Source organism: Cygnus olor, chromosome 15, assembly GCF_009769625.2.
Source record: "Cygnus olor isolate bCygOlo1 chromosome 15, bCygOlo1.pri.v2, whole genome shotgun sequence".
Classification (NCBI taxonomy): Eukaryota; Metazoa; Chordata; class Aves; order Anseriformes; family Anatidae; genus Cygnus; species Cygnus olor.
In genome coordinates this window covers 8,216,318-8,360,496 of record NC_049183.1, presented here as the reverse complement: position 1 = coordinate 8,360,496, position 144,179 = coordinate 8,216,318, and the positions used below count along the sequence as shown (strand labels likewise).

Genomic DNA, 144,179 nt, shown 5'->3' with positions numbered 1-144,179 from the left:
ATCTGTTAGGCACAAGGGATAAAATCTCCCCATGCTGGGACAATAAACCTAAGTGTTCTCAATGCTCAAAGTGACATACTGAGGATATTCTAAGAGCCTTTATGGATACATTCTAAAACACCAATTAAAAAAATCAATAGAGCCAATAATTTATATAAAACAAAAAATTAAAAACGGAAAACAAGTTAACACACATGCTAGTTGAACAACTTCCAGAGACAGAGATCAGCCTAGATATTTTACAAGTCCCACATAGCTGCTAGAAACCAACCACCAAACTCAGAAAAACTGAGCATGAAACAAAGGCTCTGCCACTGCCTAGTCCTGTGCCAGTCACTACAGTGAGACTTAGCTCCAGCTTCTCGAACAGATGCTCAAGCAGCTCAAACAGATTACAGAGTCCTGATTTCTGTGGTCTGTTCCTCCCTCAGCAACCCATACTCTAACATCTTCGGGCAGTTTCTTCACCTCTAGATGGTGAACTCTTGTGCACATCACCCAAGTCACCCAAGAACTAAAGCATCTGTGGCTCTTTAAAATCATGGCATTTATTCCCAGTTAAGAAGCGATGGAAGCTTGTGGTTCTTCCTTTCTACCAAGACAATGAATACCAACACAGTTTAGAGAAAGATTTCAGAACCTCGTCATTTCTGCCAAATCAGCTCCGCCCAGTCAACAGTAGCACAGAACGCCATCTTGCCTGCAAGAAGCACCCATGTCTGTCTGTCCACGCAGAGGAACAGCTGCTTTCCACTTGGGAGCTGCTCCATGCCCACATGCTGTGAGCCAAGAGCCTCAACCCCAAGGCTGCCCTGAATGTCCATCATCCTAAGAGAACCTAGCTGTCCCTCCATGCCTCTAAGTGAGGGCAAACTTATAGCTGGATCCCCATCTACCTATAAGGGAGTTCTACAAAGTCAAATTAATTTAATGCTCAAGTCTTCACACAAAGCCAGTCTGGAAGACCAAACTCCTTTAAGCAGTATTACACACCTACCCACATCACACCTACAAGAGAGGTTAGTCCCATTTTAAAAAGGACAAAATTTGTTCACGACTTGCTGACACACAGCATGTTCAAGTGACTTGCTTAAGCAAGTGCAAGTTAGAGGGGGGAATAAAAGTTCCCTACTCTATAAACACCATTCAAAATGTGAAAAACCAAAGTGAATAGTCAATAGAATAACACGTCAAAGATGCCATTTTAATACACCTAGGACTACATCCCTCCTTCCTTCATTCACTACTGTCCAATGCCAATTTAATTCTGCTCATGAATCATTTTGACTTCACTGTTGTTAGAAGTAATCGCAGATGTCATGCCAGCATTCAAACATTTGTAAACCTCAGGAAAACTTGGCTCCAGTTCACCTGAAAGAATCCCAGCTGCCTATCACACAAGTTCTGCAGAGGCTACAGTGTTTGCTCCCCAGGGATAGCTCCGCCACACAGCACAGCCTTACCTGGGTATCCTCTAACCAGCTTCAGATAGGCCAGATAGCTGTGTCCACACAGCACTCCACATTGGTTAGGTAGCACACAGGGCCACAAAAACATGGTTACGTTGGTTGCAGGAACAGAGCTAGGAGAGCTGGGCCAGCCAGCTCCAGCACCTGCAGCAGTGCTGCACAGCACAGACCTACCTCCCCAGTCCAAGCTGCGGCTCTGTAACGTAGGGATCAGCACTGGAGGGTTTGTTCGTTCTCAGTTCTTAAATACTCACTGATTCTCCCGTTTGCTGCTTTTGGTGAATGCTCCTTGACACCATCCACAGACACGGCAGTACATAATGCCTTTAGAAGCACATATAAAGTTTCAATGAATGACTAATGAAGTTCACCCTCCGTCTATCCCTCTGCAGACCCATTAGCATTCATTATCATACCATGAGGTTTTTACATTATGAATGAGATATTTAAAGGAATTTGAGGGAAAAGGCAAGGGCAGCTTTTCAGAGATGGTGACCATGGAGGGTCTCACTCAGGTCAGAAAGACTTGTTGGTATTCTGCTCCCCAGAAGCCAGCAATGAGATTATCAAAGTTGTCTCAGGCGTTTGTACAGAACAATTTCCATTGAAACCAGTATCCTCTGACAGCTAATCCCAGAAGCTAACTCCAGTAACTGTCTAGAGTTCTAACGATTTACAATTGTTAGAAAAGATATCCTAAAGACTGTTCCACTGCACACAGCCCATCTTGGGCAAGAACCTGCTGCCCTGCTAGTCTGAGCAAGTAAGAAATATCCCAGGGTCCTCACCACTTGCTCCTGGCAGTATCTGGCTAATATTTGGGAAGCTAATATTTGGGAAGCTTTTCTTCAGTACCAACTTATTTACTAACAATGAATGCACAGTCTCATTTCCCTGAACACAGCAGGATCCAACTGGAGGAGGCCGTTTCTTTGTTCCATTTCTCAGCTTGACTTCCCTGCCATCACTACTCACAGCTTTTGTGTTCTTATACATCCTCAGGGTCTCTCCCAATCTTCTGGCTGTCTCCTGATAACACCAACTCCATCTGCAATTGCCCATAGCAAAGACACTTGCCAGCAACTACAAATATTCTCCAGCAGGTTTGTATACGACCAACCATTTCATCCTGCTGATAAAGGGCAGGAGAACAAACTGTCCCTGCTGAGCACATGCAAGTGCACATGGTTGCATCTACACTGCAGCATGAGTGACTTCACAGTTCTTATCCCCTGTTGCTTTGCCTGACTTCAGGACAGGATGAAGGACCTGAGGAGTACCATGGCCCTGAATCTGGAAGAAAACACAGGGCATAAACAGTGAAGAGCCCCAACAGAAAGTCATACACGATGGAGGGCTCAGAGCAGCAGACTGCACCATTCAGAAAGCAGGCAGCATTTGTGTGACCAACTACTCCAACTGCTGGCTTGGCAAGAGAATTGGAATCCATAGCAAACTAACCCAATTATTACACTCCCCTCTCTCAACCTTTGCCCACCCACTCCCTTTTTTTTTTTAAAAAAAAAACACTCCTACAGCTGTAAATACATGCTAACACCTTCTTTACAAATCAAAAATACTCAGGGAAGTTCAGCTGCAGATACATGAACAGCATTAAGCTTCCAAATGGGACTGCACTGGAAGGGATGCCTACAATGCTGCAGTCAGCACCGGAGACAAAGGCACCTGTCTTAGGATGCTTCACATTCCAGCCCCAAACACTCCATTGCCTCGTGCGTATTCCCTCACAGTTTTCTTCCTCCCCACCAAACCTCTGAGCCAAACACCTGCAACCTCTCTGGAATCACTACCAGACCTACATACTGTGGGGATGAAAGGCAGATGGGAGAAGCTAAGTTGCTTTAAGAGGAAACAGAATGAGACCATTCAGTCTCTCCTAGATCACCTTTGCCTGCAACACCCCCAAAGCCTCAGCCAGGCTGTAGAGCTGCTGCAGCAACTTCCATCAGACCTAGCAGCCTCAGGGACTGCATGCAGAGAAACAGGTGGGGTGAAGGGGAAGGAGAAGAACAGGAGTCAGCATAAGGTATGGGTTTGGTCACTGTACGGGCATGGCATGCATCATGCAACAGTAAGGGCATTAAACCCTACCCGCGCCACTATGAATACTTTGCAACAGGGAGTGCTTCATTATTAGTATGAAATTACACGGGGCACAACTCTTAATCAACATTAAGGACAAGTGCCACATAATAATTTGATTCTCAATTATGCACACTGAAGTCACTTAACACCAATGTGTGTTGGTCATGAAAAGCCAGGCAAAACAGAGGAATAATTTGGTGTTCATTCGCTAAGTAAATCCAAATCCAGATGAGTCAGACAAGTTTCAGAGAGCTTTCCAGGAGAGCTACTTCACCATCAACCTCCTCATGGTTGAATCACTCTGCCAGTCCCCTTGCAACAGCTGTCCCACTAGTATTAAACAGGATTTGGAATCTCTCTGCAGAAGGGGAGTAGTGTGTGTTCATACCCTGTGATATTTCATTTGTCATAAAAATCAATAGAAATTTTCAGAAAGGGCATTTTTGTGCTCTGAATGTGCTAATGTGACATTCACTGGGCCAAATTCATCCCTGCAGCAACAACTGCCTTCCTAGAGCTCACGCTGTGCCTGATTCAACAAAAGCCCGGTCTGAATAATCTCTTCCTGCTGCCTGCAACAGGGGAAATTCCACCCTTGCTGTTGCACAGAAGACAGTACAGAAATTATGCCAGCTCCAGTTCAGACTTGTCATCTCCATTTCAGTCTGTCATTCTCAGCCTCTTCCACAACGACACAGACAAGTTTGCCTCCTGTGATTCACTCCCCACCACGCTCTCCTTGTAGGCTAGCAGTGCATCTCTTATTTCCTAGTGGGAGTTTGTTTCACACACTTGGAGTGAGCTGCAAGGATGTTATGGCTACAGCCCCCTTCAATTTGCACACTAGATCTCCCATCCTGGCCAAAACCTCGGCCACCCACACTTCTCATCACAGCACATCAGGGGTTTGCAGGCATCCCCACCCACTGATGGCTCCTAGGAACACGACAAAGACCTTTCATTTGGTGGATATGGGCAATTAAGAGAATGTGTTTATTGCAAACTCGATTGCCCCAGATCCTCAGGAGCAGAAAGCTGGCTTCCTGCAGAGCTGACGGCGGTACTCCACCCTACGGCATGTCAGCAGGGCATATCTTCTGCTACAAGAGGAGTTTTGACCACTACCTCCTTCCCCTGGGAAGGGAGAGATGGATTGGATGAAGGCAGGTTAGAGAGCTTTGGTCTTCTGTCAGCTGGCTTTAGACAGAAAAAAGAGCTTAAAGAAGTCACACAGACTATCAGGAGGAACAGTAACCACACGATGTCCAAGACGGAATCAAACAGCTTCCAAAGGCCCAACAGACACAGCTCAGCAGTCACGACCTAGCAAACACCAGCACTGCTGTGCCAAGGATTGTTCAATGCAAACAGATGTTAAAAAGTCACAGGCTGCGCTTGAGCCAAAAAGCTAAAAACCCCTTTGAGCAGCCCCCTTCCCACCACTCTGCCCCTTCCCTGGGGGTCTGTCTGGTCCTGCTGCAGCTCCCCCCGACACCCTTCACTGCGGGTTGCTCACCAGAAGGCAGGGCTGTTCGGGCACCCAGCTGTGCCCAGGCTCCCCCTGCTCCAGATGTTCCTCTGCCTGGCCAACAGCTGCAGCCCTAGGGGCCCAACAACCTAAAGAGGACACCCAGCAAGTCCACAGCCATCACTGGGCAGTCATGTCTACCACCACTGCAGGGTTTACAAACATGCTGGCAGCACCTCTGGAAGTCCCTTTCACCTCCACTGCCATCTAGTGCAGTTTGAGAAAATAAAAGATTCACAAATGTAAGCATCTGCACACAGCATTAACTGCAAGCTGCCCAGTAACTTGATGTCTTCCATCTCCAAAGGGACCTAGCTTTTTCTTAGCACTCTCCTTGTACACACTGGAATCCTCAAGCACTGCTTTAGAGGATAATAAATTAAAGTACAGATGGACCTAAGCCAGAGCTAATGTCAAAGAGCACCAATCTGCCAAGGAACACTGCAAAAGCCTCCACTGGGTCTCCACAGGCCAGGTTCTTTGATTTGCCCTTTCCTCACGCAGCCAGACCAGTGCTGGACCAGCAACGGCTCCAGGTCCTGCACAGCAAAACACGCAGCCAGTCCAGGGAAGGGAGCAAGGGAGAGAAAGCACTCATATTATTACCGGCATAGAAAGTCACTGCTTCAGACAGGTGCACTGAATAAGCCCTGTATCTTAGCATCATTGCTTTTGAGTTAATGGATTTTTAACTTCCCACAAAAAGAAAAAAACACTGCACAAATCAGGCACCAACCAAGAAACAGGAACAGCTTGTTCCATCCTTCCAAAAGGCAGACACTAACACCATCCTAGTGCTTCTGCGTTGACTATGGATTACTGAGAGCATACGAGGGGTCTGATTCCATTGCACTACATTATTGTTAAAGAAAAGCGAAGGGCTTTGTCTTATTGTTGAGAGGCTTTTAGAGATTGGATTTATAATTCATCTAAACAAAGCATCTGCTCGATCAGACTTAAATTCTGGACAGGTTAATACCAGCCTGTCATACTGCCGATGAGCAGTGTCCTTATCCTGCCCATGTAGCTCAAGTACTGTATAGAAAAAATAGAAAGGAAAAACCCTAAGAGATGGAAGAAAATTAAAGTGGAGTAGAATTAAAACGCATTCACAATCAGGAAAGCAAATAAAAGAGTGTCACAGTACTCAACAGCAAAGCTGAAAAAGCAAATTGATTTTTTGGTTCACTGACAGAACGAAAAAAGAATTTTTTTCACTCAAAGCAGCTTAGTGTTACTTGACCCTTATTTAAATAAAGATAGAGCATTTTTAAATTAGGACTACCTGCAAATTAAGAGCAAATATTATGCTTCTAACATCCACTTTTTCCTCCTAATCCCCAACAAAAAATAAGTTTGCAAGCAGTTTCAGTAGACAAATCCCTTTTTTTTTTTTTTTTTGCAAATAAGAGTGGAGCAAACATCTTTCATTCAGTCTCTGCAGACCTAATCTCTCTGCACATTCATAGACATCTGCTTATCTGTTACAGTTTTTCCTCATGTTGGCATCTCAGCTAACACAACCTGAAAGCTCCTCACTTGTCCAGCCCTGATAGTAACTCCTTCCTGATACTGAGAAGTAGAGATCGCTATTGGACAATCAGTGTTACAAAGCTGAGAGATCAAGGAGGTCAGCAGTACTTACTCTCTTGCACATATAAATATACAACCTGTAGGAGAAAAACAGGAAGATTGTATCATTGTTCTCCATCCCGGCCTGCCCCCCCAAACACCCCTAAAATATATTTGCTTAGGAAACCAGGTGAAGCTTATGCAGATTGCGACAGAAGACAGATGAACAATTTGCAGCTCCAGTCTCCATGGTAAGCACAAGCATCTGACAGATTTTACAGTGTCTACATATACATACTAAGGACAAAGTACATCCATGCTTTCCTGGGCTCCAAAAGATACCTAAGACTTAGAAAACCATTTCTTAGTAAATATAATTATTTGCCATAATTTAATGCAAAAAGTTTTTGTCAGCTGGAAAAAGCCAATTTACTAATAAAATCCAGATGTCAAATGTAAGCTGTCAGTCTAAGTCTAAAACATGACGTTTTTAAATGACTAACATCAAGCAAACATTATTGAATTTGAACATGAGCTTAGAGTTTCTTTGATAACTTTCTAAGTGTACTGCAGAACAGCTATTTCAGAGAAACCATTCTGCATCCTTCCAAAACTGCTACAAATAAAACATTCCAAAAAAAAATCTCTACTCCAGTGATTCTCTTTTCTATCACAATTTGCCTGCAGTGTTATTAAAAAAAATCTATTGCACAACAAAATGTAAGCGGAGCTCATGTGTTCAATCAGCACTCCCACCTCACAGGAACAAATTCTATTTTCAATAATGTTAATTACTTTTCTTAACAGTCCTCCTCTTCTCCATTCACAGCTCCCATTTTAAGTCATCTCACAAACTTCTGCTAGGGTAACCCATGACTGTTTGAGAAAGATTAATGCAATAAAACCATTTCAAATCGATTGGTTTATTATTTACTGAAAGATCAGATTGCTTCTTAAATAGCATGCATTTATTGAGTGCCAGCAGCAATTTAATTATTTGGTATGTTTCCAGTTAAACCTGTTAACAGCCCATGTCCAGGTAGCGGTTTTGGACTCTCATTTCTCAGTGAGACGTGCAGACCTGCTGGTGGGGGTGATGTTGCATCGCATCTGACATCACACCTAGTACAGCAAAAACATCTTCCATGCCGTAACTGATTACTAGCAATGACGAAAAAAAAGCAGCCCCACTTCAACAAACTAAAGCATTGCTGCTGATTTCAGTGCAGCCTTGGTTTCATGTATGGTCTAGGATTTAGGTAATCTTGATTCTGAGTTTCCAGATGCCGTTTTCAGAGCTGCACCCATGCTCTCATGGATGTAGGCTCAGTATTGAATCTGTCCTCCCCAAATGGCAGGGACTTTAGACTAATGTGACAGAAACCAAGGACTTGAGGGGAGTAGACAGATTTCAATTCAGGTCCATCTTTAAGTGTTATAGCATCACGTGCTGACAACCAGAAAAGAAATACGAAATAGAGGAGAAAATAATGAACATAAATATCATGACACAGCCACCTCATGTGTTTTTTTTTAATTCTTCCCCTACCACAATACCCAAATCGCTTTTTTGTTGTTGTTGTTCTCTCCAGCTTCCCACAAACCAAATGCAATCAGGAATTTCAGGGCACAGAACAACCAAATCTTCTACCTGCAATGGTGGGTAATTGACAAAAACAGAGTCAGACTGACCATGTCTGTACTTCCAAGTAATTCAGGGCTGTGGGAGACAATCAGTAACTGAAGCAGTTAGTGCTAAGGCCCTTGCATCAGCACTGTGTAAAAGTATACGGGTTTTTACTATGGACTAGCCTTAGTCCAGTCCCCTATACTGCATGTTCTATCACACACATTTTGAAGATGTCTGGCAGGCGCCTTTGAAAATCACCTCCATCAGCAGTCGGAGTGTACCTACTGGGGAGCTCCTCCATTTATTCTGGAGCAACCTAAACTCAATCACGTGCACCAAAGTCATCCTCCTAAAATCAACATGTACTAAGCATGAGTGACTGAAGGATTCAATTGAGGATAATAGTGCAGCGTTGAAGTGAAACACTACCAAGAATCAACCCTTCATCTTCTATAGGTTTGTCTTTACACGTAAATCTCCCCCTTTTCATCAGCATAGTACCCAAGGGTGTAAGAGAAGTTGGACAGGGGTCGGATTTCTAGGACAAGCACTGTCTAAGTAGACAGACAGCCCCCAGGCAGCTGAGGAAGCCAAAAGTCACATTATACCATTGCTGCCACTTGATTATTTTGTCTGGAACTAGTCGTGTTTGTTTTAAACAGATCCAATTTTATTTTTTTTTAATCTCTACCAGTGGGAACCAGAAAAAGAAATTGGTCCTCTCTTCCACATAAACCTACCTGTTCGGACTTAAGCTGTAATAAATCAGGAAGATTTCACCACTCCGGCCATACACTCTGAATAGTTCCTAACTACTGTCCTGCGAGTGTCATAACAGATAGATGGGAATGTCAAATAATTGATCTTTTCTCTTTAAAGTCCCCAGTAAGGTTTGGACACAGTACCCTAAGCACCATTTTTAAGGCGAGAAATATTGTGATCTACAGGCACTAAAGGCAAAAAGGGATATTAGTATCTCCTATTTTACCGGTGTAAAACAAATTACTAGATTTATCATAATTTGTAGATCCGAGGACTGAGCTACCCTTGGCTATTATTTAATTGGAAGAGCATCATTTCTGTATCAAATGTGTGTACACAGCCAACTCTGACATCACCACCATACTTACCAACATTTTTCAGGAAAAGTAGCTTACTATCTATAAAAAGAGCTAGCTGCGTATTTTGTTGTGTGAACCATCCAATGTTTAGTTTTTTTTCCCCTGCTACAAGCAGCTAGATAACTAAGGAGAATTAAAAACCATCAGTGAAGCTTTCTTCACATAACCCAATGTCCAGTGACAAAACGCATTTTGCTTTGTTTAATTTTATACCATCCCATCAACAGCAGCCAACATCTGGTCACCAGCAACCAGAGCCAAGGTATGAAGGGGTCTGTTGTACTGCTGATCATTATTTGCATCTCACAGAATCATCTAGGTTGGAAGAGACCTCCAAGATCAGTGAGTCCAACCTGCATCTCTTGCTTTTCTCTTTGGTAGACTTACGCAAGTGTCCTACTACACCAGCCAATAATTTCCAGCAACATTAATAGCAAAAATACCACCAGCAAAAGGCTGCAGCATTTAATGAGAAAAATGTTAGGCATTGATGTACATTTTTGACTAATTCAGTAGATTTAGCAAGTGTAGTATTCTTATTTCCATATGCATTTTATCATCATATGTTCAAGTATGATTATACAGACTGCTTAATATTTCTGAATTAAGTAAAATGAGCCTCTTGTGAATAGAGTTGTTTATTATTCTAAGTATTTGATGTTGTTAGACTAATTCTATTTAATTTACTACCCACTGCCTAACACCTTTAATATATTTCAGTGATACCCCTTCAGGGTTTTATTTTACCCTGAAGTCAACTTTGGTGAAGCAGTATATAAACTCCCTTTCGATTCACCTTTGATTTTTACCTTTACTAATTCTTCACAGCTCTTCAGATACAGTGCATCCCTAATAATACTCTGTAGCATGGAGACACTTAGACACTTTTTTTTTTTAAATCAGCTATTCAATTTGAGTTAAAACCAAGTTGTCAGGAAGAGCTCGCAGCAGCACGCTGGGATTCCCATGAAGCCTGCTGCCCAGCCTCCTTCCACCGCAGTAGCCCTGGCCGCAGGCCAGACCTTGGCACCTGCACATTCAGCAGAGCCAGGCTGGTTGATAACAGATATGGGGTGGCTACCTAATGCTGCAGAAGCCCTCTCATAGTTTGGATATTAAGTTGCACTGTTAATGGTTTCTTCCCCATCCTTGTCATTGTCACTTACCTACCACTTCATTTTACAGCCCACAAAATACGTGATCTAGGCAGATGTAAAGTGGTCCATCTTACCTCCTCGATCAAGCAACCACATTCACCACAGACAAATCTTAATATTTGCAGCCTTAGCTTTCCAATAAGCATCAGACTTGAGATAAAGCCTCGTGATTTAATGTTCCCTTTCTGTTTGAACCATCAGGCTACAAATGACGCTGTCTCAAGCTCCCTGCAGTACAGCTGTCTTTGTGTGGCCTGAGGACAATCAGCTTCTCATTGTTCAGTGACACATCGGCCCTCAGCAGGTCTCATGGCAGAACACACTTACCATGCTGCTCACTTCCAAACATGGCAGTTCAAGCGATGCTCCACATGCTCCATCCAGACCTTGAGTCAGCTAACTACTTCAGGTAGCAACAGGAGCTCAGGCTGCACCAACCCTGGAAAACCGTGGGAAGGTTGCAGTTAGCAAGAGAGATACCGCTCAGAAAAGGGATAGAAATGAACCCTTGAGGAGTCACACCACCACAGAGACACAAAACACTTTGCTCCAGCCTCACTGCCTTTATCACATAGCCGGTGTATTTAAATGTTCAATGCAATGCTTGGTTTTCACTATAAGCAGTAACAGCCACAACCTGCACTTGGTACATCAGCCAACTAGTCCATTCAAGGCTTTGCTAGAAGCCCCCACAGACCAGAATTCAATTCCTTTAGTTTTTGTCACATACTTCACAATATTTAAGGCAATAAATATTTGTCAACAAAAAGGTGCCTAGGGAAATCACACAATATTAGCGGAGCAAAGTTTTTAATGTAGAGCAAGAAAAACATCAAGTTTAATTACTAGTTTTTATAGTAACTGTATGATACAGTAATTGGGATAGATTTGAAGTGCCTTCAGCAAACTCCATTTAAACAAAAAAAAATCAAGATAGTTAATAGTGATATTCATTATACTCAGCCATTAGCAAATATTCTCAACTAACACAGTAACCGGAAAAACAATTCCTAGAAGAAACACTTCCATTTCTCTTATAATTACTGGAAATGAAAACGTATTTGGTAATATGAAAATTAATTATTTGTCTGTACTGACAAACTTGCAACTATGAATGCTTTCTAATTAATGAAACCTTGCTTCAAGAACCAAAACTTATTTTCTTTTTCTCCACTCCTATTCACTCATTAGATTAACAAGATGCTATTCCAGATTTAAAGCATTATTCTAATACTGTGCAACTCAACATACATGGCCATGACTACATAATCACTTGTAAGGCTGTATACCTTCAAAGGCATCTTTTATAACTTACAACTGTGCCAAAGTTGGAATAAGAGTATCTGATTTTGAACCCTGTCATTTACTTTCATTGCACATCCAACCCAACAGCACGCTACCAAAGTCACTTACAGAAGACCTCTGAGGACTAAAATACTCTTCTATCATGCAAACTGCAATACAAAGCCACTAGAAAATCACTGACTTAACATGACACAAAACAATGCACGCACAAATTGTGAGCAGGTGTAAAAAGTTGGTGCTCCACCAGCTTTAGTTCACATCAGTCCAGATTCCAGCTTCACACCAGCAAGCCTCTTTGTCTGCTGACTTAATTCTGCTTGTGCATTGACAAAAAAAAACAAGTATGACATAAAGTTGCCAGTAGACTACAGAGTGCTTTCTATGCTGCTTTAGCCCTTACTGCTATCTACATTCAGAAAACAAACCAAGCATATTGCAAAGTTAATTCCCCCAAGCCCTTTTGATTTGGAATTGTTTTTTAAACCAGCGTGTCTTGTCTGTGTATTAGACTCCAAGATAAACTAGCTACAGCATCTTGTGATAACATCACGTACAGCAAACACTGTCATCATAAGCCTGATGATTTCTTTATCTCTAATATGATTTGTATATTTTGTCCTTGCAAGCGTAAATTACCTTCTTTGCTCCTTTTTTTCATCCCTTTTGCAACTCTTATCACTGCAAGGTCATCACACTATTATCAGCCACCATTCAGAGAACGCCAGTTGGCCGATAAAGCGCTCGGTGAAGCCTTCCATCCACCCGTCTAAGGATTGTGGGGTGGCTAGGAGAGGAATTGGGTCATCTGAAAACATAATTCAATGTCAAACTGGCTCACATGCCACAGTAACTCAAACCTGTAGCTCAGATGCGTACTGTGCCATAACTACAGCCTTAAATGTAATCATTGTTTTCATCAGGTAGCTAAGAACTCATTCATTCCATCAGGAAAAATTTTAATCAAGCATGTCAATGGAACATCAATTCTGGCTAAAAACAACCTGATGCAGAGGTACTTCAGCTGGTATTTTTAAAGCCTCCAAGGAGCCAGATGCACACCTTCAAATGGGACTTTGTTTTATTTAGAAAATGCTGGCCTCTCTCCCCAGCTCCAAATGCATGCCGGCAGGCACACAAGGACCCCTGGTGATGGTCTCCATGCTGTCATCCCTTAACAGCTGCTCCTTTTGAACAAAGTACTTGAAGGCTTAGCTTGAGGTTGGAAGCCTAGAGCTCAGCCTCCATTGTTTCTTTTACAACACGGATAAACTAAACCCCAAGAATAAACTCACAAGTGTTAAATGTGCTAGAAAAGCATGTACCCAAATAATTATAATACATCACTAATGCGGATTAAACACATTAATAAAATTACATGCAGAGAGTTCAGTCAATTGCTGGTATCTTTCCAGCTAATTAATACTTGGCACTGCATAAATACTCAAGACTGTATTTTATTCCATTATATTCGTATAAGACAGCTTCCAGAATCTTTTTAGGTAGCTACTAATGAGAACTCATACTTGCCTGAGCAGAGCACAGGACTAAGTTGAAATGCAAGGTTTAGCTGCAGAATTTAATTTACCTACAAATCCTAAAGAAAATGACTTTCACTTCAGGATTTCAATTCAGACCCATACCTCATGTGGATGGGCAAGCTTCTCCAGATACAGCAGCTTTGTCATATGCCTCAATCCTGATCTGTTTGCAGGACAATATCCTGCACTTGGGAGTAGCCCCAGAAACCCATCAGTTCTGTATGTTGTACATAACTTGTTTGTAGCTGTGATGCTAGCTACTATACATAAATCTTTCTTGTGCACCTCTTCCTCACAGCAGAAGGAGAGACTTCAGCCATTTTTCTTCAAGATCAAAACATGAATGTGTGTTATCTGCAGACCAAACACCACAATGAGTTGGTCTGGCATCTTCCTCTCTCAGAGACTGCCACAGTAGCCCTTGTTTTGGCACACATTCCTTCCAGAAGCAACAACTGTGGCCTATTTAGCTTTGGTCTGGCTGCGTGGAATGATTCATTTGGACAGTCAATAATGCCAGTCTCCAAAATACCAGCCAAACACTGTAGCAGAGAAGCTAAAAGCCATTTTACTTGTACTAAAACACCGTCTTCACAGTGGAGAAGTTCAGGTATTCATCTACATAGCAATTATGCACCCTGCAGTAGATACATTTAGGGTGGTTGCAGAATTATCTGACCTGTCAGATGGGAATAATTGTCTGCTGGCCCTAAATCTTCACAGCTCCAGAGCTCTGCATCATGCAGGGACATTACCAGCATCTATACCCAGGAATCAACCAGTTCCCATCTATTACATTATATTCATGCATTACACAAAAGAGGGGTAACTTCAACTCCTCTCTCCTACAGAGGCAGGTATTTCCTGTAACAATAAGATTTCTGAAAGAAACATGATGTTTGAGCTGATGATTTCATCTTTTCCACTGAAAATTAAACCATAATAGTTAGGTCAGGTTGTCCTCAGTGGCCAATCAAGATGCTCTGGCTTTACTGCCACAAATGCCTAAGCAATCTTCTGTGCTGCAGGAAAATAATCATTCCTCTGCGAAGTAGTAAAACTTTTCCACATCCTCCCTAGAACACCATTATTTTTCTGCTCCTGCCAAGCCTGGAGGATGACAGTACTAGACAGGTTATCATCACCCTGTCAGAAATTCTTCAAGCTGCTGCTACTACTTCAACCCAGTTTTCAATAACCACAGCTCACCCTACTCCCTGCCAAAGTCTTCCGCTGCTGGAACACAGTCATTGCCGACTGGCAGGATTGCTTCAAGGAGGGGAAAGGCTTTGCTAGATGTCTGCTGTGCATTTTCCCCCTTCACTTAAAAAGCAGATGCCATTTACTGACAGTTTCCTGTCAACAGGGGATGATGGGCAGGTTGCTTGTATTTCTCGAGAGAACAAGACCTGCAAATACCCATTTAAAACTTTTAAGAACCCATAAACCAAAACGCTTAATGGTACCTCTTCAAATAGAAGGACAACTTATGGCTAACTGCTCCATTAGCATGCAATAGTAAAATAGATTTACATAAATAGAAAGTGCTTTGATTTTTAGCATTCTTTTTCTTCAAATCATTCCATGGCAGAGGAGTTGTGACCTTATTTAAGCACCCCTTGAACTAACAGCTTAAGAAATCTTTCAAACTCAAGTTTTCTTTAGTTAGCTGAATCAAGGAACTTTCTCTGCAGCAGGGAGATCAAACGTTTGTTACAGGGTTTTGCTCAGTAATGAGTAGGTCTGGTGAGTAAGCACAGAAACCTTGGCTGGGTCTAGACTGCGCTGATACAGCCCACCCTGCAGAACAGACACATTTCTATATACACCTATGTCATTTTTACGTATCACCAGGCCTTTAGTATTTACCATTGAGAGTGCTTTCCTACTGCCTTCTCAGGCAACAGGAAGATGCCTGAATATGCACCACTCTTGTTTCCCAACACCCACCCTGGCAGGTTGCATGAGTTCTCAGCTGAGATCTTGCTTCGATTTCACCTCAAATCAAAGCCATGGGTGCACAGAGCATGTTCTGCACAGCACCCCCGCAGAGCCCTTGCAGGAACTTTCTGACTACAGGTATTCACCTTGTGTCAACCTTTTTAAAGGGAAAAAAAAACACTTTCAGCAAGCAGGACAGCCTGTCATAAAATTCAAGAAATGAAGCCCTGATCTAGCAAACTGTATCCTTTCAAGTGTTTCTTATTCACATAAATAGCCCCACTGAACTCAGTAAGAGCAATGGGATATATTAGGTAAGTGTCTGCGGCCTGTCAGGATCTGCTGAATGCTATGGAGCAAATGTCAGAGTATATGGTCTTCCCTGAACAACTCGAGTATTTCCAGCACTGAAAACAGCTTTAGGAACAGTATAAGTAGATAACACAGAATATCCCTATTTGCAAAGTTTGAAGGATCACCAAATGCTTTAACTGATCTGCAAACAAAGAGCTGGAGACATTCTCCTCAAGGACACAAGTATCACCTCAGCGTCCCTCCGCCATCTTGTTGGGAGCATTAGTCCCCACACCTGAGAATGCAGAAATCTTCGGGAAATTTGCTTTCATGAGGAAAATCTGGCATACTTTGAAGCCTGTCATTCTCCCAGCCATACCTATTAGACCATGAAAGACATTACCTCTCCCTACAAAGTTTTTCTGCTATTATCCAGACAGGAACTTAGGCAGAAAAAAATCAGGTTATCATTCTTGTATTATGATCTTCCTCACACATGCCTTGCTTTGCTCTCAGACAGAATAAGCAGCCTCAATATTGACTCACAAGGACTGGACATACCTTAGCTTGGCCTTCCCATCTCACACAACGCACCAGCACCAAAGCTGAGGTTATACCAGCGGCCATCTTGTCAAACACAGCCACGCTGAGGGAAGAACAGGAAACACCCATTTGTGGCACCTTAAAGGCTGCTGTTAATGGTTCTAGGTGTTGTTACGTGTCTGAGGAGGAGCATCTGGACCCACACGTGTCCCTAGATCACTGAAGGAAAGTGGCTTCACTGCCGCAGACACAGTGCCCTCTGGAGCCCCCTGTGTGCATCTGCCCTCACCCGGCCCACAGCAGCTGAAATCAATCCCAGCCACCTCCACAGCTCTGCAAACTACAGGGGATAAACCCACTGCACCCCAAAACTTACCCACTGCAGCAGGGCTCCACGAAGGTCAGGAGAAAACCCCCACGAGGCACATAGGTGACCTGACAATGCCACACACCCTGCCCACAGTCCCACACTGCCCACTGCCTCGAGGGAGGAGTATTTACACCCACAGTGAAGAGGCAGGAAGTAGAGACTGGGGAGTGGAAAGGTGATGTTTAATCGTGTTCACGTGTTTTCTCAATACTCAAATCAGTAACTAGAAGTTTGTGCAGACTGGTATTAAGTTAAACTTCCCCACTGGAGGCTTCTCTGCCCGTGACACAGCGAGAGCTGGCAGGCAGCCATGTCACCATGCTACCACCTCCCTCCCAGCACTGGCTCTTCTCCTGTTTCTACACAGAAAGGTTTAGGTTGGAAGGGACCTCTGAAGGCCACCTTCTCCAACTCCCCCGCTCAGGCAGGGCCATCTACAGCTGCTTGCCCAGGACTATGTCCAGGCAGCTTTTGGATCTCCAGGGAGATAGACTCCACAGCTTCTCTGAGAAACTTGTGCCAGTTCAGTCACCCTGGCAATAAAAATACATTTCCTCACATACCTCCTGTGTTTCAGTTTGTGCCCATTGTCTCTTGTCCTGTCACCAGCCCCACTGAAAAGATCCTGGCACTCTCCCCTCAGGTGCACCCAGCTGCCTGGCATTCAGCCTTGCACAAAGCACCCTGCAAGCGCCCAAGGCTGAAGCCAGACAGCTGTCTGGCCAGTGCAACTGGGATAGCATCCAGAAGATGAATGCTAATGTATCATGTTTGCTTCAGATTAAAGCATTAATTATTGCCCTTCTATAGCCATAAGAATCCCACAAAGATTTACTTTCTTCCCATATTCCCATTAAACAAATTTGGTGTTAGTCTCCAGTTATTCATTTTGCAGAAGCAAATCCACCAGTGAGCTAACGCAGCAATTTTACACATTAACTCCAAATCTCTTACTTTTTTTTTCCCTTCTCTAACTGCTAAGAAAAATGAAAAGTCAATGGTATACAGGTACTGTTACCCAGGCACTGAAGAGGGGAGCATGGATGAGACATGGAAAACATACCCATATCAGGAGCAACATGATTTGAGATCAGATCCCGCACCTAAAAATGCCTCATCAGTAGCCTGAAAATAAAAGTGACCTAGAGCCACTTACAGGAATTTTATTTCTTTGCTCAAAAGCAGGAGCCTCTGAAGGAGCCAACTCACAGCAAACACGAAATTTAAAAGATGTCTGGTTTGGAAACAGTGAGTGGCTTGCCTGTAGCACTGTTTCTAATCATCTGAAAAGAAAAAAAAATCCTAATTCATATATATATATATATATATAAACATAAGAAAATGTTTGCTAGTCTTTCAGTGCTTCTCCAATGCATTGGAATATGTTGGGTTATGGTTAATAAAACTGCCCCAGTACCTGGTATGATTAATGCTGATTACTCCAAAGAACAGGATGAGCACAAAGAAATAAACATTAGCCTTATTTTAAAACAAGGATTATATTCAAGAAGATTAAATCAGCAGACAGAAGTCTGGCAAGTAACTACACAGTCCCATTTAAGCACTTAAATTCTTTTCTTGTTTCCTTTAAGTCCTAAGCACACAAACACATGAAATTGAGGCATGTGCTGAACAACTTTCTTAAACTAGACCCTAAAGAACTTCAGTGAAAACACGTGGAAGTGAAAGCTACCAGCTAAAAAGCTTTCTCTATTAGGGAGATAATTAAGTAGTTGGCAGTTAGTCTTACCTGGATCCTGGGAAAACCCCCCCTAGAAATACCAAAGTCTGATGCCATTCATTGCTACAAGTGTAGCAAGTGCCCTGCCTACATGGGGCAGAAGAGCAGCAAAAGCTGTGTGGGAAGCTGGCTCATGCAGAGACCACAACAGGCTTTCTCCAGGGCAGCTGTATACCAATATTACGGCCCTCCAGCAACTTCTTGCTATTTGAATCTCACTTTGAATCTCTTAATTTGTTCTACAGCCCAGGCTGAGATATGGACTACTAGAGGTACAGTAGCACCAGCTTAGATACACCCACATGGACTACCACTGGTGAAACACTAACATACCTTGTCCACATAGGGCACAGGTTCGGGCAGTTCACACAACAGCACAGCATGCAACGCAGCACATCAAGTGCCTGTTCCTTCTGGGAGTACCTTCGAGTCTCACCAAACAGAATAGAGGATGTTTTGTCCAATAATTTAACTCTGATTTAAAATTTTATCTTTATCCACCTCTGATACATTTCTTCTACTACTCAGGCTACCACGAGTAGAAAAGCACAGCTGAGTTAAAGGGAACAGTGCTACCAAGGCTCACTGATGTACTTCTTACAGACAGTCTCAAGATGAGTGATTCAATAGGCTGTAAAATAAATTGGGATAGTATCAGAAAGTAATTTAATAAGCATTACCTATTGCATTATGGATTTAAAATTTTTCCCTCTAAATGCAATCACAGCATTAGAGCTGGGTATTTTGACAACTTCCGAAAACTCTGCCAAAGCCATTGGAAATACAGGCTTCATATCTGTGAGGCAAGGAATAATATCTTAGAAAAAAACTGACCCACACAGCAGGTGAAAGTTCTACTCTATCCTCAAATGGTTCATACATTATTTCCAGCAGAATGTGAAGATCGTGATGGGGGAAGTCAGGAGGAAGGCAGACAGAATATCCAAATTTACATGTTTCTCATCATTTTTTCTCAGCCCTGCAAAGCCCAGTAGTTTGTTACAGGCTCTTCGTTGCTTTCTAACTCATCTTCATTCAGACAGAGCAAACTCCTGGAGCAAAACAAAAAAAGCACACAAGGCTATCATTCTGCTTTTGCAAGAGGTGTTAAACCTTGTCCCTTTAGGGGGAAACTAATTCTCTCTGTTCTCTACATACAGTGCCCAATACCAGCGAACAACATGACAGAAACTGGGAGCGAACACAGTTATTGCTCCAGTAGTGCCAGCTACACCTGCTCCCACACTCATGAGCACAGAGGCACAGCTCTCTCCTCAAAAATAACAAAGCACTTGGCAGGAGAACTTACCTCAAGGTGCAGCAGAGGGGCTCACCATCTCGTCTTCTGCAAACTCAGCTTGTGTTTCAGTCTTCCAAGTTAAAGTCTTTCATCAGAAGGCCCAGCTAGAAAGCCCCTCATCACACTGCTGCTGCCCCTGTAAACTTAATCAGCAGGGCTCTATAAGCCAGATTATTAAAAAGTGAGGCAGAGGAGAGCACAGGTGACAGCTCTCTGAAATATTTATCAACAGTCATGTTATTGCCATCAGGTTAGGCCCACAGCGTATTGCAGAGACATCTGAGTTCCCTAAAACCAGTTGCCTTCCATGCTAGTAGCTGTTTAACCATGGTGTTATGAAAGTCAGCCCTGACTACCATCTCTTATTTTTTTACTATCTTTTTCCTGTGCTGTGTTCAACATTGTGGCAGCTAGTCATTCTCTGTCTCTCCTAGCTTCATGTTTAAAAACACCTTCTTAAGCTGCTGGGATCCCTTCTCCAACTCTAGCAGGGAGGAGTGACCTGAATCTGAATGATTTCCTACCCTCCAAATGAGTGCTTCAAGTAGTAAAGGTGGAACTGCCTGTAAAGGAGCAGAAAATGTTTCAGGGAAAAACAGAAAGGTGTGATTTATATCCTAACCTGGAAAAGGGAAAAAAAATTCATGCCTCCATGCTATTTTAGAGATCTGGAAAACACCTACTTTACCTGACAGATTTCCCCTGGGGAGACTGAAGGATGGAGCAGTGAATTTCTGCAAGGAGAGATTGTTTCTCCTAGTGGAAGACATACATGAAGAACCGCACTGGCTGCCAGCAGTGCCAGGTGTATCCCATATCCACCTGAATTTCACAGATTAGACAGCTGGCCTGCATAAACATCACCTTTCAAGAGAACAACTTTCTTGTTCTGCAGAAAATCTGCAGAATGTTCTGGATTCTCTGGCTAGAGCCATTTGAGTCGACATTTCATTTTCAGGAGAAACACTGGGCAATTTGAGAGTTCTTTCTGGTACCAAATGAGATGGAAAGAGACAAAAAACATAAAAATCCAGTTAAATGAAATTTCCAGAATTTTTATAGGCAGAACCAACACTTTTTTTTTTTTTACTAAACTAAAAGTTCTTGTTCCATTTTTTTATTTTTACCATTACTCTAAGAAACTTACTTTAGATGATATAGTATGATAAAATAAAAATGTTATTTAGAACTGACTCTCTCAGTATGCTGCTTTATTTCCAGTCTTTTAAAATATGTTTTTACTGCAATAAGCACGTTCTCATGAATATAATTCATCACAAATTTCTTAGATTCTTATCGCCAGTGTTAACCTGAGTATTTAGCTCCTGCAAAAAAAAAAAAAAAAAAAAAGATTACGTGTCATAAAGTCAGAAAGTATTTTCATCTGGAATATAAATGGAAGTAACCTTTCCAAACAGAATATATTAACATATGCTGGAAAATCCATTGGTTATTCCAAGACCTCTTTCTTTCAGTCTTTAATCACTAAAGCCATCACTTTAGAGTCAATTTTACAAATGACAAAAAAAAATTAGCTGTCACGTGAATGCATTTTTTTTCTCGATCCAGACAAGATCGCACAAATGTGTTATGTTTGGTAAGTTATTTTTTAAGCACAAACATCATCCCATTCCCTAAAATGATAAACAAATCTGATTCTTCAGAGTACCATTAAGCTCATTGCAAATGAAATAATCCTTGTCTGAGAGGTACAAATATGCAGATGGCTTCTCCCTATTTTATATTATTCTTTCAAACAGATGGAAATTAGAAGAAACCGGAAACTGAGAACTATCCCCAGGCAAGACTTGCAAGACCTTGAAGAACGTGAAGAAACACATCTGTTGCTCTCCTCCTCTTGTGATATGGAGAACAAAGCTGATACACTACACCTTAAAAAGGGGCTCCTGTAAGGAGAAAGGAAAATATTTAACATTTACTTTAAGGAAGTAAGTTGTCAAATACTCAGGAGACCTGTATCATCCTGTTGTTTTAAAGAGCAGATCTCTCTGCTCCATCTAAAATCAATAAAGTCAACTTCCTGCCTTTAGGACAAGTTGCAAAACTAAGGATTTCAGTGCATGACATGCTTTCTTTCAGTTCCTTTTCCCCAGATACCAGAAGCACCATGCCATCTTCTTGAAAGTACATCTAAAAGCTTTCTCCCTCAGAGTCCAAGTGACAAGGGGTGTGGATCCGCTAGCAGAGAGCAGCTACCTAGGGAACGGGCACTGCACTGTTCAGTGACTGTGGTGTAGGTCTTGACCACTTTGCATCTCAGTGGCCATCATATAGACTATGTACAGCTGAATTTCCAAACATCTTTTATCTGTCCAGTCCATTTAGACTGTAAACGCTTTGGACTTCAGGTAGGAACATTTTATTATAGAAGTAATGACTAGAATGATAGGCCTGAGAGCTTCAGCTTGGCTTTCAGAAAGCCTTCACACTTCAGCTAATAAGTAAAAACTATATCAGTCAATGTCCAGATCACTTAGCACTAAAAAATTCCAGATTTCCAGTATGCCCTGAAAGACAGAGATTGAAAACTTCCCTGCTCTTGACAAAATCTTTTTTTCTGAAACATGGTAATACCAGAGGAGTTTGGAATCTGGGACTGTTACGTACTTTATAGCTGTGGAGCAAGTGAATATAATGGACTCTTGGGGTGTGAAGAATGGTGAAATGACTAACTGATTGTCAGTTGTACATTCTGATATTAAATCTAATTATTAAAGAAAATACTACAGCAAATATGATTAAAATGACAAAGGGAATTAGAATTTACTCAGTGAGTTTTGTTAAGCAAAGAATGATTTTAGATGCAGCTCTTGGCTATAATCACCAGAACTAGAGCTGGAGTTTTGATACTCTCTGAGAGAGAGAGGCTGAAACAGATGAAGAAAAAAACACGAAACAAGGGAGCATCAGAAAGGTTCTGCAGAATTGTAGCAAATTCATAAAAGAGCTGGAAGCTGTAGTTCACAGGTCTCTAATCCACACCTCTGATGTCTCTAACAAAATGAACCTGGAGAGACAGGAAGATGAAAGACAACAATAGAATTCAGTTTTTCTTCAAAAATGTAGTTTGCAAATTGTTTAACACTTGTGCGTAAAACTCATCTGCCTGTGTGAACCACAGCTGGGAAAGGTGGAGTTGCTGGTAGAAGGAAGGCTGCATACTAATGGTGCTGTTCCTACAATAAATGCCCAGGTTGATTTGAATAGCATACAGCTTCACATACAGCTCTCCTTGTGTCCAGATTAATAATCAAAACTAGGTTAGCCAAGGAATTTGGGCTCCATTTATGCCAGGAACTAAGAATTCCCATTCTTGACCCCACCAGCTTTGTGCAGGTCAGAGAAAGCAGTTCCCTTTGAATCACCCTTGACCTTACCCAGTGTTCAACATCACAACGTTCACTCTGAGGCTGCATCCTTCATCAACATCTCTGTGGCGAGGATCTGCAATGGTCTGAACAAAACTGGTCACGACCAGTAAATACAGGTCATTGTTCAGCCGTATCTAGTGTTGGATCTGAAGCACATGGAAGAGAACCCAGCAGTCTAAGGGCGCATCTATGTCTACAGTCTGAATACTGAATGTTTTGTTTTTAAGAGTTATGAGTCACACAAAATGTAATCAATGCAACTCATTTGCCCCAGTTTATCTTGCATAATAGAACAAACATTAACTACTATTGGGTAGTTTTATGAAATTACATTCTTTTAATTGATTTGACACTGTATTAGCTTTCTACTTCCTCCCAGCAATAGCACATAGTACGGAGGAAGTTTGATTTGGAACAGAAATCTATGTGTTTATACAGATCAAGACAGAGGTATTATTTCCTATACAAAAAATAATGAATGCAATAATCACAGACAGCACTCACTAACAGAAAGAGCACGGGCTCATTGACCTAGCAATAAGCTCAGGCAGGGCTTTATGGATGGAGTTTTTCACTAATTAGTTTGATGGAGAACAGAAATGTTGCACAGCACAATGAGGAATAAAACTTAAACAACCAAATATGTTTGTGCCCTCTTTTATCTTCTCTGCTCCTTCCTCTCCCTATTTACATAGTTGATAATTAAATGACTGAAGAGTATAAAAAAAAAAAAAGAGGTAGCCTTCTAATTGTGTAGGCCATCTTTTTATTGAAAAGCTGAGGTTTTTCAGTATCATTTTTTTTCCCCTCCTGTACAAGATCTGTCTACATAGTTCAAGTGCAACAGAAACACACCTGAAGACTGAAGCTGTATTTACATACAAGTCCCCAGCTGAGTCTGGACCTATGCAACAAGCATTTTGCAGGGGTATGGCTGCCGTCTTCTGGAGAGATCACACTTGTAGCCTGGGAATGGGAGTTTTGACCACCCAATGCCCTTGTGGCAAAGCATGCAGGAAAAACAGCAGCTCATTTATGAAGTAGCCATCTGTTCCCTATATTTAAGACACAGCAGGGTGAGTTGGTACCAGCTTCCAATGACCAGAGATTCTCATTTTAGAATGTTAGAATCCTATTGTAACCATTTATTTAGGTACCTGAAAATGCAAACAGATGTTTATTGGATATTTTCAAAAGCATGTAATTATGTAATTTATATCAAAACCCTCTGAAATAGTGTCCTTGCTTGTCTAAATCCTTTTAGAAATTCCATTTTTTAGGCGATGAAATATCCTTAAACATTGGCCTTCAGTGTTCCAGGAAGCCTAGTTGGAGAGAAAGATAACAGCTCTCATTTTAAGGAAGATTAGGAAAAATGACAGTGTGTGACAGCAGAGCATCCAGCTAAGGTGATGATCACCACTGGGCTAAACATGTCCTAGAAGTCCCTTACTCTCTTATAACAAGAAGAAAAAAGAAAAAGTGAGCAAATAAAGATCAGCTAGGAGTCCAGACTGACTAACAGTAATGAGAAGTGCCCGTCAAGATTAAGCAGTTAAATGTATTGATTATTCATGTTTAATGAAGTACAGGATAAATCCGTTGTGATTTTATTTTGGGTTTTGTGATGTACACGCGAATCAGATTCAATACTGGTGATATTAATCATCCTGTCCTCCCCCAAGAGCTGTATCTGTTGACATTCCACTGTTACTTAATGTATTGTCTCTCTGTTTTTTGCTATTTCTCCTTTCTGCAGTGTTGTACTTCTGCAGTACATGATGTACAGAGGAAGATATTTGTTTTGTCTTTTCCACAGTACCTGGACTGCTCTGTACACATGGGTCCTAGTGCAGAATCAGAACCTCTATGAGACGAAGCCCTACCTCACAGAGCTGGAAGTTACTAACAGACAAATGACAGTTAACTTCCTAAAACACCAGATCTCTTTCTGGTCGTCTTCTACCCTGGTGCTCACCAGAAACAAAAAGCATTGAAAACAAATTGTCACTTCACAAATTCTATCTGTACAATAAGAAGTGGAATTCATGGTCTTCCTTCCCAACCTTTGGTCAGTGCTCACTGCTCAGAACAACCAAGGCATCAGTTATGCCATTCCTGCACCTGGGCCACAGAGAGACGAGAAAAAAATCACTGAATAAATGTAAAAATAAAAACCTAAGCTCCAGAGAATGCTCAAAGGATGGTGCTGTGCTCTCACTGCTGTTGTGTGGAGAGAATTTGTTTTGCCAAGAGATGAGTTTGGTATTTATAAGATGACGGTACCCCACGCCTCTTGAAGTGAGCACTGTAAGATGTGGCCCTGGCCCCTTCAACTCACAGCTGCCTCCATCAGCTGGAATTGCAAAGTCTGGAAAGAGTAACATTGGTCACTCAGAATTGTGCAAAAATGTGTATCAATAGTGAGAAATGAAAATGAGATGATATCTTTTAAAGGTAAATTTGGGCCATTTATCTATTTATTCAGGAAATTCAGTGTGTTCAAGATTCCAGCAGACATGGTCAAGACTTATCCCTGCTGTCCCCTGGACATGGTGAGTGACAAGTCCCCCCGTGGGGATTCAGACTGACCAGAAGGTTGGAAATCTGGGCACACCGAAAGCCAAGCACTAGGAGGAGATTGGGCTCCTTCAGGAAAGAATAAAAAGAAATAATATCAAATGCAAAATTATACAAATCTGTAAAATTTCCAGCTTGTGGGTGGCACAGGAAATTAAAATGATGCATTGGTGTCTGCAGGCATGCAAAAGTTTTGGAAAGATGGTAGGAATAATCAACTAGACAGCTGATGAGTGACATTGCAGAAAGAATTACATGATCACAAATAGGACTTATACAGATATAAAAATGAAAAACAACATGTACTTTTTTTTTGTGTGTGAAGTTCTGACTATCGTATGTTACTAATTCCACATCTGGTCAAGATGGCTAGAGATATCACTGCTGGACCATTTTACTGAGCTTTGTATGAGTATGCATAGCCCCATGAATCCTTACTGATACTGCAAAGCTCCTTACAGAGCTTGTTCTGAAGCTGACACTTACTAGTTAAGGTTGGGTTTTCCTTTCCTTACGCCAGAAAAAACAACAGTCACCCCTGTACTCGTACTCTGCAATCACACTGAGCCTCCCAAAGGATAACAGTGCATACAGCTGGAGTGCAGAATAGAAGGGAAACACCATTCCTGATTTTAAATGCATAATCAAATTTGCATCCAATTTCCATGCTTATTAAAGCAAAATAATTTGTTTCTCTCCACACATGAAGAGTTTCACTCCTCTAGTAACAAAGAGGGCTGTTTCAGTCAGGCTGGGAATCACAGGTGCTGGTTAAAATCCATCGGGCATGTCCTGATGGCAGAAAATAAGCCATGCAGTACCCAAGTCTGTAGCTGTGCATTTGATGAACTTTTTGAGCATGTCTGCCTAAGAGAGATCATCCACATCTGTCACCCACCATGTGCAGCAAGGAAAGGGGAGACAAAGGCATGGGAAGCATCCCTCTCAGAAGGAGCAAACCCTATGGTACAAAACAGAGAACATGAACGTGCTTCCTACTTTAACACAGCAAACAGTAGAGACCATAAAACCAAAATAGTCTGTTTTCCTGTGGTTTACTTAAGTGTCTATTATTTTCTTTCATGGCTAATAGTAGGAAGTGAAAAGTTGATGCTCGTTTACCAAAATGCAATGCAGCATTAAATAAATAAATAAAAGTAGCCAGAGTCACTGTGATAAGAGATCTGTGAAGAAATTGGAGTCTTCATGATGGGAATTTAATTATTCTAGTATCGACAAGAATGAGAATTAAAGGAGGAATCAACAGGCTGACTTCCACAAGCAGTAAAAAACAGGTTTATCTTTCACTGTTTATTGAGCTCTTAGATATGACAAATTCAATAATGGTCCGGTGGGTGTTTAGTGCTTTATGATAATATATCACTGGGCTTAAAGTAATCATGGTCTTAGGCTATGAAGGTAACAAATAAGACTTCAGACAGCATCATGTTGTTAAGCTCAAATATTCCCAGAAAGATGGTAGGAAGGGAGGGGGGAGAACAAGGGAAAAGAAGTGATATTTAAAGCAAACAGAGTAAATAATACAATCACGTTGATCCCAGTAATAGCAAACAGTTAAAAGTGATAATGGAAGTTACTGAAGTAAAGCAACAACATATCAAATACAGACAGAAAGCAATTACAAAAGGTATAATAGAAAATTGAAAGGACAAGCTAGCTGATGTAAAAAGCTCACAAAAGCTCTGTAAAACATTCAAGGGGAAAAAGTTGCACCTGCTAATAATAATCCACAAAGGCTCAGGGAATGCTAATTAGCAAAGAGCTGCTCTTCGTGTGTACAAAGACGTACGGACCTGTTCCAGGTTTAAACAACCGAATGACAGAGATTAAACTCATCGTTGTTCTTTTAAAAGTTAAAAAAATCACAGAGTTCTGGCATTGGCCAGTAATGCACCAGAAATAGATTTACTGGATTTTCAGAGATTTTCTAAGGCCACCAATCTATCTGTAAGGAAAACATGACTTAGTGCACATTACATGGACCCACCACTCAGCGTGATTTGAGCCAACACCGCTGTGCACAACTCGGGAAATCTGATCGCCTTCAGGCTTTGTCTACCCTTCTCATTTCATTGCACCTACCTTTGCAACAAACTCAGTTTAAATTACTTGCAGACTGGAAAAAAAATAGAAATAAAGATACCATACAAATTAGGGAATACTGTATAGGAGACAAAATCATCGCAGGGTTCAATTATATGTTCAGTCTCAGCTTTCACAGATTAGTCACTTACATGTCTAGTAGGATTTTGAAAGGCAGTTTACCTTCAAAATCCTCAATGTCTGTTTTCTTAGCACAGGGCTGAGGAGGGTGCTCACTGCTTATTATGAGAGCTGTTTCTATCCGAAGAACAGAAATGAACAAGGACAGCAGCAGGAATCAAGTTGTGGTCACAGATACAGGTTCTGGATGGGTAATGCTGAAGGCCCCCAGTGTTCCCTTTCTGTTTTCATAGTGTAGACATATTTGTCGATAGAAATCAAAATCGACACCATGGTACCGAACTGCCAAAGCAGAGGGTGTTCTGTCTGATCCTGCTGTCAGCTTTGGCTAAACTCATTTTTATTTTCTTTCTTTAGTGGGATAGAGAAGCTTGCAAGGATCACACCTATCCACTATGTAAAAAGCAGCCTGCAAGGAGGTGGGGAGCCCCATCCTGCATATCAGTGCATAAAGCAGCGACACTCATTTCAGAGATTCCCTCCTGAAATCCTATCCTCTGCAGGCAGAGGAACACCAAGCTGGCTGACCCATCAGGTACTTCACCCCGTTCTGCCCCGAAGAGATCTGCAGAGCTAATCTCACTGTACATTATCTTTTTTTCCCCAACATGATTGTAATTTAAAAAAATGAACACTTAACCCCAGGGATCTGTTGACAAATATGTATATTACTAAATAGTACTACTTAGCAAATATAGAAACTTAGACTTAAAAAAATAAAGGCAACAAGGACTATTGTAAAGAAACCTGTGCTTCTCTACCCTTGCTGAAAAGGCTCATTCCCCCATTTTTAGTATTCATTCTCTTGCACATGTTTTTTTTTTTAAATTGCTGCATTTTTACTTAACAACATTGTTGCTTATGCAGCAAAAATACTTTTTGGAATCTGACTTCATCTGACAGCCATAATAAAGAGAATGCTTTAGAAATTAAGCTGAATCATCTATACGGAAATTGTAAAACTCAGTATTAATGATCCATTTCATTCTTAAACAATAGAATTCTGTGCATCACTGATGAGACAGCCAAATATATGTAATATTCATTGTTGCTTTAAAAAGAAAAGTAAGTAACATGCAATGCTACCTTCATCCAGAAGGCCTTATTCTCCTTTCCAAGATTCAGATGTTTGCCTGTATTCAGCTCTCTATGCAAATGAATTGACTGTTCTTTCACTATTATGCCTGCAAAAAAGAATACAAAACAATGAGCCTCGAGTGTTTCCTAGTAAGAGTCAACATCTAAATGTTAGTCCCACTTGGCATGTATTAATAGAAATAAATTAAAGCTGCAACAATGAAAACAGAAGCTGCTTTAACTGACATTTTCAGTAGGAAATACTGCAAAGGCCAGTTCAGCTCTTACTGAAGCCTTGCTTTTAAGAGCACAAAATCAACTGCAAACCTTAGCCGTGCAGAGCCAGCAATACCTACAAACTCAATTCAGAAGAGTGCAGAAGGTAGTTCTAAACTGAACCCCGCTGTTTCTGCACTGAAAAGCCCAGAAATACGGTCACACAGAATAAATATTGTGTAGAGCTGCATGCTGTTACACCAGCCCTGGGGCTGTGGGATGAAGGGCTGTGAGAACTGTAGAGGTCCCCAGGTACCACCCGGGTTCTGAACTGAGCAGTTGGAGGCAGAAGTTTGCCCATGCAGACCACCACGCTCATACAAATACCTCCTCCCAGGGTGTGCTGGGCTGGCATACACATATCTCAATCTATTTTTGTTTTATCCATGTGGCTCTGGGGATTTGAAAGACCACATTGCTGATTTTTCTCCTTGGCTCTGTATATCTGATTATTGGTTTCTAAATATAATCGGAGATATTGATTTCTTGACATTTAGTACACAAGTTCTGCTTTAGAAAATTATCCCATGCATCAGTTTTCACCGTGTTCTCAAATAGCACCATGACTTCTCTGCCAAGTGAGAAAGAGGAAGCTACAGTTTTTGTTAGGAATAAACACTTCAAAAGCAGAATAAACCTCAAACATGGGGCTGGAAGCAAGCAGGCCACCCACGTGTTGCAGAAGTGAAAGAACAGAAGAATTTGAGCAAGGCACCAGGCAAATCCTAGAGGCAAAGCTGTCCACACAGGATAGGCATGGGCTCATGGTGACGATTCCCGTTTTGGGCTGCTCCCCGCCTCAGCCCCACCACTGCACGCCCATCACTGCCCTGCCACCTGTGTGCTCTAGTCCCAGAGGCTGTTCTCTGCACCAACACAGTGCAGCCCCAGCTGTCCTTACCCTTTCAGGCTCACACATCTGATCAGCATATACAATTCTTCTGGACAAATCAGTATCAGGATAAAATTACTATGAAACCTCACTTGCAAAAGTCTGGCACAAACCCATTTTCTGTACTCACGCACTCAGACATTTTGTCTCTCCCAACTCACTACCGCTGTCAGAGGCTGCAAGAACTATTTACAAAAGCTGATCCTGAGATCTTCAGTTAGCAAGGGAAAATGGATGTCACAAACCAAATTGATTCTGTCAACAAATTAGCAAGCATTAATGCCTTTTTATTAACAGCATTCCCAGTGTTTAATGTCAATCATCAGCAAGTCCCACAGTTCAGAGGTCAGAATATCCCGTTGTCCCTCAAGTCATATGAAATGTTAATTTCTTCCTCATACATTTCCCCCAAGTAGCAATTCCTTTATCAACATTCACCAGACTAAAATAAGTGTATTAAAAGGGTACAATTTATTACAAGTCCTCCAGCACTGTTTTCCCCCATATATTTCATCACAGCAAATTATAAATTTCTAGGTCATTGAGAGCGTGATAGTTTATTAGAGCTTCATCTCAAACTCTATACATACATGCTTTTTTGACATCCTTCATTTTTATTATGATCTTGGTAAAATTTCCCTCAGATTGTGTTGTACAGACATGAGTTCAAGAATGATTACCGATTGAAGTTTTAATTACTTAGGCCCAAACTAGTACAAAATACCAACAAAAATACCAAAAAAGCATTTTGCATCCTGTTGTCTAAGGTAGGGTTTGTAAGCTTAAATATTTAAATGTAAAGGGACTTTATGTCAAGTACAATAAAAGAGAAACATTGCCACTTACTGGCAGTACCAATGTCTTTGCAATAGATGTAGGCATTTATATGCATCTTTCGAAAGCTCTATTAACCTTTATATTATTTGTCAATAAAAAGCCCCATTAACATTTAAACTGTGTATGTCTAACTGTCTGTTTCAAACAAGAATCAAAAGATAACCTGTTAAGAAACAGGCTATTATTTATTACAGTCTACATTATCGGGACTGCACATGTTGGAGATTTCCAAAAGCTAACATTTCTTTAAGTAGTTTAAAAAAACTCCATCAGCAGTTGGCAAAAAGGCTCATGGCCTGAGCAGGAGATTAGACAGATACACAGATAAATGGGTTTCACAGACAGCACAGTACAACTTTGGAAAGAATAGTACAACCAGCTTGAGCTACTTCAGGAATGCTGGAGGTCTAAAGAGATCGCACTGTACATGAACTTGAAATTTAAACACTGCTTTTGCAGTAGGATCAGCAGAACTTACCTGACATTAACAACTAATCTTACCTGACATTAACAATTTGTCTTTATTGGGCAAATACATGATTTTAATCAAAGAAAACATATTCATTGGGTAAGAACTGAAATCACAGCTATGCAAGTAACGGACTCTTCAATCAAGCTGATGAACTGGAAGTGCCAAGGACGTAACTCACCAGTTCGTGCATGTTCCCCAGAACTTTGTTGTTTCAAGTACCACTGATTTAGTAAAATCTCTGTGTGCTGCTTCTCTAGAATACAGTGGGTATTTTGAAAGGTAAGCGACAATGTTCCCAAAATATAGAGACTGAAAGAGAATTCGAGCAGTTTGGGTTTTTTGTAAAAAGTGTAAAACTACTGCTTTTACAAATCATTAATGGAAACAGCATGACTTATTCCACTGAAGAGAAAAAGAATTCACTTATTGTCTTCAAGTATGGGAGATGTACTCACAGTAACAACAGAGACATTCATTACTTTATAATAAAGAAACCTATAGACTCCATGGAAAATTTACAACCAAAATGGAGTTAGTGTGACAAATGGTGCTCAGGTAGGAACAACAAAAATATAAAGTTCAAAAATTTATCAAAAATGCATTTCAGTGGCTTCGCTTCCCCAGGATCCAGTTTGACGGAGCATCACTTCATGCAATCATTCCTTTCACCTCACGTCCGTCTTGTCTTCTGTTTTTTCGTTTGTCTTTTTGCATCCTCTTGGCTACCTGTGTCAGAACCTGTCTGTCCAAGCGCACGTACTCCTTGCAGCCGTGTCGTCAGTTGCAGCAATAAGGGAATAAGCTAGGTCAAAAAAAGAAATAAAAGGGAATCAGCTTGTGATTTCAGTGACATGTAAGGTCTGAATGGTAATGTTCTTCAGACACATACATCCCCAAACAAATAGAACCTATTGTATAAATTGCACATCTATGTGGCATTTTGTTGTGTTTTTTTTTTCAAGAAACACCCAATGAGAAATTCAGAAACAGCAGAGGAACTCGAACTTCACACTGAGGTTTTCTAAAGGAAGGTAATTCTTTAAAAACTTGGCTACACTGGGTCTTTTCTTGAAGTGCATCACAAAATGTGACCGCTAACTCCATCTCTGAATATCCATCACAACCAACCTTCCCTTAACACAGTACACGAAGAATTCATGGATATTCCTCGAAAATAGTATTTGAATAAGGACAGAAAAATGTGACCTACCTTATCATGATTGTACCCAGCCAACAACAGAAGCAGCGTTAGTGGCAATGCAATGTAAGATCCTTGGGCAATATCTTGCTCAGGGAGCTTTCTCTGAAAACGGTGGAGACCATGGATTTTTTTTTAATTTTTTTTTTAACAGTAATCTGTGGCACATTCAGCCCTTCCCATCTGAATTCCTTCCAAGTACCTCTAAGATTTACTTTACTTTTAATTTCAAAGCAGATCATTCATCTGTTATCTTGATCAGACCCGATCACCTGCTACCTTCTTGGGGTCTGTTGTTTTTTAAAGCTAATTCACCGACAGTCAGTCTCCACTGTTAACCTGTGGTTTGATTTACCTGTCACATGCCACCCAAATCTCACCGATCTCAATGATAACACTACAGCAGCCACACTAGCACAAAATCTTCCAGGCACATCTGCATCCTTCATCTGTAACTGCCATTTCATGTTTCCCTGAACATGTAGTGATGTAGAAAAGAAATAGCTAAATATTACAGAATGAATACTTCCCTAAACTCACCACACTGCTCAAGTCTGAAATGCACAAAGACATTTCTCTCTCTTACGGGAGATTTCTCCTGACATTAGTTTAAGAACCCCTCTGCTTCACCTCCAAGAACTGAAAACTCTCTTTTGGGCCTGGTGACACTTGTTTCCTTTACAGAGATGTCTTTAAAGGAATTCCTACAACAATCCTGTCTTTCTCCTCCAGTCCCCAGTTATGACATCCTTTCAGTTACTGTCATGTCTACAACTCCTTTGTGAACTCCCTACGTGCTTCCCACAATACACCACGCTATTACATCACTGCCTGATGCCTTAAATGTGGCCAAAACCAAATTTACTGTCCCTTTAATGCCTCTCATAAACCTGTTTATATTTACATTAACAGCAAGTTAGACCAAGACCACAAGATACACGCAAGCTAAACTACCCAGACAATTGCTCTCGAGGTGAGCACTCAAAATGAATGTTTATCTATTTTGTACTTACAGTGGGACTAAAGACCAATGTAATGTGCTTATGATATCCAATGGCAGTGAACGAAACTTGAGGCAGGGTGTAGTCATACTGTGATTTAGTTAATGTAGAATCCAGGAGCACCACATAATTCTGTGGGTATAAAATTAATTCAGTCTACAGCACCTGCAGCAGTCTGAGGCAAAATTAGATTCAAAGGCAAAAGTCAGTGTAATAGGCTTCAAATCTTCTGAGACACTGGTTACTCCAGCATGAATACAGTAGTGCAGGCACACCGAAAATAACACTTCAGCATGCTCAGGGAAAAAAAATAAATAAAACAAGCCAAGCTAATTGTTCAGCAATACTTACCTCTCCATCTCGGAGCAGTGGTGGGAAATGGAAGAAGAGGGATTGGCCTAAATTGACTGTATGAATTGGGTTGTCAAGATTTTCACTTTTGTAGAGCTTCACCTGTGAGGGAAAGAAGAAATCACAAAACAGATATTTCTGAGTCTGCACCAGAATGGCTATTTTAGATAGCCCGTATCTTGCAGGATAAAAGCACTTCAAAATTTATCATGGGTTTTATAAACAGAAAGGTGTCAAGTAAGAACACCTGGATTTGTTCTAACCTATGATGTGAGAAATAACAGAAACAGACTCTAAAATAACTGCAGGGACAACCGGTATCTGCTATTTTCACATACCTAGATGTCTTAGAAATAGTCCATGCTTTGCATTAAACAGAATTAAGTAATTCTTTTAAATAATCCAAACAGTTTCATAGGAATTTGCAGTTGGGGATTGTTTTCATTACTCTATTACGCTCATTTTGCTTGGTTTCAGTTCCCCTGAACTTATTTAACAAACTACACACCCTCAAGCTACAGAATAGGCCTGAAATACTGAACAAGTAGTTTGCTTAGAAATGAGCATAATTAAAAGAGGATTGCATTATACTCAGTAAGGCTGGTGGGGGGCAGCAGTAACTCCTTTTATGAGATTGTGTACGGGGTCTGGCTGGGATGGAGTTAATTTTCTTTATAGCAGCTTGTATGGTGCTATGTTTTGGATTTATGGCCAAACGTTGATAACACACCCATGTTTTAGCTATAAAACATGTATCCTCCAGAGGACATATTAAGCAAAGTTTGGGGTTTTATGGACTACTCTGCAGCAGCCTTCTGGCATCCATACAGTTATTTGTAACCCCCTGGATCAGATATTTGTAAAGACTTGACTTTCCTTGCACACAGCCCAACTGAAATTCTCATCAACTCTGCCCAGTGCTACCATAGCTGCAGCTCCGATCACAGCTCACCAGAACACTTCCAGTTGTTTCATCAAGAGGTTACACAACCAGAAGGGGCCAGACTGAGGTCACAAAACCTCTCACTTCTGTCTGCATCAAATTTGAGCACACCTTTCAAAGACAAAAATCTCTGCACTGAAAGCAAGAGCTATGATATGCACACATCATACAGCACACATGCATTACATCCAGTGCAAGACCCAACCTAATATGAAACAGGTACAGGCTTGAATAACTTCCATATATTTACATCCTAACATCAATTCCTATATGCTTAGGCAGAACTGAAAGGGCCTAAATTTCCCGAGAAAGATGGAAAAAGCATGCTCAGGTGCTCTGCACTGAAGTGAGTTGTTTTCCTTTCACACCTGCTCTGAGTGTTGGATGCTTTGGACAGCTCCCAAAATAACCAACAGCTTAGCAATGAGATCTTGTCAAGTAAGATGCATAATGGACTAATCTAAAAGAAATCCAGGCACTGTGTTTGTATTTGTAGATAACATTTCAAAGAAGAAGCTTTTAAACTTGAAAAATTGTACTGTAACTCCTATCACACTAAGAACTCTTGCAGATATTTCCAGCAGTTACACCATAAGCCAAAGAATCACAAGAGTGTAGCAATTTTTTTTCAGATTACGGTACAGTTTTTTGAATTTTGAAAATTTCAGCTTTACTATGTTTTGTACTATCTTCTATAACTGTACTTTTATATTAATGTATTCTACGGTATAGCTGCATTCACATGACATCTTCTTGCTAGCAGACATGCACGTCGAGAATTCCAGGTATTTCAGGAATTAATGCAAGTTCTCTGATGCAAAACACTCATTTCACCTCTGGTGTCTTCCTCTCCCTATGGACAGGCCATCTCAAAGCAGGGGCGCAGACCCAGAAATGGGCAGGCCAACCTGACAAAATACTTCTTACACATATTCCAATGAAATAACGGAGACACTAAAACAAAGTAGTGAGGAACACTGGAATCTTAATTCTACATGAAATTCAGATTCATCTTCATTAAACAATTAGTTGTAACTTGAATTAAATGTGTGCTTCTGGCTACTGAATGATTTCCAGTGACTCTATAAAAGAACACTGGGAAACCAACAGCAAATACACTTAAAGATCAAAGATTTAAACTTACACATAGTGTGGACAGATATTCAGAAGATGTAATTACATTTCCACTTAAATCAAATTGATTAATCTGCCGAAATGCTATAATATTAACATCACCAATGTCGCTGTTCCCAACCTGCAACAGACAACAGAGTCATGTTTTTACAGACAAAGAACTAACAGAACACAAATACTGCTCAATTTAAAAATAAAAATAAAATATGGACTTTGTTCTCTAACAGCCACATGGAAACGTAATGTCTTTCCAATTGCAATTTTCCTCCAGAGAGTACAGCTCACAATTACAGACTTGTACAGCACAGGGCTAATGGCATTAATTTATTTAAACTAAAAATGGAAGAAGTATCAAAAGCATGCATTAATGTGAAAAGAGGCTGAGCTGCATCCACACAACAGCTTGAAGTCTGAGCACTGGTTGCAGTATTTTATTTCTGTGCTGAGATGCCTATTACTACACTAGGATGTGTATGCAGTTGATAAATGATAAATATACTCACATCATAATATAACCTGCTGCAAAAATATGTAACTTCAATGTCTTCAAAAGTGTTTAAAATATGTAACACCTGTGTTTGTAAATCTCAGCTCTGATCAGAGTACGAAAAAAAAAACTGAAAAAAAAACTAAATTAAACTATTAGACTAAAAAACATTTAGTCTAATAATAACTACAGTAAGAGATAGGTTGCAGTCAGGCCAGATATCATATAAACAGTCTGGCACCACTGGGGCAGTACATTTTTCCTGCTGGTGTCTTTCAAATGCTTTTCCATCCTGAAGAAAATGGCAGCCAGTTAGGATACAATCTACTGCACACAGCTCTCACTTGCAGTACATAAGCTTCATGTGATTTGCTGGAATTTGTGTTGCCGTTCCCTTCCCTTTCCCGAGCAGCAAACACTCTTCACAAGACACTAAGGACTAGAAAGAATTCAGCCTGTTTTGCTGCAAAGGACGGTATCCTGGTCAGGCATGCATCTGAGCTCAAATAATGACTATCTCCCACTGAAAAGTTCTAGACTATAATGAAGGCTAATTAACTTTTGCTGAATGTCAAGAGATAAGTGAGAAGCAGCTAATTTGAATCTGTAAGGATGAAGGAGTATTTAACAAGATTTCATCAGTTTTAAATTTGAAGTTATTATAATGTTTTATAAAGATTTACTAGTCTGAATGACAATTTCATCTACATCAAGACCGAAGGACTTGGACCAACTAAAGCACAATACGGTATATTTATCAATCAATAACTGAATATGAGGATAGGATAATATGACAAATTATGACAATCTCAAATCACTAGTACTCTGTTCCACATCATAAAGAATGGTGGAAGATAATGCTGCATATTTATTCCCTCATTTCTTGACGTATAGTTTTTATGACTGTAAAAGAATCCTTTTCACTTGTTTACTGTTTGGGCCTTATTTTATTTCAATTTTAAGCAGTGGTGCTGACACACAATAGGAGACCTGCATTTACAGAGCTAACTTGCTGAAAGCCACTTGTCGAAACAGAATGCATTCGAATACGTTGCTGCTGATAGAATAGATATAATGCCTAGACAGATGCATTTCATATTTAAGTGACACCACACAAAAAAAAGAAAAAAAAAGAAATTACCTCAATTGCCCGGTGCTGTGGTAAAGCTCTTTCAATATGATCATTGCCTTCAGCTTTGAGTTGGACATGATACACACAACCAGGCTAAAAGCAACATTCAGACGGTAAGTCTCAATACTGAATAACATATACTTTAATTTTAGAAGATATTAATTGAATTTTCTAACATTCCATTAGTTTTCCTTATCCTAAATAGATAATTTAACCCACTAAAACCATTAAGGGTGTTTACTTCCCGTAAATACAAAAGGACTATCAGAGCTTTCTCTAGTTTATTACATTATTAAAAGAAGTCACCTGCTGTGAAGAGTTTTAGCTAGAAAGAAAACACATTAATCAGGATTAAAACCAGACGAAATACTCCTTTCTACCTCAGCATAATTGCTTACTCCACACAGCAGTCCCAGAAATTCAGGGTTTTCTGTAGAACAACTTACTTCACATCCATGCTGCACAACCAACATACATACACCCAACAGACCGCTAGAACATACTGTCACAGTACTTTCACGAGAGAAACTTAAGAGAAGAGAACAAAAGATAATCCCCTGTTATAGCACCTATAGTTTTACTTGAACACCTGTGAGACACATTCTTGTGTCACATCGTGGGAACTGTTTAGTGTTTGTGTGAAGGCTGTCAGCATACGCTGGCAGAAAGTTGGACAGACTTGCACTAAAGGAAAAATCTCCCCTTTTACTAGAATGAATGATCACTACATGACAGTGCCTCCTAACAAAGACAGACTCAAGGGAATTTGAGCAAGTGTGATGGAAAAACAGAAATCTGTAGCTAATTCATAAAACAGATTATATTGTTCCATTATCACACTAAAATAAAAGTAAATGATTGAGGAGCATTCTAATCCTTACCAGAAGGCCACGTAGCCTGAATTTGCCCTCTTCATCAGTTATTGTGTCTTCTCCATAGATGCTACATTTTTCCTGCCCCACAGCTTCTACTGAGACTCCCTGCTCAGGCTCTCCATTTAATGAAGAAACTGTGCCATAACAGCTAGAGGGAGAAAGAGAAACAATTGCTACAGATGTGCAAATGCTGTTTTACTGCTCATTTTTAAGACACGCTATTGTTATAACTCATGGGAAAAGTACTTTATATACTTAGCACAGCACGCAGAGGGGGAATTTTAAAGCATTTAAATCAGCTGCAGTTCAGACTACAGCTTTAGGAATCCAAGTTCCCTACCCTCCAAGAACAGCATCACTTACCCCTGAGGGCAGGGAAAAGGAGGATCTCGAAGCCAGATGCCTGAAGTAGCATACAGTCCCTAAAATACACCTCACCTCTCCCACTGGACAAAGCGCAAGACATTTCCAGTGCCACTGACACAGTACTTTCATAGCAGTGTTCTTCCTTACAGCCCTGTCATCTGGGCCTAGCTATATATCCACATGCATGAGAAGATGTTTAAAAAAAAAGTACTTATAAACAACCTAATGAAGTTGTATTGTGCCTTCAAAAGTATCCTCCAAACCTTCAAAACAGAGGTTTATCGGGAGAAAAAATATTTTGCGTAATGTGTCCTTACACAACACGCAGCATTTTGCACAGATTTTCAGCTCTACTGACCTGTATGCTGTTCTGTAACCAGTTATCCGAATTTTAAGATTCTGTCCTTCCTGCACTTCAATCATTTGTGATGATGGTTCAAAGCGAAACTCTTTCATCATGGGTTTAAAATAATACTGCCCTGGGCTCTGCGAAGATAAATAAAGCAAGTTTACTGATACTGACACAAAAATTCACCAGCTCCAAACAATTATGTTTCTGCAAGAGCTCCCTAAAGTTCTCTGTCCCAGTCATAGGCTAAACTGCTTGGAATATATGAGCACTGCAAAACAGGGAACACGTTGGACAATGAACCAATGGAGCTCTACCAGAAAATAAAGCCTGAAAAAGGAAAAGAAACCATGACGCTAATACTTTATCACAAGACCGCAAGGACAGGAAAGTGACCAGAAGAGAAGGATGTTTGCAAGGAAACTATTCAGGCATGTCTACACAGATGTACAGATCAATAATCTAATTACATTTCTTTCCTCTAAAGACTAAAATGATCACCAACCAACTGGCTTGTTTCATGTTTACAGACTGCAAGTTTGTAACCAAGATCAATCAACATCATCTATTGCCTGTGGGGGAGATTTTCCAGGTTAGATTTCACATCTTCCACTCTTTAAGATTTTAAGTGCTGTCCACTCTGAGTGACCTACACCTCTCGCTGTGAGTTATGATTTCATAGGAGACCATAGATCCCCTGCCACTGAAAAGCACTGGTAACATCCCTATTTTGGAGGCTAAAGTTACACAGCATCACATATACAACCACTTTGAGATGAACCAATTTCAACTTACCAGATTGGAGAAAGTCAACATGCCATTATCCTGTGTAAGGAGGTTGGACCGGAACATCCCTCCACTAAGAGACAAGAGAACTCCAGCAAGAGCCTGATCATCCTCGGATTTGATCTGTTTTTGAAAATGCAGCAGTTATACCCGAAAGATAAGATCGCCTCACGAAGAGGGGTTCAATTTGGAAGCCCTGTGGAAAATGCCTAGACATGCTGGTTCTGAGCACTCAGTTTTGAGCAGAAGAAAACTAGCAGCAACTGCAGCGTCATGCTGCAGGGCTATGGAATCTTGTGCTCTCAACATCTGGGCAGTCAGAGAGACACACGTCATGTGCCACTAGAACAGTCATTCTCCATCACCTCACAGGACATGGTGGGGAACAGAAAGTATTCCCAAGAATAAAACCAGGCACTAGTTCGACCAGTCTGTCTACACCTGAGGAATAGAAGTAATCAAGAGAAGGTGGTCAAACTCTGCCAAAGAAAATACATCCAGTCTTTTGAATTGCAGACTCTTATTTTCATTCTATAAACCATGCAAAATATCATCTGTATGGCAAGTTACAACTATATCATTTTGCTGAGGTTTGTTTCCACTATGATGAAATTACCTGATCCCTACATCCCACACCCATCTGTGTTTGCCTGGGACACAAAGGTTAATTTTTTTGCCTGTCTATCTCTAACTGCACACACTATTCAATCAGATCCCAAAGCATTTAGAACATTACCTCAAATGTCACCCCAGCAAGGGCAAAAGCTTTGAAGTCTCCAACTGTTCCTTCTACTGCAGTCAAAACAAAACCTTCTTTCTGAGCAGTAACTGTATATTCCAAGTCACTGTGGAGTGGCCCAACACTTCAAATATAAGGAAATAAGAGCTCGTTTTAAAAGAAGCATTTGGATATTACACGTTTTGTCAACTCACCATGGCACTTAAACCAAAGAACCCAAAAGATCATAACAGATCTGCTAATTACCTGTAAGCACCTTTCTCATCAGTGAAAACTGTGATGAGAGGGGACGTTGCTCCCTTTTCACCAATGACAATCTCAACACCTTCCAGTTCAGGATGAATTCGTCCTTCCATAAATAAGCCTGCTTTTCCATGAATCTCTACCAGCTTTCCAGGACAACTCTCTTGGTCAGTGCAAAGGGGATTTAAAACAAACAAAGTCAAGAATACACTCATCATTGCATCTTACAGCAAGAGTTTAACTACTTCCAAAGAGATGAGTCAACGTTCTTTTGCCTTGGAATACAAGATCAATCCACATAATTGTATAGGCTCTTGGCACATGTTAAAACATCTGAACACTCAATAAATTGAGTAACTGAGTACCAAAGCTATAAGCATGTGGCCAGCACAAACATTTTGGATTTGCTAAGTACTTCGCAGATTCATAAAGTTCCATATACTGCAGCCACATGGAAAGTATTCCAACAGCAACAAAATTTTGTGAGATCAAGTTGAGGTCAGCGTATGCCATGTTTAATGACATAAGCAAATCTAGTTTTGTTTACTTGATGTATTTAGAATGTGCACAACAGAAAGGCACATAGAGAGAGGTACCTAATTTTCTAGCCATTTCAAACCAAGGATGTCCATTTAGGAACCTTAGAGCAAGATGGACACTGACTCAACAGGTAGCATAGCTGACTGCTGATAGTTCTCACAATTTTAAAGTTTACTTTTTTGTGACTGTTTTTATTATTGTAACTTAATACAGAAGAAAACTTGACAGAAACTTGAATTGGCTATCATATTTTAAATATAAACACTGCTTTTGCACAACCATTTTTCTAGATAAGTGTAATATGAGTAGTTCTGAGAATCTGCTGTTATATCCAGAAATCTAGTCCTTCCTCTTGTGCCAGGTGGTCTGTCAGCACTTGAAAGCATATTTTACTGATGAAAACTGTATTTGCATCCTCTACCAAAAGCCCATGATTCCAAATACCATAGAGTGAAACTGTCCCACAAAGAAACTGGTGCAATTGAAACTGCTTTCCTAGTATTTCCTTTGAAGAGCTATTCATACGTTGATCTGTAGGGATGCATTTCTGCCTTAAAAATCTATTTCTTTCAAATTAGATTTAGATTTACCTCCACTAACAACTGCTTCCACATAAGGTGGGTAGAAAAGCAGCTCTTTTGAAGACGGCGTCACAGTAATTTTCTCTCCAGACCTATAGAGCACACACAAGACAGTATTAGGAGAAAATGGAATCAGCATCTCTCATGTAGTACACAGCACTGCATATTGACCTCAGAACCCATCTGAATACCCCAAGGGAAAAATATCAACAATAACCCATGCAATATTCATATTATGTGGTATTAGCTTCCATTTAGCTAGCATTCAAGCAGAACAGACACAAGCATCCAGGGAGCAGCTCTTTCCTATGTGGAATATATCAGTATTCTTTCTTGTGGAAAGGCCAGACAATAGAGCAAAGAAAACACCCTGTCCATTGGAGCTTGGTAGTACCTTGCCCAGTAAGAAAATTCATATAAGAATGGTCCTTGGAGTTCCTCCACCATTTCTTGCACTGGTGGCTTTGTTCCTTCCTCTTCTTGACCCTTCTTTTCTCTCTCTTGTCGGCGGGCCTCAATTTCTGCCAGCTGCTGCTCCCTGCGTAACTCCTGTACAGATTTCAAGGGCCCTAAAACTAAGGCAGGTTCACTGTCAATAGAAGATCTGAAAACATGGAAAAGAAAACAGAATAAGCTCCTTTCATACAAAGGGAAGAGAGCTTGTTGTATCCATCAGTTACAACCTTTATACCGCAGCAGACAAATCCCAGAATTTTTCTTTTAAAGCTATTCCTTTTTAATTCCTCTGTTTATTCCAAGCATAGGTAAAACTTTTATGCCCATAACACTATCAGTTACTACTAGAAAGGCTTGTTCACAGGGGCTACCGGTAACCCACCAGGCCTTTCAGGAAAGGACCTATTCACAACACAAATTCTGCCCCATCATGCTATAACCATTCAAGAAGTTAGGGTCCTGTTGTCTTCAAATATCCAAATACAGAGCAAACAAACAAACAAACAAAAAAGAACCACAATTGTCTCAACCACTTTGCATCTTAGCTGCGGGGTTTTTTTTTTTTTTTTTTTTTTTTTTTTACGTAGAGTCTTGATTTTGCACCAATTAGCATATGGCAGCTCTGTTGCAGGAGCAATAACCTCCCCCAGAAGCAGAGATAAGCCCACGTGGGTGGTAAATTCTTAAGCCAAAGCAACAGTTTGCAAGAGTACCTTTAACAAAGCCATAATCTAAAAGAGAAAGGCCTAAATTTCAAAACAGAGAACAAGCTTAATACAGAAAGGATGTTATACAAAATAAACAAGAAGACTTGTATCTCCCTCTTTTTTTTTCAGTACTAGAAACTTTCCCTCAGAACCCACCTCTCAGGTTTAGAGTATACAAGAAGAAAATAATCTCTGTCACAAACAAATGCTTCCAATAGCTAGCAGTTCCCAGGAAAAGTGCCAAGTTGTGACCTATTGGCCCTACACCTTTGAACCATCCAGCTGTCCTGTCACCGTCTACTGAACAGATTGCTAGGTAAGTTTAGCTACCTTCCCTAAATCAGCTCAGAACAATGGATCTCGTTTCACCTTCTCTGATCTTACCTCCTCTCTTTTCCTACCAATTTCTTCTAGTCTCCAACCATCCTTTGTATCTTATCTCCTGTCCTGTCTACAACAGACTGAAAAAATGATGCAGAGCACTGCAAAATCCTCTAAAAAGGAGTGAACTGAAATGATCACCATTATTTTTCCTACAACCACTTTAGATTATCAGGATAGTTCTGTCTCCTGCTTCAGTCCTCATCTATCTCTATACAGACAGAGGTTTTTTTGTTTTGTTTTGTTTTTTTAAAGATACTATTGCTCTTTCATACTATGTTTCACCAAGGCTTTAAACTCTTTCTCTGTAGTCCAGAGACAATCCAGAAGCTTATTAAAAAATTTTTGCCTTAAAACCTATTAAAAATCTGTACAGACACAGTCTCATGATATTGCTTATAAACTTCTCCAGTCTCATTTTTCAAACATAACAATTCATGTTCAAAAACTGCTAATAATTAGCTTTGATTTTTGGATAACTGAAAGTTAACATGTCTCTGTCCTGAATCTTGTACACAAGCACAAACTTTAAAAAACAAGCATCTTGCTTTTAAATCCAGAGCTGTTTCCTTTATGTTGACAGTCAACAAATTGGACTTCGGCTGAAAAGCTTCACGCAGGCTTGAACAGAGACAGTCTGTGGCAACTGAGCTGCCTCCAGAGCACTTGCCAATAGTCTAAAAACAAAAAAAAACACCTCAGCCTGGAATGCTGGTATAGTATTTGCTTCTATGCTAAATTGGTTTTAAAATCCTAATGGCTCTCTGCTGTCTCACTGTTTCTTTTCCGGCTGCTGTTGTTACCCAGTAGTTGCAGTTGTAGATTCATTAAACTCAGGGACTCAAGGAAGAGCTCTGCAGGAAATTCGTTTCTCCACAAAGATGCTTCATACATTCAAAGTTTGAGAGCCCCTAGTCTAGAACAAGTGGACATCAGGAAAGCATTAAAGCACTCATCATTATCAGCTACTTTCAAGCAGAGCTGGCACCTCATACTATTAAAGCTGTTCACAAATCAGCGCTCCCCAGTGAGCTGTCTGTTCAGCTAAACATAAACTGGTACATTAGTGTGTAATCACTCTGCACGGTTTTCCTCTTAAAGCCCTCTTCACACCAGTAACAATGCTCTAAAGCAGCAGATTCTCCTTCTGAGGTAACAAAAAAAACAATCCCAGTGCTAAAGAGCTCAGAGCAAGCTAAAACAGTATCCTCTGAATTCTGAAATTTCAGATCATTAAAATACGCAATCACTCAGAAAATCATTCCTTTTTATCATGACACACAAGTAGAAAAGAGTTGTATTGAAATCAAGTAACAGTGTTCAAAATGAAGGCTCAGAATTATTTATCCATCTACAAAGAACTCAAAGCACAGCTGAGCATAAAAACCTCCTGCAGCATAGAGTAGGATGCCATTCCCTTAGAAAGCAGCCACTGTGGTATTAAAAGCAGAATAAAACTTTATGAGAGAAACATCTTTCTTCCCCTTTTTACAGCCCCGAGATTTCTTTGTTCTTACTTAATGGTAATAGTCACATCCATCAGTTTATCTGTTACAATCGAGCCAAGGACATGGTGTCGAACAGCAGTGAGCGTCAGTATACTAGGAGAGGACCTGTAAATCAAATTAGCAAAGAGATGAACTCAAAGTCTCCCTCCTAAAGAAAATAACCACATCTTATTCAGCTGAGTTTGTGCTCCCATTCCTAAGTTTAGAGTGCTTTATAAACCATGACATACAAATTGCACAGCAAAGTTGTAGTGCTAACATGATAGCATATTGGAGAGGGAACATTTTCCAGCTGTGAAACCCAAACTACTATGTGACATTGGCCAAATAAGTCCCTTGCTTTGTGCCTCACACTTCCTCTCAAGCTGATGTTGATTTCATATGTACAATCTCTTTACACACAGCAGAGGGACACTCACGAGTTAGCAATATTGGACATGGCTCACCATGCTGCCCCAAGTCTAATGGTACTTCGCTGCCAAAAGGGGTTCCTGTTCCAATTCATCTACTCAGTTTGTCCTGGCTCTAATGTTTAGTACATCTCTTCCTGAAGTACTTTTAATTCACTAAGCAGAAAAGAATCAGATTTTAATACTGAATTTGTTTTCTGCCATGTTAATGAATAAGAAGTAGCCAGGTAGCAGAAACCCTCTTTTTTTTTTTTTTTTTTTTTTTCTTTTTTGGGTTTTTTCTTTTTGGTCTTTTTTTCAAACAGCTGTCAAGCACTTTGCCAAACCTTAACTAGAAAAAACTAATAAAACATAGCTGACTTTGAAAGTTCAGCACTGCTCACTGGTGAATGAATATTTACTCAGCCTGCAAAACTGGGGTGAGCAGAATCAAATCACCACAGACAGTTATGGCACCAAGGACATACAAGTGGTATGTGTCTCCTAGTAAACTTATTACCCTATCTTTTGCATTTCAACCCTCACAAATCATCAACAGTTTCCACTGAAATCTCTCTGCTTTGTTACAAAGCAAAAAAGCATTAAACACGGACACACAGCAGACAGAAACATCCATTTGAAGTAGTAAAAGCATCTTTAAAGCCTATCCTTAGTCACATTTTTCTTTTTTAAAGGGCAAGAGGACACATCTCATACACTTTGCTAAAGCTTCCCTCTATTGGTTACAGCCAGTTACAGCAACAGATCCTGAATTAATCAAAGAAAGCAGCTGCAGCAGAAGGAAGCTTTGTGAAAGGATACTTATAGGCATAAGACTAAAAACAGATTTTGCTCTTACGTGTCATAAGTGTAATACTCTTGTTCAAATTGGTGGCAGGAACGCGGGGTCACTTCATAGACACCTGTGAACATTAAGTCAAAGAATGATCCACTGGGGAAAAAAATAATTAAAAAAAAAAAATCAAGCTTGCTGTGTTGGCTGAATTCTCAAGAGCACATGAGACCTGAGGTATAGAAACAATTACTAGGTTTGATTGTAAATTAATTCACCTCTCTTCAGTCACAGATCACTACCGGAAGCTGCGCAGAGTTTTAATATACACTGACACAAAACACAATTAGTATCACAGCAGAGTGGCACATAAAAACATAATTACACATAATAGAACACACTAAACAAGGTCATAAGTAATCTATTATAGCTGGTCTCAAAGCTGATTTCCTTTGATTACAGAACTAGTCGAAACTGTTACTGTATTGCGAATGAGGCCACTGACTCTAAGGATGAACTGTGCAAAGATGAAAACTGAATCAAAACCAAATTCATTTCTTAACTGTTTTGTTAATGGGCAATAACAAGGAATTAGCTCTGAGACACTAAAAGTGAAAAAAAAACTAATTTTAAAACATTCTTTTTTATTTTTATAGATAAACCTGTGGTACCATTAACAGCTAACCTTCAAGAATCCTGTATTGAAATGAAACTTCTATTTATCGGTTACAGATATCATTCCAGTTACAGAACCAATATGAACAGGATTATTTTAACATGCTCTTGATTAGTCCAAGATTAATGCCCTTCACCTAGTCAAAAAAAATATTTTGCTCCAGAAACTAAATTTAGGTAAATGACTAAACATTAAGAAAATATTAAAATATTAGAACAGAGAATTTATATTCAGCTGTAAATAAAATAATGCCTCTCAGAAACCTCAGAAGCCAGAACAGATTATTTTTAATTCCCAGTAGTATTAGTTGACTGGTTCTTTTTCTTTTTCCAACTAACATTTTAGAGCTGTTACCTGGCTTTGAAAGACAGAACCTATTAACTCCTTTAGACAGGTTATAAACACCAACATTCTCCGGTCCATTTCCATCCTGGTAAAATTCCTGTGAAGTCACAACACAATTCACTATTAGTAACTACGAAGCATCAAAATGAAAATAGTATTTGCCTAAAGGTACATTAATCCTTCTCTTTTATAACAATTAACAACAACAGAAGACCATTTTACTAAATCTAAGGAACAAACCTCAAAGTGTTTTAAACATCAGTGTTCCTGTGCTGCAGGACGCCCTAGAAAGAAAGCCTTGATTCCAAGAGTAACAAAAGCTACCTACACAAGTTCATTAAAAAGAAAAGCAAGGATGTTTGTTACCTACGTACCAGTGTAATTGCATGAGAAAGGGAACACCTCAGCATATATCCAGTCTGTCTGAATTCTACTCCTGAAACATCCTCCTCCATAACTTCCAGCTCCAAAGATTTATTCTTCCAGCACCAGTCTTCATGTACAATGCTTACTAGAATACACATCACAAAAAGGTTTTAGTAATGTAAAACTGTGTGAATAAAGCAGCTTTTGTGGTGTTAAAAGCCTGTACCACACTAACTTCCCCTGACAATAATCTTCAAAGCCAGGTATACAATAAATATAAGCACAGAAAAGAACTGTAGTATCAGACCTGGCTCACAGCACTGCCACATCACCAGGAATCCAGCACATCTCATTAATGCAAAAGCTATTTTAATAAGGAATAATGAAGTCTGGTAACCCTAGAAAATTCTGCATTCTGCGCTACCATTGTGGTATTCAAAGATGTCTAGAGGACAGCAGAAGCTAACTCCAATTTCACATAGTGAAATGATGTTCTGACTCATATAAAAAGAGCAATACGTATGTAGCCCTTCTACACCTTTCCCAGGAAAAGAATTTCTTTTCATAGTAGGCCAAGGCAGGCTGGCAAAAACACTTATTGCTCTTTGGAGAGGCTAGTTACTGTGGAAACAGAAGACCTGTCGTGTGCTTCTACTCTCAGGTTTGGGACAAGTCAGTTCATGACAAAGGCCTTTCACTTGACACCATGCATGTGTATCCTAAAATGTATGGAGTCAGTTACCCGAACACTGAAAAAGTGGTTAAGTAGACAAGATGAAGAAAGCCTGATACACTGGTGTATAGCATTTTTCCAGATTTTCCTAAGTCTGAGAACTAGTTCCACATTGGGCATGTCACATAGAGCATAAACAGTATCCATGATAAAAGAATTAATACAGACTAAGTCACTAATTTAGCTAATAAGGTAACACTTCCAGCAATTCCCCATATTCCTACTTTTGTATTTGCCAGGTGGCACGTTTTCAAATGTGAAGGCCACTGAGTCCGTATTTCCAGAGAGCTGAAGGTTACGTTTTTCACCCTGGCGGCTCACAGACTGTAACGTCACCATCAAATCACCGCAAGCATCTGTGCAGAAAAGACAGAAGAAAATGAGGCTGCATTCTGTCTTGCCAGCTTTCCCCCGAAACCCCAACTCCAAGGAAGCTTCATGTGTACTAAGATTAAACCAACTGCTCTTTTCCAGTAGAAAACATTTCCAATTAAAACGATTAATCTTATTTCCTAAGCATCTGTTTACTAATGTTTTGTTGCATTTGTCTGTAAGTTTAAGCTCGTTAATCTTATTCTTGTATCTAAGGACAAGTAACAACCAGAGGCCAACACTAAATTCCTGGGGTCCACCTTACTCTGCAGAGACTACAGGGGTCCAGAAAACACCTGAGATGAATCAGAGAGAAAAAGGAAGGAGCAAAAATGACAAAACTCAAACTCTAATCATCACCTGCTAAAATTAGTGGGTACTCAAGGACAGCAGGAGAGAGGAACCTTTGACTAAAATTAAGTGAAAACACTGAGAAAGAGAATAGACTGCAAGCTTCTGCCAACAGCCTGAGCCTCTATCCTACAGGTTTTTACATGCACTGTATTTTATTTTTTTTAATGTCTTTTTCAGTATTTCTGACATTGTTGTAAAATGTCCCAAGCATCAGCCAGGATCGTTTGCTCCCAGAACTTAACTGTCTTTGAAAGTAAACAGGTCAGAACTTATTCCTAGCAAGTATTAAAAATAGGTAGGTAACTTCACTCCAAACTTCATTAAGGTGCTAACTAGGCTGTAAGGTCTCTTGAAAAAAATACCTGTTTCATCTATGTGCTGGAAATTAATTTACTTATCTGTTGATGGGGCTGACCACAGCAAGTGGCTTGATCAAAACTGTATTCATTCACACATGCAGTGCTGAAGTTCTCCATTCTCTTTTCCACTTCACTTTCCAAACTGGCTTACCTAAACAAGAGATCTTCCCAGAGACTGATGCCAAAAACTGAGAGAAGGTCACATCCATTACTGGTCTGTCTGTAACAGTAACAGGGAACACTTTGGGTTTCAAAGCCAATCCTGCTCTGGTCTCAGCTTCTGGAATAATTACCTGTAGAGTACAGGACAACAGCACATCTCCAGCTTTTGAATACCAGTCCAAATTCACTCACTCTGCTGACTTCAACTCACTTATCAGATATTAGAAAATGGATATTTACTGTAAGTCTCAGGCAAAGCAAAACCAGCCTCTCAAATATAATGTTCAAAATTCTTCATTAAAAATCCTCCAAACAACTGCAAAAAGCCTAAGCTAAAAATTCTCCAAATATCTTGGTTTCAAAAGTTTGAGCGAGTTTCCACTTTGAGATCTATCTACTCCTGCTTCCACATTGGGCTGTTTCATTACCTGTAAGGACAGCCAGAGGCCTTATAACCCTGCACTTCCTTATCTCCCAGCCTGCAATTTCCCCCCACAACGGGGGGATTCAACAAAATTCTTAGTGTTTGTGCTATAGGTTCTGCTATGACCTGTTAGCTCCAGAACCACTGAGACACCTGAAAAAGGTACACATTACATGTGTCATTCACAGGAAAATACATGAAGATAGTAAGTGAACTAAGGGACATTACAAATAGAGGAGAGAGAGAGAAAACCCTTCAATCTCAATGGCCTGAACACCTTTTAACAAGTGTGAAGGGAAAGGAGCGTGAGAATTTCAGATTATAGAGAAAAAAAAGAGTAACCATCATTGTTTATATAGTACAAACAGGAGAAAAGGGTCATGAAAATCCACATTCAACTTCTCAATTTTTAGAAATTAAATGTTTTAAATTTTCTAAAACCTCTTGACAGTCCTACAATGAAGAAACGGAAGCTAACTCATACCTGAACATTGTATATACCCGATTTTGCCTTAAAACAAAATGCTCCATGAGGGTCTGTTTCTGTTGTAGCCAGTGATCCTTTGTCCTTGTCTAGAGGCATCATGGTTACCTTATATTTATTGATCTGTTTGACTGTGTCAGGTAAACGAGTTACTGAGATCCGGCCACACACACTGAATCTGTAAAATATTGGTTATATAGTGGTTTGACAAAACTCAAAAAATACTTGTTTTAAAATTTCCTCAAGATTTTAACTGGTTTGATATGTTTTGTGTCAAAGATCACAAATCTGATAGATAATGCACTGGAACACAACCCTACCACACTATACCTGTGAAAATAAAAGAAAACAAATTACAAGCTGTTAAGTTTCACTTCTCACCTTAAATAGTGCACTGTATTTAGTCACTGATAAAAACTGTAATTGATCATTTAACATATTTTTTTCTAATTGGCTAACAGATTCTGCACAAGCTTGTTGCGATTTATCTCAGGAAATTCCTAGTTATCACTTCTCTTGAAGGTTGCCATTATTTCCTCCTAAAAAGAAGCTCTTGGGCACAGAAACCATGCCTTTTTTGTCTTTCTCAGCTCACACTGTATCTCCCAACGCTGCACAGCCTTACAGCGCACTATATTGAGTCACTGATAAAAACTGTAACTGATCGTTTAACACATTTTTTTTTCTAATTGGCTAACAACACTGCTACTTACCCTGTTGCAATGATGTTTGCTAGCTGAGGGGTATTTGGTGCTATCTTCACTGTAATAGTATCAAAGAAGAGATGCTCTTTCCTGGCATGAATTGTGTATGTACCTGTTGTTATGTTCTCAAGGCGGAAAGATCCATCGGCTTTTGTTTTTACTGGAATAAATAAAGTGAGGAGTTAAAAAGCAGAGCATTTTTTCCACTGTCTATCTTCATGTGTCTAAAGAGCCAGAGGGTATGTACTGCTTTAGGCTATTTTAATTTACATTGCACAACAAAGAAACAGTATTATGTTCCTTATTAGATCAACCTTCAATTCTGTATCATAAAGCAACATTTCCAGTTTGGCATATGTTTGAAGGAAATTATAATAAATTTTCTACTGCAAAACAAATGAACAGCTAATACTCTCATCTAAGCCAGAAAATGAAGAATTACTCAACTGTATGAAAATCAGTGTAATATTACAAATAAATTACAAAAAAAAAAAAGTAGTGTATTATCCTGAAGGTTTAATTCCATTGCATACCCTGCTCCTGTACTTGAGCTTATCAAAGATTTACCTGCAGCAACACAGACCAAGACCACTGCATACCTTTAATCTGATTGTTTAGAGTCACAGTGGCATCAGCAACTCCTTCCCCTTCGGGACCATTCAATACCCTGCCCGTGACAGAGAAACCCATCACATGGAAAACAGGCTGAAACGGGAAAATAAAGTTATCATTAATCTTCTCCCAGTAAAAGCATTCACACATCTACAGCAATCAATATGTATTGGTTTTCGCCCCATACACATAAAGAAAATTTACTTCCAGACTTAGGAAGAAAATTCAACAGGATAATCACAATGAAAGTATGCATCAAGCTCAAGGCATATTGTCCTGCTAAGTACAGGAACTGATTCTTAAGTTACCTGCATTAGCACACTTGAGAAGACTCTAATCATACATCATAAGGCCATTACTCAAGAAACTCTGCAAATCAGAGTTTTATTTACAGGCCCTTCTCAAGACATTTGACAATGCAAATGAGTAAACTTAATCAACCCAAAAGGTTGCTGCCTGTTTGCCACACAGACATGAAAGTGAAAGGGACAGCTTCTCCCTATTTTGTTTCTTCCTAGTAGGATGGACTGAAGTGTAGAAATACAGAACAGATACTGTCATCTACCTGCTAGGCAAGAAGGTACATGTAACAAATCTCTTTAAGCTTCTTACAAAGACAATCTTCCACAACACAACTGCTTTCTGCAAAATCAGTTATACTTCTACAGGAATTGGTACAAACAGGATGATTTCTCTAAATGCCTTACCTCAATTTGTAAACTGTCATGTTCTACAAAGAAGTCCAACCTAGATGGTGCAACATCAAAGGTAATTCTCTCTCCCCTGTAGAATGGTATCTGAAAGGAGAACACATCACTTTGACTACTGAGAAGCTATGACATCAGAAGTATTTTCCTTTACCATTTTCCAGGTCTTTTTCACTAACAGACACCTCCACAAATGGCCAAATGGGCTGAAAACTTGCTGGAAAAATAACTCAGAGTGATGGAGACAAGAATAAGAGCAGGATTTCAAGAATGTTTGATGGAAACCATATGAGATTATGCAAAGAAACAGAAAAGTAACCCTCTAATGAGAATACAGCAAAGGTATTCAATACAGAGTTTACATAACAGAATATATGATCACTAAAGGATTAAGGGAATGAGAGAAGTTTGGATCCCACTTCTAGATCATGCAGTCTGAGACTGGAAGACCACCATTCTAGGCAGTGCAAAGACATCCATGCTCCAACACTATCTGGGCATAACAAAGAGAATGGTATAAAAAGAATATAGAGAACTTAAGGGGTGTGAGGTGGCTGTAGCCCACTGAAACTTTCAGCCTCCCATCAGCCTCTAGAGGTGGTTCTGTGACTGGCCAATGTATTCAGGAGATCTGTAAACAAATACTTCCTCAGAAATCACACCAGAGTCCTACCACAGCAACTCACTTCACCGTCAAATGCTTTACATTACAGTCTCCTTCTCCAATTTTTTCACCCATCTCAAAATATTTCAACTGGTTTTGTCTTTAACAGCTGCAAAATTACGCATGATCTTGCTTAGAGAACAAGAGTTAATAACTCAATGCATAAACACGCAACAAACTTTCTAGCTACTTACCACAGTGTACTTCCCACTTGGTAGGGAAAGAAAGCTGAAAGATCCATCTTCTTTTGATACAACATTGCACAAATACGTCAGAGACTCATCTCTTGACTGGAATCCATCCACAGGAGAAATATTGCAGCCCACAACATCCTGTGTCAATAAACGCATTAATTTTTATTTTTTTTTTCTTGTGGGTGAACATAGAAAATAATTTGGGGGATGTTGGATGATTCAAAATACTATACCATGAAAGAAGGATGGGAAGTACAATAAACAATTTAGACGCAAAGTTTGATAGCATGGTTTACAATTCTTATACAGGTAAAAAAAAAAAAAAAAACAATAACAGACTTTATGGTAACAGGGACAGAAAACTGAGAAATTAAACATCCTTTAGATGACAGACAGAACTGCATTGCATGTCTTAACATAAACTGTCTTCAGCTCTGAGGATGAAGTTAACATTACAGAACAGAGCTCTACTCTGCATATCAAATCACAGTAGACAAATGGAAGTTCCATGCTCTTCATAAATAGCACATTTTTAAGGTGGCAACAGAAGCTGCTGAACTTTGATTTCACATAAAAAGGGCACAAAGCAATTAAGGCTTTATGTTAAAGACAAATTACAGCTACTATCTAGTGAAACTTAGGGTTTGTCTGGCACTATCTTGAGTCTTTTTACAGAAGCTGATCTTTCACAATGGAGGACTGTCATACTTACAAGGGAACATTGTTACTAACCAACATTTAACATGCAAAAAGGGGTAACTGGAAAAATATTGTCTTAAAACTGTAACCCTTAAACCTGCTCACCCACAAGGAACGTACAGGGCAAAAACATGCAGTGAACCATTTTAGATTTTGCACGTGCTGCCTGCTTCAGCTCAAGTCGTAGTTTTCTATGCCCCTGAACAACCTGAGTGTCGGGAAAAGTTCTGAGACACCATTACCTCTTTGGTGACTGAAGAAGAGAAAAGGAGAAACATGACTCCTTTCATCGGTTCTCCATCACTCCTTACTGACCCAGAAACATTGTAGCCAGCAACAATCAGAGGACTAGCAGCATAAGCATTAGAACTCATTACCCGTACCACCGTGTTTGCCTGAAATACAGAAACACGTATATTTGCATCAGAAGTAGACATTAAATCTCATTTACAGCACTAAATTACAATCACAGGCTGAATAATCAACATCAGAAACAGAAGCCAGAGCAACAGTTCTCAAAGAGAGTTCAAAGGCTCTTCAGAACAGAAAGATGCTAAAGCAAAGATACTATTGTAAAACAGCGTTTTTACTGTTTTACTGGTTTAGGAATTGGTCAGGATTTCAGAGCTCATCAGAAAGCAAGCAGTCTGAGAGGAAAGGTTTGAAGCATCTGCTATGTTCTCCAAGTTCCTACAAAATGTATAGGATTAGAAGACCTAAAGCAAGAGCTCATTTGACAGTCCTTCCCCAGCTGGCTCCATTACCTCCAAACTAGGCCTGCACAAAGCAGTTTCTTGCCTGCCTCAATTAAATTTAAGGAAAACCGCATTAACCTCGTCCACTCGCACAAACCTTTGTTCATGCTAGCTGATCAAGGTAAGGTCTAGCCAATACGCTCTCCCTAAGCATGCAGAACAGAACTTTTGTAGGCTCTAACCTCTTTCAACAACCAGGTGGGATGAGACGCAAAGATTTCATATTCACCAGGAAGCACTTTAAAGAAAGCAAACCTGTAAAGCAAGAAAAGGATGGTGTTGCTTAAGAAACAGTCATTAACATTTGTTTACAGAAAAGCAATTCATAGCCTCCGTGCATTACAAAATGTATCTCGGAACTTCTATAATCCCAACCAATATGGCAGAATTGAAAGAATCTCGTGTAAATGAACACATGAGGTATGCACATGCCTGTTCCCACACTCACTTTCCTCCAGGCTGGGTAACAGTTGCTTGTATGTTTACATCACTGCCAGCATTTCTCAGTACAACCTGGACTCCAGCAGGACCTAATGCCTGACCTTTGCTGAGCACCTGTCAAAATGAAGAGAAACCAGTGTACAAGTGGATAAAAATAACTTCCAGAGGTGAAGTAAAATATTTTTATGAAGGTAGAATTAACATGAGATGGAAAAAATAAAAATAAAGAAGCCTAACCTTTCCATTCACAGAAAACCCTGTGAACACGAAGTTAATATCGCCTCCCTTTGTGCAAATGTCATTAATGCCATCTACATGGATATCTACGCTGGTTGGTTCTGGAGGGGAAGAACAACGAAACAGCATGGTAGTTAGTGACAGAGGAATAATGGAGCAACTCTACTTTAGCTTTACAAAACTCTCACAGAAATGCACTAGCTCAAGTGCATTAGTTATGCCTTAGAAGCCTTGTCTTACCCAAGTTAACCATCCACAAATCCTAATGTTGAAAATCCTTCCCCCTACCACTACAGATATTTTTACAAAAAATGCACATTCCTTTGTATCAATTCATGGGTTGCTTTGTCAGAGTCTACTTTACAGCTTTATTTTTCTCCTGTACAGTAAGTACGTTTTAGTTATTAAAACCATGCAGTAGGGCTTATGTCTTCTGAACAGCACTGGATTTTCCCTGCCAAATGCAAGCTAGTGATAATTGAAGTCCCACATTACAAATACACTGGCCTATTAGAAGAAGAGATATGAGCACTTACCAAAACTCCACCCTAGGGGAGGCTCAATTTTAAGAATGAAATCCCCCTAAAAAAAAAAAAAAAAAAGTCAGAATACAAGCAGCATGCCACAGAGAGCAACACAAGACTCAAGTGTCCCATTCTCTTCTCATTCTACCTAGTGTGCTCTGTTCAAAGCAGCAGCAGCATCTACCCAGACAGACTGAGATGCTGGGCTCATGTCCAGCCAGCTAAGAGTAAGAATTAAGTAGGATCACGTTTATACCGCTTCCACACCAAACCTGGCTCATGGCCAAGCAGCTCAGTGTTAGAAAATGTTCAACTCTCTCTACCTGCCCCAACAGACGTGCTGTAAATCTGCCTTTAGTGTTTCCACTAGGTGTTCCTACTCAACTGTTCTGCCCAAACATGAGATAACAGAATTCCAATCCTATTAAAATTTCTGCACCAAAAGGCCATTAGACAGAGATCCTCTTTAAATTAGCAGGCACCACATATGTGCTGAAGTTCATCCATTAAAAGGCGCAAAGACCAAAGAACAAAACCACCGAGATTAAAAAAAAGTGTCTTAAGTCCTCACATTTGGAGGATTTATTTCTGAACCGTAAGTTAACTGGTTCTTTAAAAGAGCAAAACACTTTGACCACCTGAGAACAGCTTGTAAAAGTTTGAATGTCAACATTTTTTCAGCCTGAACAGACATCGAACTTCTGCTACATTGTGAGCTTACATCATTTTTCATATTTAAGAAAACTCTAATATCTGCAATTACTCATTCAAGATATTTTCAACTCAGCCATACCAACACACATTCTTATATAGATGATCTATTTTCATTTCCATTGGTAGATAACTGAAAACTTTCTCTCTACTCAGATTGTAAGCACCTGTACTTTTTATTCATTCTTTGTACAACTGCTAGCATAACACAGTTGTTGTCAGTGACTATGACTCCTAATGCTTCAGTGACACAAATAAAATAGCACAAACACAACACTGCAGCTAAAGTTACCTGGCTTTTTTCATGATAACGCTTACCACTGAACAACAGAATAGCTGCATTACAAAAAGAAACCGTGTAAAGTTTTATTATAATTTTGTTATGTGTACTGTTCAGACATTTCATCTGCCTGCAGATGTGAACGTGGAAGCTGCTCGTGCCCCCAGTGCAGGGGAGAAGCAGCAGCGACATGTCAATTCCTTACCTTATCATAGAGGGGAATCATGAAATAGCCATTGTTTGGAGCACAATCTGTTTGGTATTTCAGAGTACCATGCTTTGTATACAACTTAATCTATAAGAAACAAACAAAAAAACGAGAGAAGTGTGAACGAGGGTGGAATCAGGTGCTCTCTAAGCAAGTGTTTGTACATGTTAGTGGCTGCACGTCCCCCAGGGGTAACGGAGGTGGCAGGGGAGAGGCTTACTGCAAGAAGGCTACGCTCTGCCAAGTGAAAACCGGCAGAGAGCTAAGACCTGGCCTCAGGAGAGACCGAGGAACGCTCAAGGAATCCCACTTCACACAGCAACACCCCAAAGCACCTGCCAGCTCAGGGCGCACTCAGGACACGGGGGCTAAGCCTCGCCCAGACGCTAACCCCGCAGGCCGGCCTGCCAAGGGGCCGGGGAGAAGAGGGCCGGCGGCGCCCACCTCGATGAGGGAGTAGTTGATCTCCACGCCGGACTTGACGAAGCCTCCGCAGCCCACCACGATGTCCTCGGAGCCCCGCACCAGGGCGCAGCACAGGGCCCAACCCAAAGCCACCACCCAACCCCGCATGGCGCTACCGCCGCCCTGCCTCAGCGCCGCCGGAAAGGCCGGCACCGGCAGCGGGGCGAAGCTGCGGTCGGTGCTGCCCTCTGCCGGCCCGGCGGGCCCTCTGCCCTCCGGACTTTGCTCGCTGTCCTCAGCCAGGACGGGTCGAGGCCCCTCCGGAGCGGGAAGGGGTCCCGGCTGTGTGAGGAAAGGCCTGCCCCGGCGCCATGGCGGCGGGCGGCTGGCTCTGCGGCTCCCCGGAGGGCTCCGGCGGGCTCGGGGTGAGTGAGTTTGGTCCTGCCCCGAGGCAGCGCTGGGCTGAGGGGGATACAGATGTAAATGGGTGACTTGTCAGTAACAGCGGGCTTCTCAGTAAAGAAGCTGTCGCTGTGGGTAAAGGTAGCTGGCGTTATGAAATCTTCCTCTCCGAAGGATATCCGCACCCACATGCAGAACGACCTTGTTCTCTGTGCAGTTGGAGTAAGCTTGGTGAGAGGTGTGCGAGCGTGCTGGAAGGGTGTGGAAGTATGCTGAAATCCATTTATTGTCTTCAGGAAGTGTCTGCTGAGCGACCCCGTACAGCAACAGCTTTAAAAGGGCACTGATGAGTTGATCAGTCCAGGATCACACAGGTTTCCATCGTCAAGATTGATAAACTCCTGTAATAACTTGTGAGCCGTTACCTGTTTGTTCCTTATCTCATCTAGTGATTCCTTTCCCCAAGCCTTGCTTGGCATCATATTGTCTACATAAAGGATTCGAGCCACCTCTGCAAGTTGCTGCAGAAAAAATACGCTATTTTACTCAAAGCTGGAACAATCACGTCCCAACCAGCCCCACCTTCTTCTCCAGGAACAATTGAGGGCCAAGATTTTCCCACCTGGCTGCTTAAACATTGGCTTCAGATTGCTTTAAGAGCACCTAGTAAAATACACTTCTCAGATACAGAGTAGCTGCAGGTTTCTTGTGAACCAGGGTGAGCTGTAGATGTGTTTAGTACCTCTGAAAAAACAGGTCATTGTTCCTTCTGTGCCAATAGGTCATGTAGGAATGCTCCTTTTGCCACACAAAGTTTTAGAACATGTTACTCTCTGGCTCTTTCTGTCTCTTATGTGCACAAGTACCAGAATCTCTGAGGCTTACTTAGCAAGTAAACCAAAGCCTGCTTAAAGTACCTGAGTGACCCTGGCGCATCCGAACTGTGTTCTTGTACACGTCCCTGACGTTCCTGGCAATTACCTGGTCCCCTAGATCTGCCTGGATGGAGCATTTGCTGTAAATTTAAGCCATGTGCTTTGAGTCTTCCATCTCACATGTCCATCTGCAGTTGCTGCATTGTTAGTTTTATTATGTTAGCGATGAGATCCAACTATTTATTCAGTCTGAAAAATTATTAATGGATTATAAATACGCCTGGGGAAATGCAATTGTGATGCAGTTTATGCTCTGGTATGCTTCTTTCCTCCTTATCTCTACTTCACCAGGCGTTCTCTACTGACCACTCTTATGGTTCCCAAATGCTGATAATCTTTTTGATTCCAAAATTTTTTCTTCTTAATTCACGTTCAGTAATTTAAATTTCCTCTTTTTTTTTTTTCCTTCTTCAGTTCTGCTGCATGATGTCTTTTCTTTGGCATCTTTCACTTTTCAAACCTTTTTTTTCCTTTTTCCACTTCCATTTCCTCCAAAATGCTTCTGCTGATCTCTCCCTCCTTCCTTTACCTGTGGCACCTTACAGTTCTCCTGCAGCTCCTCTCTTGCCAAATGTTTTTTACATTTGAAACCCTACATCAAGTTCCTCTAACATTAGGCTCAGTTGGAGCATTAGCAACTTGCATTAGCTGGTGAAATTCTGCATACATTAGCATTACTGTTTCAATTCTGTGTTGCTTCTGTGACAGGACTGGAACCAGACATGGCATGCAAATACCCCAAGATTTACCTGGTGCTTTGAGAAGACAGTCATTGCTTGGATCCCCTGTGCCTATCTTTGGATCAGTTTTCCCTTTTACTACATGTATCTTCGATACAAAAACAAAGGCTATATCAGGATGTCCCACATCTTCAAAACCAAAATGGTAAAGGAGGAGGATGGGGTTTGATCCTAGCATTATTGCAACTTTGATGCAGAACTTAATTTTTCTAAATCATTAACTCTTTTCTGATGACCCACCTCTGTGTTTACTTTGACATTTACCCACTCAGGTAAAGTCACATCAGTACAAATCAAGTAAATCTTCAGGAGTAACTGTCACAAGATCTTTCCCCTTATACCTCCATGTTGTTTCCTGCTGCTTCCCATAATACTCTCTATCCCATATCTGCTCTTTCACCTCTCCAGTCTTACAGCCCAGGCTGCTTGGAACAGTCAGTTCACTGGATCATCCCATCATCATTTCACTCTATTTCAACGTGTGTTTGCTGTCTCTGCCTCAGGTCCTTGGATTCCTCCTGGTAATACTGTGCTTTTCTAATGTCTTCTTTGTACTATGGGAAATGAGCCAAGGAATTCCACGAACTCCAGCATTCTTCATTAGCCCTGCAGTGCTGGGGATCACAATGGTAATTCTTCTTTTGTTCTGTCTGCGTGTGGCCCAGCTTAGCCCTCCTGGGGCAGATCTTATATTTCCCATATTTCTCAGTGTCTTTGAGCACAAAGATAGCTGATGGGGAATAGAAGGCTGAAGCCATGCTTTGTGAGCTTGGGCTGTATGAAGCAGCAAGGGATTGGAGCTGGGGCAGTGGATCTACAGCTACATTACGTAGCCCTGTGGGTCGAATATGCCTCAAAAGAGCTGAAGCAGCAGTAATGCCTAGAAAGAGCTCTCACAGCAAGATCCAGTTTCCGACAACCACAGTATGTGATTTAGTATGGCTGGTATCATGATGGGATTTCTATTCACCTAAATGCCTGCCCTCCCCTTCTGTCATTGCATCTTCATAGCCTAGAGACTTCTAGCTTGTTGGCCCAGTTGTGGTTTTACTACTTGCTCTTTCAATAGTGACATTCTGTAGTGCAAAACTGTGCATAATTCCTTCACAGTTTTAGGCTTTTAGGAACAATACTTCAGCTCTGAGCATCTCGAAATATTTGGGCTAGAAACTAGTTGATTTTGCTTTATTGTGTTCATTAATTTGATAATAATGTTTGGCATTCCATTACCAGCTATTTATATATTTCTGCTTCCTCACAGATCCTTGCCATGTTCCTTACCCAGGCGGAAAGAATGATGGGCATCCAGTCCTCAGGCATCTTGTTGATATACTGGCTGCTCTCATTCTTGTCTGCAGTTGTGATGTTTAGTTCCAAAATCCAACATGGCCTGGAAGAAGTAAGTGAAATCATGTGTCTTTAATATGCAAGGGTATGAAGACTCTCAACAATATGGCTCTTTTTGCCACATTGATCGTGAGGCAAAGAACCAAATTCCTTTCTTAAGATCTGTGCTGAGAAAACTGATGGATGACTCTTTGTCATCTCTGCTTATGTTTTCCCTTTCCATATAGTGTGGTGAATGATTTTTACATCATTCTCAAGAGCATTCTGTTTCTTAGGGCTTCCTGGAAGACCCTTTCCACCACGTTGCAACTTACCTTTATGTTAGCCTTGTGCTTGGTGAACTTGTGTTATTCTGCTTAGTTGATCACCCTCCCTTCTTCTCAAAAGCTGTCAACGATCCAGTAAGTAAAACACAGCTTTTCATAATGATTTACATCATTGTTCAAACAGGAATTTAGACTTCTGGGGATATGCAGGAACGTGATTATCTGGGGAATGCAAAATGCATCCTTCCATATAAAGGCCAATGGTTCCAAAAGGTAACCAGCAGAATCTGGGATAACCACTTTGTCTCTCTATGTATCTTTTGAAAAACTAACTACCTTTTCTATCCACGCTCATGTTTGTGTTCACTTAAACTAGCGTAGGGCTCATTTTGCTTCTCCATGGTCTTCTGTGCAGCAGTACATTCCTCTGCCTGACGTATGAGTATGGCAGAGCTCTGTGCTTCAGAAAGTAAATGTCTTTGAGTAAGAAAAATAATATTCTTCCTTCCTCCATCTGAGATGTTATTCAAAGCCTAATTCTCCAAAGTCTGATCCCATTGATCCTCCTTGATACATTTACACTGTCAGAGGCAGTGAATGAGGGCTGGGTAGCTTTTTAATTGTTTTCTCCTTGGGAAGTACAGAAGAGACATCATCGGAAGCATACTCTTTTCTCTACATAAATATCATCCATGTTTTTTCTTCCATCAGAATCAGTGTCCAGAAGCCAGCAGCTCTTTTCTGTCCAAAATCACATACTGGTGGTTGTCTGGGTAAGAAAACATAGAAGACATGGTTTTGCTAGAACATCGGTAAAAACAGCAGCGTAAGAGGGTGTACATGAGAACCAGTCAGAAGCATCTCAGCCCCCAAGTTAGCTTATGTAGTGAGGATTTAACTTCCTTCTCTGGGGACTTGAGGTATTCTCACAAGATCAAATTATAAAAATTTAGCTTACTTTTCTCAAACTATTTTAAAGCACAATTTGTGATTCCAGATAATACTCTCCCTGCTTACAGCAGGCTTCCAGTGGCTTCTTAATCTTTAAATAGACTTCAGCAATCTCAGAAGATCACTGTACACCAAACACACTCTTACCTGCCTGCCAGACCTTCCTGTAACAAATGCTGGTCAGAGAGAAAATACTGGATGAGGATATTGGTCCAACCTGCTGCTTAGTGTTCAGAAGTAAAATGATGACATACCTTCACCTAATGTCAGCTCTGGTAATGCTTCGTCTGTTTCACTGAGCCACAGAGTAAGTTAAGCTGAACTTTGTCCCCACTGTCCAAGACCCAACTGTCAGTATCGACTAAAATAGAATTAGGGCTTACTTGGAAATCACAATTCTGTTGACAGAAGATAGCATAGGGATTTAAAGCAAAACTGCTGTTCCTAAATGCTCATATTTATTCAGGGAAAGGATATTCCTAAGTAGTGTTTATGGAAATCCCTATGTACTCACTGTGGAGCACTAACTTAAAGCCCACCTGTTTTGAAACCATTACAAGTGCAACAAATCCTTCTGTGCTTACCTTACAGCTGTCTGTGTGTTCTCCAGGCTTGTCTGGAAAGGCTACCAGCAGACCTTGGGGGTGGATGACCTGTGGTCAGTGAGGAAAGAGGACTCCTCTGAAGAAATTGTTACCTGGGCTCAAAAAGAGTGGAAGAAGTATCATAGCAGAACCAAGCAGTGAGTACTTGATCTAGAGAGCGTGTCATGGATTCAGCTGGGCAGTTTCTCTCTCGTTTAGATGATGTAAGCAAATACACTCACAGAGGCTGACATGCCATCTCAGAAGAAGCTTGAAGCCCCCGTTTCCCACAACGTGCTAGACAGACTGCTTCAGTACATTCTCAGGTTCTGAATGTAAGCTTTGTTGGTGTTTCCTATCTGAACAAGGTAGGAATCCCACTGAGTTATTTTTCTGTTAAATTAAAAGAAAAGGGTAGTTTACATAAAATCTGTGTAACTCGCTGCTGTGAAAACTTAGTTCACTTCTTCACTCTTCGATGGGTAAGCACTTAGTGAGTTCCTTTATGCAAAATCCCATTTTAAATGTTGAAATCTGCTAGAGAACGCCTTTAGTTCCTGGAAGCTTGGAGCTATAAGATTCTTGTGAGAGGGGACATTTTTTGATGTGCATTTATACTGTACATGGCATGAGATGCAGTTTGGGATATTTAATGATTTTCTGAAAACACAAGATCCTTAAGCTTGTTCCAGTTACAGCTAGCTTTTCCATTGTTTCTTTAGAAACAAGGAGTCTGCTACTTTTAAAAAGCGTCAGAAGAGTGAAACTGGTATAACAGAAGCTGAAGAGACAGAGGTTCTACTGCAGTCAGAATACAGTCAGAGCAGGCCCTTACTGAAAGCATTTTGGAGCATGTTTGGAACCTATTTCCTTCTCGGCACACTCTGCTTAGTTATCTGTGATGTCTTCTTGTTCTCCATCCCAAAGATACTGAGGTATGTGAGTATTTAGAATTTGTTTCCCAAAGGAAACACCATATGTACAAGATTGCTGCATATATGAGCTCACACAGAGACGTATACGTCAGCACTCACAGAGCTGGATACACAGACACTTTTGAAGTCTCTGATCACTGTTGAAAGGAGCTGGATTATCATTGGTGCTAAGCTCACAGTCAATTCAGTGAAAAAGACATGACTGTTGAAAGAAGTGCACACCCTCTCCATTGCTGTTTAGGATACTTAGCACTCTGTCCATCTCTTCTACTATTTTACTGACAAAGATCAGCTAGAGAGAATACAGAAAAATCCCTGGTATTTCTGCATTTCTGGTATTTCATCAGTTAGACATGGATTCATCAACATTTTGCTCCTGTCTTGCAGTCTTTTCCTGGAGTTCATTGAAGATCAAGAAGCCCCTAGCTGGCATGGTTATTTCTATGCCTTCATTATGGTCCTGCTAGCTTGCCTCCAGACTCTGTTTGAACAACGATATATGTACATGTGTCTTGTTCTGGGATTGAGACTGAAAACTGCAGTAACAGGGCTTGTGTACAGGAAGGTGAGTCTGTAGGTTCATTTTCAACTTTTTTTTTTTTTTCTCTAGCCCTACATTAGTAATTATGACACCGTTGGTACAATGCTCTTAATATCAAGGAAGATATTACTGAAGAACTACTTCTAGCATGTAATTCTGTGCTATATTCATCTCTGAACAGTGTGTGGGTGATATTTTACTATTTGTTTTTCAATCTTACCTCTGAAGGGAAAGCCAAGAAAAGGAAGCAACATAAGGTTTCTTACATTGTAGATTATGGTTGGGGAATGGAGTAAATTTTTCATCCTAAAGTGAAGTCACATATCCCAGGCAACAGCACATTTTCATTACCTAGAATTTGACCTTTTTCTCTTTTTACTTTCTTTATAAGGAAAAGAAAGTTGTTTGATTTTTATATCAAAGCTGTTTTTTGACTCTGCCTTTCCTTTATTCTCTACCCTGTCTAGATCCTAATAATGTCAAATGCATCAAGGAAAGCAGTAACAGTAGGTGAAATTGTTAATCTGGTATCTGTTGATGTCCAAAAGCTAATGGATCTTATTATCTATTTTAATGGGACCTGGCTTGCTCCTATTCGGATTATCATCTGCTTTGTCTTCTTGTGGCAGGTAAAATATGATGACGGCACCTATCAAACCCTTTCTATTTCAGGTATCAGAGGAAAAAGGAGCTTTCAAAATTCTTCTTAGAGCATTCCTGGTCTGAACAACCTGAAATTGCCACATTTTTCTTAGCTGTTTAGCATTGGGGCATTCACTTTCATTGTTAGAAGTTATTTTTATTGGAATAGAATTCTTACCTGATTCTTCATCTTCTTACCTGTGTATTCAGCATTCAGTCTCTTTTAGGGAAAAGACTGGGAGTATGACTGTTCTGAGCTGACTGATAATATTCTGCCTGAGATTCTCCTTTGTAAGTGCTCTTTTCAACTAAAGTGTAGTGGCCCACTGCAGGCTCCAGTTGCAGCTCCTCTGCATGGTTACTAGTTATAAATAGCAAACTATTTGTTTGCTAGTGTTTATAAAGCATTTTATGTACGGAGTACGTTTATGTATACCAGCACTCACCTTTCTAGCAAACGTAAGCCATCTGAAGACAGATACAACTAAACCATGAGAAACAAGCTCTCTGTTTTGGCATGCAAGTTATTACGAACCAAGATATCCAAGAGCTGTCCAAGAATATGTGGCACAGTATAATGCTGCCATTTCATTTCTCTAGTGGATGTAAATTCACACAAGATTGGTTAATAATGCCACAATAATATTTTGTTTTCTAAACAAAAACTGGTTTTGTTTTGTGTCACTTACTCATGCCAGCCACAAGATGTCCTCCTTAACACATCCAAGAGCAGCCAGGAAGCAATAGAAATTACTTAAATTGCCAAGCATGCTTCTGGATCTCTTTCAGAACTAATCTAGTTCCTAAAAGGGAAGCAAATAAATTCAGCAGAGCATGATGACAGCAGTTACTCTGCTTGGAGAGTTAACAATCCACAGTGCTTAGGCAGCCCAACTACCAAGAAAGGCAAAGGCTGGACTAGAGGAAAGCCTTAGACTTGGGGGATGTTAGGCACAAATTTCAAATCAGAAGGAAGGTGAGCAAGGGGGAGTGGAACACTGTTGTTTCTATAATACCGTAAGTTCTTCTTCTTTCCTTTTCTCTCCTGGCAGCTTCTTGGGCCATCTGCCTTGACTTCAATTGCTGTATTCCTTTTTCTTTTACCTCTGAATTTTATGATCACCAAGAAGAGGAGTCATTTTCAGGTACATTTTGCCTCATAAAAATGAAGTGTTTTACTGACATGAATTATGCTAGGATTCAACTTTTAAATCTCAGTTAAAGGCTGCCATGCTCTCCCAAGGAAGGATGACATGGAACCCACGGCTACAGAACAAATCAAAAGCTGAGGATTACAGTAGGCATGTTGTTTAAAAGACAACAGCAACAACAAAAATCATTGCATTGATGTGTACCACTAACGTTTGACTCTAAGAGATGGCTTAATATGTTATTCATGATGACCATGACTCTCTGAAGGACCACAGGAGGATTTAAAGACTACAAAGTTTCTTTAAGTTTAGAATAAACTCTTCTGCATGTTCAGTCTTTTACCTTGTGTCTGCCCACCTTTTCTGTTTTTGTTTGTACTGTCAGTAAAAACAAAGCTCTGAAGAGAAAATACAAAATGTTTCCCAGCCTAAAAGATGTATAAGCAAAAGAGTATACACAGCTCAACTGCAGGGAAATTTCTTCAGAATTCATAGGCAGTATTAAGGTGTGGGTTTTTTTTTCAGAATAATTGCGCAATTAAATATGCAACCTGCTAAGTGATAAAACTCAAACATTTATTACAGGAGACCCAGATGAAACATAAAGATGAGCGGGCCAAACTTACCAATGCCATTCTTAGCGACATTAAAGTAATCAAACTCTATGGCTGGGAGAAAACCTTCATGGAGAAAGTGCTTGGTATCCGGAAGCAAGAACTTCAGGCCCTAAAAAGATCTCAGATTCTCTTTTCAGCATCTCTAGCTTCTTTCAATTCATCAACCTTCCTGGTGAGTGACTCACCTTCCTACATAAAATGTGCTATTACTTCCATTTTGTGGTCCTGTCTGGACAGATTTTTTCTGTTGGACAGCTAGAGATAATGTCTGCCTGGAGGAGTTGGTGGTCTCACAGGAGGAGTTGAGCCCCAGTGGGATCGGCTGCACAGACATTTACACTGTCCTAGCAGTTCCATGGACAAATTACCTGGTCTGATGACATGTTCCAAGCAGATGGAGCCTGCTTTGTAGGAATCACCTGGAGACCTCCAGCTACACAGAGTTCACAGCACAGTCAGTATCTGCACAGGCCACTTCTGTATATGCTGTTGCAGGTCAGCCATATGTGTTTTTAATGGAGAATTGCTGTGTTTTCACCTTACTGTGATTGCAGCAAGAAAACGTCCTTAAAGGAGAACAAACATCAAATGATCAGACTTGGTTTTGTCACCTTCACCTATGATATTTGCAGGCCAGTGGTATCATGTATATGGATGATAGCCTGGGTTCCATGGCATGTAGGAAGGGACCTGCCACCCTTGAATCATTCTCCTTTCCCTGTCTGAAGCAAATGGTTTGCTTTTTCTTTGCTCCCTTCCAGATTGCATTTGTCATGTTTGCTGTCTACACCCTGGTGGATAACACACACGTCTTGGATGCTCAGAAGGCCTTTGTATCTTTAACACTGATGAACATCCTCAACACTGCACACTCCTTTCTGCCATTCTCCATAAATGCTGTTGTCCAGGTTAATTGCAGCCTATGTTTCTTTTTTTTTTTCGCTACAACTTTTTTAGATATCACCATTGAAAGGTAAAGGGAGGGATTTCTTACGGCTTTGAATTTCAGGCCAGCTATTTAATTGCTATTGTGAAAAAGTGAAGTGCAAGGAGTTGCAGCTAGAGGTAATTTTGAAGTACAGTTTTTCAGAAAGGGTTGATATATTGATGAAACAGTCACCAGGAATAATTCTTAAATCTTTTAGAGACATATAAACATCATGTGGTGTAAGGCAGAGACTAATACTTTTTTGCTGGGCAGTATCTGGTATTAAGCTCTCTTTTAGAAGCATTAGTTACCTGTTAGTCCTATATCACAAGCACCATTAAATCTCAGACGTGCTTCCAGTTCTGTTTTTAATCACAGAGATCAGAACAGATGGGGCAAAATCTTCATGGGAGATCAGGGGAACCTTACTAGCCCAGGCCAGAGAGAAAAGCAAGTCACTGTTAGTGAGAAATTGGGAAATTTTGCTTCTCTCTTGCACCACAAGAAGACTGTCATGATTCTTCATATATAGGAGCAATCACTGGGAAAATTGAAGGATGAATTTGGGAAAAAAAAGCAGCAATTTCAAGCATGTGAACAGAAAATACATGTAAGAACATAGCTGTTTTGTTTAAGTGGAAATAAAGATAATTAACTTAGGGAAGAGCTGCATTTGTCCATCTAAGCCTATCTGCAACATAGCACCTAATCAACAGTCTTCAGTGGGTTTTCAGGTTGAGTCTTAACTTCTAGTTGTATTCCCTTTCTATTCTAAATCTTACTGTTTTATGTGCTTCTTCATTTTCAGGCCAAAGTTTCTTTAAACCGCTTAGCAGCTTTTCTGAATCTGGAAGAACTGAATCCCGAGAGCTCAAACAGAAACACTTCTGACTGTGGTGAGCTTGTGTCTTAGTATTGTCTTACAAGAGGAGTAGCTTCCATTGTTCAGCTTCCACAATGGTGCCTACCATAGTAAAGAGAGAAGAACGTTGCCTTTTACCATCACTTTCTCTCTCAGGCCTATTTATTTCTAACAGTGAAATCTAGTCTGGTAATTAACGCTTCTTTTGATAATTAACATTCATTTTATATAAATAATAAGTGCATACTGAAACATAAAGACATAAATAGGGCTGTTTCTATACTTACCTTTGAATTTCGCAAGCGTTCTTTTTCTCCTCGTATCTTAGTACAGGCAAGTATCACCATAAGAAATGGAACATTCTGCTGGAGCAAAGAAACATCTCCTTGTCTTAGAAGGTACAGCCTTAACCTTAGTCATCTCAGTTCTGTAGGTCAGGGTAGGTGCTGAATGAAGGAATTCTTCACGGCCCAAAGTGAAATCAGTGTGGAATATGTACAAGTTTCTGAGTTTGCTTCATATTTAACATTGAATTCTGAAAATTAAAAAGTCAGACAAAAAGTATTATTGCTTTTACACCTGTCTTAATGGGAACACAGAAATAGGAAGGTCCTTGTATCTGAATATTGCCTTCATATGCAGAGACTGCTTTCCTTACACAATTTGTCGAAACATGGAATTACGCTAATTTAAATATTAAAAAAAAAAAAGGTCAGCATAACTACAGCAAGAATTTTGCTTGTTTTCTTTTTGGAAAACATGTCTAAAAGGTGGTCAGAGACTGATTGGGGCGGGGTGCTCTTTTCTCTGCAGGATAGATCTTACTGTGCCCCAAGGCTCCTTGCTTGCTATAGTTGGCCAGGTGGGTGCTGGAAAATCTTCATTGCTGTCAGCATTACTTGGTGAGCTGGAACAGATGGATGGCTGCGTGACTATGAAGGTAAATTTTTCCCTTAGCATTTGCTTCTAATTAGGCTGTCTTCAGGAACAGTAAGGTATCAACCAAGTCATCAGGTATTCGATGAAAACCTACTTACTGCTGAACTTTTAACAAAATTTATAGCGTAGTAGCCTGCATTTAGTCACCAAGAGGTGCTTAAGACCTGCCAGATGAGCCTGACCCTTGGGAATGGGAATTGGAACAGGATTTTGGAGATCTGGTTCCATTTCCCACTCTAGCAGTGAGCTGAAGTGACATTATAGTAAATAACATCACTTGAAGTTCTGTTTCCTCCTCTGTAAGACAGTGAGGGTGCGATCCTTTTATTTTGAAAAGAGCTCAGACCTTTAAATGGTGATGATCATTGCATATTTTTATAAAGCTAATTGGGGAGGGGTTTTCTTCAAAGACAGGTTCCCACATGTCCCCATTGTGCTTATGAAAAAGAGATTGGTAATATTCTCCCATTTCCGTTTTTATAGGGCACAGCAGCTTATGTTCCCCAGCAAGCCTGGATACAGAATGCTTCAGTGGAAGATAATATTCTCTTTGGGAATGAGATGGATGAAGCATGGTTTAATAGTGTGGTTGATGCTTGTGCGTTGCAGCCTGATTTGGAGAGCTTCCCTGCAGGGCAGAAGAGTGAAATAGGCGAGAAGGTACTGGCCCAGTTTTATGAAAAAGTTTGCCAAAATATGAGTAACTATAACTTTGGGTGTCCCACTTAAAACTACAAGAAATGGATTAAACTTGCAAGAGGCAGGTGCTCAGGAATTTCTGAAAAATTGGGCTACAATTTACTGGGGTCTGAAGCCCACTTCCTGACAGTTAACCAGAGATATGAGAGACGCTTAATGAGAGTAAACAAATCCAGGTCATTCTTGGGTCCTTGTTTGCAGGAGAGCAGAGTTGCTCAGGAGGAGATGCCTCTGTCTCAGCATCTCAAGAGCCTAATTTCTTGGGGGGGGGGGGGGAGAAAGGCACTGATTTAAAAATAACTCATAAACCATCAGTGTAAAATGGAGTCATGAGCTTATAAATATGCTGTAGCTTAGGAATAAACAGTGTCAATGCATTTTTACAGGGAATAAATGTATCTGGAGGCCAGAAACAAAGAGTGAACCTTGCTCGTGCCGTATACCAGAAGGCTTCAATTTACTTACTAGATGACCCCCTCTCGGCTGTTGATGCCCATGTTGGACATCACATTTTTGAACATGTTCTTGGACCCAATGGCTTACTAAAGGACAAGGTATGTTATAAATCCTGAACTTTAAGAGACATCAAAATCTATCTAGTCATAAGTGCACCCCAGATGTTTCCAGTAAGGTAGGTTACTTTATCAAAGGCTCCCAAATTCTTTTTTGCTAGTCCCGGGTAGGTACTACTGTTAGCAGCAATGGAAGGGGAGTGGGTAACCTCTGCAGCCCACAGAGCACACTGAAGTCCACCAGTGAATCTCACCTAGGTTGAATTCTCCTGAAAGACTACTTCCATCCTCACTCAAACAATATGCCTAATTCCAGCCTTACTGCTACAGTAAGTCTGTAGTTCTTTTGGTCTTCTGTCAACGTTAGACTGGTCCCTCTTTGGGATTTATTTCTAGTATAACTTGGAAGAACTGTCTTTCACTTCCAGTTCATTGCGTTTTACCATAATTTCTCATTCCTTCACTTTTGAATACTTCAGTGCCAACTTTACAGTTCTCATCACCCAACTCTGTTCATCACTTCAGTCTCAGGCTTCACCTTAAACTCTTCTCTTCCTTTCTTCTTTGCATTGGATGCATTTTGGTGTTCCTTGTTTTTTCTCTGTTGTCAGGCAATAGAGATGATAAATGTGGATGTATAAGAAGGGATGGTGGGGCACCTCTATTTGTTTCATGATATAAATTGACTACAATTATTTTATTTGATTTCAGGTTGTAGAAGGAAAATAGGTATTTATTTTCATCAGAAAGTCCAACTGAAACAGACATGTCTGTGATTACAAATACCTTTTCTCATGAGTAGATTGGTTGCAAGTATCAGAATATAATTATTATACTCAAACATAGAAAGACTGGCAAAGAAAGCAGGTATCAGATTTCACGTATCAGATTTAAAATGTACTTAAAGGGCTTGATTGTATATTAGAAATGTAGAACACACCAATGTCTTATTTAGGGAAAAATTACTTTTATATTCTTTCCTTCACCTAAATGTGCTCAGAAATTTAAATGAAAAAGATCCACACTGTAATTCCATTCAGGCTGATAAAGTTTTCAGACACAAATTTTATTCTGAAATACTGGCATCAGTGAGAATAAATGTGACATACTCTCCAAATACCATCATTCTCCTTAAGAGCTTCAGCTTGAGTGGCATCAGCAACATGGGAACTTGTCAGTGAGCCAGGCAAAAGGTCCTCCTGCACATATGGTGCTAGTGTGAGACTTCAAGCCGTATTTCCCATCCTTGCTCTTTTAGGCAATGCCTGACACAAGCAGTTGGTTAATCCCTCCACTCCTCAGTTTTCCACTTTCAAAATGGGCACAAAGCCATGCTGCAAATGTAAGCATCAAAGACACTCAGAAGTGGCAGGAATAAATAACAAAAATATCTCCATGTTAGCAAAAATTACAGGTTCACACTGAGGACATCTTCTTACAAGACAGCTAACTGCACCAGCTCAAGTGAGCAGGGGAACACTGGAACAATTGTAACTTTCTTCCAGCAGACTCGTGTTCTAGTGACTCACACGATCGGCATTTTGCACCAAGTGGACAACATTGTTGTGCTGGTGGATGGAATGATCTCAGAAATTGGTTCCTACCAAGAACTTTTACAGAGAAATGGGGCTTTTGCAGAATTTCTTCATTCACACATTACTGGGGAAGAAAATGCATGCTCTGGTTTTCCAGGTAACCCAAACGAATTGGAATTGTTTTTCCCAGACCTATCAGTCACTTGTTTCCTTAATGTTATATTTAATTAACTGGGGGTCGCTGCTGTTAATAGCTGGGAAGAGGGAAAAGAGAATGAAACAGGATAAGCCAGTTGTAGGTTTGTTCTATGAAGGACACTTCGAGCAGGGATCTCATCACAGGAATCTGTTGCTTTATGTGGGATGTGGGAAAATATGCCAGTCAAATGAGCTGAGTCATCACCTCAAAATTGGTTCTTGAATTAAGTTTCATCTTAGTAGGCAACAGTCATGCATTTAATATAATTACCCACTACACGTGCTGTTCTTCAACCCTGACTTTGTCATTTCTACCTTTAGAAAGAATTATTTGTAATGGATCTTTCCTCAAAGGCTATACAGGACAAAATGGTATTTGCAAAGCATTTAGAGAAAACAGTTTGTTTATTTTACAGCTATAGGAGACACCAGCAGCACCGTTACCTCTAGAAACTGTCTATCACAGGAGAATTTCTTTAGGTAAGCTTCAAGCTGTCTCACACACCAAAGAACTTGCTCTAAAAGTCCATTAATAGCCTACACCGAGTCTCTTAATTAATACAATACAGGCTTGGGTTTGATCTTTAAATTAATAATGACAAACAAGCAAAACTCAAGACCAGCTAAGGAACTGCTCTTCAATATGGATGTTGTTAATATTAACATATTTCCCAAGGAGACAGAATTTGTCCCAGAGGTCAGTACGAGGCATATGGATACATTTACCTGCTGTTCAGTTCCTAGTGGGGCTGTAAGGTCTGATTCATTTCACACCAGCCGCAGCTAGTGTATGCTCAAAGCCTCTGTTTGTTAATGGCTACACTTGACAAAGCCCAGTGCCTGTGATATGCATGGACACTTCTTGGGGTCACTCTGGAGGATCCCAAAAACTGCAGCCTTTGAAATAAGCATGAACAAAGGGGAGATGGGTGAGGACAAGTAAGCTTCCTGAATTCCCATACCTTATTTGACTCCAGGAAAACGGCATTGCCATTGTAGGAATCATTTTAATGTGATCCAGGGAAGAAGGAAGGGCAGTTCAGGTTTACACTCCACCATAAACATACACGATGGTGGGATTCCCTGGATCTAAAGAGGCTTTAAAATACTGATTGCCCTAGCTAAAACTTGAAAGAATTTTTGTTTTCTTTATGAAGTGACAATTCAGTCAAATCTTCTGCTATGGGAAGGGAGACCACTCCTGCAAGTCAAGACACTACTTCTGCTGTAGCCGCTGAAGGAATATTAACCACAGGAGAGAAAACTCATCATGGCAGGGTAAGCACAGCACTTTCCTTTAAGGACAAAGATAGGTACTGTGGGTTTATTACTGACCCACTAACCCCTATCATAGGTGGGCCAGCTCACTGCCTAAGTTAAGCTAGTGCAGCTTCAGAACAGTCAGCTGAGTTGTCCAAATTTGCCCTGTAATGGAGACAAAGTCATTTCCAAACTATTTTACATAACACCTCCTATGTAAACTGTATCTCCCAAAACGTGCCCTGATCTAAGCAGTGGTTTGAAAATAGGAATAATGCACATACATTGCAGGAAATACATGATGGGAACGAGAGAGGAAAGAGTAATTTATGACCACTTGAGAAGAGAGAGCCTGATTCAAGAATTATAAGAAGGGAGAGGGCACCATGAGGCAGTCAGGGTGAGGTGGTAACAAAGGACAGAAGAGTACACATCACAAGGCGCTTGTAATCTTGGATCTGGCTGTAGGTTCTTGAGGCTGATGGGAAGGGGTGAAGAGGCACATCACTCTTCTCATCTTTCCCAAGAGGTACACTTCAAAAGGCCAAGGCAAGGAATAATGGCTTCATTATTCATCCACCAGGAAAATAAGGAAAGAATTAACGTTTACTGTAGCCCGTGACATACTCAGCAGATATGCCCTAATAAATCATTCTGTGTTTCAGAGCTGGTTTTCCTTGCTAACAAGCTTAATCTTTCCAACCCCTCCTTCCATCTAATTTTCTTTTTTCCTAATTGTTTCACTCTAGGTTAATACTTCGATTTATGCAGCCTACCTGAAGGCGACAGGCACACCACTGTGTGTGTACATCATTCTGTTGTTCACGTGTCAGCAAGCATTATCATTTTTTCGTGGTTACTGGCTCAGCATGTGGACAAATGACCCTGTATACAATGGTACACAACAACACACAGAGCTAAGAGTTGGAGTCTTTGGTGCACTGGGAGTCATTCAAGGTTCGTTTAACTTGCTCACCTAATTCTTCTCTGTGTTTCCATCTCCATTTCCCATATCCAGGATGTTTCCTCAGAGTATAAACAAGTGGATGCCCATGGGCTCTTCGCCTCCCAGGCTCTTGGTACCAGCCCTAAAAGTTTGGCATGGGACCTAAAGCTACAGGCTCTGACGCACAGAGAGGATTTCTAAGGGATCTGAACATTTTGAATGTTACTGCTTGAAATTCCACCTCATGATACACTAGAAGCATTCTGTGCCTTTTGGCAGACCATGATCAATTGTCTTCCTCTATAGTTCCTGCTGGAACTGTATTTATCTGGACCAAAAACAAAACAAAAGAAAAAATCATCAACAGAACAACTATGCTATCCCTATTTTTCCATCCCACCCCCTTGTATCCAACATTTTCTACGTTTTTCTTCCTCTCATCTCTTTCAATTCCTCCAATATAAATGAATCATAACCAAGTGCCAGTGGTGGCTCTTCTTCATGCTGAATTAAGTCTTGGTTTAGGCTATTTGTGTGTAAAGAAAAAAAAACTTTGAAAATTTTATATTCCTTTAAACCTTAAAAAAATTGCCACGATTATTTTGATCACTCTTAAAACTTGCCTGTTTTAGAGCAGAAATTAAATCTGAAAAGACAGCAAGCTGAGGAACAGAAATTTGAGAAAGCTTTTAAAGTTCAAAAGAGCAGAAAGGGTTGGGAACCCTTCTGTGCCAACAGTGAATGTGTAGTCCAGAAGCCTAAAACTTGGAGTAATTCAAAGTAGTTCCAGTCTAGCTCATTTTGTGAAGAACAGTTTCTGTGCATTTATGTTGCTGAACTCTTCTGCAATCCCAGCTACCCTAGAGAAAGGGTAGTTTACCTTGCAGCTCTGAGGCTTGGCTTAATTGCTACCAAAGAGAAAGGCAGCTCCTTTCACTACTATTGCATTCACACTACTAAGTGAAAGTCATGATCTTGCAAAGGGAAACTCCAAGGTGACTTTGTTTAGCCCCAGTAACATTGATTATTTTTTTAATATTGCAGCTGTTTGCAGATTTGTCTCCACAGCAACAGTCCTTCTAGGTGGTGTGATAGCATCACATAAGCTGTTTCTGCAGTTGCTGAGGAATGTTGGCAGATCCCCGATGGTCTTCTTTGAGCAGACACCCATTGGAAACTTACTGAACCGCTTCTCCAGAGAAATGGACGCCATCGATTCCATCATCCCTGACAAGCTGAAGTCCTTGCTGGGATTCTTGTTCAACTTGCTGGAGATCTACCTTGTGATCATTGTGGCTACACCAAAGGCAGCAATGGCCATAGTGCCTTTGACTGTTTTTTATGCTGTGTTCCAGGTAGGAGCTCATAGAGATGTGTAGACAGAAGAGTAGCATGGCCATGACCTTACAGAAAGCCTGCTCCCATTTCTTAGGAGCAGAGACATGCAGAAACTATTTTTATCATCTCTAGTTGCATTTGAGTAACAATAACATCAGAAACTCTTCCCACGTCACCTCAACCTTCCAAAGGACCTCAGAGAGGCTTTTACTTTTCTATTGTCCAAATCAGATCCCACCTAGAGCTATATTCCTAGTCTCCATTAGTGTAAATGAAATCATATTAAGACCAAAGGCACTTTTCCTTTCCTCTAGCACTTCTATGCTGCCTTTTTTTAATACAACCGTGTATATGAGGTCACTGCCCCATTGGACGCAAATGCTTAGCCAGGTAAGGCTAAACGGAAGGAAAGGGGACATAATGGTGGAAGCATGGCTCCATTCTCCATCAAGCGAAGGGCAGGTCTACAGGAGAAAGTAAGCATGAGTTTAGAGGCTTTGTGAGTTCAGAGTACCTTGGCTTCTTTGCGTTAACCAACCATGGGGTTACTCTCAATAGCGAAAGGAGATAACAGAGTCTGAAATGCTACTGCACCTTTTAAGGGCATCTCCTGCCTGCACGTTAGATTTTATAATGCTAGGATAGTACATACTGTTGCACTCATTGAGCCATTTCCCAATTTTCTGTGGAGCATCTCCACAAAGGCATTAACCTTCTAGTCACTTCTCTTTCCATTTCCTTTTGTACCAGCACTTCTATGTCATCACCTCCTGCCAGCTGCGACGCATGGATGCTGCCAGCAGGTCACCCATCTACTCCCATATTTCAGAAACTTTCCATGGGAGTAGTGTGATCCGTGCTTACATGGACCAGGAGAGGTTTATTTTGAAGAGCAATTTCCTAGTGGATGAGAATCAGAGAATATGCTTCGCTGGAGCAGTTGCTGACAGGTACAAATCTGGAGTGGAGAAGAGATGACAGTTTACTCCCATGGGCCTTGTGAGTAGAGGTAGCTGCTCTTGGGGTGTGGGTGGAGGTATTCAAAAGATGAGGTGCACAGAGTTTGAGGAGTAAGGTAGTCTTTTACTTCATCACTCATATTACACCTCTCTGGCAACGTTGCTCCTCATACAACCGATATGCTCCATCTCTGTTGTATGGCGAGGCAGACGTGCTGACACAGAGCTAGAGGTATCATCTGATGTCCAAAATGCATAGCTCTAGTATGTGCCTGGTGCGGCCTGTGGGATATGCAGAATCCGTTATACAACAGACCCATCAGCCATGAACAGGTGAGGAGCAGCAATGTGAGAAAGGTTAGACCAATTAATCCAAGAAGCTGTGTGCTAGCTGCTCTCACCCAACAGCCTTTGGAGAAAATCCTAGCAGAGGTGATAGATCAACCAGCTTGGACAGACTGGAGTCATTCATGAGCTACAAAGTGGCCAGTTAGGAGCATCAAGGCCATGACAAGAGCTTTGTTGTGTACCCTGTACCCTCAGCAGTTCCACAGTTGTTTTGCAAAGTAATCACAGGTGCTGTGGGGAGAAAGTAGGAGGGCAACCAGCAACAGCTGGGTACTCTCCTTCTCTTGCAGGTGGCTTGCCACAAACCTGGAGTTTCTAGGCAATGGCATTGTATTGTTTGCAGCACTATTTGCAACAGTTGGCAGAAAACACCTTAGTCCAGGAACTGCTGGCTTCTCCATTTCATACGCTCTTCAGGTAACTTAGTATTGAAGTAATACCATGCTTGCCTTGCATCAAAATCAATTTACACTTCAATTTCTGCTACCATTTCAACTTCCAAGAAATCATGAATTCTTTCTGTAGCTTTCTAGGTGCCTTCTCTTACTAAACCCTGCTGTTAATGCTGAAGCCCAGAGCATCCAGAGCACATGGCCCCTTAGAGATAATGAACCCAATAAACACGCAGCAGCTATCTTTTTCCTCCTGCATCTGAATTCATATTTAATTCACAGTATGTTTCAAGTAACTGAGGCGTGTTCTTCAGTGTCTGTTTTATTTGCTTTTAGACTAGCTACAGAACAGCCTAAGAAAGTCACACTACCTTTAACACCCAATCAGTAGCATTTCAGAGGAAGCTGGCCAGGCTCTTTAACACAGTTTTACAACCATGGGGCCTTATGAAAGTTTATTTTTTAGCCTTTTAAGGGATGATTTCTCAAGTAATTAGCTGATGAGGATATCCTTGTAAATAAACACTAAAAGAAAGTAACAGGTACCTTGTAAGCACAGGTCCAAGTTCTTTTATCTGCCCTAACATTTCTGCTTCTTCCTGCTAGATAACTGGTGTTCTGAACTGGATGGTGCGCTCCTGGACAGAAATTGAAAACAACATTGTTTCTGTGGAGAGAGTGAGAGAATACTCAAGGACTCCTAAAGAGGTAAATAGCCAACTACTGACCCGACTAGCACAGGAAAAATCTCTGCAAATCAGATTTGTAACTTTTCTGTTCCACCTGGAGAACCCCTCCTGTTTTTGCCCTTCTGAAAGGCCAGTTATATTTCCTTTAGAAAACTGTAGCATTTTGATCCAACTGACAGGTTGTTTTGTAACCTCTGATTATCGTATTTCCATGAGACAGTTAAGAATTAGATTGTCATTAAAATAGCTTCACTTGGTAACACTCATGGAATGAGGCATATTTTCTGCCCATATTTGGAGCATGTATTTATTGTGCGTGTTCAGATGTAACTCTGTGATAACTGATGGCTGCTAGATAGCCTTTGAGCAATTAAGAATCTCCAGTGCAATCATTTCTGTTCTGTAATCGTTATTTCTCCATATACTGGCCTGAGATCCTACTAAAGGGGACTTTCATTTACATTTCATGCACATTAATCTTTTTTATTGAAACGCTCAATATCAGATCTCTGACGTGCAAATAAATGCTTATGCCCATTTTCACTTACGATGACTGGGATCTTTGCAGGAAATAAAAAAGCCAACATTTGCAAAATGAAAGTTAGAGGCCTTTCTCTCTTTTGTAAGCAGATCAGTGGGAATTTAGCACAGATGCCTTCATAAGCTTCCTGTTTTGAGTATGGCCAACTCATTTGGTAATTTAAATCAACTTTATATACTGTTGATTGTTGTCATCTGTCTAGGCACCCTGGACTCTAAATGACAAACTTCAAGGTCAAGTCTGGCTCACTGAAGGAAGAATTGAATTCAGAAACTACAGTTTGCGATACAGACCAAACTTGGAGTTAGCTCTGAAGCACATCAATCTAACCATCAAGGGGAAAGAGAAGGTAAGCATGAGCTTCCAGAAGAGCTGCAAGTATGAGCAGTGCTTTGCAGTGATGAGATCTGGGCAGATATAGTCCCTATGTTACACCAAGGTACAACAACTTGTAAACAGGAATGCTGTGGTAAGGTATGAGCCCTTTCCCATCAATCACATCGCACTCTTCTTCTAGTGAAAAACAGTGCTTTCAGGATTGCTGCATGCACTAGATATTCTTCTGAGTGAAATTTCGTTTCACAGAGTATTAGCAGAGTTACAGCTAAGGAATTTCACTTTGTAAATCTAGTGCCACATCAAGGCCCTGTTCCAGCTCATGAGCCTTGTGGCTATTCTTCCCGTTAAAGGCTTTCAAGATTCACTTTCATACAAAACAATTACAAATTCTAAATGATTCCTTTTAAGAATGTAACCCTAGACTATGTTGGTCTTAAATAGCCCTAAAGATCTGATCTGTGTAGGACTGTCTCTTTCCAAAGGCTATACACCAGCCAAGAAGAACGACATGACAGGTCTTTCCAACTATGGGAAATGATCAACATCAAAAACAAAAGGTTTCCACTGCACTTTACAGATCGGCATAACTGGAAGAACGGGAGCTGGGAAATCTACTCTTGCTGTGGGATTGCTGCGATTAGTGGAAGCTGCGGAAGGAGCGATCCTAATTGATGGACAAGATATTGCTCAACTAGGTCTCCATGACCTTAGAACCAAGATAACTGTAATTCCCCAGGTATGGAATTAATTTCTAGAATGCTTCAGCAGAGCTGAAAGTCTTAACACATAGCAAGGGTTCAGAAATATTCTATGAGGGAGGGACATTCAAAGAACTCAAAGTTGGAACTAACCTCTATGCCATGCTAGTCTCCCATTCAATATAACATTAGCAACAGATTTGCACCCAGCAGAGAAAACCAGAGAGCTCATTTTTATAACTAATTTCAGGAGTTGTTTGTGTCTCTGTGCTCAGGATCCCGTTTTGTTTTCTGGCACTCTAAGAATGAATCTTGACCCATTAAACCAATACACTGATGCAGACATCTGGACAGCTTTGGAACTGACTCAGCTCAAGAACTTCGTTGCAGATTTGCCAGATCAGTTGGAATATAAGTGCACTGACAGAGGGGAAAACCTAAGGTACCTTATCTTCAAAAAGACAGTGGTAGGGTAGTGCCAGCCTGTGGGCTAAGAGGATGTCCTAGACAAGGAGTCTAATTTGTAATAAATAAATTAAATGGGGGGAGGAGGGGTGAGAGGAAACAATGCCCAGATGGCAAATTGCCTCATAATTGGCCTATTTAATAGCATGAAATCAAATTATTAAGATGCCGAGTAGAAAACCTTTGAGACTTAATCACTGTGTTGGCTTATGTTTGTGCAGTGCTTCATGCACTGAAATCCTACTCCCAGTACAGATCTCCTGGGTGCTACAGTAATACACACTTTTCATTTCCTTAGCTTGTTTCATGCTGTTATCAGCAGTGCCACCAGCCTCAATCAGCCTTTCAGGGAAAGGGAACAATCACCCTTTCATTACTGTTTTCAAACTAATCATGTAGTCTGACCCCAGGGAAAAGTAACTGCTGCTCTTCATTTAACATCCTCCTTCTTACTTGCAGTGCTGGTCAGAAGCAGCTGGTTTGTCTGGCCAAAGCACTTCTTCAGAAAGCCAAAGTCCTCATTCTAGATGAGGCCACAGCCGCAGTAGACTTAGAAACTGATCTTCAGATTCAGTCCACCCTGAGGACTCAGTTCAAGGAGAGCACAGTGTTAACAATAGCTCACCGGATAAACACCATCATGGACTGTGACAGGTAATAATACCTTCAGCCACTTTCCTAAAGAGGAAGGAAGACTCAGACAACCTGTATGAACTAGACAAATAACTGTGTATTAGTGAACAACAATTCCCTTTCTGTCCTTTTCTTGCTTAACGCTCAAAGCTTTGCCTTTGATCTTAGGTGTTTTTACATCAACTAGGCACCAGCAGTAGGTTAATCAAAGATCGCTTATGCCTGTATAATGCATTTCATGCCATAACTTGTTTTTTTTAACCCACTGACAGCTAAACAATGGCTATAGCTCTTTGTTTCCTCTTAAAATCATAAAGGTAAAATACACCTTCACCTGTAAAACTTGGTTGAATACCAAGCTAGTTCTGAAATTTATTTTAGAACTAAGTAGAAATCACTTATGTTTATTGCCATTGCTGGTGTCCCCCCAGGCTTACACATCTGTTTTAATGTTCACAGGATTTTAGTCTTGGATAATGGCCAGATATCTGAATTCGATACTCCGGAACAACTAATAGCTCAGAAGGGACTGTTCTACAGACTAATGGAAGAATCTGGTCTTGCCTGACTGACTCATGGAGTACACCATAACGCCATCACCATCAGGAATAATTGATCTCTTAATTGAGTTATTACCTTGGTTTCATTCTAAAATGACGGGCATGCCACCACATCTTGTTTGAGCTATAACTGCAATGGGTAGATGAAAAAGGATGACTTGGGATACATGTTATTTCCTTAGGAAACTTAGCAATTCCATTTTCATTATGTTTCCAGATACCCAAACCTCACTCTTCTGTTGAGGGCGAGAGCCAGAAAACAAACACCTTACTGCTTTTATGGTATAAAACCAAACAAACTAAAAGAAAAAGACCACAGCATTTCCCATTTGTGCTATAAATGGAGCCCAAATACACTGCCATATTTCACGATTGCACAGGTTATTTTTAAAAGCAACCACATTTCATAAAGAACAAGAATTTAACTGGTAGCAAGCAAACCATTTACAGCTTGTCCTAAGTTCCAGGCAGGACAAATTCAACCTTTCACGAATGTTTTAGGACTGCTCACCCAAGCACTGTTCTTACAGATGTGGTGGCCTCCAAGGCAGCAACTGGATCTAGTCATCCAAAGTGCAGAAACTCTGGGGGAGTAGGGAAGAGAACGTGGGATGCCACTAAGCACAAGAGCATATGGCTGCCTCTTGTCACAGCTGGTGATCAGATCTACTCCATCTCCCTCCATGTCCGCTTTGGATGGTACCTGCATGCATTGTGCTGGGTGGAAGGCTGACAGCTTAGACACAGGCTTGCTGACACAGGAAAGAGCAACTGAGCTGGTGGGTGGGCAGCAGAATATCATTCATTGCATTTGAAGGCTTGGAGCAGCCCTACTGACAAACCGTGGTTGGTCACAGCGGAGCGTGTCTGAACTCTTAGTACTGCTATTTCCTAATTGAATTTGGTCACAAGGAGTTTATGTGGCAGCCTCCTTCTCCAAACTATGGTTCATTCCTGGCTCCTTCTGTGCAAGTTTACCTGCTGTGCATGTTACCCTGGCACTGCAGAACCTCTGGCATGGTGAATCTTTCAGATGCTACTTTAACAAACCAGAACAGCATCCAGAAGGAAAGCCTTTCCAGGCTTCTCACAGCGCTGGGGGCTGCCGTCAGAGCTGCCCCCGAGTCTCTCCTCAGGGATTGCAACAAGAAAATGTGACGAACAAATCACACTGCAAGCTACTGCTGTTTACCATGACTTCTTAAAGCATTTCATTTTCTAGAAAGCTGAAATAAAAATTGAATCAAGTATTAAAGTGGCTCAAATGAAGAGTAATGGTGGAGGGGGTGGGAGAACTCAAACCAGCAAGGGTCAACCCAGACCAGCAAAACCCAGAAGTTTCTTCTCCGACAGCTGTTCAGTAGCCACTTCACCCACATTAAGAGCAGCTAACATTTTCTAGTGGACAAGTGCTTAAGATAAGTCTAATGCCTACTGCCATATTGGTGTTAAAATACTAGGAAGGAAGTGGTTTTTTTTTCGTACTTTCTCCAAACCAGTATCTGTGGTTAAATAGAGTACCTTACTCAAAGGCAGAGCCAAAAAGATTCAAACAGGTAAGTCATGAGTACCCTAAAGGCTGATCACTGGATCTCAAACCAGAAGCATTTAAAACTAGTGAGATGCAAGTTACGTGTTTTAACTGTTGTCAAAAAGAAACAGAAGTGCTGGTGTTGCTGGGCAGTTCTGAAACAGACATCTTTTAACATACTGTAATCTCTGGTATAAACATCTTTTAAATACTCGCTTTCCGTTCCTAAGTTGGTAATGAAGGAAAAAGTCAACAGGAGAAAATAATCAAAACATGCTTTCACACTGGTAACCTTTGAACAGGCGCTGTTTAACTGCTGGCTTGCACAACCTAACAGCAAGCAAAAATACCAGCAGCTTTCACACACAAAGCTGTGCTGTAAGGGCAAAAGAAAAAGGATTCCCAAGATCACATGGGACCAAAAAAAGACCAACCTGTTTCAGATGAGTAAGAGTCCCCCAACTTTATGTCCAAGCATTACTGTAAGTGACAAATAAGAAACTCAAATCTCACAAAAAAAGCTTTTTTTTTTTTTCTTTTGAACAGAATGAACTCTTCTGGGATGTAAGGCACATTCCACATTGCAGCAAACAATGTCAGCCAGGATATAACAACATGCATCAAAATCCAATGCAGTAAATTCAGATGAGATGTTTTTACACTTTTATATTACCATATTTATTACAAATATATATGTTAATAACACCAACAGTAGCTTCACAGGCACTGCAGTGGCACACACATCATAGCTGTAAACTGAAAGATAGACCACTGCAGGAGCTGGATGATTTCAAGTGAAGATAGTGGGCTGTAATATCAGCAGTGCCTGCTGGATGGCGCCAAACTCTTGTATACGATGTCATGTGCCCTCATGCCAGATTTCACTTACCAAGTCTTGAAAGTGCCCCAAGTACTCAACGAGCATTAGGTATGCGCACAGCAATGAAGTGGTGTGCAAGCACAATGGTATGCAAGCACAACAGTGGAAACAGATTAAATAAGGAAAACGTACTGGCTTTATTGCCAGTTTCTAAGACCTTACCTTGCAGCAAGTCACATCATTTTCTGCAAATGTTCCCAATGGCAACGCCTGCAGGGCTCAGCACATGGGCCTCTCTTTCCTAGCTGAAACCGGATCTCTCACTGCTGTCCTGCTCCTACCTCAAGGCACCCCAAAGATTACACAACACTGCTTGCACACACAGGTTCTGGGGGAAGAAAGCTGTATTCATTATCTTTGTGTGCAGTAAAGGTTAATTTACACTGATCTTCATAATGTATAACGCAATTTTGCTCAAGTCACATTCAGACAACATAGTCACGTGTAATCAGGATCATGAATCAATGCAGCAATAGCACAAAGCACTGGTGGGCATTTAGGGCGAACAGAAAAGGGTGTCTGCTCCAGAGCTGGGGCAGAACGATTTGTGCCAGCAAGTATATGAATACATAAAACTGGGAGAACAATGACACATTAATAACTACACCATTGAAAAAGAACACGACAAACACACAACAAGCAGTCTTCTGGCCCCTTGTTGCAATATTTATATGGTTATCTGCAAAATACAGACAGCCTCTTGGACACACAGTGCCCTGAATGTTGCATGCAGCCCATGAATAGGACTGAGAATACACAGTGACACCTTCTAGTGTACCCAGCTGGACATAGCAAGTGCAGTTTAAGTAATTTTTACTTGTGCAACTCCACTACAAACACTTTACACAGCAGAAGCTTAGTTCTACAAGTTCTGTGTTGCAAACAGATCTTGCTCCCAAGCGCAGTGTCATTGCTTTCACAGGACTTATTTGTACAAATAGGTTAAGGTTTTTAAATCTCAGTTCATCACCATGCATTTAGACACCTTTACGAACCACTTGCTGTGCATTAGGAATTCCCTTTGCTCCAGTCTTTTCACCCTTTCATCCATCACAAGGCTGCAAAAACCTTAGGTGATTTGAAAAGCCAAAACCTACCACTCCTCCCCAAACTCCCAAACCATTCCTTGCACATTCCACTCCCATGGTGGAAGTTAACAGCAAGCCACCACCCAGGACATGTGGCAGACAAAGGACATGGGCAGCATGGACAAAGGATCTCCACAGCATCAATAAATCCTCCTGCACTGATCTACCGTTATTACCTGTCTGCTCAACAAACTGCAGCGTTCAAATTACAAAACAAAGCATGAGATGTGATCCACCATACCACATCAGTTATTCACACTCAAGGTTTCTTAGCCACTTCAACAACCCGCAAGCATCAGTCCTTGCAAGCCTTATTTACCAGTATTTATGTCCCAGTAACTTCTATTTTCAAGGAAAAAAAAGAAAAAAACTGCCAAAGCTGAGCCTGTCAACTACAAAGCAAGAAATGACACACCACTTTATCTTTCAAACTTTTTTACTGCAAGTTCTTTGCAAATATTCGTATAGTCATTACAAAAAAATACCAAAGAAAATTTCAGTCTATTCAATTTCAGAATCATAATTTACAAAAAAATAAATAGCTTTACTCTAAAGAAGACAACTGTCTAGCATTAATATCAGCAACATCAAGTCCACATTCTCAGAGTACTGAACAGTTGGGTCCATCTGGATTAGCTTGCCTTCTTCCAGCATTTTCCTTTAATACAAGACTAATTATAACATAAGAAACGCAACTTTTTTTCTTTCCACAAAAAACTGAACATTCAAGCAAAGATCTTGCAAATAAGACTCCTCTGCTGATTGAATTCTTAGACGCCTCTGACACACAATGTAAAAACAGTAACACAGTTCTTGGCTTTTTGTTTTGGGGGTTTTTGTGGTTTTTTTTTGTTTGTTTTTTTTAAGCTACTGTAACAGAACAGTTTCCCAGAAGATTTAAGAGTCAACAGCAGCAGCATGAAGGGCATGTGTCTTTGATATAAGGCTAATGGTCCTTGATGTGGTAGAGCTTTTATTAAAGCACAGAACTCCTAAAGCCAAGGGTATTACAATCAGTATCATGCTGAGCCTGCAACCTCTGCTCAAGCAAATCCTGACTTCTCAGTCTAGTCCCTCCAGGTATAACCAGGATTCTCCACCCAAGTCAGAATTCCTGAGTGAACCGGGTGTAAAACCAGGTACCACACACTGCAACATACCAACTGCTGCAAGAGTTTGGTTTTGGAGTGATTGTCATTCCAAACATGCTTAAATACTGTTTTGAAGTTGACTGTGCTTCTTCACATCAGCACTACTGACATAGTCTGGTGAACTTGCTGCTGTACACTGTAAACACATGTGAAACCTTTAGGAGAATGCATAAAAGCATTAACCATGTACAGTAAATGCCATAATGAGAAAATCTGGCACGCATTATTTCACAAGAAGAAAATCTTTGGACTATAGGACTATATGCCACAAAATGTTCCGAGTGCATCCCACAATAGATGGCTCATCAAATGAGGAATCAGCAAACAAGCAAATAGCTAGCATTTGCAGAAATACTTTAAACAAAAAGGGGCTTCCGAACATAAGGGCAGATGAAAAGAAAAAGCTTCTCTGAACTTCTCTGGTGAATCACTCCACCTTATATTTGAGCATATAATGACAGATGTCAGGCAAGAAGAACTAAAAGTCTTTGAAGTGCTTTTGCACAATGCATGCACTTCTCCTAAAGCTGGCTAAAATCAATAGAAAGGAGAAGAAAAAAATATTGCATTTTTACGTTACTTCCATTGCTGTGCTCTGGCTGACTTCATTAGGTCTGAAACTGAACTGTACAATTCATACCAGCCCAGGGGAAGTCATAGTTCTTTGAACGTATCATCTCCTTTTTCCCCATCACGTTCAAATCCTACACCAATCCTGAATCTTTGGCCATGCTATAGAAAATGCCTTTTTCCTGAAGGAGGTTGTCTGGGCTACCACACTCCACCACTTCGCCTCTGTCCAGGACTAAAACTCTGTAAAACAAGGATTAAAAAAAAAATGGTCACAAGCAGGTCAGTCCAGAATGCCAAAGAAAACAGATGTATGTGTACACACAGAAATTGACTGTAGCACAGCTTCTATATGCAAGGAAAGACAGTCCAGACTGTATGAATGAATGGAGGTTTTCACCTCTGTCCTTCCAGATGGCTTTTCTGGTCTACTTCTTACATAGCATACATTTACCTGGTCATTTGCAGGCCAGCCTAAAACTTTTGAGTGTGCTTTGAGCCAACCAGAAACTAGGTGGCAGCACTTTCTCTCAAAGTAAGAGCCCCTGAGACCTTCCAAATCTGGAACACCATTGCCCTAACACCGTATCACATCCGCTGCTGTTAGATTCTGCTGACAAAATACAAACACAGACATAGCTTGTGCAAAGCAAAGGTACAGCTGTAATTAGGAAATTCACCATGCAAGTCACTGTAGTCAAAGTCAGTTCACAGTACAAATGCTGCCCTTCGGCTACCTCCACCAACTGGCCAGGCACTGCAGAGATGCTGCCCAGGTCCTTAAGTAGGTGCTGCTGCCTGATGTTACTGGCTGCAGTGACTGAATTAGGTGTTAATCTGGTGGCAGTACTGCTGGTGCTGTGCCTGGCGCAGGCAAAGCTCTTGTCTGCTATCTTTCACTATTGACAGTGCAAAGAAAGGTCTACATGAGTACACAATCTTATCAGTGGTCACTTTGCCACACTGTGATAAAAAGGACAAGAGAGATTAAGACTGAAGTTATAAGACAAAAACTGCCCTCAATCACACAGCCGCAAGGCTGCGGATGAGGGCAGGGAGGATGAGGGAGGTCACATGAACTAAAACCAAAACTGAAGGAAAGAGAAATGTCAAATAAACTTTGGACAAAGGCAGGATCTGCCCCTCTGACTCCTTATGCTGCCTGTGCCTAGTTTAGGGTATGTGCTCCTGAAAGCTCTGAAGCCTCTTTCAGCTGTGCCTAAATTAGGGCAAGACCCAGGAATAGACTCCTGTTGTCCTCCTTGCCTCCCTTCCCTTCCTGGTTTGCCTGGGCAGGCATGGCACAATAGCAGTACAGCACAGGGATCCGAACAGCTCCCCAGGCCAAACACAACTTCTGTAAGCCAGAACAAACTTCTGTAAGCCAAACACACAACCCATCCAAACCACAATTTGAGCAGCTCTGTGGAGAAAAGGCTAAAAACAATACACTGGGCAGCATTTATCCAGCACAATGATCCTCTTCTAAGTAGAGCACAATACAGGTCACACGTGCCATTCTTCAAGACAGAAACGCTATTACTTTACCTTGTGTAGTCCATGATTGTGTTCAGACGATGTGCTATAGTTAAAACAGTACACTCCTCAAATTGAGACTTGATCGTTGACTGTATGAGGTTATCCGTTTCAAGATCCACAGCAGCTGTAGCTTCATCCAGAACAAGGATTTTGGACTTCCTTAGCAGAGCTCTTGCCAGGCACACCAGCTGGCGCTGTCCCACACTACACAGATGGGATGGGAGGGTGGAGGAAAAAAAGTCAGAACAAGTTTGCAATATTCGTGTCGAAGCCCAGCAATTCCTGTAAGAACTCCTCTGTAGTATATGTGCCAAGAATCCAGCAAAATAGACAAGGTTCTTACTGCTTCACTATAAAGTATCTAACAGCATCTTAACTACATCTCCCTCATAATGAAGTCTAGAGAATGTAATAAAAGAGTACATTACAAATGGTTTCAGTATAACTGCATCCCTGAATCAACGTGTTGTTGAGGACTGGACTTTAAATGGTTTCTACAGATTGATCACATAATCCTGTTACAGTGCAAAAAGCAAGCTAATTAACTCCCATAGAAAAGTTGCATCTATTGGGCATGAGCCATCGTAAGTTCAGAGCATCTGCAATAAATAGCAGCCTGCTGCTACTAAAATCCATTCCAAGACTGCCCAAGCTGGGAAGTCGAACATCACAGTATTTTCTGAGTATTTGTTAAATTAAATTCTCAAGCTTGAGAGCTTAAAGCCTGTTCGATAAAACCTAATTGTTTGGTTGCCTGGTCAGGCATTAAGAATTTCCCAGCTCCTCCCCAAATTCTCATACAAGGAAAAAATAAAAAACAACCAACCACCACCAAAAAAAAAAATAAAAAGACTGCTATTGGTAGCATCTAGCTACATTCTGATCGAAGTGAACTGTAAGCTTTCTGGAAGTCTAGCTGCAGATGGGAGGGCACACACACACGTCTCACTTCCTGTTTAGCTCATAAAGCAATTTTCACAAGCACTGTTTCTTTGACGTACCTGAGGTTCTCTCCACCTTCAGCACATTCATGATTAAGTTTATCAGGCAGGGCTGATACAAAATTTTTCAGGTGAGCCAATTCCAAAGACCTCCAAATGTCCTCATCAGAGTGTTGGTCAAAAGGATCAAGGTTCATACGCAGTGAGCCAGAAAATAATATTGGATCCTAGTCATCGAAAGAGATAATTGACAATCCACACAGATCATGGCAAGTGCTCCAAAAATACCTCTTAGATAGTGAAAGGAAAACAACACGTCCACCTGCAGTTGCACATAAGCCCATCTACTGAATTTAGAAGACAGACCTCATTTTTTCCAGTAACAGCAATTTATTCATCCTTATGCCTTATGCCTTTTAGGGGCCTGACCTGTGCCTCCTGCAGACTCTGGCAAACTGTAAGTCAGTAACTCTCAAATCCAGAAGAAAAAGAAAAAAAAAAATCAGCCAACTTTTTTTTTTTTTTTTAAACTGGTCTGCTGATTTAAAGCCTGAGCACTCCCTGTCCAGTCTTCTGTCAGCAGGGACAGCTACGTCAACTTTACACCTTCTACAGAATTACACCATCTGTAAATATTTCAAAAGTCTTTAGCTGCAATATTAATGAAATGAATGCATTTCTTTCTTGGATATGGACAAATATTACTTTGGAAACACTTTTGGTCTAGTAGTGCCTGACTAACGCAGAGCTTGGCAAAAGGAGCTTGGCAAAAACGCAAAGCTCCCCCACAGATTTCCAAAAGAAGCAGTGCAAAAAGTCTTTCACGGTGCGTTCACTTGTTTTTGTTGGAATGCTACAAACGCGATTTATATAACCACATTATGGTCCTGTTTTGAATCTGAACAGGAAGGTAATAAATGCTATACAGTAAGAACAAGAAGACTCGAGTCTGAATGCCCAGTTCTTGTAAAGCCACATGCCCAAATGTTTTGGACTATCAAACCCACAGTTGCTGGGCTAGACAGGAATGGTTACGTGCACATTTCTGTGAGTGAAGAGTACTGCATACCTCACAAGATAAATATATTCCCCCCAGTACACTGCAGAAAGTGCACTTTTACAAAATGAGCTCTGGCAACGGCAGGATTTCACACCTACCTGAGGAATGATGGTGATCTTGAACCGCAAGTCATGGAGTCCTATCTTTGCAATGTTAATTCCATCAATAATAATTTCTCCTTCAGCTGCTTCATTGATCCGAAACAAGCCTAAAGTAAGAGAGGATTTTCCAGCTCCCGTTCTTCCTACTATTCCTATCTGTTGGAAAGAAATACAGGAACAACTTACTCTAAGGCAGGGTTAAAGCACTTGCAAGAATCTACTTGAAAGAGACACACTGTCAAAAGGTTGTTACATTTGTTGGGCTATCAACATCCCAGAATAGTGCAACTAACTGGGGTTAATGAAATAGGAGGGAAAAAAAACAGTGGATATGAAAAAAAGAAAGCCATCTCAAAATAAAAATCCACTTGCAGAAGTTTTCTATTTTTGTGTAAAGGCAGATGGAACCAGGTAGAGTGGGCCAAAGATTCCCTAACCTTTTTTTTTTTTCTCAGTTGTGCTTCACAGCTGTAACTTGTGATTTGACCTTTATCTTCTCTTCTTTGGATTTATAGAAAATTTATAGCAAAAGCACTCAATTTCTTAAATTTTGCTTCCCAATTAGTCTAAAGTCTCCATCAATTGTTTTCTTTTTTATTAAAAAATATTTTTAAATTGGTACTTTGGTTGGTTATCTCTTGTCATCTGCATTTTCTATCCAGTCTTGGGGTAGCATTCTGCCCGTATTTGTATGTAGAAAACATGCACTCAAAAACAAATACCAAGTTGGATACCACAACTAAGCAAGCCTGGTAAGTATAAGTGTCTCTCGAGTACTTTTTATACCGTTGTGCAAGATCACACTATTATTATACGTCAGAGAGTGCACTCAGGACTGAGGTGCATGTGGGCACACACACACATCTACCACAATCAGAGTCTGGCCAAATCCAGAGGATCTGCTCAAGTCCCATTTTTTTCCTGCAGTCTCACCTTACAACTTCTGCCTCACCAGAGCAGAGCTCCCCCTTCTACTTAGTAGCTCGTTTTCTTGAGGCTAGTAGAAACTTAACCACTCTGCTAGGTGTCAACCTCTTTGCCTATCACAAACAAATTACCAAAGCAGTTCAGAAGTTTCTAGGATGGGAAGAGAAGGTACCACAGCCTCCTTTCCTTATGAAATGAGACCAAAAGACACTTCATGAATCCACATAAGTATGTTTATCCCACGACGTAGGACGTCCCTTGAAAAGAGTAAGAGCCTGCTGCAGCCACCAGTTACAGTAAGATTGATTTTAGAGAAGCTCTTCTTGCTCTCAAGGACCTAAGGGTGTCCTACAGGAGGGGGTTGGACCCCTCTTTGGCTTATGCATACATACTTAACAGTAGTCGTCTGCTACTAATTGAGATTCATTACCTTCTCACCCCCATTTATGGTGACATTTATGTTTTTCAGAACCAAATCCAAGTCTTCCCGGTAGCGTAAACCATAGCCTCGAAACTCAACCTTGCCCTCCTCAGGCCAGGTGCTTGCTGGGGCAGTTTGTTCGATGCTCCACTCAGCCTGAAAAAACAACACAAGCGTGTCTGATCAGTTCCTCCCTCAACTGGGCACAGGCTCAGAGGACATAAGGAAAGCAATTAAGAAAAATCCTGTTAGTGTGTAACTTGCAAAAGGAACTGTGATGATGATGATGGGGCAAAAAAGGGAAAGAGCTGCCCCAAGGCAGATGAAATGGTGAATGTCGCCACGGGCTTTGCTATCACAAGTGCCACTTCCTAGATAAAGCTGCTTCTTACGAACAGCAGAATCACAGAGGCAGCATGTATTGAGATAACCTGCTTATGCAACACCACCACAGTAACGAAAGCACTGGGAAAGCCAGGCATGCAACTAGAAGCATTTCAACTGAGACAACAGATTACAGGGTGGTAAAATAAACAGCTGCTGCCTCAGCCTCCCACAGGGGTGGGAGAGGAGAGAGCACACTCCACTGTATTTATTGCCAGTACCAAACAAAGAGGCTTTTAATGACACAAACACCAGTCTGCTACCAGACCCTGAGAAAAAGTTCTAAGAAGGGTCCTCTTAAGGTTTGGCTACAAAAATAGCGATGCAAGTCAGGTTCTCCAGAGACAAGCATGTCAAAGAGGAGCCACAGGGAATTGTGTTCTGTAACCAAAAGGTGCACAACTGCAGATGTAATGACTTGTTAGGTGATTTGAATCAAAACAGAAAAGTAAATCCTCTTTACTCTTCCCATTGAGAGCAAAAAGAGAAACACACAAAAATTGGTTAATCACTGAAGAAAACAAAACCAGATTTGCACAATTCCACTGCTTAACCCAGGGCAGAACAGCAGATTCATTTCCTAAATAACAAGCTGTAAATACTGGGAGTATACACCTCAAGAGCACCCCCAGGAACTACCCCCTTAAGACACAGCCTGTCTCTAGAGATCAATGAGAGCACGAAGTTCTATCAAATCCCTCAGCTCGGAGGACAAGCTTTTACAAGCATTAAGGCAACCATAGGTTCCTTACAGACTTGTTCATAACACCCAGGTAGGCTGCATGCAACCTCATGTCTAATGATACAACCACAAGTCCTGGAAATATCCACCAAGTGCTAGCTGTGGAGGACAACCCACTATACCTCCTTCTCCATTTCAGCATATTCTTTGACTCTTTCTACAGCAACAATGTTGGTTTCCAGCTCTGATGACATACGAACTAGCCAGTTTAAGTATGCTGTAATCTGCAAGAGAAGAAGTTTAAAAGCAGTTTACACTAAGCATGTTACCTGCAACTAAAAACAAACAAAAAACCCACACAACCAAAGCACTGCAAGTTCATGGAATGCATAAACACAGATATGATTTTGGTTAATCAGTGCTGGACAGGAGAAAAGTCCAAATGCCTTTAACATGCACGGGATGAGTCTTCTTAGTCACCTCTCCTCACATATGCAGGGCACAGAAGGAACCTCCCCCATTTTTCCAGATGGTTTTTATTTGTAGCGTTTATTCTCTTTCTGTGTTCCTTACATTAGTTTTCCCTCTGAAGCTTGACCAAGAACCTGGCTTTCTGATGCAGTCTTACAATTTAGAGCTTTTTTCTGTTTAACAGTAAAATTACCTGCAGTGAATAGGACACTGAAAGGCCAACCAGTCCTGGACTGAGCTTGTTGCGTGCAATCACTGCGAACAATGCCGCGAAGAGAACAATACAGTTCCCCACATACTCCAGCCGGACAGCCAACCATCTGCAACACAGAAGAGACATCATGCATCTTTCCAGTAACTCATCCACAGAGAATTAGGAATGCAGTCAACCAATGTTGTCACACATCTTGCTTTTTAGTAATATGGCATCTGAGTACTGCCAGTGACATAGCAACTGTAAGGTATTTGGGGTCCTACTCCAGCAGTATGCAAACCTAGAGGCATCCAAAATGAATAAATCCTTCAGGGGCATTAATTCCTGTTTTAGTTCAGAAAGCAGATCTGGTTACATTGGGATCAGCAAATAAGAGTTTTTATAAATACTACCCAGAAGGCAGGAACTCTCAGAAAGAAGAGAAATTCAGAATCACCCTTAATTCTATCACCCAAGTTTAAGCTAAAATAAACATCCACAAAAGCTTCCCTACCCTGGACAAATACACTGACAGCTGATTGATAAGGCAGACAGACAACAGCACCATACCCTCCCATTATAACTTCCTTTCAATATTTCAACCCCACCATTACCTGTTTGCCACAATGCTTGGATAATAAGCTTTCTGATTTTCGTCCACTTTCACGTCGTTCTGCTTTATGAAACGTTTCTGCTCCTCAAAGGCTCGAATTACACTGACTCCCAGGAGGGTCTCATTGAAGTGAGAGTACACAGGAGAACGACTGACAGACTCAAGGCGTTTGAGCTGGCGAGAAGTGGCCACATAAAATCTCTGCAAGTCAGAATATGAAAATTACAGTTATGTCCAGATTACATTTGATAAGACAGAGGGAATCATGAGAGAGTTCCCTGCCATTTGGGCTGTTAGTTACAGAGATTCAACCTACATCCAGAAATACATGCCTTCTCCAACACTTCTAGGCCTAAAAAGATCACACTATATACGCTGTCTTTAAACAACTGCCAGCCAAACCATATTGTGATAGCCACTTTCTTCTTTGCAAACTTACTTAAACTGTACAAAACTGAGTCTCTGAATCACGCATCATTGCCTTTAAGATGTACTAGTGGAGCTTTACAGATTCACTAATTCAAGAGTCAAAGCCAGGAATCAGCTCCTTCTCTCACATCTGTACTCTCTGCCAGATTCCTAACAGTAAAGAGGAGTGAAGCAAGCACATCCTGCCTACGTAAGACAGGAGTGAAAAGCTGCCGTTGCTTCCCTCGACTGGTAAACAAGTTTCTGACAAAACAAGCACATGAGCAGAAAAGCATACATAATTTTCTAAAGGTCTTCCCAACTCTTTCATTTGGAAGAAAGCTTGAGAAAAGTTCATAGATTTTCCACATATGGGCTCTAAGCAACAAGATATGTGCAGTTTACCTCAAAATCTAATGGCATTTTATAAAGCCTGCTTAGGTATTAAAGGATTACCTCTTGCACACAGAAGTCACTCTGCACTTGACGACAAAAGGAAATGCTCTGCTGTAGTCAGCTAATCAATAAGCTATGCAAAGTGCAATCAGTCAAGCATGACAAGTCAAACACACTAAAACCAGACCTATTCCAGAGTGAGGACAGAACTGTCTTAAGAAGAGGACACGTAACTGCTGGTCCAGCTGACCTTGGCCAAGCCCCTACCTGCACAAACAAGTAGACAAGTCCCAGAGGTGGAATAATGACAGCAGCTATAGGTGTGGCCAGTAAAATGATGATACAAGCCCCAATGACGTTAAACGTTGAGCCCATGAACATCTTGATGATTGGTGGAATAGTGGAGTCAATGGTATCTATCTCCTTAGAGAAACGGTTCACCAGATTTCCACTGGGTGTACGTTCAAAGAAACTCATTGGAGACCTGAGGACATTGTGCAGCAGGTTAAGGTGCAGGTGTCGTGAAGCAAATATTCCCCCTATTGACACAACCATCGAGTAGCCAAATACAGCAATACCTGGAACAGAAGACTTGTTTTTAACTGCTCTCATCTCTCACACAAAACATTTTCCTTCATTTTGTCATCACGTAGAATTAGCACATACCTAGTACAATAATCCTGAGAATTGGAGTTCATTACCATTAGACTTGACGATTACTTAAAGAAATTAAAAAACTTTTTCAGTGAAAATAGCACATTTCTCTCATGGAAGTATTTTTCTCCATTAAAAAAAGTGGTGTGTATTGCAATCAGAGAAAACGCCAGCCTACACAGCTTGGCAAGGCCAAGGCAGCACAGCTAAGGCCTCCTGTGACATACCATCCCTGCAAGCCAGGCAAGCACAGTTTTTCGACAGGCCAAAGGGCCATTTCTCAGATCAGATGTTTTGTCATCTAGCTTATCAGCCCTTGCAACCGCTTTTGTTCTTGTTTTGTATGAATGAAAGAAAACCGAATTCAGTAACTAAATAGACTAAATAGTTTTATATGTCAGTGTACTTGTTGTTGGGTTTTGGAAGTTTTAACAAGCTTTCCTCTTTCTATGAGATAAAACCTCAGTCCTTAGTAAACTGCTGCTGCAGTTCTGGGGATACAAGGTCACCAAGAGCATTAGAAACATTCTGAACCAGCTAATATTACAATAGGTAAACCAGACAAACCTTGAGAAATTCCCAGTGCTCCATACACTCCCAGTCTGACATTTGTATACTGCTGTGTTCCATTGATAACGGGATCATCTGTCCATAAACTCAGCCAGTAGTTGGAAGCCAGGGAGGCTATATGGTTACACATGAAGAGGAAAATGCTCAAAAAAGAGATAAAGAGTCCAATAGCTTTCATGTAGTCCCAATATACTGTTGCCTTTACCTGAAGACAGAAGGGGGGAAAAAAATGTGTGTATATATATTTTTTTCATATATTCATTTTGCAGATTAAGTTTCAAAGCCAGCAAATTCCCTCTTCTTCAACCACTATTTAAAGTTAGCATTCCTGCATCAAGCCAGACAAACATGACAATTACATGCTAGAAAGCCACTGACCTGGAACACAAGTTGCAAGATGTTCTGTGGATATGTGCCAAACCCCGTATCCCTCCAGGGCAGGCACACATCATCTTTCCCTTGTCTTCCAAGGGAAGGAAAGGGAGAGCGCTGCTTGAAGTAACACAGAGCATCTGTGGCAGAGCCAAGAACTTCACTGGGGAGTTCCAGATTTTGTCTGTCTCTTTTTACCACAAGATTATACGGCCTTTAATTAAACCCTTGCTTCATATGGCTTGTACTTTATGACCTATTGTAAAACAGGACTCCAGCAACATTGCTAGGAGGTATAACTACCATTTTCCCAGGAACCACACTCTCCAGTTTCTCAGAAAGCCCTGGGTTATCCTAGGATTAGATACTTGTGTCTACAGTGGAAAATTGGCTTAAATTCAGCTGAGTCAATTCCAGCTCCTTACACTGAAGGATAAATTTCACCAGGTCACCTAATTTGTTACAACTTTGCAACCTCTTTCTAAAAGAACAAACTGCAAGTTTGCCATTTCTTTTAAGCTTTGATGTGGTTAGGCTCATCATCTTAAGCAGAAGTTTTGATGTCAACATTCTTTCTGCAAGCAAACCTGGGGCTCTGCTTTGGGACCAGAGAACACAGCAACACTTTCATGAAGTGCTGCACAACAAGCAGCGAGTCCCACAATCCTCTCAGCCCTTTCTCACCCCAGCTACACGGTCTTCAGAAGCTTTTTTTTCCTCACGTGGACTTTTCTGAAACCAAAAGAGGATGCAGGAAGTGGGAACAGAAGACCTTACCCTCCCGGTCTTTGCTGTGTCAGCCTCCGTCAATTTCCAGGAATTCTTTTCTGCAAGTGGCTTCTGCAGCTCTGCTGTGCTGCTCTGGTGCTGTGACTTCCCAGTCTCTCTGCTGTATGTTGAAGAGTTGCTGAGCTGCCTGTTAAAAATGCTAATTTTTAGTCTTGGAAAATATAGGCCAGGTGTCTGCTTCATAATAGACTTCAACAGCCTATGGCTACAAGTCACTAGCTTGCATTAGTCTGGTGATAATCTCCTAACAGCCATCATCTGAAAAGTGATTACCATTGCTTCTGTCCCCCCCTCACCGCGCGCTCCTTATCCTCCCTGATAGCATTCACTTCTCAAGTACTCATTTCCAGATACAAGCTAACTGGCTAGGCAGTCAAATAAATCTTGGCTGAACAATCAAACTCCAGAAAGAAAAACGCCACGGTGAACACCGACATCATCATAAACAGTGCTGCTGTTAAAATGCTAAAATTGTACCACCACAGGCAACAAAACAGGCAATTTTACTCCCAGGCACTTACTACCTTCCAGATTTCTGGCGCCTCTGGAGTGCCAGAAGAAAAAGGCATCAGCTATGAAATGATTTTGGGAAGGTACTGTCAGTGACTGCCTTGGGCCTCTCTGAAGTGTAACAGCAGCTGTACTATGCCAGGGTAAAGGCCCACGTAGCACTACTTGCTACCTGTCAGTGGTCAAACCCTTGCAAAGACTACTAAAAGTGGCCTAGCCAATACAGTACTTGTCACTTTATGTGAGCCAAATCCATGGTATCTCATAACAATGCAATTGTTTCTGCACATGGAAGGCTGAGTAGCCTGAGAGTAAGTCACCATGATAAGAGAAAGGAGTGTATTTGTCTTTAGATTAACTTTATACACCTGGTAAAACCATGCCAAGGTGTTCCACTCCAGGCTGCGTTAATTGAATTGCCTTCCACGCCAAACTGTGCAAATTCAGTGCATATCTAACAAATGGGCTTACAGTGCCCTGAGATTTAAGTACTTCTTCCAACAAGTGGACTTGCAATATGCGCCTGTTTTGGAAGAATGAAGACCTGTCTGAGGTCAGAACAACCAAAACTGGAAGACTTTTTCAACAGCAATTGTCAATGCCACACTGTGCAGGAGCTGGGATACCAAGCTGCTTACCAAGCTGTACACAGCAATTGGCTGAGACTAGAAACTTCAAGGTCAACCAAGAATCACAAGTGCAAACTCTGAAGTACTAAAATGGAGCACGTGTATATTGCAGCTGTAGGTAAATATTTCTTCCAATAAATTAATACTGTTAGGTCACATGGTAGGCGTTCCTCTGCACACTCACAAAGGAGCTCAGGAAGACAATGGCAGGAAAGCAACCTTCTGAATGACTCCCAGGGCCACCAGAGGAATCACTGGCCCATTAAAGGCCCATTTGCACAAGCCCAGAGGAGCAAAAAGGGGTCACAGCTGTGGGACCATGGACATTCTAGCCAGCCCTGTACACACACATGCAAGACAGCCTGTACCAGCAGCACAAGTGGGGCTGCAGCCTCAGGGGTTTATGTGCCCAGGTGCCAGCAAATGGATGGATGGCTGGGATCCAGCAGCAACTGCTAAGCAAACTGTTTGAGCTCAGCTGCTGGAGGGATCCACCTTGTACATATATATAATACATTCTTACTTGTGAACCTCCATCCTGCTCAGCCAGAGACAGGAGCTAGATGAGGTCATTGGTGCCCTTTTCTTTGTGTGGTTGCTCTAATTGTTTGATCTGCATGGCCTGTCATGCATATCCATGCTATGTGTGTGCGCTCTCTGTGCGTATGCTTGCTGGGAATGCATCTTCAGCCTCACTACTGGCTGGACCTTGAGCCATGGAGCAGCACCAGCCTCACCTCTTTCAGGCTGCTGTGTGTGGCATGATAGATTTTCCTCCCACAAATACTATAAACACCAACTTACTGTTTGTCCACGTCTGAGTAAAAGGACAGGAAATCAAAAAAAAAGAGAGAGAGACTGCACACCTATGCATCAACTTTCCAGGGGCTTCATTCACAATCGCTCCGTTTTCTACAGGCTTTCCTTCCTTTCCAGATGGACTATTTGCATCTGGGGGGGGAAACAAAAAAGAAAGTAAAGTAAATATGAAAATGGTAGGAAGAGACATAAAGGTTTAATTACAATTGAAAATGCCAGGTGCAGTCCCAGAGTACAAACAATGGGGAGAACACAACTGAATATTTACATATGCTAACAGATAATTCATTAGATGAGCAAATCAGTGTAGTTCCACCCCCAACAGGATTAGTTGACAAGACAAGGAATATTTGTTTTTCTATTTTGCTACCAAATGTAGGTCAGCAATAACAACTTAATATAATTATGAGAACATACTTGATGTTAAAGCGCACAATACCAAGTCATGCTATGACTCACGGTGGAAAAAAAACACTCCAACCATCTTCTGTTTTGCAAACCACATCATTAATACAGTTAACTATTTTCATTTCACAAAACAATAAGACACTAGCAAATGGAGTGCAGCTATATGAACAGATGGCAGGTGACATTAACATCGAGCCTTCCTGCAAAATGAGGCAGGAAGCAAGGTACAGAAGTCTCCTGTTTTTAAGCAACCATAGGAATCAGATTTGTTTAGGCAGAGGTGTTTCTATGAATGTCACTTAAGAAAAAAAAGGTTTTTCATCCCATTTGTAACAAGCTGTAGAACATAGATCGAATTGCCTAATACACTTCACAAAACCTTTCACCTTGAATTATTAAGCTTTCTCTTAGAAATTTAGTTCAGTGTAATACACTGCCATGAGCAAAATTCCTAGGTTTGAGTTACGTCGTCTTTTTCCTAACACAAATGACTTTGATCCCTAAAAAAATACTGTCAATTATGTGAAACTCTATTATCATGTACGGAAGTTAATTCAGAATTTCTAACAAAAGGAATTTTTCATTTAAGAGTCTACACATAATCTATGCGGACAAAGAAAATCTCACCTGCACCCATTAAAGAGATATGCAGGAAAATTAGCATAACTTCAAATTCTAAATGTTCACGTTTTTTATATAAAAGCAAAATATATGCATAAAACTGTTCATCAATACATCAAGTAGGGGCTGCTCGAACTTAAACCTGTTCCTTCCTGTGCCTGTCAACTGAGCATTGGTTCACTATTCCAATAACCCAAAGCTAAACTGTTCAGTGTGATCCAGAAGCAGAAAAAAAGGAGCAGAAACAATGACAAAAAGTGAAAGCTTCAATGACTTAGTTCTTATTTTTAATTATATGAATAAGCCCAAACAAATACGAGACTGTTTGTTATTTGAAGCACTCTATACATTTTCTTTTGAAGGGCTCCCATATGGAAACAGCAAGCATTCCAGTGTCACTGGAGCTCTAAACCCATGTGAACAAAGCAAAACCACAAGTAAACCTTCCTCCTTTAACAACAGCTCTTACATTTGATTCCCTCTTGTAGGCTGCAAAGGGTTTCGTGCTTATACTGCATTTACCTCTTCTGAGAGGAAAGTACTAAAGATTGCCATAGTAAATCTGGCACATGCACCTAAGATATAACAGGTATATAGGGAACAGTGATAGGGTGTGAATACCCATACGAGAACAAAAGGAACCTCCAGGGATCAATCTTGAGTGCTCCCTCTCTGAGTACGCTCACTACACTCCTAAATCCAGAGGGGGAGATGCACCTTTAAAGGTTATTCAAAGCTTCCTCATGAAAGTAAGATCAAGATTCACTGCTGACGTGAGTTATCTACAAGCTGACGCTCCAGTTATTGTAGTAGCATAGAAACGAGCAACATGCAACCCAAGCCAATGCCTTATGTTATGTAGCTCAAGCTCTAATAATGACTCAATCTCTTTTGTAAAGTACAGCTACTTGCGTTGCTCCACCACAAGCACTAGTAAAAACCCATGGCAAAAAAGTAGTTACCTGTCTCCAGAGGTTGAATCGTTCCTTCTAATGAAGGATTGGAGTCTAAAAGCATAACAATTAACTTTTTCCAGGACACACACAACCAGTTTTCAACCTTTACAAGCACAAATGCATAAAAGTAGCATGACCTAAACCACAAAGACATACAGAAGCCCAAGGAAGGATCAAATTTACTGAAATGGATCTCCTTTTAATCCCACCCCTTGTATTAAAACAAAAAAGGAAACCTTGAGGAAAAAAAAAAAAATCCACCATATGGCTTCAAGTGTCAGATCACAAAACTTCCTTCAAGATACATGCTAATGTGGGGTAGAAAGTGTTCTGCTATTGTCTTGCTTTAGGCACAGAACTGCCATGAGGGGAGAACCGTGGCAGCAAAGACTTCCTTAGTCCCACCTACTAGTCCCACCTACTGTGTAGTAACCAATCGCCACCCCGCATGGGCAGATTAGTAAGGACCAGTGAGATACTTCCCTCTTCCAAGCTTCTTGGTACCCTACCAGCGCTCATCTTGAATCAGTATTTTCTTCTGCCATCTGGAGACTGCAAAGCTTTTACCTTACGAGAGAGAAAAGCTGCATTTTGCTAGAAGATGAATTTAAGAGGAAAGGAGGTTATTTCCTGAGCCAGGCAGGTGCTTCCCAAATGACCACTGGGGTCCAGACTCCCCAACATTTGGAACTTCTCACTATTTAGCTCTTGCCTTCCATGGAGTCAAAACAGAGAGAAGCAGTCAAAAAGGAGAGAAGCACCTAGCCCTACCGAAGGGCACTGGGACAAGCTATCCTAACTACCAATTGTAGTGCTGTTGAGCCCAACTCAGCTTTACGCTGTTAGAAAGAGGCACAGCCCCAAAATACAGGTGTGCTGGGCTTTACTGGGAGACAGTATTGATCACAAAGGCATAATGCTTTCCTTTGCTAATGCTAAACCCCAGCCCATAATGCAAAAGTGGCCATTTATATTATGAAACACATGCTACTACTTCGTTTGTAATACAAAAATATTGTACAAAGAAGCTATCTTCTTTTCAAACTTAGCACTTTATACGTTATTTCTCAATTGCAGCAGTAAGGAAGAAAAACAGACATTTTTACAGAAGTCAAGCAGGACTCTGTGAATCCGACTCCTGTACCATACTATGTTTTCCACTAATCAGATTTCAACTTTTTGCTAGACAACAGCCGGATTTTGGAGAATCGAGTCCATAAAATTTAAGGGGGAGAAAAAAAGACATTCAAATTGAATGCCTACAAGTGACAGATCAAAAAAGCTCCTTTTGAAATATACAAGACCTGTACAATATTAAACTAAACCCTACAGGCCAGACCCTTACAGTTCTCAGAGTACTTTTACTCCCCTTTCTCTCCACACCGAAGCCAAGTCAGCCTGTTGTACTGACAATCCTGATATAAAAACTGAGCTGAGAGTCACAGAGCCAAACGCTGGGGAGACAGCCTAAACCCACATTGCTCTCTATCAAGTACAGCCCACAGATTGCAAAACAGATTTAGATTTAATTGTGCTGCACACTTCATCTTTCAGGCACTGTAGTTAAGACCGAAGGTGAACCACTCTTAAAAATATTTCAAACTTGTGGTCTGGTTCTGGTAAGTTTTACCACTTTTACTCCCCACAAACATGTTAAAAATAACTCCAGGCTTTGCAAGAACAAACTGAAGTTTATGGTGAAGCCATCTGGAAAACACAGCAAAATCCCTATCCCTGCGCTCCTTAAAACAAAAGGCTGCATCCACTATTTCAGTTTGTATGGGAGCCAGGGGATGGATGGTCATAAGACAGGTAGTCCTAAAGCACCCATTTGCTTTTCCTGTTTTGCAGGAAGAGCTGCCAGCCTGGAAGGGACAGGTGTGCTCACAGCGGGCAGGGGCACGCTACGACTCCACACAACCCACACTGCCAAGAATAGCACTGGCATCACCAAGTTGGCCACACTAAATCCAGAGAAGGGAACAACTGCTAAAAGCAAGATGAATTTATGTGCTTTTTTTGTGCAAACTGGTAGGATACATTTACAGGTAGTTCCAGTTGCTTTGGAGAAGATTACTCTCTGTAGACACAGCAAGGCACCCATTTCACTTATTCACAGGTGAAAGCAGCAGTGCTCCACGCTGCACCCCCTGCTGCTGCCATTGCCTTCTGCATCAAGGGGGAAGAAGGGGCAGCTCACCTACCCAGCCATCCTGCAGACTAGGGTCGGGGCAGCTTTCTGGAGCGAGCGTTCTCCCATGCACAGAAAAAACACTGAAGCTGAGGATGGAAGAGAAGCAGGTAATCCTCAGGAATCCCCAAGGGAGAAAAGAGCTGGAAGGTAACATGGAGAAGGCTCACAGCCCAAACCCAGAGGCCTGGGAGAAGAAAAGGTTTTCCCCAGCCTTGCAGGAAGCAGGATGTATTCCTGCCAGAAAGCACCAACCCATAGTTTTCTGTTGTGCGCCAGCATAGTGTTTTGAGGCTGCCAACATGTAGCGTCAGAGGCAGCCTCCTGTGATCTTGTAGAGTCCCCCTCTCTTTAAAGCACGCATGCAGCTCCCCTCCAGCTAGCTCAGACTGGCTCCCATCACAGCTTGTTCTACATTTATCCAACAAACCGTGTTTTTTAATAATATTTTGCAGTCTCTTACACATCTGATAAATATTACCCCTGTGAGCCAGACAAATAACGCCCCTATTTTTCACTTTTTACCATTGGCAGAAGATCACTCAACCAAAACTGAGAAATAAGTTTGCTGTGATACGACAATTCTTTCTGAATCACCAGGGTCATACTGAAGTGCCTTGTGTTAGACAACTGCAGACAAGCATAGCAGAAGATAAAGCACTGGCTCACTTTCCAAGAGAAGATTGGGTGTTGAAATGGGAAAGGAAAGTAACTTAGTTGAATGTAAAAACTTCAACAACTACCACGTACTTGGAAAGAGGAGTAAAAGAGGCTAAAAGAACAAGGCTATTAAAGGAGGCAAACTGTTGTGGCTTAACCCAGCATGCAGCTAAGCACCACAGTTTGCTCACCCCCCGCCTCTGCGGTGGGATGAAGGAGAGAATTGGGAAAAAGAAGAAAAAAAGTAAAATTACAAGAACTCAGGGGTTGAGATAAAAACAACTTAGTAAGAAAGAAAAAAAGTGAACAAAACAAGCAATGCACAATGCAATTGCTCACACCAGCCAACTGATGCCCAGCCAGTCCCTGAGCAGCAGCAGCCGGATTTTGCTTCCAAAATCTCTTCCCACAATACTCCTCACAGTGGGATACCCCAGCCATAGAACAGTAATTGCTGCTCACAGACAGCGCCCACCCAAACCAGCATCCCAACTTGTGAAGTGACATCTGACACATACCAAGTGACCTTTCCGAGATGAAGGCTAGCCTACAGCAGGGCATCCTGACCTTGAGCTCAACACATCACCCTCACATCAAACCCCCTGTTGGGGAGCAGAATGTGTGCGAGGAAGCCAGGAGAAGATGCTGCCCTGCACATCCAGGAGACAGACTGCTCATTCACAGCCTCCAAGTGCAGTCTGTGTTGCCAGCCTGAATGGAAGAGGACACAGCCGCAGAGAATAAAGCAGACCATCACAGCCCTCCCAGTGTGCACTTTTACACCACCATCTAGAGCAGCTCCTTGCAAAAGGCAGCCATCCATCACCTCTTCAGTGCTTTGCAGCTCCATTGGGCAGCTAAATATGGCACCACTTCTGTTTTCTCCTGTGGCAGGCATTTGAGGAGTACGCTTAAAAATTGCCACTGCTTTCCCCTCTAGAGAATGGGTAGGAACCAAGGGTTTTCCAAAAGGAAGAAGGTGAAAAGTGGGTTCAATCTCTTTCTGGAAAGCCTGCTCTTCAGCATTCAGCAACAGGTATTTGTTAGCAAACTGGCCTCAAGCACGTACCAACAACTTCACCCCAGACAGCACCGTACAAGCACCCTTGCAAACACTCTTCATACTTCCACATTCATATGTGGAAGATACCACAAAACCACCACAGGCAAGCCACTGAAGAGAACAAGCTGAAGGCAGCTAGGTTCCTCTATTAAAATCCACACCTATCTGCAGGAGAAAAAAAAAAATCCTACCCCAGTACAGCTTTACAGCTATTTGAAAAGCAGAAGCAAGAGTCAGGGGTGTCAGCAAAAAAAAATGAGCTGCTTCTTCCTCCTCCCCATCCCCAAAGCAATTCTCTGCATAAAGAAGCAGAGGGAAATGTGTATAAACCCCTGCCGACTCTTACTTGACCTCACAACCACTTTAATTTTGCTACAACAACATTTTCACTACAGAACTGCTCCACATTTAAGAATGTGCATTTCACCTCACAACCTTCAAAGCCCTCAAGAAACACCTAAATCTATAGATTTCTATAGGTTTATCACAAGAAATAGCAGCTTCCTTTAACTTTCCTTCCACAACCAGTACAATCAGTGTTTTCCCTTTACCATGACTCCCTTAACATGCCACTTATCAGCTTATCCAAAAGAGGATTTATTTGCAAGCTTACCGCTGTTCTCCATGCTTTGTTCAGCATTCGCGTACGTACGAAGAAACTCTGCAAAAGCTCCATCTTGCTTCAGCAGCTCTTGGTAAGAGCCCATCTCAGAGATTTCTCCATCACTCATTACCAGAATTGTATCCATTTGGGGCAGATAGTTGACTGCATGGGTTACCAAAACCCGTGTCTAAATAGTAAAAGAAAAAAAAAATTTTCTAGTGTCTCAAACTGGTAAATACAATGGTTAAACTTCTGTTCTCGCAGCTTGAATTCTGGGCACAATACAGTAATAACTATGGACTCACATGGAGCATTTTTAAGAAAAATGACTGCTCTTGTCTTTTGACTTCTCCTTCATTTAATTTTGATTAGAGAAACCAAAGCATATTATATAATAACACTGTTCTCGTAATAAAAGTCCTTAAAAAAAAAGTCAGGAGAATCTTTTCATTTTTCTGATGTTTAAAACCAAAGTCTGAAGATGAAACTTGACAGAGTTGGAATCATTTGAACTTAGCAAAGAAAAACAAATCATTTCCCAGAGACTAGTTGTTATATTATTACGTACTTTATTTTTCAGGATTCCTTTTGGTCCAATAACTTTTTCAAAAATATGTTTCCCAACATGCGCATCAACAGCTGATAGAGGATCATCAAATAAATAGACATCTGCGTTACAGTAAACTGCCCGAGCAAGACTGACTCTCTGTTTCTGTCCTCCAGACAAATTGACACCCTGGAGAAACAAGACAGTAAGATCCTTTATTTACAGCTAAAGAGAGATGCCGTACTGTAGTTTGTGGAAGACAGAATTCATGGGAGATTTATGCAAATCAGAGAAATTTCACCATTGCCTCAAACAGATCTGCATCACAAACTATTTACTAACGTAGCATGAACAATTACAGTTAAAATCCCCTCTTAGAAAGGAGCACGTCTATAAGTTACTGCTGTCAATGAGGGACTAGTAAAAAAAAAAAAAAAAAAAAACTTTTACTAGTCTTGCAAGGAATTAACCCAGACCAGACACACCTAATTCTGTACATTCTGAGGCTGCTTTTCTTCTCAGTTATATTTCTGCAGGGCTGCCTCTGATCTTACCAAAAAAAACCTCTAAGAGCAGCTTACAATTTGGTTGGCCTGCTGACCACCCAAGTTTCCTGTAAGGAAAATAAAAGCTGCTCTCTTGCCTCACTCTGGACCTGGGGCTGTCAGTATGCAGCTATACCCCATTGAGAACCAGTCAGCAGGCACAGCACATATCCCTTCCTGTCCTCTGGAGAGCATCAGCTTAGCAGAATGCCAAGCAGGTTACATACAAATACAGGCTGCTGGCCACGTGTTTAGGGACACCTGGTCCTGCTCACACACTAAATTGATTTAGAGCACTAAATCATTTAGCAAGTTTCTAAATCCCACACTGCACACACTTGTGCAACCAAGGGCCACTTTGGGTATTGCTTCATTTAAAAACAACAACAAAGACACAAAACAAAAAAACAAACAAAAATCCCACCTCACTTGAAGTGTTCAGAAGATTCTTCTCTTCCTGTTTATATATATTTTTATGCTCTATGACCACGACAACTCAGAGCTTTTTAAAAACATGCATTGTAAGGTGCTTTTACTTTTGTAATTGAGAAAAAGTTTCCTCCCCTTTGAGTATTAAAGACAAAAGACACCGTTCAAATTTTCCTGTTACTCTAGAGGATTTCTATTCTGAATGCTTTCAATTCAACACAACTTTAAGAGAAAGTAGAACAGAAGTCACAAGGCCTTATCTACAGGCAATAGTACTGTTGTGGTAGAGCAGGTACTTAAATACCTTTTCTCCGATTTCTGTTCTGTCTCCCGTAGGAAGAATCTCTATATCAGGCAGAAGTGCACAAGCCTCAATCACACGCTTGTACCGGCTCTCATTCATCTCCCTCCCAAAAATAATATTATCTTTCAGAGTCGCATTTTGGACCCAGGCTTGCTGAGGAACATAGGCTACTGAGCCCTGCAAGGAAAAAAAAGAAAATCCTTACTCGGTACTTTAGACTAAAAGCCTGCACATGAAGTCAAAGCACAGCAGGGCTTTGTGAGACTGGAGTCCTCATTAATTCACAAATTGCCTATGTCATTATGGAACCACATAGGCAAAGTGTGTGCTCTTGGGCTGGTGCCTCCTCCAACATATTTTTGTAATCTCCTCTACATGCAAACGTAACAAAGTGTATTGGTGGAAAAGAAGAGACTTCAAATAAAACATGATTCTCTAACAGACTTGAGGAAATATTTGTTTAGAGAATATTTACACAATTATTGAATGTCAAAAGTTATTATAGCTTTGTTCTTTCATACAGTTATAAATTCTGTTCACTGTAAAACAATTTAATCCGGAATGCAGAAGAGATTAACAATGGCGTCCCTGCCAAGAGATCTCTACTGAAAGCAGGGGAAGTTGTTCTTATAGAAAAGAAGTCACTTCAAAGGAAGAGACTCAGCTGCTGCGAAGTATTTTGCTTTGAAGAATGGTTCGGCCTTCTCTGTCTGCACTGATAAATAGTGATTTATTTCTCACTCACTTTAGTTTTTCCAGAGCAATTTTGGAGATGACCAAATGTGTATTTTTTTAATGTAAGATTTATTTGTTTTGCTCTCAAACAGCAGCTTTTCCCATGTTTGTAACCCTACCCAACAACTCTCTGATGTCTAAGAAGATATGAATTAATACTGCTCCTCCTCATGCTGGAGTATGTGTAATAGGGTCTCTTCCCCATACCTGGCTGCCAGCAAGACTCAACAGAATATTCATCTTTGAGACTTCTATCATTCTAGATATTTGGCTACATCTGAAACTGGCAGATTTAGAGTTTGTTGGATCAACTCTTAACAGAGAGAATGTAGAGTATGGCATAAACATAGCTGCTAGGAAATCAGGCTATAAGTGCATTCATTTGAAAGGCTCTCTTCCCCTCTTCACATCATTTGCAAGTCTAGAATCCCTTCGGCAACACCCACAAGTAGCAGAACAATTATTCAGACACATCACACCTTGACAACCACATAGCCTTCCTTTTTGTCCATCTCCCCCAGTAATGCAGACAGCAATGAAGACTTTCCACAGCCAACTTGACCAACAACAGCTATCAGGGAGCCTTCAGGAACAGCGAAGTTGATGCTGAAAATAAAGTGCACGTAATTCAGCCTTGCTTGCTGGCACACCCCAGTAGTTAAACAATCCATTGACCAGCCCATATAAAGCCAGATGCAATGTGAACACCCACTGCAAACGCTGACACAGCACATGAACTTAAACCACTTGAAAATGCAAACCTTTCTTTCAGAAAGTACATAGCTCTTCCTATACTTAGGACATAGCATCCTGATATGTAATCAGTCAACAAAAAAAAAAAAAATAGTCACTTCCAATATTTCTCTTAAATTTTCTGTAAGCAGAAATGTAAATACAAATGCATGTTCCCCAAATAGCATCCTTGCCCTAAAGAACATGCAATTTAAAACCCAAGATCAGCCAAAAACGAAGGAAGGGAGTGGAGCACTGGGAAGACAGGGCTGGTAGCTCTATCACCCCAGTTACTTTGGTAGTCATACTATGTACAATGTTCTTCACTGGTTTTCTCCAGCAAAGGAATCAAGGATTGCTACAGTTCAGAGAGAACAGGATTTTTAAAGGTAGTCTCTGAGGACATAGTGCAAAAAGATAAGAGGCTGGGGATAATTACGAGGGGACAATATAATTGCATCCTCTAGATGGAGCTCATCCCATCTGCAGCCTGTAGCAAGAGCTTGAAATCTCTAAAGCTTTCTCTCCTCCCATCATACCTCTTGCTACTCCCATCTGCATTTCAAACTCAACATTGCAAACTCCTCTAATTCATGAAGCCCCTGGTTAAAATACAGTATATTTTATTTATTTATATATATATATATATATATATAAACACACATACATAACATTTAAATATAAATAACCAGATGTTATTTGTTTTCCTGTTCTTTTAAGGAAAAAAAACTCTTCTGCATATAGACTTTCTAATTTAAATACAGATAATCTATGATTCAGCACAACTACAGAGTAGAACAAAGAGTACCAATTCTTACCTATTCAGTGAAGGAGGATCATTTCTGGACCAGCTAAATGTTGCATTCTTTACAATAATACTTCCTTCAGCTGATGAACAGAAAAATTATATTTACATAAGTGTCAAAGCAAGCAACTAAACTGTATGCTCTGAATCATGCCACAGAAGTAAATCTAAGTACAGAGAAATAGAAGTTTAAAGCTACCTTTGTAGCAGAACAATAACCTGCTGCTTACCAGAAGCTTGTGTTCTGTCAGTCGAAGCAAAATAATAAGCATAAGAATGGTAAGTCTAACCTCAGCAGAGAGTCTGAAGTTACACATCTTTAGTAACCAGGAAGTACACAAATGCCAGCTGTAAGATGCTGACTAATTCAGCCATCTCCTCCTTTACCCAGCAACTCTGCTGCAGTACTTCAAAGTCAGTTCAAGAAATAAAGCAGCCTCGACCTGACTTGTGCTTCAAGGAGAACATCAGCTCAACTGCTACTTCTACGTGGAAAACTGAATTACCACAAGAATAGGGGAAAAGAAGTCAAACTACCAAATAAAATAACTTTGACCAAAATCAGTGTTGAGGGAGTCAGAACGATTTAGGTTGGAATGGACTTTTGAAGATCATCTAGTTCCAGCCACCCTGCCAATGGACAGGGATACATTTTGCTAGATAGGTTGCTCAAAGTCCCATCCAACCTGGCCTTGAACACTTCCAGGGAGCGTTCATCCATGACCTCTCTGGACAATTTTTTCCCCACTTAGAGTGAGTCCAGAGGGTCCAGAAGGCAAGAAATACTTAGGCTAGACATAAGTTTGAATCAATACAAGTACAACCCACCATGGACAAAGTTTATTTTAAAACTCCATTAAACCCTAATCTAAAGATTTGTGAGTGAGGTATAGTACTGGTTATCACCTGAGAAAGGGGAGGAGATATTCCCAGAAGGAAAATGGGGAAAAAAAAAAATACATCAGATGACTGCTTACAGGAAAACCAAGTGTCTGAAGTCATACATAGGTCAGCTAACCACATGAGAGGGAGGACTGGGGATTTCACTATCTTTGTAATAAGGAAGGAAAAAAAAATGTTTAGAAGTGACCAACATAGTTAAATCAAGGTTTGTCTTGCAAGACAAAAGGGTGTTGGCTTTTCAGTAAGCCTGCCTTCACAGTCATCTCTCTCCAACAGCCCTATATAATAACCACAGCAGCAGTACTAGATGCAGTACAGCGCAGAGTAATGCTCTCTGCACAGAATAAAGTGGAGGCATTTGCCAGAACTGGGACTTATCCTTTCTCTTTGAAGGTGCTGAAGTGTTATACAATTGCTTTTCTCAAGAGTGGTGGGTTTGGGGACAGTGTTAATTCTCATCCTCTTAACTTTCAAATGGGTACACTTGAAACTGTCCAACAAGTCATTTATTCTGTAGTTTGGACGGAAGCTGGTGAGAGGAGAGAAATTACACTTCAGTAGGTGGTAGAAATTCTATATAACTCAATTTTACAACCTCCCCGCCCCCTTTTTGCTTTCTGGCTGAAATCAGTGAAATCCAGCAAGATACAGTACATTTGTTACAGAAAAGCAGAAGAAATGCTACGGAGCCACCCAGAACCTGCACAAACTCTTTTCCAACAATACTGAAACTCACCGTCTGTGGTGGGACCCCTGATTATGCTGTCTGGATCTAACTCTTCATGTGACAGAAACACCCGAAGGCGCTTCAAGGACACACTGGCCTACATAGGAAAGAGATGCAAAACTCTTATATTCTGTTCATTAGAGTTAAGAGTGGTGTTTTACACCATGTATACATTTCATCATTTTTACACATCCCTCCTTAAAACCATGGTATTTTTTCTTGGACAGGCATTAAGCTTGCATTTCCCAGACCCCAAGAAATATGACTGGTTTCAGGAACACTCGTCTACTGTACCTGGGATTGAGAATTTTGCTTTTATAGCATTCAATACACAAGAAATGCAAAGCTCCTTTACTGTGGTTACTGACTTTCACCAGAGGACTTTCTCTAAGCACAGAAATGTAATCTTTCCACCCAATGACTATTTCTGCACAGAAAAACTTGTTAATAACTGAAATCTTACTTCTACTATGCTGCTGATAACCATAGGAAGCATGTTCAGTGGAAACCTGAGGATGTTGAATAAAGCTAGGGATACAAATGCCTTCTGAGCATCCAAGACGTTGTTCTTGTCTATTTTGACATACACAGCAAATGTGGACAAGGCAACCTGAAACACAATGTGTAATGGTTACAACAAGGGTTACTTTTTTTTAAGCCATAACTCAAGAAACAGTCTGACAACCAGAATCAGAGATTTGCAAAACAAAGAAAGAGCAATGCTCTGATAAATTCCTTGTTCCTGGTAACACTTTTTGCAAAACAAACATTTGATTTTAATGTATTGTTGTAAAAAAGAAGTTGATGGTGCCTCTTGGAAAACTTCTGAGAAGGTGCCATGTGTTCACTTTCTTCACATAGCAAGGGTGAAGCCACAAATGGCCTAATACTTGTGGTCACCCTGCAGAAGGGAAGGAAAGGAACAATTGCTAGCTTTGTTTCTTCTCATTCACAAAGAAGTCACTCCCCTTTGTACCAGACACTAGGATCAATAACACATATATACTAAAAAATAACCCAATGCTACCTCATTTTATATTTTGTAGGGACTACCACAACCCCAGATTGCAAAGTGTACTGCCCTCTTTATCCTGGGCAAATATTCTAAGAAACTTTAAATGTTACTGCATTATAAAGATGAAGCCTTACACTACCTAGACAGTTCACAACAGAAAAGTTTAAGATCTTTGCTGAACAAAAAAATGACATTGAATCCCTGCTTTCATCAATCATAAGGTACAAAAATAATTTTATACAGTTATTTACATTCTTTAATAGGATGTTGATTAAGTTATAATAAAACTAAAGTAAACTAAGTTAAGCCAAAGAAAAACAGCACAACCCCTCCCTATCACAGGGAATTTTCACTTGCAGATCAATTCCCTTCACAGCCATTTCTTCAACGGTAAGAACACCCATACTTCAGTAGGTAATAGGAACAACTCTTTCACACATATTGACACAACAAGAAAACAAGGCAAGAAAACATGGGTTGGCTAACTACTAGTGACCCTCTCCCTCAAGACTTGAGGCCATTAGCTCAAATGCCTGCAGAGGAGTCTCACCTAAGTACAGCATCCACTTAAGACATTCTTATTTATGTTTAAAATCTGACTGCTGTGAAGCCATGTATTGTTCTTCTTACGGCGGCTGACTCAGCTGTGTCTGGTACAGTAGCTTGTTTGTACAATCCTTAGTTCGGACACACATATCCCAGGGAGAAAGCCCTCCCAGAGAGATCGAAAACAAGACAGGCTCCAAAGAATAACTTCCGAAGCAGCATGCCTGCACTCTTGTGTTACCAACAATTTGTCTGAAATACACCCTTATCAGTACAGACAGCAGCACAGGAGATACTGCACAGCGAATACCTCCCTGACACCATTACTAAACAACGCGTCCTGCCATTGAAACAGGAGAAGGAGTAGAAGAAAGTATTCTGCACATCAAAAGTGCTTTCAAATAGGCACCTGCATAATTCTCTAATCAGAAGTTTAGAGGAATATATACTAAAGAATAAAAATCTGGAAAACTGCATGTTAAACAGCAGTCTTACACTTCGGGCTGTACCAATTCTGTCCCAGTGGCAAACCCTCTAAGGTTCAGGACCTTCGCAACATACACAATGTGCACTGAAACAGAGCTACTCATTAGGGGAATTCATCTCAGACTCTGAATAACAGCATTAAGGAGTCCACATGCATGGTTTTATTTAGAAACTTCATTTAATAATGTATTTATATTAAAACCATCTCAGACTTCTTTTAGAAAAGCATTCGGTTAAGAATGCTGCTGATATTTCCTATCCAGGGCACTGCTTCTTCTGCCTTTCATCATGCCCTGAGCATAATGTAAACACTACATAATATTTGCAGGGAAGGAATCTGAGACTGGAAAGTACGCTTAAACACCTTCAGCTGGAACAGCACATATTTTATCCTAATGTAGTCATGGCCTCTATTTGCTTCTGCATACAAGAGCCCTGGCCCACTGTTCTAATAGGGTTTGAAGCAACTTTGATGTGATCTCACCCTTCTCTCTCTTTTATTAGTTTGAATGTAAGCTAGCCACAAACACAGTGGAGATGTTTCACATATCAAGAATATTTTTTTTTTGTAAATAGGAATTTAAAGCAATCCCGGGCTATGCAATGGCTTTACCTCTCCACATTGTTCTTAAATAGATGTGGGGAGAACCCAGGCCAGAGGCACACTTGGCGTATAATGTTCCATTAGATTTAGGACTCTTATCCAAGGATCTGCTGCTTTCAGAAACATACTGAAACAAGGGAACTTTTTCTTTATTGTTGAGCACAACTACCACCTGGATGGCACTGTGCACATTAGTAATTTCTTCTTAATCTGACAGTGCTTTTAATCTTAGGTCCCTCGAGAATACCAGCAAAGGTAGAAGGAACAGGGGAAAAAATAGTTTTTAGTTTTAAATAATTCAGTCATTAACTCTTAAGATACATTCAACATGGATCTCACTAATATCCAAAGAAAACAAAAGAGCCTTTTCATAGGGAACTGTGGAAGTATTCCTACTTTTCCATTCATTACAGAACAAAAACAAGTTCTCAAGTACTGCTTTGGAAAGCATGATCCCAAACAGGAGAACGGACCTACAGATTTGTTTCACTTACCAAAAAAGGAGCACAAACCCAAGTGAAGGTAGCCATCGCAGCGAGGTAAGCAGATTTTTTTAGGACTTTGAGCTCTTTCTGCCTGATCTCTAATACCTTCTCTCTGAAGGCTAATTCCCAAGCATAAAGTTTCAGAACTTTAATCCCGTTGAGAATTTCATTCATCAGCTTAATTCTGTTGTCTTTGCTCTTCATCTGCGCCTTCTAAAAACAACATTGCAATAAATAATTAGCAGAGCACAATACTTGGCAGATCCACAAAGTTCTCAGCTTTTATTTTGCAATGGCAAAATTTACCTCACTATCATCAAAAGCTTACTAGATTCCCAAGCAGGAAATCTGAGACACTATCTGAACAAACAAATACACAGAATTAACACATTTTAAACCAATTAAAAGAATGTTTCATACAACTAAAAACCTGAACCAAGATCAAAACAATTGTGGTACTGGTTTAAGTGTGATTAATTCTGCACCAGAGAGCCTCAGGGCTCAGGTTCCTCCTAAGTACAACATGCAGTTAAAAATATGCCACTCTAACCAAGCTTCGGTGATGCGCGGCTCACATCCAACCTTACACAAAACCCGATTTTGCTTCATTTTCAATGCTATCAATCACTTCCTGACAGTGTACTAAGGCAAAAAGCTTTCTATTCAGCAGAAAGAATACAGACCATTAGGAAGAGGGAAACCTTTGAAGAAAGTATTTTAACAAGGGCTGAGCAAAGCTGAAATGATGTTCTGACTCAGCACCCAGCAGAGTTAGCAGACTGCACCAGGACAGCTATCTCAGACAGCTGTTACCAGGGGCAGCATGGCTATGACAGACTACCTATTCCTACTTCACCCCATGTAGGAAACGAATGCTGTGGTACATTCTGATGAACACCTAGAGATAAAATGTTTCATTCAAACAAATTAGCAAATATCAGGGGAAAGGTGTTGAACTCATCTAGTAGTGAAGTTTTTACCAGAAAGCACAGAGCTGTTGGAGGTTGTTTTTGCAATAGAACACATGAGAGTTTGAGCCTAGATTTACCTACGTGCACCCTCTATAACTAACTGACCGTCTCTAATCAAAATCTACTATGACCCAAGAAGAGCCAACCACCGAGACTCCTTCCTCCTCATCCCACCTGGAAGAAAAAAAAAACAGCAAGAAAAGACACACCAACACTACAACCACCATCCTAGAAATGTAAATATTTCACTCATTTTAACGTTCATCAGGCAAACAGTAGCACAAGTTTCCTCTTGAGTTCTTAGGCAGCAAGTTAAAAACTAATTTCAATCCAAACATGTGGCATTTCTTGAAGCTGGCTAATCTTCAACCTTGCTGTTAACTTCTGAAGATTTTTTAGACGATTACGTATAGATGTAAGGCTGAAGAATACATGACTTTGTATTTATTCTGCATACACATCATTTCTGACCCTTCCATCCTTTCTCTTTTTTAAGCTGTAAATAGGTAGGGGGCACAACTCAGAAACAAGTCAAAGAACGGTACACGTTTCTTAAAAGCACTGTCACATACATAGAGCTTCTTACCTGATAGGTTTTGGTCTTCATTGCCATCACTGCATTTATGGGAACCAGAAGGATCATAACAGCCACACCTGCCAGTACAGAAGGACCTAAATTCTGAAGAGAAAAATACACAATTGTAAACATTTATTCAAAACCATTTTTTAAGATCCAGGGTCAAACCACTGCATGTGGTGCAGAAAAGCATTCTGAAGTATCTTTTCAGCATCTGCTTCCCTTTTCAAGGGCAGCTTAGGGGAGGATGATGATGATCCAATATGGACTTAAACTTACGTTTACGTGCTTTGATTTTTGAAACTTAGACATACATAAGTAGCCTGAATACAGAGGTATATTTCGCTCAAGGGAGATTTTAACATTTGTCTTTTGTTCTGAAGTAGAAAACTGTGCAGAGAATGACCAACTTCTTGATCAATTTCATTACCCTTCTGACTGACAGTAAGAACTGGCAACAGACAGCCTGGTGACTGGACTAGAAATAACATGCTTCTCATATGGTGACTCTCTGAGTGTAGAACTAGGACCACTTTTCTTTAAATCACATGATAAATGAGATATTCTAGGTGTTGCAGTCCCCCCAAAGTTAATAGCTCCCATCTGCATCCTACCCACATACACTAGGTTATACAAATTCAAAGCCTTCCTTCTTGATAACTGTGAAAAAAGTAGCTCTGAAAGAATTCTGAACAGCATTTTTTCCATGCTGCTGTAAACACTCCAGTGGTCCGAACAACAGCTCTCTGCAGTCATGACAAAAAGAAACAGCACATTACCAAATTCAAAACAGTATTCAACACATACAATACTCACCTGCCACAGTAAGTACAATGCTAGTATCACCTGGAGGGGTGCAGACCAAATCATGTTTATATAGGTGGCCAAGTCCATGAATCTCTGAGCATCCACAGACATTAGATTTACAATTTCACCCACAGTAGAAGTCTTTCTGGCAGAATTTGTGATAACGAGTGCCTAGGTGCAGATTTAAAAAAAAAAAAAAAAGAAAAAACAACATGAAAAAAGACTTACTCATTTCCTTTTTCTCCACTGAATTGAAATGGCTTTACCAAGCTTCATCTTTAAGCATCCTTTTCATGCTTCTTGTTCTGTTTACCCTGCACATCTTAAAAAATGTAAGGTGTGTTGATGGAAGAAGCCCTCCGGTTAAATTAAAAATAGCAACAGGTATTTGCAAATAGGGTTGGTTGGTGTTTTTATTGCTTGTGGAGGCATAGGGGTTGCTCTTCTCTTTTAAGCGTAAAAAGTAGAATCCTCGCTTCTTGTCACATGTTTTCCTCACACACAGCAAACAATCCTAAGCTTTCTAAAATGTTCCAGATTACTCCAGAAAAAGGCGGTACTGCCCGTTAAGTCACGAAGTAAGCTGTAAATGTAGGTGCATCTCAATTTTTGCACAAATTTAAGCAGTTTCAACCCCAGTCTAAACGAGAAAAGGTTTCTTGTTTACCAGTGGGAAGGAGGAGTTGCCAGAAACCAGTAATTTTGAAAATTGTTTTCATCTCAAAGCTTTATATTTATAAATTAGATACTCTCTTATTTGTATTAAGAGTTAGGAGACTGCTGGGCTGATTCCTAACAACTTTAATTATTCAGACCTAAGCAGTGCATTCTCACAGCCGCTGAGTGGCATCATCATATATTTAGAAGAACCACTTACCTTTCGATAAATTACACCAACAATAGCTGTTTTGAGCCTCATTCCAGTTACAAAGCAAATATGAAAATACTGGTGAAGAATCAGTGTCTGAAGACAGGCACAAACAAACAGCAACCCGGTATAAAAGTAGCCCTGCCAGTCTGGGGCATGTTTGTCATTTACAAAGTTGATTAGCAATCTGTGGAGAGAGGAATTAGCAATCCTGCTATAACGAAATCAAAAGGAAATTTCAGGGTTACAAACTTGGATTATTCTAAACATTTCATAGGTCATGCAAGCACCCAAAATACCAGGCTTAAATAAAATAATTAAGCTACCTTAGAAACTGGACATCATTTTATACTAGGACACTTCATCCCCTCCTGCTAACAATGTAGTACTTTAAAACAAAAATATCACATGCCTTATATGCACAGCATTCTCTTGGAGCTATACTGAAAATTCTTGCATTTCCTCCAACTCAAATGCAGCTACTTCTAGTTGTTTTACTACTTCTCACCTTGAAGCATACAATCTCTCCTACTGCCTTAGCTCGGTGCTGCTTCACATACTGTGACTTGTGGTTATATAGACCTTTAGATTTCTGAGTAGTCCCACAATCATCACAGGTTAGAAGTATACGTTAATTCTCCTGATATTGCTGAGTACCCTCTTGCCTGGCCTTCCTAGTGTTGGAAGGGAAGCTATGATGTCAAACATTCAGCGTATGATGTTATAATTTTAAAACGAATGGGCCAAAATCATCTGTGTGCATGAAAACTTGCATGATAGCTCTACTCCATTGATCTAGCTAGAAGCAAAGCAGCTTGGTGACTGACATACTTAAAAGCATGACGTAAGCATACTTAAAAATCTGTCCACATACTTTTAATTTAATAATAAAGTAAATAGGTCTTACTTCAAAATTTCTGGGCCTGCAAACATCAAGAGATCGTGTGCTGCTTTAAACAGAAAACTCATGAGAAAATACGGTCCAAAAGTTTTATATAACACCTTGAATAAAGATGCCTCATAGTTCTTCTGAGATGGTTTTATAATCAAAGCTTCAGCCTCTTCTGTCACATCACCATTTGAGTCGCTTGATTTTTGCTGCTTTTTGGATGAGTATAACATGTTTAATGGCTGCCTGAAATAAGAGTTAAAATATATTGAAGGTATACAAGATAGCCTTTACTCAAGCATAAAACCAAACGGAAAACCCACAGTATACAATCAGACATTTACTTCAACTAGGCTGATAAAAGTTTCTGATATTAGCCAACTCAATGGCCTGTCCCTCTTACATCATTCTTCATTTTAGAAAAAAGTGTCCCACAAACAGGGATAGCTATTTACTGCAATTCTTTATAGTTTAATTGGGTTTTACTGTTAATCTCTCCTATAGCAGTCCGGGGGAATGAGGAATAGGGCTGTAATCTGTGTTAAACTCAAAAAACAAAGGATGTTATTATTCTAAAATTCAGTATGCTGAACCTTCATCAAAACTGAAGCCTCACTGTACTACAGGAGTTAAAAGTTTGCAGTCAGATTTATGCCCAGTCATCCCCAATGAGCTGAACACATCTATTTCACGCAGCTGGCTTACATCAAACTACGTACTTCGGAACTTCTGAGGACAAGCTGTCCGTAAAAACACACCGTGCAAGAAAGGAAGCACTCCTTCAATGAAAAGATACTTCTATTTAGGTGCAGTAAAAGATGATGAAAGTAGAACAGAAACTGCAGGCATGCAGTCTTTCTAATTTTAGCTATCTTGCTTAGGTGTTCAGGCTCCCTATATAGGGAAAGGAAAGAAAGAAACTTCTCACTTCCACATCCTGAACCACCCTCCTGAGAACTCCACTAACTATAGAGGGAGCCCAAGCTCCTAAATTGCATGGCTAAAGTTTGACTGTGTGAAAATACTCCCTCCTAAGGAGCAGGGTGTGTGTGGAGAACTCCTTTACAAGAAAAATTACAATAATTGCCTTTGGATCATGAAAGACTAAGCAAAACTTGATGCAGCTCCTCAAAAAAAAAAACCACCATTTTGTTCCTATTCTGTATGCATTTAAGGACAAATCCAGATCTAGCACTTGAATAACTTGAGCTTTTGAACTTCTATATCTCAGAAGAACCACCAGCCAAGTGAGACCATCACATCCCTTACAACATTGCCCTGTCCCAAGCTCCCAAAGGTGCCCCCATCAGAGCAATACAGAGAAACCATGCTGGTGGGATCAAAGCACAGTCATAGAATCATAAAATCATAGAATTCATAGAATCATAAATTTCATAGATGCAGTCAGCTGCATCTCCCCTAGTATTCTCCAGCACGTACTTCCACACAGTTATTTCCTCCTCAGCATTTTAGAAACACACACAAAATCCTTAAATATTTCAACAAAATGGTTCTTGACTAATCAATTTTCATTTGTCAGTGAAAACTTTATCACTGATAGGATAACTAACTTACCTCTTGGTCTTTGCCCACTCTTTTGCCCAGTTTCTAGCCAAACCTGGCACTATCTCTTCTGATGTGTCCTCTTTATTTAATGACCACAAATCCTTAGCTTCTAAAGGTCTCCGATAACCCTGAATCATCAACCTGTATTAGAAAGAATTAGCATAATATATTTCAGAATACTAGAGATATACATGCCATAAGACAGTGAGTGACATCCAGCCCCAAAACAAAACCAGCTCCTCATGACAATTCATACAAGAATTAGTACCTGTAGCAACACAGGTCCAGATTCTAAAATGGTATTTAGCTATGGATATCCTCCTGTCGTTTACTGTGAGAATTAGAAACCAAAAGATCTAAGGATCCGAGATATGCCACTGAATTCAAATTTGAGGAGAATAAAAGAAAGGATAAAGTGATCTCATTTGAAAATCAGCCAAGTGACTAACATTCCCATGCCTACCAAGTTGCGAAATCTTTATTAGCCTTTAATTTTATGAAGCCATTCCTTTCATCTAGCTTTCTATTTAAACTCTGGCCAAGCACCGACCACAAATATACACTAATAATATATTTCCATGTTTCTATGTTTAAATACATAAGAACATGTGTTGCGATCAAGTCATACAGCTAGCAAAAAAGAATGGATTGGACGAAGAGCTATCAATTCTGAATGCCCTAATTTCTAAACACAGCAGATAATTTCTACCTTCTTATATTTCCCAAATAAAAAAAAATTGATTAAATTGTTTTGACAAACATAATGAAAACATTTATTAAGCAACATTCAAAATCAAAGACCCTTGATTAGGAAGTAAAAAAAGACCAATTGTTTTGTTTTGTTTTAATTATCAATTTAATCTGTTTACAAAACTACCAACCAAAACAAACAAAGTTAGTATTGCATGATTATTGCTAATTTAACTCAGAACACAGGATCCTGAAATGCCGTCTAACTTGAACTGGTGCTTTATGTATCATGCTAGTCTTACCCAGTGATCCACCAGAACGTGATTCTGGACAGGAAAGAAGCACTGAACTCTGGACATGGTTTCTAAAGGAGAGAAAAAAGAAATCAATCCACGTAACAAGAGTGCCTGACACAAGGACATAAGAAACAAACCAAACAGAAAAAATGCCTTTGAATTATGGTTTTCCTTCCCAAATTATTAAACTTGTCATTTATGCTTTTGAGAACTTGTTTAGAAAACACAGGTAAAAGTCCAGCTTCACAGCTTCCAGCAGACTAGCCTACTGGGACATAGAGAAAGCAGTGCTCCGTACCTACAAGGCAACAAACAGTTGATGGAATTTTATAAGACAGCACAGGCCAGACAATTCGCAATCAATGCCTAACTGTATCAATGTAAGGAATGCTATCACGAGAGCATAAGTATGTTATTTGGGTAGAGTTAGAGTCACTAATGAAGTTCAGGGGTACTGTTCTGGTAGTTAAGCACTGTGATTCCATCAAAAAAGACACAAATAATAGTGGAAAAAAAACAAACTCAGTCAAAGCATCCCAAAACAAACTTCAAAAGCCCTGTATCTCATTCATCAACAAGCATGGGAAATTTAAGCATCCAGACCTACAAATGCACACAGCTAGCTCATATTCTACATCCAGAGCAACATCTCTTCTTTTAAGCTTTTCTTTTGGTTAATATCCTCTCCTAATCTGGTTGGATTAAAATAATACAAAAGGAGGCTGGAAGAATTTCAAAAGGCACCAAAGGTGATTTACTTGCAAAATTCCAGTGGATTTCTCTTCCCTCTTTCAGTGCTCTGAACAACATTTAAAGAATGCTAAAACCAGCCACTCCTTTGGTACACAAACCACTATGGTTTTTATCAACTATAATTGGAGCTATACAGGTATTTCCATCTACAAAACTCAAACATCATTACAGTACTGCAATTAAAACATGGTTTTCCCAAGATTTACATTTTTCAACTCATGTTTGTATAACTTGGCTTCTCCATTAAGCTATAGTTTGAAGTGTGTTGCAATCAAGCTACACAAAACAGACTTGTGCATTTCCTCTCCTCCCCACGGGAGATTTTTTTTTTTTAAACTTTGTATGGAAAGATGATAGTATGAGACAGCTAATTGTTGTTGAAAAGGGATAAAGGGATAAGAATTCAACATTTCTATAGTACTTAAATACCTGCAACAGAATGATTGCAAGCAAATCCAACACCCTGACTTAACAAATAAATTTAAAAAATTAAAGTAACTCAAAGAAAGCTCAGAAATTGAGAGGGAGGTACCGTCAGCCTTTAGCTACCTCAACATTCTTGCCAGATAAATTACTTCAGCAAATATAGAGAACATTTCCCATTTCATAAAAATTTCAAAATATTCTGAACTTTACAGAAAATGCTGTATTATATTTTTCCTTTGTAGTTTTTAGATACATTTTTGAATGGAAACTCAAATTTAAAGAGTCAACTAGATATTGTAACTACCAAAGATTGGACTTCTAAAAGCAAATGTTTAAAATATTAAAACGTTTATATTACGTTGGATTGTAACCATTTCATTTTATTAAAAATAGCATTATGTTAAAACACTGAAATACTGCTAATCCTACTGACATTCATGCCAGAGAAGAATGATGATGAGCTATAAGAAGTCTGGACCTCCATAACATAAACAAAGCAAAAACAAGATGCAAAACACATTGTTCGATTTCTACAGACATCACATCTACATCTCTGAAATTTCACCATAATCTTTTGGTTTAAGTAAACTTGTAATAAAATTTTACCAAAGACTAACAAACATTTCTCTTGTGGAAAAGCTTGGCAAAAGGAAATAAATTTTAAGAATGAATAACATGATTTGTTTTGGTTTTCCTCCTATCATAATATTTAACAAACACAACACTCATCAAAAGGTTAAAATGGAATGTCTGCCTTATTTCCTAGAGACACTCCTAGAAGCACTCAGAACACAAAAACAAATTACTGTTTTCAGAGCACCGTGTAATTATTGTAACCATGATCAAAGCAAAAAAAAAAAAAGCTTTCATAAATCCATGGTATACTGTTGAATACTTTTCATCCTTGAATAAGATAAAAAGAACCCAAAGATGAAGAGAATCCAGAGACTCTGCAGTACACTCTGTTCTCCAGGCACACACATGCAGACTGTCTGTCAGTGGCAACGCAGCGCATCACAGACAGGCACACTGGATACTGAAGGAGGTGGAAACTGCAATTCATTGCCTGGTACCAGTTGTGGTCCTTTTCCGTAGTTAAAAAGGCAACATTCATCCCCCACACACGCACTTCAAACTTTCCTTCATCAGTCAGTGCCAGCTAACATCCATCAAACCAGAATGAGCCCTTATAAAGGGAATACAGAACTGGGGCTTCTGAACTTGGCACACCCATCAAACCCCAGGCAGCGACAGGCATCATTCCACTGGGATTCAGAAGATAAAGCTCAGGGCTGAGCAAGCAGAATAATAATCCAGCATCCTGTGGGTCATTTAGATCTGTTCCATATAACAACTATGAATACGTGTGAAAAAGATAATGTCTAGAGAAAATCAAAGTTCTACATGCAGACCACCCTCTAACCTTAACTGCCATTTCTGCGGTTGACAGAGTTCTTGAAATCGAACTAGTTCAATTGTTGCTTGACAAAACAGAGGTTCCTACAAAACTGAATACAAAATACAAATACAAAGCTGAATTCAAATTCTCAAGTTTTACAGGGGTAAATTGTTCCTCACCTTCAACTGAAGGGAATGCACACCCTTATGAGTTTACTGCTTACTGAACAGTATCAGATGAACAGGAGGACAGCATCTCAAATCATACTTTCCCACTGACTGCCAGAAGCACTATTGAATATAAGTAACATTAACTTTACCTTCAGGAACACTATTCAGAAATGACCAAGACTTGTTTTGCTCTCTTTCTTAACTACAGCCCACCCTGTTTTGCATGTTACAGGCTTCATCTTCTGCTCCACCAACTAAGGAGCATAAAGGACATTCTATTGCAAATTCAAGTCAAGAAAGTTTCAACGATTTAGCATTTAGGAGAATATGGCCCTATAACTCATTGAACAAAACATATCAGTTATAATACTCAGTGTAGACTGAACACTTACAGGATCATTTACTGTCTCAGAAAACAAAGGTGGTTGCTCTGGAAAACAACACAGTATGAGTTGTACAAGTAACAGGATGAAGTATGTGCAGAAGGTGACATAACGAAATGCATCCACTTCAGCACCCTACAAAGGAAGGTAATGTTGCAATTAAAAGGCTTGAGAAATTTCTTTAAAACAACATGTTACTATTTACAAAAAAAACAGATCCTTACTGTAAACTCTGTAAACTACATTAATATTACACTACACACACCACCACCACCCAGCAACCACCCTGCAAATTAAAGTCAACGACTATTTTGGTGAAAGGAAGGTAAAAGACAGCGGGGAGGAGATGAAGGATATCACATATGGAATCTCTCAACTTTGTTTTCACTCTATCAGTGACATAAATACACAAGCATAAACTTTTTCTGTAGAGATGTGCTCCTTAAGACATGTTCTGTACCAACACAGCATGCCCCAATTAAGAATCAAAGTGTTCTGCACAAGAGCAAAGCATTTGTGCTCCGGATAAAAAGGATTTTCCAAAGCAAAATTATTAGTACGCACACAAAAAAAGATAAGAATCAGAGAAGCAGAATTTTGTTTACAATTTATTGTGCTCAAACTCCAGAGGTTCTTCCATTTTTTCTATTGGGACTGATACATAAAGAATAGTTCACAGAAATTAAAACACAAGGATGGACATCGTTAAAGACAAAAATATTACATATTAGCGCATAGTTAAAAACAAAACCCACCCTCAAAAGCTAAAGACAAACGGCTGAAAGCTCTCAAAATTCACAACATGTCTTTTCTTTAAAGAACGGAAAGTGATATGTCATTTCCAGGCACATTAAGCTGTTATTTGAGGTGTTACTATAAAGCAAACTGACATAAAAACGTTTCACTTCTATACTTTCATTTTGTCTCATCAGATACGAGACCACATCACCATCAAACCAAATGTTTCAGGAAGTCTGCTGTATAATCAACAGGAAGATGTAAACTCCCAAAACAGTTTCATATCAAACATTACAGACATTTATTTTATTCAAGCAGGCATATCCCCTTTCTCAAACAGCCAGAAGAACTTTCTTGGCAACTGTTGCTACAGAACGATCACTATGAATTTCACTAGCATTTCAAAACCTGAAAAACAAGGGCCATTAAGTCATGCTCATTTTGCTTTTGTAACCCAGGGAGTGAAGGTACACTGAATAGATCATTAACTAACTTGACTAGCATAATTAGCAAGCAAGTACTTTATTATAGCAGTATTGGGGATTATTTTCAGCTGAATGAGGCTAGCAATCACTTACCGTATTTAAGGCAAGTATTATTTTGGATCTAAAAATTACTGTGGCACATAGCAACGAGATGAGCCAGAAAATCGTCATTACACCTGAAGACTGGACTCCTTTCATTCTTTCATATTGTATTAAAAATGTGGCAAGCAACTGTGGACAAACAAGATAAAAATATATTCACAAGCTAGGTTTTACAACAACAGATTATACACATATACAAGGTACCATGTTAGTGTGACTATTAAACATTTCAAATCCCATATCTCCCAGGTATTCTAACAGCCAGAGATTTCAAATGTAATGCAAAAATATGTTTAAATTAAAAAAATAAAATGAATCTCTGGAGCAGTAAAGACAGGTAGTGGACAACGGAAAAGGGATATGTATGACAGAAGCAAACTACCACATACACAAACACACTGTCAAAAGCTGCCAGTCTTTATTTTTTCACTTTTTAGTTTTACATTGTAAATCAACATGTAATTATAGTGACTATGTCCTTTCCAAGTATTTCCTGACTAGTCCCCTTCAAAACATAAAGATTTCTTTCCACACAAGAAGTCTGACAAAAGTTTGATATCTACCCCATTAAACGATCACAAGCTATTTAATAGGTCTTGCATCTGTCAGTTAGTTTCAGGGCTGCTGGGGTTTTTGCTTTGTTTTTTGTTGTTATTGTTCTTTCCCCCCAAACATCATGTTTAATTACCCCTATTCCAAGTCAGTGATAAATGTAGGACAACTGTATAATCGATAATGGAACATTTTCCTTGAAAAGAAGATTGCAGAGATACTGTTGTGAAATACAATACTTATGCACCAGGGTAGAAAGCGGCTAGATGTGACTTGTGGGGCACCAAACAAAGGAAACATGCACTAAAGAATGCTACATGTAAGAAAGTTTGTAATAACACCTTCACTGAACTTCATAAAAAACTGTTGATATTTTTATCATCTAATTTTCATCAGTCCTCCCAGCTTGATTCTGTCTCCCTATGCTTGAATCAAGTTATTAAATGAAAAGTAGCTCAAGCCTACCAAAATAAAGCAAGATAACTAGCACTGGCTTGTGTGCTGACATCCGACAGACACACTGAGCAAAGCTGAGCTTTTTTTTCCTTTATCAAAAAAAAAAAGCAGACGTTTCAGAGTCACCATTCCACAGTTCAGCTACACATAGAGTCTCTAATGTGAGGACTGTAGCTTAAAGGATGAAAACACTGTGCATAAGAGTAAGGTGTATGCTATTGCTTAAGGCCTTGGAACACCGAAGGCCATAACAGAAGAACTTACCATTGTTATACCCAATACTGTAGGGCTAATGAGAAAAAATGGAGCTCGAAAAATATTTTGACTTCTTTCCCAGAAAGAGTAGAAAAGGTCTGCCCAGCAGACTATCCACAGTATTAAGCCCAAAGCCTGCAATACAAAAGCGTATTTTATATATCAGTTCACATACATCACGCAGCACAATACTTACATGAACACTACAAACTGTGGGTTAATATAACAGTCACAATCAGATCGCTTATTTTAGACAATCCTACTTAACAACGTGCATGGAATAAAAGTAATTTGGTTTTATCTACCGAATCCCACAAACAAGAACAAAGTTTAACTTTTAGTACTATATAATTCAGTGTCTTATGAAGCAGAAAGCTGGAGAATCCCATGTGTGAATAACAGACTGTAGAGACAAGAAATTACCCTTGTTATAGCCCTTCTTAGAATTTTTCATTTATTCTACAGAAAAACAAACATTAAGAAAATACTAAGTACCAATTTCACAATAAAAGTAGAACAGAACACCTGCAGAATTTCTAGAAACGTATGTTGTATACCTTAAAAAGCTGATGGGATTATTATTAAGGTTTCAAGATTGAATTGCCTCAAAATAGACTTCTCCAAGTGGTCTTACAAATGATTTGCATGCTTTTTTGATATGACAGTTTCAGAAAGCCTATTGATAACAGGGCAAAAGAAAAACACTAGACTTGGAAATCAAACAAATGCAGAACAAGTAAATTACAGCTAGATATTGTGTGCACAGGCAGAGACTGATGTTCAACAAAAATAGTTGTGCTCAAACATAGCTGAAAACAGAATCAGGATAAGCTTAGAATCACAGAATGGTTACGGCTAGAAGGGACCTCCAAAAGTCATCTGGTCCAACCCCCCAGCTCAGGCAGGGATACAGATAAGCTTAGTAAGTTATGATTTTAAGAAGTTGTGTACCGTTTTGGCTTTGTTGAGGTTTGACATTTGGATGTACCCCCTGTCATGGCAGCGAAGATATAGGAAGTACACTGGGAAGCAGGCCCCCAGGTAAATACAAGGAATCCAGACTAGAACTGTGTTCTGAAAGCACTGGGTGAAGTCTGGATTTTCCGTGTGCCATGTCAGATTCCAATCCTGGGGAGAAAAAGTAGGTTATGTTAAAGAAAGCACAGAACTTTGTTATATAAAAAGCAAACAAAACAAAACAAAACCAGCAGCTGCTATCTGCCTTATTCTGTAACTTATTGTATATTGTGCATCTAATATTGTAATTGATGCATCTAATTTTATCGTACTTTTCACAGCTCAGAAATTTTAAACCTTCACAAGAAGCCATTAGAGTCAGTTTGTTGTCTACCCACAGCTACCATAACAGGTAACTCACTCGAATATAAAAATTGAGATCTTTAACAGCCTTCATCAGCACTTTCATATTAACGTTTGTCCTGGTTTCAGGTAGGACAGAGTTAATTTTCCTCCTAGTAGCTGGCAGGGTGCTATGTTTTGGATTAGAATGAGAAGAGCGCTGATAACATGCTGATGTTTTAATTGTTGTACAGCAGTGCTTACACCAAGCCAAGGACTTTTCAGCTTCTCGCTCCGTCCTGCTAGCGAGCAGGCTAGGGATGCAGCAGGAGCTGGGAGGGGACAGACCCAGGACAGCTGACCCAAACTGGCCAAAGGGGTATTCCATACCATCTGACGTCATGCTGAACAATATATAGGGGTGGCTAGCCGGGGTGGAGGGGGGGGCCGGCTGCTCGGGGATAGGCTGGGCATCGGTCAACGGGTGGTGAGCAATTGCATTGTGCATCACTTATTTCGTACACATTATTACTATTAATACTATTATTAATACTATTATTATTGTTATTATTATTTTCCCTGTCTTAATAAACTGTCTTTATCTCAACTCACAGACTTCACTTTCCCGTTTCTCTCCCCCATCCCGGAGAGGGAGGGGGGAGGGTGAGCGAACGGCTGTGTGGTGTTTGGCTGCCAGCCGGGCTAAACCACAACACGTTGCAGAAAAATAAGGTGCCAATGCTAGCCATCTGCCACTACCTATGTACGTATAAACAGCCAGATACACTCCATTCCAAAATTTAAGTGTGGAAGTGTTATCTGGCACACAGTAAGAGCGAATAGCATGAGATAACATCACTTCATTATTTGTAAAAGAGCCTGATGGCTCCAAAGCTATCTTCAACAAACCCAGTTGAGACTTACTGGTAATTCATACAAACAGCAGGAAGTAGAACAGGCTCACCCTTGCAGCTTATTTCCCACTCAACAAAAGGAAAATGTACATCAATGTAATTGCTTCCCTATTTCTTTCAACATAATTCTTGAAAATGAGAAAAAACACCGTATGATCAAACCAGAACTGACACTTACAGTAATGAAAATGTGATCACCATTTCCATTCCTGGTACAAGGGCTAATTATGAACATAGAATCATTCAGGTTGGAAAAGACCTCCAAGATCTGCTGGTCCAACCGTCCCTCAGCATTACCCACTAAACCATGTCCCAATTCAACCTTTCCTTCGGCAGGCTGTTTAGTAACATTAATGTTCATACCATATTTATCGTTGGCTGGCATTAGAGAAATCCCTTCCAGTAAATTTTACCCTAACATTACTGTCTTTGCTGTAAAATTTATTACAGGGGACATTTCCTCTGAAGTGCTGTGCAGTTCTGACTCACCACCAGAATGATGCAATACGAACATACTGCTCCTGCACACGGACTGCAGCATTCATCAGCCAAAGCAGAACTTACAGGTTTCGGTTTAAAAGCCGCACAGTCGAGACGAGCAGTCACATGCCCGAAGGCTTGTCAACCACAGTGCCATTTTCAGCTGCAAAGCATTTTTTTCAGACTGTTGTATAGCTTGCAACTGCACCCAACACCAGTACCACAACTGTGACATAGTGGCAGTAATCTTTCTCAGCTATAAAACCGCCCAGAAACATCACACTTGTATCCTTACTTGCTCCCATCTTCCACTGGTTAAACAAAGTATCGTACACAATTATAGAGAAAAACAGACCTCAAAAGAAAGGGAAGATATAACTTGCAAAATCTGCTGACCAGATATTATTTCAATCACAGAGCAGGAGGTTTCCCCTTAAATTTGACCATTTTGTATAAAGATGATAATTTCTACCTTTCTCCTCCAAAAACTTAATTTGAAAAAAAAATACATATAAACAAATATGCTTTCCTTCCCCACTCTCCTCCCATTTTCTGTCCGAATCTAGGACTTGACTTGTTGAGATACAACAGAATATGCACAGCTGTTATTTCTCCCCTGTAATTCCACAGCATTCTAAAATTTCTTTTCATTTTTTTTCAGTTAAAAAATAAAAGAACCATCTCAAAACCTAACGCAGCTGAATCAAAGAAATTAATAGTGGTAGAACATAAAAATGCCTGAATATGTTTTAGCCTATCCACATGGGGATCACATAAGTCGTTCGTGACAAGGCAGCAGCTCTGCAAGGCTGTGGGTGAGCCACATGCTTTTAAGTTCCCCAGCTGCATAACATCATCAGAAATTTCAGCTGAGTCATCCTTACTTGTAGCCACCACACAAGTGTTTTTCAGCCTTCTAAATCCCAGCTGCTCTGCTCCAGCACAACAGCCAAGAAAAAAAGTCTCATGACTCTGCAAGAACAGTTTACAATTGACAAATTAAGATGGTTAATACGATTACACAAATGAACAGACAAGATTTAAGCAGCTTTACCCAAAAAAAAAAGAAATAAACAAGAGATTTGATGCTTTATTTATTTTAGACACTGCTTAAGGAAGTTAACTACCTTTTTTTCTGGTGTTGTTTTAAACTGCTTGCAATAAAATATATCAGGCAACTACCTGAAAGGACAGGACAGCTATTGGAGGTGTCACTGCCACGTGGCAAAGTGGAAGGAAGCAGTGCTGTATGCATGACTGCTGGGCACACTGGCTGGAGGATATTCTAAAAAACATGTGCAATCTTCAGTTCACTGAACCTTTATATATGCAATTGATGTGTTTCTGTGTGAAAGACAAGAGGGTGCGACGCAATGGTACTTCAGGGTTAAGAGCAGAAAGTCAGGACAAGTGGGCAGGCTGGGGTAAGATTACTGCTAGAATTTAACAGCTACAGCAACATCAGTGTATCTTCTTTCACGCTCTTCCAGGATTTGATCCAGAGGCTGTCCAGAAGCCGAGCAAGCTGCTATTTGTTAAACACACTGTACTTTGTGCAAGGGAAATGGCTGCACACAGGTGAGGTGCAGAACCCCTTCAACTTTACATCCATTTCAGGTGACAAAAGGTGAGGATACCACGCACAAAGAGACATGTGGCAGTATTTTTCCCTGCTGATTTCCTAGGTGCAATTAATTCTTGTTGGCTACATCTACACAAGGCAGCAGCACAAACAGGAATGGAGCTACATGCTGCTGAGGACCTAACGTCCATACCAAGTGTTTTTCACACAGGTATACCCAAGGGGAGCTTCAGGCCCCCCTGCAGACCGACTGCAGTGCCCACCAGCCCCTGGAGCATGTTCCCCACTTAATGCCTGTCTTAGGGGTGCTCAGGCCACTCCAGCGTGAACTGAAGTGCAGGGCTGGGGATTGTCAGGAGACTGCCTCTGAAGCAGGATCCCCGACTGAACCTCAGTTCTTTTATTAAGCAGGCAAAGTCGAGAAGGACTCACATTTGAGGATCCACGTGGCAAGGTTTTGGCAGCAGGGGGCTGCAGGGGTGGCCCCTGTGAGCAAAGCCCAGCAGCTGCTCCATGTCAGATCAGAGCCAGCTCCAGCCAGCTCCAAAGGGAGCCGCCACTGGCCAGAGCCGAGCCATGCACGATAAAGGTTGGGCCACTGTGGGAGCATATTTAAGGGAAAAAAACTGCTGTGCTACAGCAGCTGGGAGAGAGGGGCAAGAGAGTGAGAAAACATGAGAGAACCAGCCCTGCAGCCCCTGAGGTCAGTGCAGGAGGAGGGCAGGAGGTGTTCCTGGCACGCAGCAGCAGTTCCCCTGGGGCCCGTGGAGAGGCCCCTGGTGGAGCAGGCTGTCCCCCTGCAGCCCATGGGTCCCAAATGGAGCAGATCTCCACGCTGCAGCCCGTGGACGAGCAGGTGGATGTGGCCTGGAGGGGGCTGCGGCCCATGGAGAGCCCCCGGGCAGAGCTGCAGCCCATGGTGAGGAGCCCACATAGGGGCAGGGGGCCTGGGGGGAGCTGCTGCCTGTGGGGGACCCGTGCTGGGGCAGTTTGCTCCTGGGGGATGGACCCTGTGGTACGGAGCCATGTGGGAGCAGTTCCTGAAGAGCTGCTGCCTGTGGGAAGCCCACACAGGATCAGTTCGAGTAGGACCCCACATGGAACAGGGGCAGAGAGTGACTGCGAAGGAGTGGCAGTGAGGAGACAGAGCATTAGGGACTGACCGCAGCCCCCAATCCCCCCACTTCGGGGGAAGAGGTAGAAGGTGGTTTTAGTTTGCTTTTAACAATCTCTGCTCTAGTGTGTTAGCAATAGGCAATAAATTATATTCATCTCCTTTATGCTAAGTCTGTTTTGCCCATGACAGTGATTAGTGAATGATCTCCCTGTCCTCATCTCAACCCAAGAGCTTTTTTTTTTCCCCACTGTATTTTTTCCTCTTGTTCCCTTCAGGAGAGGAAGTGAGAGAGCAGCGTGGTGGAGCTTAGCTACCTCCCCATGTTAAATCACACCATCTCAAAAGGAAGGCATACCCGGAAGTCTGCACGGAGGATACCACAGCTTTATGATTTTCAATCCCAGCTGGAAGACGCGTCCATCTCATCGTGAAACCAACATGTATTCATACTCAAATTACAATGTTCAGTTACAGAAGTCTAGACTAGTCCTGCCACTTTCAGGTAGATGCCTCTCCTTTGGTTTACATAAAACCAGTTTCAGAATTGTTTTGTCTCAGCAGAAGACAAAAGTCTGTAAAGATCAGTACAGAAGCATTCACTAAAGCAGACCTTTGTATTTAATAGACCTTAATTAGCAAAACTAATTATTTTCTTCCCTGACTAAAGTATTAGAATGATTTTTGCAAGTTCTGTTAAAGCAATAAGTTGTCCTATTGTCACATCTCAAAACTTAGTAACGATATTCACTCTGATGGATCTCCTAACACTTCCATTTTGAAGAGCACATCAAATGACAGAGATCCAAGTACTCATTAAAAGCCTACACAAGCTAGCAGCCTCCTGCAATGCAGAAGGAGGAAGAGACGAAGTGGGTTAGTTATACAATTAGCATAATTTGGAAGCAACATTTAGATTGAACCATGACTGCAGGTACCCACAGGAAAAGATTTGCAGAGTGATCCCTGTTCCTTTCTTGGTGGATGTTTGGATGATCTGCTACTGGCTTACTTTTAAACTAGTCCAGAAAATGCACGTATCCCAGGTTTTACGTTTTTCCCCTGTTTTTTAAGTCCCTTGGCAACTTTAAAGTTTCCCAGAATAGCAAATGGGTATTTTTAAAATTGTCTGACCCATTTCTCAGTTTCTCAATTTTCATTCTAAAAAACAAAATTTTCATTTCTATCTCCAGCACAGTAGTTGAAAAAATACCAGTACACAACAGTTTTTTGTGCCAAATAGCTTGTTTTCTCCTATGGCACAAAAAGGCTTCATATCGTATTTAAAGTGAAACCCTCTATCTCTAAGATAAGCACAAAAAATGCTTGGTGTTCCCTGGAATCACGTGGATCTATTCAGAGGTAAACTACTTATTTAACAGCGCCTGAACTCTAGGAAAAAATAAGGCCAAGTTATATTAATTCCCGTCTAAAATTTCAGGAACAGGCAAGATAAAAACATTGGCAGTGGTCCTGTAAGACAAAATGGCAACACAAAGCATTGGTTATTCTGCTGCTGCTGAGGGAAGAAAGACCACAGGCAAGCTGCATACCTCCAGTGTGTCTACTCTAAGGAGTAACAGTATTTGATGCTTGCCAGGACCTTGTGCCTGACTGCCTCTCTCCTGGCAGCCAGGAGAGGCTGCTAAGTGAACAGCCAGTGGCCGCCTGTTCTCACATCAATAATCCTACTTGACCCACAGCACATTTTAAAATTCTCACTGGCAGAAACGGAGAGACCAAAATCGCTCAGTTTCATGCCTGCTGTGCACAAGCGTGCTAGAGATACGGGCTGCCAGCCACACTGTTAAACCCACCTGTACAAACCAGCTGTGACTGAAAAATGACTTAAACATTACTATGCACCTACATAAAAAAATGAAATTACAAAACTACCCTGGAATCTTAATATCAAGGTCAACACTCCTTCAAACAGAACTGATACTGATATCAGTGTGTACTCCCTCCTTAAATATCACCCACAGAAGAACCACCTTCTTTGAGAAACCATAGCTTGGTATTACAAACTTATATTCTTAGCAGCAATAAACTTTTTGTTTAATTCAATGCTTACGTTTAGTAGAATGCACTTAATTAGCTCTCTCTGGCACCAACACTTATTTCTACTGACAACTTTCATTATAACAGTATCACCACTTTCTTATCGAAATAGGAAGTCTCACAATCTAATAGATAACACAAAAAGAAAATTCCCCAGTATAACACTCATACAATTCATGAGCTAACTCGACCTTTGTCCTTCAGCCTGCTGCAAGGACATCAGCCTTAATCCTACATTATTTAGGACAGAAAAATTCCCATCTGCCTCTCCCCAGATTGAAGATTTTCCTGATCTGGCCAAGCATACAACCTCAGAAGAGCTAGCATCAGTGTACAACGTGGGGTGGAGAAAGGGACTCTCCATTTAAGGCTGCTTTAAAGGAACTCTGAATTTGCTTTGGAGGTATCTGACACCACCATTCTCCATCAAAGCCAATAAAAATGGTTACACTGTTGTCTACATTAAAAATGAAGAAAAACAGAGAACTCCAAAGTGATCCAAATTTTGTAATGGGTTGGAAAAAGTTTTCAAGTCCTGATCTTGAAAGAACTCTTCAAAGTTACTCAGCTTAGAAAGCAACCTTTATTAAATTCACCCCTGGAAGTTTTGAAGAAAGACTGAAATCATGTTCTCAAAGTACTGCAAATACATCATCTTTATTCCCTCATTCACATTCCACTGTCAGATAATGAAGCATGGACTGAAGCTCAGCATTTCTCTAAGACAGCATATTGAGACTAGAGCCTACAACAAGCACAAACACACATGACCTTCACCAGTGTAACATTTGCTGTATTGTGTTAACTATTCAGACTGAACCACAAGAGGTGATGAGCTGATAAAAAACAGGCAACAGATACACAAAAGAAGAAAATTTACTACAGAACTCCCACAAGAAGCAGCAGAAATACCCACACCTGCCAACAAAATTACAGTCACAGCTCTCCTGTATCCTCAGTTATATTCACAGGAACTAGAAGCAGACAATCACTATAGCCCTAAGAGCAGCGAACAGAACACTAAGTTAGATATATGACACTACAAGCAACCATCACAAACTTCCTTCTATTTACATGTTTATAAATCCTTTAAAAATACTACATGCATTACAACAAAAGTATTTGAAAAAAAAGTACTGCTTGCATTAGAGGATCCAATGGCTCTAGAATCAAATCGAGATGAAGTCGTATAACATACAAGGACAAATTTATTTTTCCACCTTTGCTGGTATTTATTTCCTCTAGTGTGTTTTTTTCTTAATAAGCATAAAATTAACTAAAATGCATTGATCTCTGCTGAGAAGTAAAATTCTACTTCGCTGCAATGCACACAGAGTAAGTTTATGTTGTATTTAATGAAAGCTTTCAATATGCTGCCTATTCATAATGCCTATATTATAAGACATGCACTAACTAAGAAATAAATGGTTTACTGCTTTATTGCATCATCTAAGGGTGTAGTCTGCAAGTAGGGAGTAGCAGAAAAAAATAAATTATTTGTACAGATTTTATGATAATGTCCGTTCAGCAGCTACTTCCTACGTTCAGTGAAAGCCCCAAGTTATTTTTTGTTAAAAAAAAAAAAAAAGATTATACTAAAAAGTAAAATCCATACAACCAAATACTTGATCTCATTCCCAGACCCCCAGAGACTCTGAACACCACTTCTTCAAGGAGAAACAGAACAATTATGCCCCTACACAGAACTACACCATTTACCTTAAGCAGTGGAACAAATGAACATGCAGCGTGGCTAATCACTGATTTGAGAAGAGAACTCAGGACTTGCCTTCATGGTCACACCTGAGGATAGGTGCTAACGCTCTCACAATACAGACCAGTAACAGCCTGGTTAGATCAACACTTTTCTGCCTTTTTGTTCTGCTGCCACAAGTATGAAGTGAGAAACATCAAAGGTAACTACCAAATTGGGATGTAGGAATTAAGATTTGGATCTCAAACTCTCATGGGGATCACGTCTTCACCCACAGGAATATACTTTTACTACTACCACAGGAGAATTAAACCTACTGTGCAACTGAATATCTTCTCTTACTTGATACCAGGTTGTTGGTTTTTTTTTTTTTTTTTCCTTGACCAAACAGTAAGAACCAAACATTTCTTGTAAAATCATGAATGAAACAAAACCAAAAAGCTATAAAGCTAACAGTTTTTGGTTAATGCCAAACGGTAGTTATGGAAGCAAGGAACAAATAATACAGTTTAATAAGAAGAAAATAATACAGGTCTCCCATTTAAGATTTTGCCATGTAGGAAGTTGTGTCTAAATAAAAGGCTTTAAATCATTCACAAACAAACCTTCCAGCTCAACCTCCCAAAATATTACACTGAGATCCAGACTCCAAATGTGGAAAGAGACCCTTCTTCCTCCTTCATTTCACAGTAATTCTGAAATCTAAGCATTATTCTTACAGTCTCTTAATGTTGTTACAGGACAAGACTGCCAGTGCAAGAGAAGAAACATTAAATAAATAAATAAATCATGTAATAACAGAATCACATAACATAACATAAACAAGGATCCTTAAAAAATCTAAATCATTTATATAAAGAAGATGGAAGGAGAGGAGAGATATCATTAAGTAAACTACAGGGAAATATCTTTAGTTTCTCATAGCATTGTCTATTAGAAATGGTTTTAGCAAGACTAAGTTCCCAACAGTAACAAGTTACATAAGGCAGATTTGGTTTATTAACACAGCCTAGAAAAAGCCTCTACCTTCCAGCCCTAGTCCTAAAGTTAAGTCAGGTGTCTGCACCTTCTTGTCCAAATCATCAGTATTTCCTATGTTACCAAAGAGCTGAAATCCTTTGTAAGAGACAGCACTGCACAGCTGAAGCTGTGTGCAGAATGGCAAGAAGCAGCATGTTTTGATTGTGTTTCCCTTTAGCCTAAAAGAAGAAGCTAGTGCCAAAACTTTGCCAGAAAAGGAGCACCTGCAGCTGTGGAGTTTAACAGAGCTGATCTTTGTAATCCAAAGAAGCCAAAAAAACTCTGAAAAATGGCATTATTTCTATGTGCCGGGTAAACATATGACAGATATCAGCAACACTTGCACATTTAAAGTGTTTCTGTCGCTGTAATATTTCTGTACCCTGCCCTGCCTGCAAGTACCATGAGACAACATTTGGCCCCATGACAACAAATATTGTTTACCATTGACAGTTTCAGGATTAAGAGGACAACATTTATCCTTCGGTAAAGTTTTGAACTGAAATCATTATTTAAAACGACACAGGAAAAATATTCAATTTCTCGTCTCCTTTTTGCACTAAAAACAGTATTTTTGTTTAATAACTCAACAGCCTGTATATCAAACTCAAATCACCATGACAAGTTTGAACACACCTGTACACAAACCTTACAAAGGGACCAAGATAACAGCTGAAGTTAGAATAAGCTGTATCTGAACCTACCAGAGATGCAAACAGTGAGAGAAAAAGTAATGCAAGGAATTCTGACTCTATTAAAAGTAAGCAAAAGGTCAGTACACTGCAGTAGGCTTTTTAGAGATGTGACCCAGAATGACTTCAGTGCAACCCCGGTTAACCTCCACGTAGGCTGAGTATAGCACAGCGTTTCAACGTAAACTGCATTGTAGCTGCAGAAACAGCACAGCTTATTGGGGTGCTCAATTCTTCTGAGCAACCTTGAAACATTTATCTTGCACAGACAGCTGTAAAATGACAGATCAGCTGCTAAGAAAATCCCCATCGACTACATACTATCAGGCTTCATTTTCGTGTATTTTCCCTGAACCAATAGAGAGCATTTTAATGTCTATGAAAAGGACCACAGACAACTCTTTTACAGGTTTAAATGAGAAAGAGATGACAAATAGCACTGGCTTTCCTCCTCAGCCAAGCAGTGACAGTAAAGCAATTAGCTGCTAATTATAATAAATGAACCATCTTGTGTAAAGGTTTTCCTGTTTAACTCTCTGCTCCTCCTCTGTTCTAATTCCTGTCCACGTGTGACCTTCCTAGGTCAGTAAATACGAGCAGTTTTATGATCTGCATACTCATTGAAATTCTTAATACCAGGGCTGTCACAAATGCACCCATAAACTCAGTACCTTTATAACTAAAGAAAGAACCTAAACTCACAAATTTACCACCACTCTCACAGAACCTGAGGCTACCTACCTTGCTCTGCCACAAACACACTGACAAAGTACTATCAAACTACAGGGAAAAGCAGGCAATAATTACTAGAAGATACAATCTGTCTTCAAACATCACTAAGAAAACCCATATTGAAATTGCCAGTGTGAAGATAAAGGTATAAAAAACAAGTCTTATTACTACCTAAACTAGGCAAAGCCTTGAAACACCATTTTGCAGGAACTGCCTCCAGTTAAATTAAACACCACTTTGTCTTCCAGTTTTCTGTAAATTAAGACTACAGAACATTACTTCCCCCTCTCCCCCCCTTTTTTTTCCTAATTTATGCAGTCACTGATCTCCTTTGTGAAGGACTTTTAGACTTGTGTATGTTATATGTATCTGTTATACTGGTTTATTTTAAATATTTTTTGTATTAAACTTCTTTATTCTTCTGTGTCTTTTGTTTGCCACTAGGACATTACTGACCTCCCACTCATGCCTACGCCTTTGGAAGGAGGAAATAAACACACAAATTAAAAGCAAATGGAACTCACTAGGTACAAACCTCACATTGCATTTAAGCTTCCTAAGCTGTCTGCCTGCTTGCCCAAGCTGTATTTACATGATAGCTTGAATCCAGAGATCTCACATTTGATAGTGTCACGCCAGTAACTGCGTTATGACCTATCAGTGCTTATAGAAGTATATTATTGATACATTAAAAAAAAAATCTTAACTGCCACAAGTTATTTTGTAAGTCATTTTATGCTTAAGTAAATGCACTGAAGACATTTCACAGTGCAAAAAGCTCCAGGGTTCCAAGATACATACTAATTCACTGCTTATCTAATACACGTCAGCACGAGCCACAGAACTTGAGAACATGAAATTACTCCTTCCATAAAGGAGTGTGGTTTTCCTTCAGAACTCTCTTTCAGGAAGATTATCAGCAAGTATAAGCAAGAACCTCAAAGTTTCAGGTTGTACTTGACTTACAAACACCTAATGAATAACTGAGACTCCGTGTAAAACCTGGCAGAGCAGCTGGGGACAGACTGTAAGGAACTGCTTAGTTTGAATTGGCTTTTTTGTACCTCCTACTTCTTTTTCATATAAGCCCTGCTGCACGTTAGCCATGAGAACTCATCAGCGTCACAAAAAGTTACCAACTTCTTCCTTTAGGAACTGCAGACATAAACAGACTTTAGACGTGATACCACATAGCTTACAAACCGTGAAAAACTGAAGCTACCTCAAAACTGTATTCAGAGGAAAACCAGCAGACTGTTTCGGAATGTAACTGCACTGAGACCATAGATCATGCAAGTGTGCATAAATATATACACACACAGCTAGGTCAGCGAGCAAAAATATACATTAAGTTCAAGGCCTCCCTTAACTATCATCCTGGTTACCTAAAATGATAGCATTCCTCAACGCGCCCCCCCGCCTTTTTTTGGCACATTAGTACTGAAGCAAGGCAGACTGCACTCATATATAGTTTTGATACTCTAGATGAAGCTATCTCAGCGCTTCAGGACACAAGTTTTCTAGTTTAAACAGGCCCTTAAAGTCACTGAACTGAAATGTGAGTACTGCAAAACATTACCCCTAACCCACAGGTTCTTTGGTTTGTTTGTTTTTTTAAAAGCTTTTGGTATCCTCAACATCTTACACAGCACTAATTTTGTATTACAGATTAAATTCTTGCAGCGAGATATTCAACAACGCTAGGAGAGACAGCAAGGGTGAAACAGCATGCTTCCAAAAAGGGAGCCTGGTTCAAAGAATCGCAAGGAACAGTGAAGTTCTGTATACAAATCTGGTTGCGGTGGAAGTTAATGTGCTGGGTACCAAAGATGGGTTAAACAGTAAGGGGAAAACAAGGACTGAAGAAGATCACAAACTGGGCTGCTGACCTTTCAGAGTGAGTATTAAATAAAAACAGTCTGTTTAATTCTCAGACAAGAATTTCCAACAGTAACATTCCTTAGGTGTGCAACCAAGAAAAATCCTGGGCAGCGAGGCTTAAGAAGATTAGCATACAGTTTTTAAAGGTGCATTAGGTCCTTTCAACCTATGAAGTGTCCCCCAAAATTTGGAACTGAGCTGTTCCAAACTCAACACCACAATTAAGAGAAGCTGCGTCTTCTCCTCTGAAACAAACTGGGTTTGGCAGCACTAGGAAATCCCACTACTCCAAGTAGCAGGGCCTCAGCACAGCTGATGTGACCGTAGCTCACCACAAGAATGCAAATAGCCGTGTCACCAGCTATTATAAATGTGGCCCAGCCCTGAAAAGCGGAAGCATGCAGCACCCCTCAAGACAGGAAAGACAGTAGCATAGGCGGTACCTGGAAGTCCCATAAAACACAGCATACGCACAGGCATTTTCTGAAAATCCACTACAACTTCAACATCAACAAACCACAGCAACAATGGAAATACCATAAAGTGTAGTCAGAGTACCTATAAACACCACTACTAGCATTTCCACCCTTCCCACCACTTGGAACAATGCAACAACAAAGCAGATGCATCGAGATGTTAACGGGCAAAGTTCAGCAAAGGAGAATACTTTTCCAGACACATCTTGCACTAACTGGAATCCACAGTCACTCTTTTGCAGGATTAGAAGAATCCAGAAATCAAACAACCACACCCACAGGATCTTTTGCTCAAGAAATGTAAGGCAGACTCCACGTGGTTTGGAGAAGGATGACAAATCACAAAGCCATCTATATTCTTGGAAACCAAAGCAACTAGTGAAAAAGCTATGCAGTAATTACAACATACCAAAACCATCAAAAACGTCTGTATTACATACAAGTATTTTAATTGTTTATATAACAAAACAATCAGTAAATCAGAAGTCCTAGGCAAACTAGCTATTTCAAACACACTAAGTCTAACTGTTGCTCCTACCTGATGCTTCAATTCCACAATTCAATGCAGCTCTTTTTCACAAAACTACTACTCTCAAGTAAGTTTATCCATAAAGAGAATTCTGAAACATGTACTGTCTTAGGCACTTCAAATAAGAAGGTATTGTTCTATAAGAGAGAGGAAGAAAAATCTGATAGCAGCTCATAATTTAGCCAGTTTTGAGAAACCTGGAAATTAGCTGAGAAGAGATACTAACATAAGCAACATAGAAGTTGGTTAACAGGGTCTCTTTTGATGGGCTGGAAAAGCTAAACACCTTGAGGTGTGAATGATCTTCCTAATATTTGCTGAGTAATATTTTAACGGTTCTTGAGATAAATAGTGCAATGCTATCTTCTGAGATATCTGATCTTTTTCTGAACCAGTAAGGCATCCCATTAACCCAATACCACTCGGTAAATACCACATGAGAAGTTTTTTTTTGAACAGTAAGAAAAACCACGTGTGTTTCTCTTACCCCACGCCACCTTCTGCAGCTCCCCCACACAGTTCTGTGTGTGTGTTTTGCTTTTTGCATTCTGAGGGGTGTCGTTTAAGAAATAAATCCATGTTCTTCCCTTCCTCTGCACAACCTGTTTGTCCACACACCTTGTTTCCTCCAGAGCAGGGTTTCCAGCACCCCTCTGCCCTCCCAGGGGCCGCACTGCTGCCAGCACCGGGTGCCTCGGCAAGAGCACGAGCAGGACCTGCACTGCAACATCCACACGCCGCTCACCGCCGTTTCTTAAGGAAAACTGAAAACATCGCTCTGCAAGCGGGCTACAACTACACCTCCAAGGAAAGCCTATGTTTGGCCTCCTTCGCAAACCAGCATGCCGCTCCGGCCGGCTGCGAGCGTCCAGGCGAGCGGTTACTGCCAATGCACGCCCAGCCGGGGGTGGCCAGGGCCAGGGGCTGCTCTCCTGCGAGCCCCGGGCACCCCCGGAGCCCCCCGAGCCCCGCAGCCGGCCCCACAACGCCGGGTCCCGGCCCTGCCGCCCCCCCGGCCCGCGGCTCCCGGCGGCTCCGCCCGGCACCGGGCAGCCCAGCGGAGCCGAGCCGAGCCGGTCCCATCCCATCCCCGCGGCTCACCCAGAAGGCTTCGGAGGCATCGGCGCTGCACAAGCTCTCGATCCCCATGGAGCCCGCAGCGCTGCGCTTTCCCCCGCCGCACCTCGCCGTGCCCGGCCGGCGGCACCCCAGCAGCACGGCCCGGCACGGCTCGGCTCGGCTCAGCACGGCTCGACCCGGCCCGGCCCGGCGCCACCACGATTGGGCTCCGCGGTCACGGGGATGCCGAGCCCCGGCGGCACCGCCCGGCAGCGTTGCGCAGCCCCGCCTCGGCCGGGGGCGGGCGGCGAGAAGGGAGAGGAGGGGAAGGGAAGGGAGGGGAAGGCAGAGAAAGCTATAGAGTAAATAAATTTCCCCTAAAATCCAACCCAAATTTCGCCTGGCGCAACTTGAGGCCATTTCCCCTCGTCTTATCGCTTGGTGCTTGGGAGAAAAGCCTGCCCCCACCTACAACCTCCTTTAAGGTCACTGTAAAGTGTAATATGGTCTCCCTTGAGCCTTCTTTTCTCCAGGTTAAACATCCCCAGCTCCCTCAGCCAGTCCTCACAGGAGTGGGCTCCCTTACATCTGATTTAAAACCCATTAGTTAAACCTGTATTTGCAGCATCAATGCTCAGCTGACAAGCTAGTGTACCAGAACAGACCTGCTGGAGCATGGATGACCTATGTGTAGGAACGGCATCAGACACTGATGTATGAAAAAAGGGGCACCAATATTTGAAGCTTCCTCATGCAAGTTACGTAAAGAACCTCAATTTAAAATGGTCTTTTGTGTCCACAACAATTGTGGTAGTGGAGAAACTTATTCACGCAGAGACAGGTCTCACTGGGCTAGTGTATGAGTAAAAATCAGGCATCACACACACACGCACACAGACACACAAAAAAAAAACTATCACAGGTTGATTCTGTACTCACCTGCACACTTTCATGGAACAAAGCTGTGCTCACTCATCATCAGCCCTGGCATCACCTGCCTGTCCAGCTGCAGCATTTCTGGTCTGTCTCCTCGGCTCTCTCGCTCCCAGGATGCCAGGCCAAGAAGCAGCAGCGTGCAGCCCACACCAAGGGCACATATCCCCTGATGAACTGAAGGGAATTACCACAGAAAGATCAAAACCAAGAAATTGGGTGTCAGAAGCTATACTCAATGCGCCAGCCTAACCTATACCTTAGTTCATACCATGTTCAAATCTTTACAGTATTGCAAGAAAACAGCTAAATGTTCATTCTCCTGACTTATTTTAATTAAGAATTTCTGTCCTGTTCTGTACATTCTCTAAATTCATCTCAAAATCCTATTAAATATGTTGGTGGGTTGTTGTTTTGATGCCTTGATGCTCACTACAACTCCTGTTCAAAAAGTTAAGTCATAGTTCCCCTCGTGTGTTATTCTCCTGCCCCTGGGCTGTAAGGAATACAGTTTTTCTCCGGTGTGATCGCAG

At 40.7% G+C, this 144,179-nt stretch overlaps 3 protein-coding genes across 8 annotated transcripts; 1 reads left to right on the top strand and 2 right to left on the bottom strand.

The window, feature by feature from the left end:
• Nucleotides 1-30,345: 30,345 nt before the first annotated feature.
• Nucleotides 30,346-57,998, bottom strand: LOC121078439 (nodal modulator 1). The gene is made up of 31 exons (XM_040574639.1): nucleotides 57,800-57,998; nucleotides 57,353-57,442; nucleotides 56,169-56,214; nucleotides 55,633-55,733; nucleotides 55,403-55,509; nucleotides 55,137-55,209; nucleotides 54,442-54,594; nucleotides 53,501-53,638; nucleotides 52,643-52,732; nucleotides 51,923-52,028; nucleotides 51,333-51,483; nucleotides 50,620-50,797; nucleotides 49,701-49,842; nucleotides 48,689-48,820; nucleotides 47,740-47,876; nucleotides 47,375-47,462; nucleotides 46,411-46,474; nucleotides 45,172-45,267; nucleotides 42,505-42,714; nucleotides 42,120-42,202; nucleotides 40,993-41,152; nucleotides 40,744-40,870; nucleotides 40,017-40,130; nucleotides 39,231-39,358; nucleotides 38,513-38,654; nucleotides 37,641-37,724; nucleotides 36,023-36,133; nucleotides 33,936-34,037; nucleotides 33,597-33,716; nucleotides 32,596-32,688; nucleotides 30,346-32,187 (listed from the first exon to the last, which is right to left on the bottom strand). The coding sequence occupies exons 1-31, from the start codon at nucleotides 57,926-57,928 to the stop codon at nucleotides 32,056-32,058; spliced, it is 3,627 nt and encodes a 1,208-aa protein (XP_040430573.1). The 5' UTR covers nucleotides 57,929-57,998; the 3' UTR covers nucleotides 30,346-32,055.
• Nucleotides 57,999-58,032: 34 nt separating this feature from the next.
• On the top strand, nucleotides 58,033-82,068 carry LOC121078438 (multidrug resistance-associated protein 6-like). Of its 4 annotated transcripts, none has more exons than XM_040574636.1 (31): nucleotides 58,033-58,185; nucleotides 59,806-59,982; nucleotides 60,341-60,466; nucleotides 61,099-61,236; nucleotides 61,460-61,585; nucleotides 62,162-62,223; nucleotides 63,012-63,143; nucleotides 63,708-63,920; nucleotides 64,308-64,485; nucleotides 64,929-65,090; nucleotides 66,156-66,248; nucleotides 66,840-67,043; nucleotides 67,633-67,779; nucleotides 68,608-68,695; nucleotides 68,990-69,059; nucleotides 69,475-69,601; nucleotides 70,084-70,260; nucleotides 70,686-70,853; nucleotides 72,320-72,503; nucleotides 72,961-73,024; nucleotides 73,702-73,822; nucleotides 74,554-74,761; nucleotides 75,795-76,105; nucleotides 76,839-77,038; nucleotides 77,686-77,812; nucleotides 78,394-78,495; nucleotides 79,220-79,366; nucleotides 79,934-80,092; nucleotides 80,330-80,496; nucleotides 80,979-81,173; nucleotides 81,612-82,068. In XM_040574636.1, the coding sequence occupies exons 1-31, from the start codon at nucleotides 58,132-58,134 to the stop codon at nucleotides 81,718-81,720; spliced, it is 4,536 nt and encodes a 1,511-aa protein (XP_040430570.1). In that variant the 5' UTR covers nucleotides 58,033-58,131; the 3' UTR covers nucleotides 81,721-82,068. The 4 variants fall into 4 exon arrangements, 3 of the variants coding, with proteins under 3 accessions (XP_040430570.1, XP_040430571.1, XP_040430569.1); XM_040574635.1 differs by having other exon boundaries at nucleotides 58,055-58,185; nucleotides 72,317-72,503; XR_005824563.1 differs by lacking the exon at nucleotides 80,330-80,496 and having other exon boundaries at nucleotides 58,040-58,185; nucleotides 72,317-72,503.
• Nucleotides 82,069-85,633: 3,565 nt separating this feature from the next.
• ABCC1 (ATP binding cassette subfamily C member 1) lies at nucleotides 85,634-143,845 on the bottom strand. 3 transcript variants are annotated; one of them, XM_040574633.1, is made up of 31 exons: nucleotides 143,653-143,845; nucleotides 128,112-128,288; nucleotides 127,170-127,295; nucleotides 125,889-126,026; nucleotides 124,582-124,707; nucleotides 121,448-121,509; nucleotides 120,465-120,596; nucleotides 118,908-119,135; nucleotides 118,010-118,187; nucleotides 117,142-117,303; nucleotides 116,335-116,427; nucleotides 114,787-114,990; nucleotides 112,105-112,251; nucleotides 111,651-111,738; nucleotides 110,025-110,094; nucleotides 108,954-109,080; nucleotides 107,740-107,916; nucleotides 106,483-106,650; nucleotides 105,924-106,101; nucleotides 99,459-99,543; nucleotides 97,442-97,580; nucleotides 96,290-96,497; nucleotides 95,336-95,646; nucleotides 94,266-94,465; nucleotides 93,652-93,778; nucleotides 93,170-93,271; nucleotides 91,931-92,077; nucleotides 90,571-90,729; nucleotides 89,473-89,639; nucleotides 88,481-88,675; nucleotides 85,634-87,175 (listed from the first exon to the last, which is right to left on the bottom strand). In XM_040574633.1, exons 2-31 carry the CDS (start codon nucleotides 128,136-128,138, stop codon nucleotides 87,067-87,069), a joined length of 4,380 nt encoding a protein of 1,459 aa, XP_040430567.1. In that variant the 5' UTR covers nucleotides 128,139-128,288; nucleotides 143,653-143,845; the 3' UTR covers nucleotides 85,634-87,066. The 3 variants fall into 3 exon arrangements, with proteins under 3 accessions (XP_040430567.1, XP_040430566.1, XP_040430568.1); XM_040574632.1 differs by lacking the exon at nucleotides 143,653-143,845 and adding an exon at nucleotides 142,756-143,004; XM_040574634.1 differs by lacking the exon at nucleotides 143,653-143,845 and adding an exon at nucleotides 130,738-130,821.
• Between the last annotated feature and the right edge of the window lie 334 nt (nucleotides 143,846-144,179).

Excerpts from the sequence above, each read along its gene's own strand:
- LOC121078439 (XM_040574639.1), bottom strand. The coding sequence starts at position 57,928 with ATGCGGGGTTGGGTGGTGGCTTTGGGTTGGGCCCTGTGCTGCGCCCTG. Across the intron at positions 51,484-51,922 it reads TCTAAACAATCAGATTAAAG|TAAAAACAAAAGCCGATGGA; the intron begins GTATGCAGTGGT and ends TATTTATTCCAG. Across the intron at positions 32,689-33,596 it reads CATTGGTCTTTAGTCCCACT|AGAAAGCTCCCTGAGCAAGA; the intron begins GTAAGTACAAAA and ends CACCGTTTTCAG.
- LOC121078438 (XM_040574635.1), top strand. The coding sequence starts at position 58,132 with ATGGCGGCGGGCGGCTGGCTCTGCGGCTCCCCGGAGGGCTCCGGCGGG. Across the intron at positions 67,044-67,632 it reads TCAATTCATCAACCTTCCTG|ATTGCATTTGTCATGTTTGC; the intron begins GTGAGTGACTCA and ends GCTCCCTTCCAG. Across the intron at positions 70,261-70,685 it reads AGAGTGAAATAGGCGAGAAG|GGAATAAATGTATCTGGAGG; the intron begins GTACTGGCCCAG and ends GCATTTTTACAG.
- ABCC1 (XM_040574632.1), bottom strand. The coding sequence starts at position 142,803 with ATGGGGATCGAGAGCTTGTGCAGCGCCGATGCCTCCGAAGCCTTCTGG. Across the intron at positions 110,095-111,650 it reads CAGGGGTCCCACCACAGACG|CTGAAGGAAGTATTATTGTA; the intron begins GTGAGTTTCAGT and ends TCTGTTCATCAG. Across the intron at positions 107,917-108,953 it reads AAGGCTATGTGGTTGTCAAG|GGCTCAGTAGCCTATGTTCC; the intron begins GTGTGATGTGTC and ends TTTTCCTTGCAG.